The following is a 119,234-nucleotide window of genomic DNA, read 5'->3' as shown; positions in this document are numbered from 1 at the left end:
GCTTGCTGCCAGATTCTCTGCCTCCACTACACCAGACTGGGGCAGTTTCTGTTGCTCCTGCCTGTACTTTGCAATTTGAGCTGTTTCTGCCCAGTTTTTGGGCAGTGGAGAGCAGCGTTCTCCCTCTCCAAGATTCCTCTCCTTCCTGGGTCAGTTAACCACTTGGGGGTTTAACCGTCTCTGAGCTCTGCTGCACGATCTCCCTGCCAGCTCCTCTGCCCCTTGCAGGCATGGCAGAATAGCCAAGAAAGCACAGGGTATAATCCAAGCAGTACTCTGTAGGTGAGGCTGCCTGCTTCCAGCCTCCCCTTCCCTCCCTGACTCTGTTAGGTCCTGAGGCTAGGAGGCAGACAGGCAAATGGGGTCCCTTACCCACTGTGGTGGGGTTCCTGCCCCACTCTGGGCTCTAAGGGGTTAATAGAGCCCTATGGTAGTTGCCTCCTGTACAGCCTATCAGAGAAGGGCTGAAGGGAGCAGCCAATCATGGCCAAGTAGGCGCATATAAAAAGGGAGCTGCAGGGCAGATGAGGGCAGTTCTCTGCTGGGATCCAGGGAGGAAGGACTGTGTCTCTGGAGGTGCTGAGAGAACTGCCAGCACCCTGGATAGAGCAGTGCTGCGAGCAGGGACTGGGGGAGCAAGAAACAGCTCCTGCCTGGCTGCTGGGGTTTACAGGCTGAGGCCCTGAGGCAAGGACAAAGAGGATGCTGGGCCATGAGTAAGTGGCCAGACAATTTGCTGCAGTTGCCACTAAGGGAAGTGGCTGAACAGTGGATTTCAGGTCCCCCGGAAAGGGGGAGCACAGTGTGCGGCACGACCAGAGGGCTGTGTCGCTGAAGGGGATGCTGTGATCCTTGAAGAGATGTGGGTCCTACAGCGGGAGTGATGGCAGCAAGGCACCACCCAAAAAGGGTGCACGACCATGCAGCGCTAATTCCAAAGACCTCCAGCAGGAGGTGCCAGAGAGGTGAGCAAACCCCATTACATCTACCAAGGCAGCCACAACTCCAACAGGGATCAAATGGACTAGGAACCTGGGTGCAGAGCAGGGAGAGGCTCCGAAAGCGAGGAGGATCCTCTCTGACCACTCTACTCAGGGGGCAAGTCCCAGGGGCCCCAACAGAACAAAGGGGGGGAGACTTGGAGGGCCACAAATCCCTCCCCAAGTCTAAAAGTGGGACCTGAGAGCCCTGGGGAAAGAAGCAAGACTTCTAATCAGCCCCCCGCTCCCTCTCAAGCCGACCAGTAGGTCACAGACATCTCCCAGGAGGAATGGGACCCAGCAGGAAAGGAGTCTGAGACAGACCTCTCAAGAGTGCTGCAGAACCTGTGGAAGGCAAGCAGTAAAAGGCCTCACCAAAGCTGCAGCAGACCATGTATGCTCCCAGAGCACCCTAAAAAGGTTACGAAAAGGGAAAGAAAAGTCACACACAAAAATCCAGGAGACAGAGTCCTCTGACTCTCCTCCTCCTCCTCTTCCTCCACTGAGGAAGGTGAGCTGTCTTGTTCTGAATCCAAACAGAAAGGGCGTGAATGCAGCAAAGTTGTTTTTTTCCCCCCACCTGAGAAATTTCAAGCTGTTGTGCAACAATGTTGTTTCCACAATTCAAATCCAGCCTGAGTGGGCTCCTGAGAGTAAGCCTCAGAGTAAATTCGTCCCCTCAAATTCATCCCCTGAGGCTGCGAGACCTCCTCCTTCACTCCTCCTTTAATAAAGTGATTTGGGATAAATGGAACAAGCTGGGTCAGGGCACGCACATTGACAAGAGTGACTTCAGGTTCTCTAAACATTCAGAAACCAAAGGGGGTCTATTGCTGAGAAGCTTGGCACCACTGTAGCATCCCTCACCAGGGATATGGTTATTCCCTCAGAAGGGAGTTCTACCCTAAGGATCCCAAGGATAGAAAGGTGGAGGCCACCCTCTGAGTGTCCCTGGCAGCTACCTGCTTTGCAAGAGCAGCTCCTTTCCTGGCTGGAAGGGCTCCAAGCCTCAAGGACAGAGATCACCCTGACTTTGGCTCCACTTTAACAAAAGTCTCCTTAGCAATAGCATTTGTACCTAATGTTTAAACAGATGCAATAAGGTTCTCTACCCAAGGCCATGTAGCCAGCTGCCAGCTATGGCTCGAACCCTAGAAGATGGACAATCACGCTAAGCAGATCCTATGCTTGGCCAAGTTTACTGGTTTCCTTCTTTTTGGAGAAAAGCTGGAGGAGCTGCTGCTGACAATGTGGCACAAACCAAACCGTCTCTCCCTGCCCCACTAAGTGCCCACTGGAGAGAGTATAGACCAGCCTTCTGACAGAGATGCTACTTTCACACCTCATCCTCACAGAGAATGGTACGACAGATTCCCTAAAGGTATGACAGGTTCCCTAAAGGAAACAGTGGAATAGAGGTCCAGGGGATAATCTGGAGGGACCTCAGCCCTTTCCCCTCCCCCCAAATTTATTTTAACAAAGATCTTGTAGACATCTGCCCAGAGTTGAAGCTAGGGGGCAGGATTCCCTATTTCCTAGAGAAACAGTTTTCATCAACCACAGACAAATGGGTCAGAGAGATAGTGAACCAGGGATACTCCTCCAAAAGATAGTGGAGCAAATAATAAAGCAATCAAACATCTAGAAGACAATAAGGTAATAAATAATAGTCAGCATGGATTTGTTAAGAACAAATCATGTCAAATCAACCTGATAGCTTTCTTTGACAGGATAATAAGCCTTGTGGATGTGGGAAGTGGTAGACATGGTATATCTTGACTTTAGTAAAGCTTTTGATACTATCTCGCATGACCTTCTCATAAACAAACTAGGGAAATACAACTGAGATGGAGGCACTACAAGGGCGCGTATAACTGGTTGGAAAACCATTCCCAGAGAGTAGTTATCAGTGGTTCACAGTCATGCTAGAAGGACATAACAAGTAGGGTCCCGCAGGAATCAGTTCTGGGTCTGGTTCTGTTCAATATCTTCATCAATGATTTAGATAATGGCATACGGAGTACACTTATAAAGTTTGCAGATGATACCAAGCTGGGAGGGGTTGCAGTGCTTTGGAGGATAGGATTAAAATTCAAAATGATCTGGACAAACTGGAGAAATGGCCTGAAATAAATAGGATGAAATTCAATAAGGACAAATGCAAAGTACTCCATTTAGGAAGGAACAATCAGTTGCACACAAACAAAATGGGAAATGACTGCCTAGGAAGGAGTACTGTGGAAAGGGATCTGGGGGTCATAGTGGACCACAAGCTAAATACGAGTCAATAGTGTAATGCTGTTGCCAAAAAAGTGAATATCTTTCTGGGATGTATCAGCAGGAATGGTGTAAGCAAGGCACGAGAAGTAATACTTCTGCTCTACTCCATGCTAATTAGGCCTCAACTAGAGTATTGTGTCCAGTTCTGGGCATCACATTTCAGGAAAGATGTGGACAAATTGGAGAAAGTCCAGAGAAGAGCTGTTTGCCGGCTCAGGGAAGGGCTTAGGGGAGGGCAGAGAGTGTCTGGTGGGGATGGCAAGAGGCAGAGCGAGGCATTCTGAGGCTTTGACACAGCTTAAATATGAAATGGGCAACTTTTAGGTATCTTCTCCCAGCACTTCTTGCATTCCTGGGGTTGCCCATCCCAGCCAATTGTTGATCACCCTTCATACACTAGAATATTGTGTATCACCAAGCTAGCTGCACCTGCATCTCCTCCTCTCCCCAGTATGGAAATCAATGCTTGCACATTTGATTCAGGCCATCTGACAACTTGGTAGCAGGATGGTCTAATCTGGGGCAACATGCTGCCGGATAATCCAACATGGCACAGGCACGGACTTTTCCTTTTCCCTGGGGGTGCTCCACCCCCGCCATGCCCTGAGGCCCTGCCTCAACTCTGCTCCTTCTCCAAGGTCCCACCCTTGCTCTGCCTCTTCCCACCCCCACCAGCCGCTTTCTGCCCTCCCCTAAGCCCTTCCCTGAGCTGCCAAACAGCTCTGCGGCAGCAGCAGCTCCCATCAGCTGATGAGCAGGGGTGGCAAACAGCTGTGGCTGATGGGTGCTGAGCATCCACTATTTTTTTTCCCTGTGGGTGCTCCAGCCCCAGAGCACCCATGGAGTCGGCACCTATGCAACATGGAGCTGCCTATTAGCTTAATCATGAGGTACGTGCAAAAGGTGCCAGCAAACAGAGCTGTAAACAGGGGAGTTTGAGTGGGAGTTTGAAAGGGGAGTTTGTATTGCGGTGCTTGTTTGGGGTTTGTTTTTGCTGTGGGTGCTGGTGCTTTGGTGTGGTTTGTGTTTCCCAGATTAACAGGATTTAAGTGGGAAGGCGATGACAGATACAGAGGCAGCAGTGGGAGAGACCTATGTCGTGGAAGACACAATGGAGATGACTGGATGTGGAAGCTGCGGTATGTACATGATCCTGGAGGGGGTACCTGGAAAGAGTTTTGTCCGCATGAAGTGCGATCTGATATAGCTGATGGAAGAAAGATCCGAGGACTGGAGCTGCAGGTGGAAAGTCTGGTTGAGTTTAGAAAGGGGTTCAAGCAGATTATGGAGCAAAGACATGAGGCAGCTGAAGGGAAAAGCGCAGATTTGCAGATGGAAGCAGGACTGAAGAATTCTGAGGGGAGACTGCTGGGTAAAGAAAATGGGCAGTGGAAGCATGTGACTCAGAGAACTAGGCATAGGAAAAGAGGGCTAGTGAAGGAGAAATAGAGCTCAAGAACAGGTTTGCAGAGTTAGAAAATGAAGAAGGGGCTCAGCAGGCGATCACTGAAGGTGGAAGGGCAAGGAAGAAGAGAAGAGCGGCTAGTACTATAGGAAAAGGGGATGAATCAATGGAGACTACACCAAATATGAGCCCCTGGAGGATACAGGATGGGGTGAAGAGGATCACAAGGGAAAATAGGAATGGAAAGAACTTGCAGCCAGAGGGAACAGGGGATAGACCAGAGAATCACACCTTCACCAGGAAAAGGCAGGTCTACATGATCAGGGACTCCTTACTGAGAAGAATAGACAGGCCTGTAACCAGAGCTGATCCAGAGAATAGAAGGGTGTGCTGTCTTCCAGGTGCTAAGATATGGGATGTGGACTTGAGGTTGAAAAGGATCCTAAAGGGAGTGGGAAAGAATCCACTGATCGTCCTTTATGTGGGAACTAATGATACCGGTAGATTCTCGCTGGAACGTATCAAGGGAGACTATGCCAGGCTGGGAAAGACGCTTAAGGAAATCGAGGCTCAGGTGATCTTCAGTGGGATTCTGCCTGTTCCTAGAGAATGGCAACAAAGGTGTGACAAGATTATGACTATCAACAGATGGCTCAGGCAATGGTGCTATAAGGAAGGTTTGGGGATGTATGGCCACTGGGAGGCATTCATGGACAGAGGACAGTTCTCTCGGGATGGACTTCATCTGAGTAGGGAAGGAAATAGACTTCTAGGATGGAGGCTGGCACAACTGATTAAGAGAGCTTTAAACTAGGAATCTGGGGGAGATGGTTGGGAGATGTCCAGGTAATCTCCACGCCGGATTTTAGCATTGAGAGGGAAGAAAATAAAGTAAGAAAGGATACAGCCATGGGTAGGAGAATGTATATAAGGAGGAAGGGCAGTGTGGATACCAGTCTAATAGGTCATACTGGCTGTAGAATGTCCATGCCTAATCGGGTAAAGAATATGAGCGAGGCCAAACAGCAAAAATTAAGATGTTTGTGCACCAATGCGAGGAGCCTAGGTAACAAAATGGAGGAACTAGAGCTACTGGTGCAGGAAGTGAAACCAGATATTACAGGGATAACAGAAACATGGTGGAATAGTAGTCATGACTGGACTACAGGTATTGAAGGGAATGTGCTGTTTAGGAAAGACAGAAATAAAGACAAAGGTGGTGGAGTTGGATTGTATATCAATGATGAGGTAGAATGTAAAGAAATAAAAAGCGATGGAATGGATAAGACAGAGTCCATCTGGGCAAAAATCATATTGGGGAAGAAAACTACTAGAGCCTCCCCTGTGATCATGCTTGGGGTGTGCTATAGACCGCTGGGATCTAATTTGGATATGGATAGAGCCCTCTTTAATGTTTTTAATGAAGTAAATACTAATGGAAACTGCATGATCATGGGAGACTTTAACTTCCCAGATATAGATTGGAGGACGAGTGCTAGTAATAATAATAGGGCTCAGATTTTCCTAGATGCGATAGCTGATGGGTTCCTTCATCAAGTAGTTGCTGAACCGACTAGAGGGGATGCCATTTTAGATTTGGTTTTGGTGAGTAGTGAGGACCTCATAGAAGAAATGGTTGTAGGGGACAATCTTGGTTCAAGTGATCATGAGCTAATTCAGTTCAAACTGAACGGAAGGATTAACAAAAATAAATCTGGTTTCAGAGTAACAGCCGTGTTAGTCTGTATTCGCAAAAAGAAAAGGAGTACTTGTGGCACCTTAGAGACTAACCAATTTATTTGAGCATGAGCTTTTGTGAGCTACAGTTCACTCAATCTGCAACTAGGGTTTTTGATTTCAAAAGGGCTGACTTTCAAAAGTTAAGGAAATTAGTTAGAGAAGTGGATTGGACTGAAGAACTTATGGATCTAAAGGCAGAGGAGGCCTGGGATTATTTAAATCAAAGCTGCAGAAGCTAACTGAAGCCTGCATCCCAAGAAAGGGGAAAAAAATCATAGGCAGGAGTTGTAGACCAAGCTGGATGAGCAAGCATCTCAGAGGTGATTAAGAAAAAGCAGAAAGCATACAGGGAATGGAAGATGGGAGGGATCAGCAAGGAAAGCTACCTTATTGAGGTCAGAACATGTAGGGATAAAGTGAGACAGGCTAAAAGTCAAGTAGAGTTGGACCTTGCAAAGGGAATTAAAACCAATAGTAAAAGGATCTATAGCCATATAAATAAGAAGAAAACAAAGAAAGAAGAAGTGGGACCGCTAAACACTGAGGATGGAGTGGAGGTTAAGAATAATCTAGGCATGGCCCAATACCTAAACAAATACTTTGCCTCAGTCTTTAATAAGGCTAAAGAGGATCTTAGGGATAATGGTAGCATGACAAATGGGAATGAGGATATGGAGGTAGATATTACCATATCTGAGGTAGAAGCAAAACTCGAACATCTTAATGGGACTAAATCTGGGAGCCCAGATAATCTTCATCCAAGAATATTAAAGGAATTGGCACATGAAATTGCAAGCCCATTAGCAAGAATTTTTAATGACTCTGTAAACTCAGGGGTTGTACCGTATGATTGGAGAATTGCTAGAGTAGTTCCTATTTTTAAGAAAGGAGAAAAAAAAAGTGATCCGGGTAATTACAGGTCTGTTAGTTTGACATCTGTAGTATGCAAGGTCTTGGAAAAATTTTTGAAGGAGAAAATAGTTAAGGACACTGAGGTCAATGGTAAATGGGACAAAATACAGCATGGTTTTACAAAAGGCAGATCGTGCCAAACCAACCTGATCACCTTCTTTGAGAAAGTAACAGATTTTTTAGACAAAGGAAACACAGTGGATCTAATTTACCTAGATTTCAGTAAGGCGTTTGATACCGTGCCACATGGGGAATTATTAGTTAAATTGGAAAAGATGGGGATCAGTATGAAAACTGAAAGGTGGATAAGGAATTGATTAAAGTGGAGACTACAGCGGGTCCTACTGAAAGATGACTGTCAGGCTGGAGGGAGGTTACCAGTGGAGTTCCTCAGGGATCAATTTTGGGACCAATCTTATTTAATCTTTTTATTACTGACCTCAGCACAAAAAGTGGGAGTGTGCTAATAAAGTTTGCGGATGATACAAAGCTGGGAGGCATTGCCAATTTAGAGAAGGACCGGGATATCCTACAGGAGGATCTGGATGACCTTGTAAACTGGAATAATAGTAATAGGATGAAATGTAATAGTGAGAAGTGTAAGGTCATGCATTTAGGGATTAATAACAAGAATTTTAGTTATAAGCTGGGGACACATCAATTAGAAGTAAAGGAGGAGGAGAAGGACCTTGGAGTATTGGTTGACCACAGGATGACTATGAGCCGCCAATGTGATATAGCCGTGAAAAAAGCTAATGCAGTCTTGGGATGAATCAGGTGAGGTATTTTCAGTAGAGATAAGGAGGTGTTAGTACTGTTATACTAGGCACTGGTGAGACCTCATCTGGAATACTGTGTGCAGTTCTGGTCTCCCATGTTTAAGAAGGATGAATTCAAACTGGAACAGATACAGAGAAGGGCTACTAGGATGATCTGAGGAATGGAAAACCTGTCTTATGAAAGGAGACTCAAGGAGCTGGGCTTGTTTAGCCTAACCAAAAGAAGGTTGAGGGGAGATCTGATTGCTCTCTATAAATATATCAGAGGGATAAATACCGGAGAGGGAGAGGAATTATTTAAGCTCAGTACCAATGTGGACACAAGAACAAAGGAAATGTAAACTGGCCATCGGGAAGTTTAGACTTGAAATTAGACGAAGGTTTCTAACCATCAGAGGAGCGAAATTCTAGAATAGCCTTCTAAGGGAAGCTGTGGGGGCAAAAGACCTATCTGGCTTCAAGATTAAACCCAATAAGTTTATGGAGGAGATGGTATGATGGGATAACATGATTTGGGCAATTAACTGATCTTTAACTATTCATGGTAAATAGGCCCAATGGCCTGTGATGGGATGTTAGATGGGATGGGATCTGAGTTACCCAGGAAATAATTCTCTGTAGTATCTGGCTGGTGAATCTTGCCCAAATGCTCAGGGTTCAGCTGATTGCCATATTTGGGGTCAGGAAGGAATTTTCCTCCAGGGCAGATTGGAAGAGGCCCTTGGGGGTTTTCGCCTTCCTTTGCAGCATGGGGCACGGGTCACTTGCTGGTGGATTCTCAGCACCTTGAAGTCTTTAAACCATGAAGCTGCAATAAACCAGCTCAGACACAGGTGAGTGGTTTATTGCAGGAGTGGGTGGGTGAGATTCTGTGGCTTACATTGTGCAGGAGGTCAGACTAGATGATCATAATGGTCCCTTCTGACCTTAATGTCTATGAGGTGGCAAACAGTGAAAGTATGAGTATGAGCTAAGTATGTCAAAGGGAGAAGGAACTGGACCTGGAGACAGCCAATATATTGTGAGGATCTCTTTGACACTGATGCAGGACCCAGACACAGATGCAGAGATGGCAAAGCAGCCAAGCCAGTTCAGCAGGAAGAGATCTTATCAGGAAACTTGGAGCTGCCAGCAACTGGTATGTGGCTTCTTCTTGTGAAGTGTACTGGTGGGGCTCATTGTGCAAGCTCCAGGTTCTCATGAATGCTGCCATTCGTGTTTGGTAAAGGGTGGATACAGCATCACATGAGAATAGACACGTCCACCTCCCCCCTTGCTCCACCATTCCTTCACCACAAGCAGCAGCTGCTAAGATGCCCCAACTCCACCTCACCCCAGCAGGTCACTCCAGCTGAAATACTTCAAGGTTAGCTTCCCCTTGACCCTCCACTTCCAGCTGCATGGGCCACTCATCCTGGTTAGGGTGAAAGTGCCAGCCTCAGCATGCACAGTGATTGGCTGACCCATGATATGTGGCCAGACTAAAAATCATGGACAAGGGAGCGTGGGGAATGCCGAAAGTAACACCAAAACTGCAGTGTAAAACTTCTAAAATGAATAGAATTTTATTGCAAGAGATTGGCCATGGTACCTAGTAGGTAAAGCACTGATACTGCTTTGTATCTCTTAGCCTGTACATTGGACGACAGCATCTTTGACCCCTGATCCTTCTAGGATCCCCTGACAGGGGGGGAAGGGCTAATTTAGGGCAAACAGTGATTTAAAAAGCCAGCTCATAAGTGACCAGAGATGCTAGCAAACAGTGGAGTTTTGCGAAGGAATTTAGAGATGGAGTGTGAGAGCTAGATGCACTTAATAAACATTCTCTAAACTTAAGCCAATAATCATGGGCGGCAGGTAGGGGAGGCTGAGCCTTCCCTGGGCTGGGGAGCCTGCAGCAGCACCACCGCACGCTCTCCCTCCTGGCACTCCGGGGCTGGGGGTGGCTGCGGGAACTAGCCAGCCTGGGACAGGGGCCGGCAGCCAGGGTGGGAGGCCTCTGGGTTCCGGGGCGCACAGAAAGGGCCGGGTCTCAGGAGGAAGGGGCAGGGCTGGGGTTAGCCTCCCCAACCAGAGGTTCCCAAGCCGCCCATGCCAATAATTCCCCAAAACACATGCACACACATACACACACCCCAAACGGACCCCCAGCAAGAGTAAAACTAATGCCAGAAGACGTCCAGCAACAGAGTGGGGGCTATCCAATTTATTGCACTGAATTCCGCATGTATGTTTATCTGCCTTGTGGACAGGTGGCCTATATGTGCCTTCAGTGCAAGAAGCTCTTGGCCCTCAGAGACCGAGTACAGGCTCTTGAGACCAGAGTGGCTGAACTGGAGATGCTAAGGGAGACAGAGAGGTTCATAGATGAGATTTTTCTGGGACACAATGGAACCATCCCACCCCACCCCCCAGTCTGACAGCCTCTGTGAGGTTGAAGATGAAAGTCTCTGGGAAGAGGAACATCAAGTGGAGAAAAGGGAAATGATCCAATAGTTGGGATCTCTTCACGTGATGTCATGGGATGCTCTCGCCCTGAGGATATGTCTCCAAGGGAGGAGACTCCTGTTATTAGGAAGAGGTGGGTAATAGTAATGCAGGATTCGATTATTAGAAATATGGATAGTTGGGTTTGTGATGACTAGAAAAGCAGCATGGTGAATGGCCTGCCAGGTGTGAAGGTTGCGGACCTCTCAAAGCATCTAGATAGACTTATGTTCAGCACTGGGGAGGAGCCGACAGTCATGATACATGTAGGTACCAGTGACACAGGGAAAGGTAGGAGGGAGGTCCTGAAGGCCAAATTTAGGCTGCTAGGGAAGAGATTAATGTCCAGGGCTCCCATGGTAGCATGCTCTGAAATGCTGCCCACGCCACGCTCCGAGCCAGTGAGAGAGGCAGAACCACAGGCTCTTAATGCACGGATGAGATGAGGATGTTCAGAGGCGGGATCTAGGTTTATTAGGAACTGGGGAGCCTTTTGGGAAAGGAGGAGCCTATACAGCTGAGGTTTTCCAACTGTGGGGCATGCCTTCCTAGGGGGCATGGAGGAATGTTCGGGGAGGGGGGTCATGTTCAGGGAGTCAGTGACACATGAGAATAGACTCAGGGGGCCACCCAGCCTTGCATTTGTCTAGTTTTGCCTGGGCTGTGTGTGTGTGTGGGGGGGTGTCAATCAAAAATTGTAACTCAAAGTGGGGGATCAGCTCTAAAAGTTTGAAAACTGCTGCTATACAGGAAGATGGGCTCCAACTAAACCAAAACCGGAACCAGATTGATGGCATGTAAAAGGTTGTACAGCTTTTAAACTAAGGACCAGGGAAAAGCCAACAGATGCAGAGGAGCACTCAGTTCACACAGACGCATCCCTTAGGGAAGGATTTATTAAAGGAGATCCCTATATCCTAGTAAAAAAGGAGATACTAGAAGTTGATAAAATACAGGTAGGAGCTAAAGAGAAACAGTCAAAAAAGAATCCCATTCAATTACATCACATGAAGGGAGACAACTAAATATTGACTAATTTTGTACTTGCTTGTGTGCAAATGCCAGAAGTCTAAATACTAAGATGGGTGAACTTGAGTGCCTGGTATTAAATGAGGATATTGATATAAAAGGCATCACAGAAACTTGGTGGAATGATAACAAATGGGACATGGTAATATCCAGGGTACAAAATATATAGGAATGACAGCATAGGTCATGCTGGTGCGGGAGTGGCATTGTATGTGAAAGAAAGCATAGAGTTAAATATAGTAAAAATCTTAAACGAATCAAATTGTACCATAGAATCCCTGTGGATAGAAATTCCATGCTTGAATAACCAGAGTATAGCAGTAGGAATATACTATTGAGCACCTGACTGTGATGGTGATTGTGAAATGCCTAGGGAGATTAGAGAGGCTACAGAAACAGAAAACTCAATAACAATAATGGGGGATTTTAACTATCCCCATACTGACTGGGTACATGTCACCGCAGGATGGGATGCAGAGATAAAATGTCTAGACACCATAAATGACAGCTTCTTGGCATAGCTAGTCCTGGAACCCACAAGGGGAGAGGCAATCCTTGATTTAATCATAAGGAGAGCACAGGATCTGCTCCAAAAGTTGAATATAGCTGAACTGCTCAGTTAATAGCTACCATAATATAATTAAATTTAACATCCTTGTAGAGGGGGAAATCCCAAAGAAACCCACCACAGTAGCATTTAAGTTAAAAAATGGGGACTATACAAATATGAGGAGGCTAGTTAAATGGAAATTAAAAGGAACAATCACAAGAATGAAATGCCTGCAAGCTTCATGAAAACTTTAAAATACTATAATAGAGGCTGAAACTACATGTATACTCCCAAATCATAATTAAAAAAAAAAACAGTAAAAGCGCCAAAAACATGCCACCAAGGCTAACCAACAGAGTAAAAGAGGCCGTGAGAGACAAAAAGACATCTTTTAAAAAATGGAAGTTAACTCCTACTGAGGAAAATAGAATGGAGCATAAAATCTGGCAAGTCACATATTAAAGTGTAACTAGGAGGCCAAAAAAAGAATTTGAAGCACAATTAGCAAAAGACACAAAACCTAACAGCAATCTTTTAAAGTGCTCCAGAACGAGGAAGCCTGCCAGACAATCAGTGGGGCCACTGAATGATTGAGGTGCTAAAGGAGCACTCACGGAAGACAAAGCCATTGCAAAGAAGCTAAATGAATTCTTTGCATCGATCTTCTGTGCAGAGGCTGTGAGGGAGATTTCCCACACCTGAGCCATTCTTTTTAGGTGACAGATCTGAGGAACTGTCCCCGAGTGAGGTATCAGTAGAGGAGGTGTTGGAAGAAATTGATAAATTAATAAGTCACCAGGGCCAGATGGTATTCACCTAAGAATTCTGAAGGAATTCAAATATGAAGTTGCAGAACTACTAACTGTGGTATGTAACCTATCACTTAAATCTGTCTCTGTACTAGGTGACTGGCAGACAGCTAATGTAATGCTGATTTTTCAAAAAGGCTCCAGAGATGATCCTGGCAATTACAGGCCAGTAACCTTAACTTCAGTACCATGCAAATTAGTTGAAATTATAGTAAAGAACAGAATTATCAGACACATAGATGAACATGATTTGTTGGGCAAGAGTCAACACAGCATTTTAAAAGGAAATCATGTCTCACCGATCTATTAGAATTCTTTGAGGGGGTCAACAAACATGTGGATACAGTTGATTCAGTGGATATAGTGTACTTGGACTTTCAGAAAGCCTTGATGAAGTCCCTCAGCAAAGGGTCTTAAGCATCCGATGAAGTGAGCTGTTGCTCACGAAAGCTTATGCTCAAATAAATTGGTTAGTCTCTAAGGTGCCACAAGCACTCCTTTTCTTTTTGCGAATACAGACTAACACGGCTGCTACTCTGAAACCTGTCATTAAGCAAAATAGGCAGTCGTGGGATAAGAAAGAAAGTCCTCTCGTGGGTCAGTTAAAAGACAGGAAGCAAAGGTCAGGAAAAATGGTCAGTTTTCACAATGGAGAGAGGTAAATAGCAGGGTCCCCCAAAGATCTATACTGGTACCAGTGCAGTTCAACATATTCATAAATGATCTGGAAAAGAGGGTAGATAGTGCAGCGATAAAGTTTTGTACCTGTCTGTAATTATGGGAGGAAGCACTACATTAAAATAGGTGCAGGTGTTGAATGTCTGGTATGCCAGGAAGGGATTGCTGGGCCAGAGTACCAGCCCCTAGAAATAGTCTTTGGGATCCACCTTGGCACCAAAAAAAATGGGGCATAAACCCCAAGGGCAATAGGGCTTGAATGGTTTCACACATTTGACAGGCATGCTGTTGGTGAGTATTTCTAGGATAAGGAGCAATCAGTTTCCTGGGTTTTGGAGGGGTAGATGCAGGAGTAAAGCTCTGACAAGCAGGGTTATTGTTGTTGAGTATATAAAATGGGAAAGTTATCTGTAGAGTACAGCAGCAGTAGCAACCAGAACATTTTATAAGAATGACTGAGTGAATAACCAGGGAGCCTGGGATACAGATTTTTTTTCCCCTCTGGGGTGGGGTGGCGGGACATTGTTTTAAACAAAAGTTTTCCTTAAAATTGTTCAAAAATCAAAATAAACAGCTTCTGTGACCATTCTTACCCACACCTTGCTTGTCCTTATGAACCTTCACCTCAGGTGATAAGTAGAATTCTCATTTTCATCTCTGCTATTCAGATGAACACACCTGGCAATTTAGTTTATTTGTTGCTTCAGAGGAAACTGGATCAAACCGCTATCACTTTATGCAGCATTAATGGGCTTAGTGTTTTATTTACTCTAAATGAAAGTGCATATCACATCAGCAACAGTGAGCATGAAAACAAAAATGTAATGGGTCACTTTTACGATGCAAGAGTGAAGTGAAGACACACCTGTCATATGATTTACTTCTAATACTTGGTAAAGTAGTTTTAGGTGGAATAAACAGGGTATCCTAGTAAGACTCACATTCCTATTTTTTCCCCATTTCCTTATTTCACACACACGTTGAGACCGGAAGCAACTTTTCCCATGTTTTTATGCCAGTCCTTTTGGGGTTTTTCCACTGTTACGTTGTTCATACCACCACCACCACCTTTTAACTAACATTTGCAATTGTTTTTCATTCATGCATTCAGTTTCGTGACATGGGAGTGTGACTTGACACTAATAAAATCTTTCTGCATCCATAGTAATTAATTACAGTTTAGCAATCATTTTAAATGTTCCTACTATATAAATGTATTCATGAGCTTGCTTGTTACAAGCCAATGTCTGATACAGCCTTGTGAGGCAGACATAATTGCTTTTGGAGAGGTATACACATTGAAAAAAGTTTTGTAAATAAATGAAAGCTGGCTAGTGATGAGCAAGTGGGATGGGAGCTAACGGTTTGATGAACCATAGGAAATTCCTACACTTTTTCAGGGGATTCTTTTACTCATGCATAGGGTCTTAAGAAAGTCATTAACCTTTGTTATTACAAGTTGTCTATTCCGTCTGGTCAGTCGCGTAAACCATCACACTCAGATATCATGTGAACACGTGCCAACGTGATCTTAGTTACCCATACAGCTTCATTTATTTGAGAGCACATCTATACAGCAGCTGCGAGGTGTGATTCCCAGCCTGGGTAGATGTACGCATGCTCGCTGTGCTGGAGCTAGCTCCTAAAAATAACAGTATGGTCAGGACAGCTGCCTGAATATGTACCCAGGGAGTTGGATGGGATTGTACAATTAGTTAAACCAGTGCTACCTCTTGCATGTAAACCCTGATGACCAGCCCTCCTGGGAAAAGGTCATATTCCCCGCACTTAAATAGCCAAAAAGAAAAGGAGTAATTGTGGCACCTTAGAGATTAACCAATTTATTTGAGCATAAGCTTTCGTGAGCTACAGCTCACTTCATCGGTTGAAGTGAGCTGTAGCTCACGAAAGCTTATGCTCAAATAAATTGGTTAGTCTCTAAGGTGCCACAATTACTCCTTTTCTTTTTGCGAATACAGACTAACACGGCTGTTACTCTTAAATAGCCAAACTAGTTCATTTCATGATGGGGATGGAGGAAATGTAAGGAGTCCAGAATTTGTCTCTTGGCTTTAATGGGAAATTGCATAATAAAAGGCTGCAGAATTCAACCTTAAATCTTCAGAAAGCATTTCCGGCCACAAAATCAGAGCCTCTCGTGTGGTCTCATTTCTTTGCCCACAGACTTTCCTTCTTCCAAAAAAAATACAGCTTTGCTTAGAAAGTCGCATATTTTCATTCTCCACTCAGCCATCCCACAAACACATAGCACCTATAAAGTTCTCAACAAAAACATGAAGACCAATTCTGATCCCAGCTCCTATATGCCACTCTAGTGGCATATAGGGAACATAAAGGAACCACAACTGGCTATGGGAGAATTCTGCTTCTTCAGTAGCAGCTTAGGATCACCATATCCCATGAGTTCAAAATAAAGAAAAATCTAATGTCTTAATAATCAATTTAATCTAATATAGGACCACAGACACCAAACCACAATTTCTTAACCCTAATGATGTGGTTATTGCTTGCTGCAGGACAAAGATAAGATTGCTTGAGTGCCTTACCTGTGCATTTCCACACTTTTAACAGGTTTTGATTTTTTTTTAAATGGAATTTTAACTATGACTTTCTTGAGTTTCTGTTGCTTGTTTTGAGGATAATTACAACATCCCTGTGAAGTATTTTACCCTAAATTACTGATATGAACTCTCAACCTTAACCCCATCTTAATGTAGTTTTTATCTCGGAGTAATCTCTTACTGTCATAGTTTTAGATACTCAGTTTAATCAGATCAGATTTAAATAAAGTCCTTACTACTCAATATAGTATAAGTAAAGACAAATATGAACTGGTGGATGTTCTAAAATACTGTATGTAATATACATACAGTATTATTTACAAGGATTTGCACTGTAGTGTACACAACTGTACGTACTGTGTTATATTTATTTTTTTATTTTACATCTTTTTTAGATTATTATGTACATTCTAAATATGAAGAAACATTCTGGATCACACAGTGTATAAGCCCCTCATACCAGCCAGTAGTTTTCCAGTTATTAACCACATCATTCAATTTCTTGGATGTTTGCATAGCCCCTGTCTGGCATGAAGAAAACACGCTGCTTCTGATAGCATGTGGCTACTTCCAGCGAGAATAGTCTGAGTCTACACACTGTCACAGCAATGCTAAATACAAGACAATCCAAAAAACAGTTCTGAAAATAAAATATGTGTTGGCAACTTGTGCTTCTGGGTATTTCTGTACATTTTTGGGGGTGATCTAAAACTGTGCCTTCCAGCAAATATAGGTACACAAAAAATGTTTTGTTATGTTTCATTTAGGGTCAGATCATGCCTGTTAGCCATAGTCCACAGTTATGGGAAGTGCATAGCTGCATCAAACCAGAGCAATCACCATGAGGCATTCTGCCTTAAGGGTATGTCTACACTACGAAATTAGGTCAAATTTATAGAAGTCGTTTTTTTTAGAAATCGTTTTTATATATGCGACTGTGTGTGTCCCCACAGAAAATGCTCTAAGTGCATTAAGTGCATTAACTCGGCGGAGTGCTTCCACAGTACCGAGGCAAGCATCGACTTCCGGAGTGTTGCACTGTGGGTAGCTATCCCACAGTTCCCGCAGTATCCGGAAATGAGATTCAAAAGTTCGCGGTTCTTTTCCTGTCTACCTCGCCAGTGCATCTGAGTTGAGAGTGCTGTCCAGAGCGGTCACAATGGAGCACTCTGGGATAGCTCCCAGAGGCCAATACCATCGAATTGTGTCCACAGTACCCCAAATTCGACCTGGCAAGGCCGATTTAAGCACTAATCCACTTGTCAGGGGTGGAGTAAGGAAATCAATTTTAAGAGCCCTTTAAGTCGAAAAAAAGGGCTTCATCGTGTGGACGGGTGCAGATTTACATCGATTTAACGCTGCTAAATTTGACCTAAAGTCCTAGCCCTGGTCTACACTAAAATGGCATGCAGCTCATCATAGAAGCGGCATGTTTGGGGCTCTGACCCGGAGCGGCCGTTTGCCTCTCTGGTTTTCTGGTAGGCTTGCCTCAGCTCCTTAAGTTTCACGCGGCACTGCTTCGGGTCCCTGTTATGGCCTCTGTCCTTCATGCCCTGGGAGATTTTGACAAAGGTTTTGGCATTTCGAAAACTGGAACGGAGTTCTGATAGCACGGATTCCTCTCCCCATACAGCGATCAGATCCAGTACCTCCCATTCAGTCCATGCTGGAGCTCTTTTGCGATTCTGAGACTCCATAATGGTCACCTCTGCTGATGAGCTCTGCATGGTCACCTGCAGCTTGCCACGCTGGCCAAACAGGAAATGAGATTCAAAAGTTCGCGGTTCTTTTCCTGTCTACCTGGCCAGTGCATCTGAGTTGAGAGTGTTGTCCAGAGCGGTCACAATGGAGCACTCTGGGATAGCTCCCAGAGGCCAATACCATCGAATTGTGTCCACAGTACCCCAAAGGGGTTCAGCCACCACTACCCCAGCCATGTTGTTTGACTCCTTCAATGGAGATGGAGGCAACACGGAAGCAGGTTTTGGGGACGAAGAAGGTAATGATGATGATGAGGTTGTAGATAGCTCACAGCAAGCAAGCGGAGAAACCGGTTTTCCCGACAGCCAGGAACTGTTTCTCACCCTGGACCTGGAGCTAGTACCCCCCGAACCTACCCAAGGCTGCCTCCTGGACCCGGCAGGTGGAGAAGGGACCTCCGGTGAGTGTACCTTTTAAAATACTATACATGGGTTAAAAGCAAGCATGTGAAAGGATTAATTTGCCCTGGCATTCGCGGCTCTCCTGGATGTACTCCCAAAGCCTTTGCAAAAGGTTTCTGGGGAGGGCAGCCTTATTGCGTCCTCCATGGTAGGACACTTTACCACTCCAGACCAGTAACACGTATTCGAGAATCATTGTACAACAAAGCCTTGCAGTGTATGTTTGCTGGCGTTCAAACAACATCCGTTCTTTATCTCTCTGTGTTATCCTCAGGAGAGTGAGATATCATTCATGGTCACCTGGTTGAAATAGGGTGCTTTTCTTCAGGGGACACTCAGAGGTGCCCATTCCTGCTGGGCTGTTTGCCTGTGGCTGAACAGAAATGTTCCCCGCTGTTAGCCACGGGGGGGGGGGAGGGTTGAGGGGGTAGCCACGCGGTGGGGGGAGGCAAAATGTGACCTTGTAATGAAAGCACGTGTGCTATGTATGTAATGTTAACAGCAAGGTTTACCCTGAAAGAGTATAGCCACTGTTTTATAAAATGTGTCTTTTTAAATACCGCTGTCCCTTTTTTTTTTCTCCACCAGCTGCATGTGTTTCAATGATCACAGGATCTTCTCCTTCCCAGAGGCTAGTGAAGATTAGAAAGAAAAAAAAACGCACTCGTGATGAAATGTTCTCTGAGCTCATGCTGTCCTCCCACACTGACAGAGCACAGACGAATGCGTGGAGGCAAATAATGGCAGAGTGCAGGAAAGCACAAAATGACTGGGAGGAGAGGTGGCGGGCTGAAGAGAGTAAGTGGCGGGCTGAAGACAGGGCTGAAGCTCAAATATGGCGGCAGCGTGATGAGAGGAGGCAGGATTCAATGCTGAGGCTGCTGCAGGATCAAACCAGTATGCTCCAGTGTATGGTTGAGCTGCAGCAAAGGCAGCTGGAGCACAGACTGCCACTACAGCCCCTGTGTAACCAACCGTCCTCCTCCCCAAGTTCCATAGCCTCCACACCCAGACGCCCAAGAACGCGGTGAGGGGGCCTCCGGCCAACCAGCCACTCCACCACAGAGGATTGCCCAAGCAACAGAAGGCTGGCATTCAATAAATTTTAAAGTTGTAAACTTTTAAAGTGCTGTGTGGCATTTTCCTTCCCTCCTCCACCACCCCTCCTGGGCTACCTTGGTAGTCATCCCCCTATTTGTGTGATGAATGAATAAAGAATGCATGAATGTGAAGCAACAATGACTTTATTGCCTCTGCAAGCGGTGATCGAAGGGAGGAGGGGAGGGCGGTTAGCTTACAGGGAAGTAGAGTGAACCAAGGGGCGGGGGGTTTCATCAAGGAGAAACAAACAGAACTTTCACACTGTAGCCTGGCCAGTCATGAAACTGGTTTTCAAAGCTTCTCTGATGCGTACCACGCCCTGCTGTGCTCTTCTAACCGCCCTGGTGTCTGGCTGCGTGTAACCAGCAGCCAGGCGATTTGCCTCAACCTCCCACCCCACCATAAACGTCTCCCCCTTACTCTCACAGATATTGTGGAGTGCACAGCAAGCAGTAATAACAGTGGGAATATTGGTTTCGCTGAGGTCTAAGCGAGTCAGTAAACTGCGCCAGCGTGCCTTTAAACGTCCAAATGCACATTCTACAACCATTCTGCACTTGCTCAGCCTGTAGTTGAACAGCTCCTGACTACTGTCCAGGCTGCCTGTGTACGGCTTCATGAGCCATGGCATTAAGGGGTAGGCTGGGTCCCCAAGGATAACTATAGGCATTTCAACATCCCCAACAGTTATTTTCTGGTCTGGGAATAAAGTCCCTTCCTGCAGCTTTTGAAACAGACCAGAGTTCCTGAAGATGCGAGCGTCATGTACCTTTCCTGGCCATCCCACGTTGATGTTGGTGAAACGTCCCTTGTGATCCACCAGAGCTTGCAGCACTATTGAAAAGTACCCCTTGCGGTTTATGTACTCGCTGGCTTGGTGCTCCGGTGCCAAGATAGGGATATGGGTTCCTTCTATGGCTCCACCACAGTTAGGGAATCCCATTGCAGCAAAGCCATCCACTATGACCTGCACATTTCCCAGGGTCACTACCCTTGGTATCAGCAGATCTTTGATTGCGTGAGCTACTTGCATCACAGCAGCCCCCACAGTAGATTTGCCCACTCCAAATTGATTCCCAACTGACCGGTAGCTGTCTGGCGTTGCAAGCTTCCACAGGGCTATCGCCACTTGCTTCTCAACTGTGAGGGCTGCTCTCATCTTGGTATTCATGTGCTTCAGGGCAGAGGAAAGCAAGTCACAAAGTTCCATGAAAGTGCCTTTACGCATGCGAAAGTTTCGCAGCCACTGGGCATCATCCCAGACCTGCAACACTATGCGGTCCCACCAATCTGTGCTTGTTTTCCGAGCCCAGAATTGGCGTTCCACAGCATGAACCTGCCGCATTAGCACCATGATGCATGCATTGGCAGGGCCCATGCTTTCAGAGAAATCTGTGTCCATGTCCTGATCACTCACATGACCGCGCTGACGTTGCCTCCTCGCCCGGTATCGCTCTGCCAGGTTCTGGTGCTGCATATACTGCTGGATAATGCGTGTGGTGTTTAATGTGCTCCTAATTGCCAAAGTGAGCTGAGCGGCCTCCATGCTTGCCTTGGTATGGCATCCGCACAGAAAAAAGGCACGGAACGATTGTCTGCCGTTACTCTGACGGAGGGAGGAGCGACTGATGACACGGCTTACAGGGTTGGCTTACAGGGAATTAAAATCAACAAAGGGGGTGGCTTTACATCAATGAGTATTTCAGGCAGGACTTCATGGAGGGTTCCAATAAGAAATGGTGCACCTAAGTAATTGTTCTTATTGGAACAAGCAGGTTGGTCTGGCCTCTGATTGATACATGGCTAGATTTACCTCGCTGCACCTTCTCTGTGAGTGACTGCAGTGTGACCTAGAGGAATGAGTCCCCCAGACGGGGGAGGGGGAGAATCAAATGAGTACAAAACAAATCTGGTCTATTTCTTGTTTTGATCCACTCAATCTATCTTTTACATCTTTGGCTGGCAGCAGACCATGCAGAACGACTGCAAGCCATCCACATCTCCTGGCTGCTAGGCAGAAGACGGTGCAGTAGGACTGCTAGACATCCTCATCTCTCGCCTGCCTGGCAGAAGATGGTACAAGAGGACTGCTAGCAATCCGTATCGCCTGCCTGCTCACCATAAGATGGTTCAATAGGACTGACTGCAGGACTAAAGAGAATGACCTGGTCAAGTCACTCCAAATTTAGTCCCTGCGCCCATGTCTGCCCAGGCGCTCCTGGCCGACATGGCCAGGAGCACCTTGGACATGACGATGATGGCTACCAGTCGTACTGTACTGTCTGCTGCCACAAGGCAATGGGTTGCTGCTGCTGTGTAGCAATGCAGTACCACGTCTGCCAGCACCCAGGAGACATACGGTGACAGTTACCTGAGCGGGCTCCATGCTTGCCGTGGTATTGCGTCTGCACAGGTAACTCAGGAAAAAAGCCACAAAACAATTGTCTGCCCTTGCTTTCACAGAGGGAGGGAGGGAACGGGGGCCTGACGATATGTACCCAGAACCACCCGCGACAATGTTTTAGCCCCATCAGGCATTGGGATCTCAACCCAGAATTCCAATGGGCAGCGGAGACTGCGGGAACTGTGGGATAGCTACCCACAGTGCAACACTCCGGAAGTCGATGCTTGCCTCGGTACTGTGGAAGCACTCCACCAAGTTAATGCACTTAATGCACTTAGAGCATTTTCTGTGGGGACACACACACTCGAATATATAAAACCGATTTCTAAAAAAACGACTTCTATAAATTCGACCTAATTTCGTCATGTAGACTTACCCCTAGTGTAGACCAGGGGATGGGAGAATTCCCTCCTGAGCTCCTCTGAAAGCAAGGGAAGTACACCCAGTTCTACATCTCTTAACAGGGTGCAGTCTGCTCACAACCCTCTCCCCAGCACACACATACACTGTTCCTCCTCTGAATTTCTTAGTGGAAAACAGCTGGGTATGGTGGACTTCTTCTGGTCACAAAGGGAGTTCCACACATTGTTGAACTGTTATCTCAGCCTTTTGAAGCCAATGATAGTTCTGCATGAATGCAAAATTAGGCCTGTCACCTGTTTTCCCCATTTCTAGAGAAGTCATTTTGTACTGTTCCTCTTGACTAGGAAAATTAACTCCTCATGGGAAAAGATAAATATAAATACTAAGATGGCTAAATTGGATAGTTCTGAAAACTTCACCATCTGAAGAGACACAGTGTATAGGACGTTAGCCATGATGGCAGGTCAAACACACTGCTGGTTATTATTATTATTAATTATTATTAGGGCTGTCAAGCAATTAAAAAAAAATCACTATTAATCGCGTGATTAAAAAAATTAATCATGATTAATCGCGCTGGTAAACAATCGAATACCATTTATTTTAAATATTTTGGATGTTTACTACATTTTCAAATATATTAATTTCAATTACAACACAGAATACAAAGAGTACAGTGCTCACTTTATATTTATTTTTGATTACAAATATTTGCATTTTAAAAAACAAAAAAATATTTTTCAATTCACCTCACACAAGTACTATAGTGCAATCTCTTTATCATGAAAGTTGAACTTGCAAATGTAGAATTATGTAAAAAAAATCCTGCATTCAAAAATAAATCAATGTAAAACTTTAGAGACTACAAGTCCACTCAGTCCTACTTCTTGGTCAGCCAATCACTCAGACAAACAAGGTTGGTTAAAATTTGCGGGAGATAATGGTGCCTGCTTCTTGTTTACAATGGCACCTGAAAGTGAGAACAGGCATTTGCATGGCACTGTTGTATCTGGCATTGCAAGATATTTACATGCCAGATGCGCTAAAGCTTCATATGTCCCTTCATGCTTCAACCACCATTCCAGAGGACACACGTCCATGCTGATGACGGGTTCTGCTCAGTAACAATCCAAAGCAGTGTGGACTGACACATGTTCATTTTCATCATCTGAGTCAGATGCCACCAGCAGAAGGTTCATTTTCTTTTTTGGTGGTTTGGATTCTGTAGTTTCTGCATCAGTGTGTTGCTCTTTTAAGACTTCTAAAACCATGCTCCACACCTCATCCCTCTCAAATTTTGGATGGCACTTCAGATTCTTAAACCTTGGGTAGAGTGCTCTAGCTATTTTTAGAAATCTCACATCGGTACCTTCTTTGCGTTTTGTCAAATCTGCTGTGAAAGTGTTCTTAAAACAAACATGTCCTGGGTCATCATCCGAGACTGCTATAATATGAAATATATGCAGAATGCCGGTAAAACAGAGCAGGAGACATACAACTCTCTCCCCAAGGAGTACAGTCACAAATTTAATTGAAGCATTATTATTTTAACGAGCATCATCAGCATGGAAGCATATCCTTTGGAATGGTGGCTGAAGCATGAAAGGGGCATACGAATGTTTAGTATATCTGGCATGTAAATACCTTGCAATGCTGGCTACAAAAGTGCCATGCAAATGCCTGTTCTCACTTTCAGGTGACATTGTAAATAAGAAGCGGGCAGCATTATCTCCTGTAAATGTAAACAAACTTGATTGTTTTAGCGATTGGCAGAATAAGAAGTAGGACTGAGTGGACTTGTAGGCTCTAGAGTTTTACACTATTTTGTTTCTGAGTGCAGTTATGTAACCAAAAAAAATCTGCATTTGTAAGTTACACTTTCATGACAAAGAGATTGCACTTCAGTACTTGTATGAGGTGAATTGAAAAATACTATTTCTTTTGTTTATCATTTTTACAGTGCAGATATTTGTAATCAAAAATAATAATATAAAGTGAGTACTGTACACTTTGTATTCTGTGTTGTAATTAAAACCAATATTGAAAATATAGAAAAACGTTCAAAAATATTTAATAAATTTCAATTGGTATTCTACTATTATAAGTGCGATTAATCACAATTAATTTTTTTGTTAATCGCGTGAGTTAACTGTGATTGATTGACAGCCCTAAATATTATTATTATTATTTAGATTATGGTTGCATCCAAAATATGTTAGTGTCTTTCCAAAAACAGAGTTTTGGCCCAAAGAATAATCAATCTAAAAAGAGAGACACGTGAGAAACATAATAAAATGAACATACACAAGCAGAAGAGTATCCAAATATTTTCTCAAAATTCACTTCTGCTGTAAACCTTTAAAAAAAATTATCCAACCAATTATCCAACCTGAGTGAGAATCAGGTACAGGTGATTTTCACATGTTCAACGGGGGAACAAAGCTACTTGAGATGATTTGGAAGTTGTGTAGGGCACTAATGGTATAACCATGTATCCTCTATGCCCGCTTCCTTCCTCTTGTCTGTCACACCCACTTTCCACATCTTGGCTGTTTGGGATAGGAACAGTCTTCCTATGTGTTTGTACAGTACCTAGCACAATGCAGTTTCAATCCTGACTGGAGCCTTTAGACATTTGCACAACACAAACTAGTATTATTATTATTTTATTTATTTATGAACGATAAAGCGTCGAGGTTAACCAAGTCCTGCAGCTAAAAGAGATTGACAAAGTTCTACCCGGCATTTCCAAATGTAGTGAATAATGACCTTTGGGAAAAGCTTTGTGCAGGGAAAGATTGAAAAAAAGAGAGAAAATCACTGATGGGAATTGTTGGTCACCCAATGACTAGGGAGAGAGATGTCAGAAGGCTGCATATTAGTAAGAAGCCTTGTTCTCTTTGGATCACGCGGCTGGGAGTTTCTCCATTCAGTGACAGCAGAGGTGAGCAATGTATTAGTTCAGTTCCAGTTTTTAGAAGCATGAGAGTGTGTCAGCGTTTTCCATAAAGCTCCCCTTGACCTTCGTGTGGTCTCTACAGGAAATTGTACAAATGCCGTTAACAAGTGAGTCGTAGGGGAACAACAGGGAGGCTGACATAGTTGAAGAACTGGTTATTTTGTTACATCTTGCAGGATCAGTACTAGACTATGTGTCACAAGCTGCAGACCCACAGGTGACAGGCTGCACCGAGGGTGGGAGGGACCCCTCACAGGGAGGCAGTGAGAAAGAGTGTTCTGCTCCTGCTCCTCATTTCCCCCCTCTCTACTGCATGCAAAGGGACAGCGTGAGCAAGCTGAGCTGAACCTCTCGCTGTATCTTGAAGACTCAAAAGCCTTCTGGGTAGGCCAAGATTTTGCCACTCCCCAGCACTGGGGCACCAGCCACATGCACACAACTGGTCAAGGAGAAAGAGGCATTAAAATACTACCTAGAAAGAGGCTGTGCCCCTGTCTCCCAGGTGCCTGACCTGATGCTCCTATTGTAGCCCTTAGCAGAGGAGTTTTTCCACCCCTTCCTGGTGGATGTTCCTGCCTAATCAGAATCCTAATCCTGCAACCCCTGGTTGGGCTTTATCTAGGGCCCCTCCTCCCTTGAGGATGCTGGCCTGAGTCAGTCTCATCTTTTTCGTGGAGCTTCTTTTCTGTCCCCAAATGGGGCTTCCTCTGGCCCCTTTGCAAGGCTGATCCGCTATCACTGACCAGGGCTTCCTGTGCACTTCCCCCCCACCTGCTGCCCACCTCCTGCCTCCACTGGGGTTTATGTGACCCCCCTCCTCCTCAACCTTCCTGTCATCTGCTGACCTCAAGAACTTTGTGATTTGGGCCAACCTCTACCCAAGTGGCTTCTGCTGCTCAGGTGAGAAAATTCCTTCTGGGTCCCCTGTAACTTTTGCCCTTTCTACCTAATGGCACCTGTTGCCTGTGGCAGTTCCCTTCCCTCAGTTCTGGCACTGTCCTGCCACTTAAAGCTGCTGGCCACTTTGTGCTCCTGCTGGTTCCTCCCTTCTCTCCACAATGTTTCTCTGCACCTTCAACCCCACAGGTTGCTCAATGCTGCACTTTTGTATGTTTCCCTCGGCTGTCCTTCTCTCAGCCTCCCCACCAGCCCATTTCTGCACCCAAAATAGTAGCTTTTTATTTCAGTCAATATACAGTTTTAATTATAAGCCCAGAGGTAGGAGAAAAAAAATATTACACAGGAAGGAGGGGATAACCTGAGGTGATTCTCAGGGGGCCATGGATGTGCTGGAATCAGCCCTGCACTAACGTATATAAATCAGGAAGCAAAGCTGGTGTTCTAGCAAGAGCCAGAGTTAGTGATGCTGGATTGCATCCCCTCCTAGAGGTTGTCCAAATCCCATTTTCATCATTTTAAAAAAGGCAGCAAGAGATTAGCAGCTAGTATTAAATAAAACTCCAGTCTTACCCACCTCCTAAAGAAAACCCACAAACCTTTCACTGCCTTTTAATTCTTCAGCGGACAGTTGAAAACATTTTAAAGTTGCCATAAATCAAGGAGATGTTTTTAGTCAAAATAAATGAGAGCAGTGCTTTCCTGAGAACTCCCTAGGCATCCCCAATCCAGGAAATGTCCGAGATTCCTGAGGAAAGAGAAGAACTAAAGTGGATGATATTGTGCAGTTTAGTCACTCCACATTTTTTTGAATGTTGAAACCGATTATCAACTAAGAGTTCAGTCTAAAAGTATTAATTCATTTAGGACACTTTAATGCCAGCTCCTCCGGCCTGTGACCTTCTGACTTTTGAAATATATTTAACTATTCACTTGCTTAAAGCTAGCAGCTTTGCAATAGGTTACTAGAAATTTGTTCTGATTAGTAACTGGCAAATGGATTAAGAAACATCTTAACCCTGAATCAAATCATTAACTTTGTTACCAAAAAAACCACCACAAAACAAAACAACATCACAAATATTTTGACATTATTTTTACTCAATAATAAAATTGCAGGGGGAGTTACAGGAAAGAAATAATCACCAGTTGTTTTACTATGGCTAATTTAAATTGTGATTTCCTCATATCAGTGATCTATCTACACAGATTTTCTTTTCCAGTCTTCAGAGAGAGAGACTCTTTAGGGACACAGAGGCTACTGCACCCTCTAGGTTTAGCATTTCCAAAGTAATCTGACAATCTGGTGAGAAAGAGTCCACCTCCCTCAAACTCCCATGGCAATACCCAGCACACAAACCAGTATTTGGGTTGTGTAGAGAATGGGAGGATTTAAGATGAAATGATTTGGCAGTCATGATGAGGAGTTTTTTAATGAGTCAATGTGCTGGGAAGGAGTTATTAGTTATATCTATTACACCTGTGCCATAATTAATTAATAGCAAGACGAGGTGGGTGAGGTAATATCTTTTATTGTACCAACTTCTGTTGGTGAAAGAGACAAGTTTATGAGTTACACAGGGTTCTTCTTCAATACTGCAAACAATAATTAGTTAATTGCTTCTCAGCCAGAAGAAAAGAACTAAGAGGCTGTAAGTGATGCTTAATGGACACCTGGTCCTCATAAAAGGGGGAGAAAGTTCACTGTGAAGGGAAGAACCACAGGGAAAAGAGGGACTCCTGTAAAGGGTTGGGTGTGTAGGAAAGCCACAAATCTCAGGCAGTCTCCTCTGGTATTGGAGGAAGGACATTGAAGACGAATCCAAAAAAGGGTAGATTTGTTAAGAAACTTTGGATGCTGGTCTGAGTTTGTGTTGCCCTGAAAGGGGTTGGATTTAAATGCTTCTCAGCTGGAGGGCTGAATTGTGTACAGACAGAAGACCTGCAGGTGGCTCTAGAGGCTAAGATTCCTGAGACATCACACCCTGGCACCGGGGGGTAGCCTAATGGTGTGCCGTAAGTTTGCTTCTGACAGTCTTGGACCCGTTTGTTACAGTTGTGGAATGGACAATAATCTAATGAGATGCATGGAATTCAGGGACCCCCCCACCCAGTAATCTCTGGGATCTCATGAACAGCATCCTGTGATGCAAATATTGAGTGCACTGGTGGGATCAAAATCTGCCTTGTTATACCTAACTGCCTTACTGGGAGCATGTTTGGCATCATAAATAAAAAGAAAAAAGTTGGAACAAAAGTATTAAAGCGGTTTCATTCCAAGAATAAAAAGTGGATGACTCATTAGAAAAGAATGAGAGAACAAGGAGGCCAGGACTAGTAGCAAGAAGTTAATGGTGGTAGCATTTTATTTCTGCAAGCCCCCTGCCCTGTAACCAGGGACAGAGGAAAGTGTGTGTGTTTGAAATGAGGGGGTCAGAGCAATTCAGCCAGAGATTAAAGTAGCTGTCAATATTTTGTTAGAAATACCAGCTCCCTCTATTGAAGGATATGCTGTTTCTCCACACAGTAAACTGAGTTTCCCATCTGATTATACAGATAGCTGTGACAGAGGGTATTGCTGATAGCTTTGTTTGGTGACCTTGCCAAATGCTCCGTGCTAAATGTAGCTCTCAGTTCCATACGTGCAACCCTATTGGCCTCAGTGAGTGCAAGTAGAAATCTGCCCAGTGTGCCCCAGTGAAGGATACCTTGGCTCATTTATAATCGAGGTATTGGAGTGTGCCTGTCCTATGATAAGTGACTCTAACATTGACATTGTGGGGGCTATTGTTTTTCAGTAATATCAAATCACCAGTTTACAAGTAAGGTGTTTTTTCTAGCTACCAGCTTCACAATTTAAAACTGAGGTCAAGGGTCAAGCTGTATTATTTTTGGCACCATCTGAAGTATGGGATTCAGTTAACAATTGTGTAGGGTGTGCATAAGCCTGAAGACCGTCCAACTCACATTCCTAATGCATTGGGTAGCTCTGTTGTAGTAAGAGTAGCTAGATCTACAGGGGCCAGATCTGTAGGGTAAAAATGGGGCCCCTTATATAGTCACTTTTCTGAGCACAACCATGCGATAGTGTTTGCAAGAAATGTGTAAGCAAGTTGGCATTACGTACACAACAGTGACCTCTATTGGTTCAAGAAAGAATCCTGCGCTTGTTTTTTTCTGTTTAAAACATCTAGAGTAATTTTTAAATGTATTATCTATAACATGAATGTGTTTAGCAGCCTGTCTTTAACTAGCAGTCTGTCAAATAATAGTATTTAACAACTTAAAGTAGAATACAACCCTGGGAACTAATCCCTGCAGACCAGCAAGATCCAGACATAAGTGCAAGCTGTCTGAAAACTTCTATAGGAAGGAGCTGAACTTATGGTCTTAAATATGCAGGCTCTATTTTCACTATAGATTCACTGATTCCAAGGTCACAGGGGACCACTGTGATGATTTATTTTGACATCCTGTATAAAACAGTCCATAGACTTCCCAAAAATTATTTCTGTTGAGCCAGAGTCTATCTTTTTAGGTGAAACTAGTATACCACAAACAGTTTATATTCTTGCAATTCATCTGTTTTGGAGAAAGTCAGTTAGAAACTCCCCTTCTCCCCCCTGCCCCACAGTGTTTGTTGGTTGGTTTAAACACTTCATGAAATCAGCTAACCCAAGAAGAGGAGTAAGGACAAACCATGAAATCCTTTTTTCCTATCTCTTTGGGAATCTCTGGTATTCCAAGGCCATATAGAATGAGTATAGTCCTCTTAAGACTGATAGGACCTGGGGTCAGTCCACCTCTGTTCTAAGATTTTGGGAGGTCTTATGGATGCAAGGACCAAGGAAACAGGAGATATTGGTGAAGGGATGCAATTCCAAGAATAAGGTTTATTTTAGGGATAAACTCGTTACTACTACTTTCAGGGCCTGGGGCCAGAGGAGCCTTGCAAAGTAGGTGAGGAAAGGCTCACCTCACTTCCAGCCAATCAAGATGAGCTCTTGAGAGAGGACCAGCATATATTCTTCCCCCTTCATCCTAGCAAGGGAGACACCAGCAGGAAAATTTCTGACTGCTAAACCTTCCAAGTCTAAAGGTAAAGAAACTCACTGGGGCTGGAGAAGCTGGCTGAGTCCCTGCAGATGGCCTGAAATACAACCCAGCTCCACAAGAAGGGCTTTTGCTCTTGAAGGGAGAGAATAACTGACTGTTCAAAGTTCAGCCAGCTCCAGGAGGACAACTGGGTCTTCTGAACAGGGAAGGAGAGCTACCAGGAGTCTTGTATGGACTGAGAGCATGCATGAACTCGAGACTAAAATCAGGTTTGGATTCTGTAACTTTAAAAAAAAAAAAAAAAAAAAAAAGGGGGGGTTAATAAACCACACCCCATAAAGGAGAAATTTTGTTTGAAGTAATCAGTCTCTGGGTCACTGACTGGAAGAACCTGAGCAGGTGCTGAGTGTACCAACAGGACTACCAGAGGGGGCATGCCTGGGGCAGCCCCCTCCCCACTGTCACTGGTACCAGAAGTGGGATCTGAAACTCCCTACAGTCAAGAAGGGGTGACCGAGCAGCCAGGCACAAACCCGTTCCTTGACTGCGAGGTGTCCACCCTCCCAAATCAACATATGGAGGGATTACAATGACTCCAGGAGTTCCAGTTCCCATTTTTGGAAGTGCCCAGGCAGCCACAGGTGGAGCTACAGGAACTAGAAAGAATTAATAGAATCATAGAATATCAGGGTTGGAAGGGACCTCAGGAGGTCATCTAGTCCAACCCCCTGCTCAAAGCAGGACCAATCCCCAACTACATCATCCCAGCCAGGGCTTTGTCAAGCCTGACCTTAAAAACCTCAAAAGAAGGAGATTCCACCACCTCCCTAGGTAACCCATTCCAGTGCTTCGTCACCCTCCTAATGAAAAAGTTTTTCCTAATATCCAACCTAAACCTCCCCCACTGCAACTTGAGACCATTACTCCCTGTTCTGTCATCTGGTACCACTGAGAACAGTCTAGATCCATCCTCTTTGGAACCCCCTTTCAGGTAGTTGAAAGCAGCTATCAAATCCCCCCTCATTCTTCTCTTCTGCAGACTAAATACTCCCAGTTCCCTCAGCCTCTTCTCATAAGTCATGTGTTCCAGTCCCCAATCATTTTTGTTGCCCTCCACTGGACGCTTTCCAATTTTTTAACATCCTTCTTGTAGTGTGGGGCCCAAAACTGGACACAATACTCCAGATGAGTACTGGTTGCTGCAGATGTAGAAAGAGAAGCTGAGTGGCCTTACACCTAATTTTGTGCACTGAATGCAGGCAAGAGGGGCATGTAAAATGGGTCTGCCTCTATGAGAGCACCTTGCTGCAGGAACCAGGTCAGACCCAGGGGCCAGAAGGCGCTCCATGCAAGAAGGATCTGGCCATGTTCTGTGCTCTGAAGCTCCAGGATGAGGAGTAAGCTTCTGAGTCCAACCTCCTGCCCAAGCCATAATGTCTACACAGCTGTTTGTAGCACCATAGTGTGAGCCTGAGTCTGTAGACCAGGGCTCTGAGACTCTCTGTCACAGGATTTGAAGTACAGCATAGACATACCATGTGTACGCATGTTTACAGTTGCCACACCTCTGTATGGCCCCATAGGAGCTATGCACTATACTGGGGTATCAGAGGGGAATTTAGGGGAGGTTTCCTCTCTTGGTAACACCTGAGTGGCACAAAGGGAGTGAAGCAGGGGGATGCCCTCATTCCTTATGGATAGGATTAGATGTGAAATATTTTATTACATGGCACCTAAGTGGAAGACTGGTCTGCAAAGGGGGAGAGTTGACATAATAGTGCACTAGTGAGATGGACAGAGAACAGGGGAGGGAAAAAGGAGCATATCCAGCTTAGTTCCAGACCTGGCCACCCATATTTTTCCATGTCACACAGGATTCTCCAAACGACCCAAACAAAGCTCTGTTTTACTACAGGAATCCTGGAGTTTATCTCCTTCATAAAAACAGCTTCAATTTTTCAACAGCTGTTCAAAGCAGTTAAAGGGACATCTGTCAGTTGTAGAAATGTCACTTACTTTTCCCCCCTTTTTACCTTCTTAGCCATAAGATAATGTAAGTGAATAAAAAATTGCCACAAACAATCAAACATAGCCACTGCTGCATTGGTGGAGCCATGAAGTGTAGGTGCTAAGATATGTAATTTCCTTCTACCTGCAATCAGGATGAGCCCAAGTTTTGCTCCTTTTAGATAACTTCTCTGGAAAGATTTGTTTCTTTAAATCAGGCTTTCAAACTTCTGACAAACGTGTTGCCATCTAACTAAACATTATCTGGGTTAGGCAACTAAGTGATCACACTCGGGAGGGTAGAGAGTTTAAGCTTCTCGACTGTATCCAGTTAGATTTAGAGGAACCACGAGGGATTTTTGACTTCTTTGTAAGTGATTGTTGCACTCTAGAAGGGATAGGAATTGTATAGCACAAGAAGGAAAAAGACTGCAGAAAGCTAAAAACACTTAACTGGGGCAGAACTTTGGAACAGTAAAAGAAATTGCTTTAAAAGGGGGAAATTCCAAATGGTCTGGGCTAATACTGAACCCAACATAAAAAAAAAAAAAAAACCTCTGAGAAGCCTCAAAGAAACTTGTACACTGATGCCATCTACTGGCTATTGACAGAAGCAGCAGAAAAACTAAGGCTGCTGAAATCTGAGTGCTAATTGAACAGTGCCCAATAGAAAAATAAGAGGATGGCCTTTCCTCAGGCCCTGAAATAGGCTATATAAAGTTCTGGCTGCCATGTAGACCTCAGAATTTTTCTGGACCCCTTTGGATGGCCTTGCCCCTCATCCAGGATTACAGGACTAGATGAGTTGACAGAATCTACAAGTAGGCTGTTGAATCCAGAAATGCTTTTGGTAGAGCCCCATGTTGTTCAAAAAAGCAAAATAACACACGCAAAACAAAGGACATAAAACAAAAATCCCTGAAGCTGTGGGCTCTTGCAGCTCCTGTCCTGTGGGGTGGGGACCTGGCCCACCACTCTGGGTGTTGCTATAACCCTGTCTGCCTGGCCTCATCACTCAGGTTTGGCCTAGCCACCCCTACAACTCCATGCACCAAGTTGCAGTGTCCAGAGCCGGGCCCAGACGCACAGGACAGGAACGGCAGAAGCCACAGCTATGGGGTGAGTATGGGAAGGGCTTGCTCTGTAAACCCTGATACCTCATCCCTACCCTCCTGGCACCCAACAGGACCTCCAGCTGTGAGGTGAAATGCAAAAAAAAAGAAAAGAAATTCCCAAAAGATAAAATGAAATATTACAAAAAATAACTTCACAGGGCTCTAGCTATCAGACATGCAGACCAGACTGAGCAGCTCTCCTTCCTGTAAAGTTGCAGGACTAAGAAGAGGTAGTGAGATTTCATTTTGGAGATTGTATTGCTTTCTGTACTTGAATATCAATTACTGTAGGCTATTTTACAGAGCCTACACTCTTTAGTGAAGCCTCAAGTAGCCACATTCTGGATTTTAACTAATGCTAGAAGCATGCTTTCCTTTGTAAGCCCAGGCAAATTAACTCAAGAGACTTAAAACAATAACTTTAAGCAATTTGCTTTTGATATTTTCTAAACTTATCCCTTTCATACAAAAGCATTCCAATGGCAGGAACCACACTCTTACAATAGCCTTTAAGATAGGACCTCCGAAAGTCAGTTCTCCTTACTCTCTAGAAAAGTATTGCAAATGTATTAGATATACTAAAGAATGAGGATCCATCACACATGTAATGTAATACATTTGATGACTTGTAGTGTGTTATAATTGCTGCACATCAGTCCTAGTCTGACAATTGCTTGCAAAACTTTATTTTTGTTTTCAGTACGTGCCTAGAAGATTAGTTGTATCAATTGATTAATCAACTGTTAATTGGTTAAGAGCACTGAGTGTCATGATTTAAGACTTTTTTTTACTGTCCAAGGTAAAAGATGACATGACCTAGTGTTAAAATTATTAAGATAACACTCCCTGGACTCAGTAAAAGAGGAGTTAACCTAACTAGATTCCATTCCAATATTGGCTAGAACACTTATCGAATTGGCCAATCTAGTTTGTTTGGATTTCAGCTTTAAAAATCTAACTAGCATATTGGCAAATTCATGGGATCAACTTTAGGCACAAGTAGTGTCCAATCTGTAACTGAGTATTTCAGGGAAATCTCAGCTCAAGTTAAATTTTTGAGATTGTTGGGTTTTTTTAAAAAAGTCTAATTTTAGCAGAATGGCAGTAGCTTGTTCTCAGCAATAATAATCGCCTCCAGAGTTTGCCATCCAAATATTGCAGCATCCTGTAAATATATAAGAACAAGTAAAAAGTTAAAAAGATTAGAAATTGAAACCAACAGCTACTGGTTTGCTTTCATTGTCCCAATATAAGGGGGTGAAGGGGAAGTTAGCAGAAGATATAAATGGTAAAAAAGTAAATTAGACTTTTAAAAAACTTTCACTTTCATAACACCTGCATTAATATATAATTTCAGCATGACCGTATTTCTTTAAACCAGACTACAGAAAAGAATGTAAATTAGAAAATGAAATCAGATACCAGAAATATTTTGAAAACCTATAAACACAGGCTACTGGGAAATGGCTGTGTGAGGAGATCTCCGATGGGGGGATGGGGGTGCAGATCAGGAGCATAGGAGAAAGAGTGCCTGTGGGACTGGACCTTAGATGTGACCACATCCCCTCTTCTATTAGCTGCTGCCAAGGGAGGAGAGGCTAAATGCACTTGTCAGCTGTGGCTAAGAAGCAGAGCCCCATCTGGATGCAGTACTCTAGAAGAGGAGGGTGATCTCTTTCCACAGAAATAAAGAAAATCCCACCCCTGAGTCATCGGCTCTTGTCTGAGGGAGGAAGAGAAGAAGATAGAGCTTGCTCAGCATGACCAATGAAGGTAAATTATTCACACTCTCTGTCGCTTTCTCATGCAGAGGCAAAGTCTGCAGCAGTTTAGCAAATCTTTAAGCTGCATGTTAAAGAACCACGGTGTCAATTAGAGCGGGGTAAACGTTTTTTTTTTTTTTAGAACACTTTCACTAAATCTTAATAGCTTTGGGAATTAGCCCTGGCCTCATCCCTTTTTGCTCACTCTTCTGTGAACATTGGTGCAAATTAGTGGCTGTTTGGTCATTCCTCAGTGTTAGTGTGCAGCTGGTTGGAAGACATTTTCTCAAAGCTTCACTTCAGTTTTTTACTATTTTTAATTTTCAAATGTTTTTTTTTTTTACCATCTGTGGCAATGGTGACTATTATTGTGCACATGCAAACAAGGGTCTTCACTATTCAAACCACAACAGTGCCTGGCTGTAAAGTTTGTCATCCGGCCAGAGACCAGATATGATACTGTGTGGCTTAGGTGACCAATTGCGTATCTCAAATAATGAATAGCAAAGAGCTGAAGACAGAGTCGAAGTGGATCAATTTTGAACAACCTATATATTAACATAAAGTGTTAGTCAAACAACTATGAGGAAAAAATAACTTCTATTAAAAAAAAATCCACGTCTGTCTGCAGAGATGTCATTAACACCAGAAGATTGTCAATAAATACTCTGCTTTGTCCAGCTCTGGGCTGAGGGAAGTGCCAATTTATGAGTCAATACCTATGAGAACTGTCTGAGCCTTAGTGAATCCCAGTGGCTAAGCTCAGTGCCACTGACCTTCATGCCCGCATGAAATGCTGGGGGCTTCTAATACCAACGTACTCCAAATGGTAGCTGATTCCTAGCAAACTCTGTCAGAGCTGTCAGTGAAGCATTAGGAAGAAAAGAATATTGTCTAGCTAATGGCCTGAAGTATTGGGGGAGTGGACTGGAGGCTTTGAGTTGTAACCATCGCCACTTCCTAATCTTTGTTTTATTTTCTCCTTAGAAAAATATTCACAAATAAAATTGTGCATCTCTTCCCTTTTGCCAGCTTCATTACTCTGGAACTTCACTGACTGCATTGAATTGTCACCATAATAAAGCTGCATCCTTCGTTTTGGCATTTCAGTGATAACAGATTGCGAAGGGTCTGGGGAATTTGTGGGTAGCAGCAAGGCTGAAGCTGACTTCCCAGCGGCTTAATAGAAAATAACTTCCTCCTTCTTTCCACCGATTCCTATTGAAATCCTTGTTGAAATCTGTGGGTGTGATAGTGTCACTGCTGTTTGCTGTCTTCAAACCTCATGTGTTCTGGGACAACCTAAGGTTATTTGCAATCTGGGTTCTGGCAGAGAGAAGCCCTGAGATTGCCAAGACTGCAAACATCCCTGATGGAATATCACAAGGGCAGAAATCCTTCCCCAACCGTGTTTAGGGCCCACGACTCCATGGGAGCTGCTTCAGTTGCTGAGGGGAAGTGGGATCAAAAACAGAACTCCAAAACCTGCCCCTCTACCTGGTTTCTGATTGGCCTGCAAATGGGTGAGGGCAGGTGTCATGTGACCATGATAAAGAATTGCAGGAAGAGTCACTTTCTTCTTACAATGAGAGAGGAACTATATTAGAAATAAAAACAACACTGTCCTTGAAGTCGTTCAGTCTCCCACCGTGCTTGAACCTTCCCCAGCCCTTTCCTGCCTTGCTTCCTGCTACAGTTTCAAAGAAACAGTACATGTACCCTCACAGTAGGGGAGAGCTGAAGGCAAGTAAAGCTGCCAAAGTTGCCAACTGCAGTAAGGCCCAGCTCCTCAAAGTCATTTAAACACTCAGCTTCTACTGATTTCAATGGAAGTTAGGAGCCTAAATATTTTTGAGGATCTGGGCCTAAGTTTCTATGGCTACTCTCATGGCACAGTGAAGAAGTAGGTGACTCTTTCAAAACCTGTCACACGTGTGTCTCTTTTCCTGGTGAAGCTGGCTGCAAGAGCATCCTGTGGTGAGCCATAAAGCTGCACATGAGTCAGCAGGGGATAAAAGGCTGATGCCACAAGGTGACGAGTAGCTGAAGGGTGTTGGTGTTGAAGCACGAGCAGAGATGAAGAGCTGAGCTCCCAGGGAAATGTTGGCGCACAACCCTAGGGGGAGGAAGGGTAATCACATTTTTATGCTTTGGAATACAGCTTCACCTGGTGTAGGGAACCTGCTGTGGGATTGCGAGAGTCAATTTGGCCTTGGTGTTGTGAACAGGGTCAAATGCTAATGTAAGTAATTATCACTAGGGAAATGGGGATGGCCAGCCTCATGAGGCTCCTCTCTCTTTCAAAATGTTCTGCAGAGATTGTCCTGAGGAGAAATTGCTTTGATAAGAATGTGACACGTGGTCCCATTTACTAATCAAACTGCCATAATATTTTTTTGGAAGTACCCTTAATAAAAAGGCCATTCCATTATATGAATCTCTTCATCACTAGGCGATGGCAACATTTTAGGATCCTAATTTGAGGAGAGAAATATGCACATATTTTCAGACAAGCATCTTTCTCCTATGAAAACTGTACATAAATTCAGAGTACAGCTTTTTTCCAGAGTCAGTATTTAGACACATTGTAGCCATCCTCTTCAAGTCTCTGTTAAATGGCAAATTGATTTGGATGATGCATACCCCCAGGCTCTATATTGGTTTTTTAGCATCCGTGAAATGTGTTTCCCATAAAAGAAATTCACTGTCCTAGAGATTAGGAACACTCAGAGTGAGGAAGACAGAAAAAGCTTTCATACAAACCCAGAGCCCCTGCTATCAAATCTTGGTGTTTTGCCAGATTGTCAATTAGACATTGTGGGGCCAAATATCTCAGTAGCAAACAGAAAAGCTAATGCTAACAGAGAAACCCTCTACGCATATTGATGGGAGAGGCGCAGTGTCTTGTAAAGCTGTTTGATTCAAGTGTACTGGTCTTGTACGTGGTGTGAGAACTGCTTGAAAAGGCAAAACAATTACCTTAAGGAAAAGGGTAAAAAGGCAACAAATCTTTAATATACCTTAGTCTGTGTGTATCTATATGTGTGCCCATAATATGGAGGCACTAGTTACAGCGCCATAGTTAAGGTTGAGCTAAGTTTTATACTTACTTAATTCTTGCTCTACATGTGAAGAAAACACTATCTTCCCCAAAACTACAGCACTTACTCTGAGTATACTATGAATTTTATGAGAACTTACAAGTAAATCTATTAATCAATTTAAATTTAAAAAGTTAAACAGGTCCTTTCAGATATTTAACATTTGGTATTAGACCTGTTTTGTCCCAAATGATCTCAGGTAAGGTATTATCTAGCTACATAAAAATTGGCAGGGGGTGAACCTTGAACTGATCTGGTGCAAGGGGTAGGGTATTTTTTGAAGAGCCTTTAAGTGATTAATGATTACTTTTTCTCACTAATCTTCAGCACTGAAGTTTCTCCTTTAGCAGAGGATAAAGAATAATGTTCTCTTTCAGAGAAATTTGCCAAAAATTGCCCACTTTCAAAATGGCAGCCAGCTCTTATTGTTTTCAATGGGACTGAGACGACTGACTTTCTTTATTAAAGGTGGCCAATTCCTCCTTCCATCTGCTCCTTATGTTTCTTCTCTCTGCATCCTGAAAGCAAATGGATCACTGTATTCCAGGAGTGCTGATGTCTCCACTCCTACTGGGAGCAATAGTAAACAGTGACCATCTTAACTGAGGAGACCTGTGGAGAATAATGCAAGAAATAACCATTAAACCAGTAACCTAAAATTTCTTTGCAAAACCTACTTAATGCACCATATCTAATCAACAGGAAGAATAGGTGTGGGACAGGGGAGAGGGTGGAGAGTTTGCATGATACTGTAGTGGGGAATAGTGGAAGACTGGGGAAACTCTCCATGTGTGTAAAAACAAAAAAAAAAAGTAACACAGTTTTGTAAAGCAGTTTAATTGCTCTTCATATAGTGTCTGTGTGAAAAATCCCTCGTAACAGTGAATCTCTAGGTATTGCTGTTACAAATTAGTATTCCTGGAATGTATTATGAAATATCAAAAGTTCACAATGAGATTGACCGTTGACCCTGACGTCTACTTTATAGGCAATCACAATGACATGACTCATTAGGTTGAGATAAGATTCTCTCTATTTATAATGTACTGGTTGATCCTAAAATAGACAGGTCTCAAGCATTTGTGGATGAGGAATATGCTGGTGGAGGTAACCCTGCTAGCTACCAGCACATCAGGTCAGTATGCTTGTTTTGTGTCGTTTGTGGGCTAAATTCATCCCTGGTACAGGTAAATTGACTGCAGCAGAATTTACAGCAGGGAAGAATTTGGCTTAGTAAGCTTAAAGAACACTAAATTAGGGACTTACAGCTTCTCTTTATTTTTACCTCCCTGGTGCAGAACTCAAATCTTGCTGATGTTCAAAAGAGTTTAAGTACCAATTACTGTCTGTCAAATCATGCTGTGTATGATGTTAATTATAAATGTTACCCTTTCAGGTAGTGTTGATTCAGTGAAATAAGCTTAAAATGACCTGAAATGTGTGTGAGGCTGGAAGCTGCTTGAGTCAATTATTCTCTAAATCACTTCAGCAATTCCTTCTCCTCCAAAATAATGTTATGTCATCTTCGTTTTTATGAAATCATTTTTTAAAAACTATTAAAATGCAAGAGACAAGTTGAGTGAGGTAATATCTTATATTGGACCAATAATATCAAGGTCTCTAATATCCTGGAACCAATATGGCTACAACAATATTGCAAATAACATATTGACACTCATAAAGCAAGATTGTTCCTAAAACCTAGGGAGGTTGTGGAATCCCTGTCACTAGAGGTTTTTAAGAACAGGTTAGACAAACACATGTGAGGGATGGTCTAGATATACATGGTCCTGCCTCGGCATGGGGAGATTGATTAGATGACCTCTCGAGGTCCCTTTCAGCCTTACATTTCTATGATTCTGCAATTTATGCTGGCCATTTTGGAAGGGGCACAATTTTATTGAAAGTTTTTTAGAAACCTCAAGTCGGTGGGAGTTGTTTGTTCATCTCAATGAGAGCAGGATTGGGCCCCAAATGAAAAAAATTAAACAAATTCGGTATTTGCTTGTTAACCACAACACACAATTGTTTGTTATTAATACATTTAGAGGTATGGGAATTGCCGTACTAGATATGGACCAGCAAGTCCAATATCCTGGCTCTGACAGTGGCCAGTGTCAGATTTCCATGAAGGTGTAAGAAACCCCATATTGGAAGATTCTTCGTAAACCTTATCATTCAGAGGCTGGCTTGTGTCCTAACATAAGAAAATCTGAGGCTGATTGAATGTGTATTGAAGTAAATGGAATGAGTCTTACTGATATCAATGGGCATTAGACTGGGGTCTATGTGTGGTCTAACTTTAAAAAAAAAAAAAACCCATCTAATGTAATTGTTGGTAATCTCACTATCCATATAAAGGTCTAATCATTTTTTTCAAGTCTAAGGTCTCGGTCAAAGTGATGTTTAATGACAATGAATTCCACAGATTAATTATGTTCAATTGAAATGAAATATTTGTTTTTAAATTTGCTGCCTTACAACTTCATTGAATGTCCCCTGTTCTCATTTTATAAAAGAAGGTAAACAGGAGTATCAGATTTAACTGTTCTGTAACATTCATTATTTTGTATGTCTCTATCATGTCCCCTCTGACTGATCTCATTACCTGTCTCTGATGTCTCATCACCTGTCTCTATCACGTCCCCATTGACTGATCTCATTACCTGTCTCTGAACCCCATCTATTTCTATTTCTAGTATGTCCTTTTTTTCGATTTTTGGCTACATTTAAAGTCCCTTCAGATGGGAGAGAATAAGGAGCCCAATTGCTTAGCAGGGATTTCATGCATCATATCATACTAGCATTGTATAGATGGCACTGAATTCCTATTGGCTACTAGGGTTGATTTACACTGCGGAAAACAATCCTGTGGCAGTGAGTCTCAGTTGATTCAGGCTTGTGCAATGGGGCTACAAATAGCAGTGTAGACTTCCCTGTTCCAGTTGGAGCTGGGGCTTTGAAACCTAGTAAGAGGAGGAAGGTGTCTCTGGCTTTGGGAGACACGCCCTTCACCCCAGCATCTGGGCTCCAGCCCAAGCAGGAATGTCGACACTGTTATTTGTAGCGCCATTGTGAGAGCCTGAGTCAGGTGGTCAAACTCTGAGTGTAGTGTAGTTGCAGTGTAGCTGTACCCTTAGGTTCTGAGAGGTCCTATATTTGAATGCTCAGGAGCTGTCATCAGGAAGATGAGCTCAGCTCTGAAACTTACTTTCTCCCTTGGTCCAAAAGAGCCTGAGTTTGTTAAATCAGGGCATGGCGCCATGCCCATCTGCTTACTTATGGTTTTGCCTAAAGTGTATTATTCCTGCTTTGATGGTGATTCCATTTTTCCTTAATTAACATTTTTTTTACTAATTTTTTGTTGGATGCACTGAAAATAGTAAATAAATAAAATAAAATGAAAAATGTAAAAGATTAACTGAAAATAATATTCTTGGAAGTATTGTATCAGAGCAGAGAAATAATAACAAGGAAAAAATAGGATCATACATTAAAGCAGTCCAAGATAAAAGACAGGAAATTGGTTCTAATTTGGAACTAATATTTCTGTTGAAATGAGTTGCACCTGCTATTCACTGTTCATCGTCTGCACACCCTGGAGCTATTCCGGATGCTGCCCAGTAAAACCCTCTGAAGCTACATACTCCACTGCTGTATATGAGCTGATAGTGGGATTTCTTATTCTTTTAGCATATCGGTGCAAAATAATTGTTTCTGTTTATAAAGCATGCTGTGATTTTTTTTTTAAAAAAGGATGTGGTATTGGATAACTTGTTTAATATTTTCCCTTGCTGAGTGAAGAATAAAGCAAGAGGCATCTCTAAAACAGGGTACCTGGTACCATGCTTCTAATTTCCTCTGCGTGGGCCTGTATAAAAAGAAATGGATCTCAAATTGACACAAATGACATACTGTACAGGCAGTTATACCGGACATAGTCCTAAAATGACTTTGAAGCAATTTTTTATGCTACTAATAGGTGCCAGATTGATGGGCCTTTGTTTTTGTATTATGAGATTGAGAACTTATGTTTTCCCTATCCAGCTTCTCTATACCATTCATTATTCTACATACTTTTATCATTGCCTCTCTTATTTACCTCCTTTTTAAGTGAAAGAATACCAATCTTGTCAGTCCTCTTCATAAGTAAGCCTTTTTCCTAATAATTTGTCATCTTTTTCAGTGTGAACTTGGAAAAATGTCATAGAGCAAGTGTACTCCTCGCACTGTACTTGTGCCTGTGTCTGTAATATATGACATTTCTGAAGCTATTGTGTCTTCTATCAGACAAACTAATAGCTACTTCCTTTGACTCTCATAGCTACTTATTTAATTGAAGGGAGCAATACAACTCATTCAATAGGGAAACCAGAAAAAAGTGGTAATACTGGTGAAAACACATGTAACCATGCCTTTGTGGGTCACAACTGAGAATACCAAATTCAGGACAAACTGCTGAGAAATAGGGTGGACACACCCCAAAACTGAAGGTTATTCTCCCATGAGATATACCAAAACAGCATCAAAAGTAAACTTCTGTTTCACCACACTGGCGAACAAGAAGTCATAAAAGCAATTTCCTTAGGCATACGAGTCCTTCTATCACCACCAAAAACACTAGACTTAGAGATGAGTGGTTCTTTAAAACCAGTCTTCTCAAATAAAAGGTTCTTCTGATCTCAAAGGACCACCCACACACCCAGGTCAATATACAACTCAGATCTTACCCAAAAATCACGCTAATCCTTTAGTATCTAAAATCTAAAGGTTTATTTATAAAAAGAAAGAAAGGTGAGAGTTAAAATTGGTTAAAGGAGTCAAATACATACAATAAATGCAAAGTTCTTGGTTAGAGTGATCAGGTGTCCAGTTTTTGACCGGAACACCCGGTTGAAAAGGGACCATGGCAGCTCCAGTCAGCACCACCAACAGGGCCATGAAAAGTCCGGTCAGCGGTGCTGCAGCACTAATGCAGGCTGGTCCCTACCTTTCCTGGGCCACCGTGCTGCGCCCTGGAAACTGCCAGTAGGTCTGGCTCCTAGGCAGGGGGGACCACATGGCTCCACACGCTGCCCTTGCCCTGAGCACTGGCTCCGCACTCCCATTGGCCGGGAACCAGGAGAGCTGGGACGCGGTGTCTACGGAGGGAGAGCAGAATGCCATGTAGCTTCCTCCCCAACACCATCTATGAACTGGACCTGCTGGCCACTTCCAGGGTGCAGCATGGAGCCAGGACAGGCAAGCAGCCTGCCTTAGCCCCACGGCACCACTGACCGGAAGCCACCCAAGGTAAGCCCATGTCCCAACCCCTGCCCCAGCCATGAGTCCTCCCCCCAAACCTGGAGCCCCTCCTGCATCCCAAACCCCTCATCCCCAGCCCTACCCCAGAGCCTGCACCCTGAGCCCAGAGCCTTCATTCCTCCCATGCCCCAACTCCCTGCCTCAACACATAGCCCCTCTCACATTTCGAATCCCTTGGCCTCAGCCTGGAGCCCGCTCCTGCACCCCAAACACCTCATCCCCAGCCCAGAGCCAGCACCCCCTCGCATGCCCCAACTCCCTGCCCCAGCCCAGAGCCCCCCCCCCGCACCCTGAACCCCTCGTTTCTGGCCCCACCCTGGAGCCTGCACCCCCATTTAGAGCACTTACTCCTTCCCATACCCCAACCTCTTGCCCCAGCACAGTGAAAGTGAGTGAGAGTGGGGGACAGCGAGCCACTGAGGGAGGGGGAATGTAGTGAGCGGGGGGTGGGGCTTCGGGGAGGGGGCAGGGCTAGGGTGTTCAGTTTTGTGCCAATAGAAAGTTGGCAACCCTATTCTTGGTTCAGGCTTGTGGCAGTGATGGAATAAAATGCTGGCTTGGAAAGTCTCTGGTTGCTTCCAAATCATTGGAAGGACCTCAGTCCCTTGGTTAGAATGCTCCCATTAGTATAAGTTCATAGTCCAGAAGTCTGAGCAGGAAAGAGTAAAATGGAGGTGTTTCCAGGGCCTTTTATATCTTCTGCCGTGTGGAGAGAATCCCATTGTTCTTACTGTGGAAACTGGTAGCAACAAGATGGTGTTTGGAGTCACGTGGACAAGTCAAATGTCCATGCATGATTTCACCTAGTCACAGTAGGAAAGTCCATTAAGAGTAGATAGGCATCTTCCATTGTAAGTTAAGTGTACTTTAATGGGCCAATCTACTTGAATAGTTCCTTCAAGATGTGCTGGCTAAATACCTTCTGGGTGTTACCCCAGGACCAAACATTTGAGATACAGGTATAGAGCCAATACTCATAACTTCAAATCCAAAATGATACATGCATACAAATAGCATAATCCTATTCAGCAAATCATAACCTTTCCATAGACATCTTACATGCCACATTTTGTACAAGATTTGTTGCAAATATATAACAGTGGTTGCAACAATGATCTATATGGTCAGATTTTAATCAGATAATGTCACAACATATTAATCCTGTTTTTAATAATTTTTAAAAGGTTCAATGGACAAGCAAATAATATATCTAATATAAAGTTGTTATGTTTGAGATTTCTCATTGGTGTCACCTAAACAAAGTGTGTCCTATATTGGATTTCATGATGAGTAATGATTTTAACAGCACTGCATTTTATTTTAGAATAATTTATCCACATAATTATGGAAGACTTTGACATAGAAATCGCTGGACAGGCACCAAAGTATTCTACTAATGTGGTTGTAGATGACAGGTAAGTGTTTGGGTCTCACCTCTTGTCTGAGTTTGGCTTTGTATCTTGTTTGGGTTGATTTTTTTTTTTCAATAGCTCAGTGGGACAAACTGTCTCGAACAACCTTAGTGTAGCTTTCAGAATGAAGCAGGTGTCGTAGCTGGTTTAAAGCCCCTTAAACTGATGAGTGAAGCAGTCACCCTTCATTCAGGGTAAGAAACAGTGGTCTAAAAAGATGGGCTCATGCTCCCCCAATGCCACTCAGGAATTTGAGCTATGTAGGCAGAATGCTAGACTGGGCATCTTTTGGCTAAGGGTGTGTGTGTATGAGAGAGAAGCCAGAGATACTATGTCTCTTGGGGGTAAGGGGTTAAAACCTACACTCCTGAAAGACCAACCTAACCCCCAGTGCTAGGCTGACAGAAGAATTCTTTCATTGACCTAGCTACTGCGTCTGGTCTCGTGGAGGAGGTGGATTAACTTGAGTGCTTGGCAAACTCCTTTCATCACCATAGTGAATGTCTACACTGAAGTGCTACAATGGCACAGCTGCAGTGCTGAAGCTGTACTGCTATAGCATTTTAAGTGTAGACATACTCAGAGACGAGCAGACAGAGACAGCGAGAGAAAGAGAGAGCCTGGACAAGCACAGGATATCCAGAGTGTGACCCAAGGAGAAGGCAAGAGCAGGGCCTTCTGGGTCTGGAGAAGCTGGCTAAAGAGGCTTGGGGCTGTAAGCAAACAACTAACTCCCATTGTTTGATTCCTCCGGTATTCAGGGAAAACAGGACATTCCTTGTAAATAAACAAACTTGCTTCAAAGAAAACATCTGATTCTACCGCCAATTTTCCCTCCTAATTGGAACAACTTGTAACACCCTGAATTTGGCTAAGCTTTTGGGTCAAGAAGGGTAACGCACATATAGACACCAGCTAATGAGCCTTATTGTCTTCTCACAAAAGTTTTCTACTGGTGTAACTCCACTGACTTCAATGGAATTACTCCTGATTTACATCAGTTTAAGTGAGACTGGGTTCAGGCTCACTGGCTTCAGAGTGGATTTCATCTTTAATTCTCAATGTTTTGTGTCATGTGCCCAGAAATGGGTTGAATTTCTTGTTCTTTACAAAAGTGTTTGTTTCTATTTTAAGTAAACTTGTGCTAATCTGAGCTCCCGGGGACTGCTGCTGTTGGAATGATTTTCCAAGTGTTCCACCTACAGAGCCATTTTCTCTAATTTCTCGTCTCAGAGGAACTGTGCAGGCTTTCTATTGATTTCTTAATAATGTATAAAGAGATATCCAATACGCTGCTTTGCTTTTGGCATGCACTCCAGTCTGGCAGCACATCTCAAGGGCTAGAGTCACAAGATGGCTCAGAGAGATGTAAATTACAGCTCCCTGTAGCTCCCTACTCCTGAAGGGGGTGTTCACCCTGAAGGAAGGTGTTGCCACCACCTATGCTTCTGCAGGGTTTTTTGAGGGTAGTCAGCTTTAAATGGCATAAAATCCCCTTTGAGGCTGAATCAGCAGATCCTGGCAACCCATGGCTATGCGGCATCCCCAACTAGTACCACCAACTTGTGGGTTGTGATGGCCCCCGGTAGCCTCCCTGGGGTTGCAGTTTTTGGATGAATGCTGTCATTTCTGCCAAAGATTGGTAGGGTTACTGTCTATGCCAGCTGTTGGGCTGAAGCTGGGCCACAAACTGTGGTTCGTTTGACTGTATCTTACATCTTTCCTCTGGTTTAAAAAAATTTAAAAAAAAAGCTTTGAAATTAAAAGATCACTGATGATAACAATCAGAGTGAAATTCTGTGCTGTGTCTTTAAGAGAAGCAGCACAGAATTCAGTCACTTTTTGTACCCCTTTCAATTCTGGGCTGCTGTGTGAGGTGGAGAGGCCGCAGGAGAAACTCAGCCCTGAGGGCCTGTCTAATTTCCAAAAGTCTCCCCAGGCTGCCCTATGGCCCACAGCACGTAGACTGCAATCCCACCCCTGGCATGCCCTTCTCACTGCCAGCCAGGGGCCCAGCTAGCCTCTTCCTAAGGAGGGGGTCAAGTGGCAGAGGTCAAAAAGTGTATGGGGCTAAAAGTCTATAATACTCCTTATAATACATATACAGATAAAGTCTATACATGCCACGTTTGCTCCACACTGGCATATGGGACTAGCTAATCAAAAGCTGCACAGCTCTGCGCATATGCTGCATTCCCAATTTCCTCATCGCCGGGATCCTGCTTTACACACACGTTGCATTCCGAGAGGCATGTGTGTATATGGGGTTCCGCCCCCACACACACACATTTTGCATTGCCATGCAGCACATGTGTATCTTCCGCAAACCACCATCTCTCCTCCCGGAGTGGGCCTAGAAGTGGAAGAGGTGGAGGAAGCAGAGTGAGGAGATGACATCTTGGGGTTCTGGAAAGCTGGGAGCTGGGTCCAGGGGTCCCGGAGGCCAGTGTCCCAGGAGGGCACCCTATCCCTGCTCCAGCTCATGCTGGTCACTGACAGCTTCAATAGCTGTTTCTTCCCCATCTCCAAGGACCTACCCTGGGTGAGAGAGACTGGCTGGGACCTCTGTCCCCTCTCCTTCCCTCCCACCAGAGAGACCTGGAGGACTGTTGCTTTAAAAGAAACAACTACTAAAGTTTGGGCCTTAATTTCTTGTCTTTTAATATGATTCCCAGAAAATCAAGTTACATTTTTATTTTATATTACTAATCCAGCTTTGGCGAAGAAATGAACATCTTATGTTACCTGTGCAAAAAAAAAAAAAAAAAAGAAACAAAACAACAGTAATGTTTTTACTATCCCAGTTGTATAATTTCCTTCTTTACGTACAGATTTGCAACCCTTCTTCCCCAAAACACAAAATTGTGTGTCTCCCAAAGATAATATATAATTGCTGGGGGTTGGAATTAATTTAGGTGAGGAGATCTACACGTGGGTCTTTCAACCCCTCCCTCCTGCCCCCCCCCCACCCCAGTCACATAAATTTTCCCACTTGAATCAATAGAATTATTCCACATGAATATAGAGAGACAAAGTAGGTGAAGTAGTCTCTTTTAGTGGACCAACTTCTACTGGTGGAAAGAACAAGACTGAGCTATCCACCAACAGAAGTTGGTCCACTAAAAGATATTACCCTATCTACGGTGTGTCTCTCATATCCTGGGACCAACACAGCTATACCAGCACTGCAAACATCACACAAATAAAAACTACTGATGTGGATAAGAGCTTTTAGGATCATGAAGCCCCATGGTCCTGATACTGACACCACCTCCATATGGATATAGGGATCCAGCCACATGGAGCACTTTCAGGATCATGGCTTTAATTTGTGTTGCCTACTTACTACATACTCTTTTTCTTTTGCAATTTGTGTTTTTTATATTTTATTTTAAGATCCCATTAAGGTTCAGTGGTTACCATGTCTGCTAGAAGAGCCCAAGTTCAAATCGTATTAGAGCCAACACAAATGGGCTAGTGGTTACAGCACTACTTTGTGACTCAGGAGACTTGGGTTCAGTTTCCTGCATTGCTCTAGGCTTCCTGTATGACCTTGGGCAAGTCACGTGATGTGAACTCCTGAATGTATTGAAGTCAGCGGTGGAATCCTGATAGTTTTGTCATTAATCTCCCTGTCTTTCATCCCCCATCTACAAAACAGGGATTATAGTAGTTCCTTACCACACAAGGGTGTTGTGAGTGTAAGTACTCTTAAAATACTGTGATCCTATGTGTAAGGGGACTGTTGCCCCCTTACTAACATTCAGTGGGGGTGTTTTGGTTGGCTTGCTCCCAGTACTAAAAAGGGGGAAGGGTCGATGGGGAATCAGGACCCTGAGACTGACAGCCCCCAGGAACAATGGGGAGAGGCCAATGCTCCAGGTCAGCCTGAATGACAGGGTGGTCAGGCTAATCAGGGAGTCAGGAGGTCAGGGAGGTCCCATCCTCCGTGTGAGCTGGATTTGCCTGGGTCAGACAGAGTGGGGCCAAGCTAAGGAGAGAGCAGGGGCCCAAGCTGAGCTGGGGAGAAGAGCTGTGCCAGATCCAGAAAAGCAGCCCAGAGAGAGCAGACCCTGTCCTGGGAGCAGAGCTGCAGCCCCACAGCCAGAGGGGCCAGAAAAGCAGCCCAGGAAGCAGGTCAGTGCTGGGAGCAGAGTCACAGAAGCAGCCTGCAGAGCAGACCCTGTCCTGGGAGCAGAGCTGTAGCAACCAGAGCCAGAGGGGCCAGAGAAGCAGCCCAGGGAGCTGGAGGCAGAGCAGCATCAGTGCAGAGACCGAGTGGTGCAGCTGGGGCTGGAGCAGTCCGGAGCTGGGTGCGGTGAGCAGTTGGGGAGAGCGAGGGGGACCCTGGGCAGCGGGCCCAGCACAGGGAGACATCTCAGACAAGAGGCTCTGCAGGCCAGGCTTGGATCGTAACCCCGACAGGGTGGGGGTGACACTGGGAAGAAGGGACCTACCACTTAGAGCCTGCAGCATCCCTGCAGCAAAGCCAGGGCCTGAGAAGAAGGCCTGGGACTTACAAGGAACAGACTGTGAACTGCCCTGACATTCCAGAGACACCGTTTGTGATGTTCCCTGCCACAGAGCGAGTTGATGTGTTTCCTTTAGCCTTTCCCATTTTTCCTTATTCTTTTTAAAATTAATTGTTGATTAAATAACTTGCATTTGCTTTAACTTGTATGTAATGGTCAGTGGGTCAGAGAAGTGCCCAGTGCAGAGAGAGTACCCCGGAGAGGGGACACCCTAGCCCCTGTCCTAGGTGACCGCAGCAGGGTTGGGGGTCGAGCCCCCCTAGGAATCCTAGGTTGGGGTTACGAGGATTCTGCCAGACAGGAGAGTGGAAGGGGAGTCCTCAAGGGCAGGGAGGCCACTGGGTAAAGGAAGTGGGAGCGAGGACTCAGATCCTTTCGCTAGCCCACTTCACCGGGGTAGCGCAGAAACCAGGAGAGTTCCCCACAAGAGCGGGACTATTCCCCTGCTTACTTATGGCAATGGGGGCTATATAAGTACATAAGATAGCTAGGAAGTAAAATGTTGTACATATTTGTGCCAACCTTGTGTTCCGTGTTTAATTTCTATCTTTCAGCAGACACAAAGAAAAAGAAGAAAAAAGCAAACCACCTGAAATCGTTGGTCCAGTCACAATTGTAAGCAAGAATACAAACTTGTAATGATAGTAACTACATGTTGGTCTAGTACACATGCAGTGAAATGTGAGTTTTCATTTCTTCCAAAATCATATTATTCCAGGTTTGTTACATTCATTTTTGTCCGTCAGCTGCTTTAGAATTGTAGTTAACTCTGTAACAACTAATTACAAATGCTGCTCTCCATGCATATGAGCACTCCTAATGCCATCTGTAGGCATTTTACCACACAGGGTAACATAGGAGAGAAGCCACTTGAACTTTTCTATACCTCTTTTTTATTTCCATTGATGATGATATGACATATAATCCAAAATACTGTTCTAATGTTAAAAGAATCAGAGCATTAACTTCCTTACATTTTATTGTAAATGGTTTATTTTATTAACTTTCAAACAACCAGGAAGTCATACTGGTATCCACTGAGTAAAATAATCTGATATTTACTTCTTTTACTGATTCCCATCAGTTTCGATATGCAGACGGGCTGGATATAACTCTTATGATATTTGGAACAATAGCAGCAGTGCTGAATGGCGTTTGCCTTCCTCTGATGTCACTGGTTTTTGGTGAAATGAGCGACAGTTTTGTGAGTGGTTGTATATCCGAGGAGAGTTTACGTAAGGAAACTGTTCATATACTTTCTTTACTTTGCTTTTGTTCATGATATGTTCCTCACCCATTTATTTCCTTATGATCACCTTAGCTTTCCTGTGAAAGGAAGGGCTAAAAGTAAGTTTGTCTGTTTTCTTTTTATTCCCGTAGCAGAGCTTGGATATGTGGGTATTTTCATGGCTAAGTAATGATCATCCTTACCTGAGAGAAAAGTTTGGGAAGTAGTAAGTCTTCATGTAAACTTAGTAGATTTCTTCAGTTTCTTTTATATGTTTAAACTTCACTCATCATGGCCATTTGTTTTATAGGTGAAATTCATCCCTCGCTACAAATCTCACATGAGGCTTAATAGTCCTTGAGAGGACTTAAGCGGTGTTGCAGGCCTCTGCACAGGGATGATTCCACCTTACAACAATGGGCAGTGTCTTCCTGAAAAAATGCTTATGTAGAAGAGTTACTAGTTTTAATAAATTCCTATCCCACTATTCTCCTTGATGTGCTCTACAGATAGTGTTCAGAGTGACAGCCGTGTTAGTCTGTATTCACAAAAAGAAAAGGAGTACTTGTGGCACCTTAGAGACTAACTGTATCTGTACAAGTTTTTTCATGCAGTTGATAGATTTCCACTCCATGCGGCTAAATGCAGTTAGTCTCTAAGGTGCCACAAGTACTCCTTTTCTTTTTGTGAATACAGACTAACACGGCTGTCACTCTGAACACTAACTGCATTTAGCCGGATGGAGTGGAAATCTATCAACTGCATGAAAAAACTTGTACAGATACAGTTAGTCTCTAAGGTGCCACAAGTACTCCTTTTCTTTTTGCGAATAAAGACTAACACGGCTGTTACTCTGAAACCTGTCATTATGCAAGGCACTGCATTTAGCCGTATGGAGTGGAAATCTATCAACTGCATGAAAAAACTTGTACAGATATAGACAGACATCATCTTCCTTTGGTTAGTCTCTAAGGTGCCACAAGTACTCCTTTTTTTTTTTTTTTTTTACAGATAGTGGTGACCCATTAGTATTCTTCAAGATATCACTAGCTGTGTTGCCTATGGAAATAAAGGCTTCTGCTCTACTTTATTCAGGTTGATGGTGCTCGGTAACTTAATGTTATAACCATGGGTCTGGAACCTCTCTCCCCACTTCATTTGTACAGGTAGAGGACAGTGAAAAAAGGCAGAGCTGGGGTGGGGAGCACGGAAGCAGGGGGGAAGGGGGCATTTACTTCCCTCAGTGGCTTCTATCACCCTCAAAGAGAAGAGAAGGGCAGAGCACGTAGCCCATGGCAACAAGACTTCTAAGAGCTCTTTGCTACCGGGGAATCCAGACAATGCGGGGAAAAGCCATCCCCGGAGTAGATAGTGATCCATTGGTTTGTGCTTTGTAAACTTATTTAATTCTAATTATAAATAATAGCCTCTTATTTTTATGGTACTCAGAACCAGAAGGTCACCAGCAACATACAATAGCCTGAAAGGGAGTTTTCCCTTTCTTGTGCTCTCCTTTTTTAAAAAAAGATGCACATTTTTTCTGTTTGCTGTGTTATTTTAGAAATTCAGGTGGTGTTTACCCCCGTAGCCTGGAGAGACTCTATGATGCCTACAGAATTAGTGGGATTATTATATCGGGGGAAACCTGAGCAACTAAGGAGGGAGGAATTTTAATCCGATATAAACAAAAACACCTGTGTAACTCAAAGGTCTGAGAAACAGTTGGGAGAAGAAAAGGTCTCTCCCTAGGAGATTCAACATGGGTGCCTCTTCAATTGAGGGCAGCGAGACCTTCAGCCCTCTGGCTATCTAATGTATACTCCAGTAAGACAGAGAAGACAAGACTTGACATTTCTGATGTTTTAAAGGTGTTTTTGGAGCTTACGTTTTACCTTATAAACAACCACCATCTTAGCTTATGTAGGCAAAAGTGGATGTAAACTGGATAAATCTGGGCTAAAAAGTATTACCCTGCCTAAATGTTTTTAATGAATATGTTTGTGTGATTATTTTCAGCTATTCAGTGTTGCTTTTGAGCATGAGGGGGTGGGGGGATGCTGAAATCTACATGCAAGTGAAACACAGGCATATAATTTTAATGGTGATATGATAATGTGACAATTACTGAGTTTAACCTCTTTGCTGCTGATTAACACACCAGGCCTGTATGTCAGGCACAAAATAATTTAAATGGGCATAGCAGGTATGCTACAACTTTCAATTTCAGTGGAATGTTGTAATAAATGAAATGATACTGCATGTTGTCACAACACATACTAGTGTGGAGAAACAGAAAATAATTAACAACTTACATTGTTGTATGTGGTGGTGGTGTAGCCGTGTTGGCAGTGCTTAATTTTTGTGCCAGGTCTGAGCCCTGGCATCTCTAGACTTGGCACTTCATAATCTCAGCACCTCTGGATTTGCCACGTCAGTTATGAATGTAAAAAAAAAATTGCTTGAGCCCCAGCACCTCTTTCGTTACAAATTAAACACTATATCTTGATATCAAGATATTAGAGATGAGGTGGGTGAGGTAATATCTTGTCTCTCTCACCAAGCTTGTCCAATACAAGCTTTTGAATTTACCCAGAGCTCTTCTTCAGGCCTGCTCTGTGTAAGCTTGAAAGCTTGTCGGTCTTACCAATAGAAGCTGGTCCAATAAAAACATTACCTCACCCACCTTGTCTCTCGAAAAACTTACATAACTTTTAAACATCTTTTTTTTTTTTCAGCAAGTTCAGTGAACTGCAGTCAGTCACGAGTGCCTTTTGAAGAGCAAATGACAGAGTAAGTTCAAAGTAATTATTAACTTTGGGTTGACTAACAGCTGTTAAGGGTACAACAGATACAGACTCTAAGTAAACTGTCAGTGGAGATAGTTAGTTAATAGCATTAGATAGAAGTTGTTATTCATCACCTTTCCTATAGCTGGGAGAACCAGACTTATCTGCTGTATTGAATTATATCCCCATGACTACTTTCACTTCTGTCCCAACCATTTTAGCTCATGAATAAAATAAAATGGATGAACCTGATTCTCTGCTCACATATGTTTTTGTAAATCAGGGATAACTCCAGCTGCATTGATTGGAGTTACTCTGGTGTAAAGCTGATGGAAGTGACAGAATGGGAAGAAATAGCTGAGTGCCGTGGAGAGCAAATGATGGGATTTCAGGAGCTTCATGTAGAATTGTGAAGTAATGAATAGCCATTTAAACTCCTTAGCCTCTGAAGATGTAACATTTTTATTGGCCTTTTCCATAACGACGATGAAAAGGTTTTAATCTTCAGTGCAGAAGAAGAAAGGAATTCTGATCAAACAGTAATAGGCTCTTAGATTTACAATGTGTATTGTGCGGAATCAGCTGAGCAGTGAGAGGTCAGCAGAGGACAGAGTGGTGAGTCTGTTGAGGGTGAATCTACTGCTGCCCTTCCAGCTCCTGACTGGAGGGTGATATAGGGCAGCCAAGAGGGGAAAGCGCTGCTTAACTGGGGGGGGCGGGGAAGGAGGGGGAAGACCTGTAGGAACAGCAAAGGAAGCAGTTGTTCCTAGTGGTTTGGAGTGGATGTGGTGACTGAGCTGGGGTTTCCAGAGCTCGTTGTGACAGGTGGAGTCTGCCTCTGTATAAGAACCACAAATCTCACCTACGCGTGTAGATAACATCATTTTTATAGCATAAATAAACAAATTACATCAGACCTGACTCCCAGACATCAACTTCTCTCCAACAACAGAAACTGACCTGCTGCAAAGCCCTGAAATCAATCACCACGCAGCCAGGGGACAGCAATATTATCTGCATATCAGAGGCCTGATTCTGCTCACACTTGCACGGAGTTGAGTGGAGTTATACCACTGTGAAGGAATCAGGCCTCAGCTTTTGCTAGATAAATGTCTGTGGTTAACATGGCCACAGGAATTTGGGATTTTGCAGTGAAACCCTTAGACCATGTCTACACATATAGCGCTGCAGCTGTGCTGGTACAGTTTCGCCCCTGCAGTGTGTGTGGTGAAGATGCTCTATACCGACAAGAGAGCTCTCTCCCATCGGCATAATAAAAACACTCCTGAGACTGGCATAAGCTATGGATACAGCGCTGTGCACACTGGGACTTATGTCAGAGTAAGTATGTCGCTCGGGAGTGGAATATTCACACCTCTGAGTGACATAAGTTTTGGTGACATAGGTAATAGTGTAGACATAACCTTAGATGCAAAATTATATTACCTTTTTATTTATAACAATAACCAAGTTCCCTTTCTTCCAAGTTGCCACAACTTAAAATACTTTTTTTTTTTTTTTTAAGGTTCGCTTTATATTATGTCGGAATTGGAGTGACTGCCTTAGTGTTTGGCTACCTACAGATTTCGTTTTGGGTTTTGGCAGCAGCAAGGCAGACAAAGAAAATAAGAAAAACTTTCTTCCATGCAATTCTTGGACAGGAACTCAGCTGGTTCGATAGCAGTAATAGTGGAGAGCTTAACACACGTCTGACTGAGTAAGAGTCTTTGTATTTTGTTTGTTTGGGGCCCTGTACTGAAGCCCTCAAGTAGTCCCAGTGGGTAGAGATTGCAGAACCGTATCCGTAGTCAGTTTTTAAGCCTTCTGAGAGCATTTCTCTTTGTTCTTGTGCCTGAGCTGTATATATTTCCCCTGAATGTGAAATTCTGGATAGAGAAGAGCAAATGGTTTGGGTTTGTTTTTTGTTTTTTTGCTTCCGTGGTCAAAACAAAAAATCTGAGGAGAAAAATAATTTCACGTCAAAGAAAAAGTGATTTTTTTTTTGGTTGCCAAAATGAAGAAAAAAAAACATTTCTGGTCAAATGAAACATTTCGTTCAACCAGAAGCAAAACCTGAGTTTAACCAATCTAACTAAATTTCTAAACAAAACGGTATTTCAAAATGAAAAGTTGAAACATTTCGTTTGGAAAATGTCAGAATGAACCTTTTTGACTTTTTTTTTTTTTTTTTAATATTGTATTCACCTAAAAGTATTCACCAAATTCAACCTGAATTGCCAAATTGATTCATTCAACCAGAAAATATTCACCCAGCTCTAATCCTGGACAGTTAAGCCTTGTTTGCATTAAGAACATTTTGCGGGGCGCAACTATTTAGTAGTGACTAAACTGGGGCTGAGTGGGGACTAATAGGCTACACCTGTGTAAAATGGACCTTTATACAGGTATTTTGTGGGCTAATACTGCCATCAGTTTCACCACTGGGAATTAAGAGTAACTCTTGCCTTCACTTGAGTTACTCTGAATTTACACTAATGTAACTGAGGGAATGTCTGCAGTGCTGCTGTTACCCTTAGCGTGGTGCAGACCTTTGCTGCAGCGGCAGAAGGGGTTTTTCCATCACTATTTTTCATTCACCCCCTTGAGGCAGTTGCTAGGCTAATGAAAGATTTCTTCTGTCATCCTAGCAGTGCCTACACCAAGGCATAGACTGTCTTAACTATCTCTCCCAGGAGTGTGAAATTTTTCACAGCTCTGAGCAAGGTAGCTGGGTCAGCTGAAGTTTTTAGGTGTAGACCAGGCCTGAGATCTGAACTTGTCGACTACAGCTTTAACGACAAAGAGCCTAGGGTACTCTTTTCCCCCATATTACAGGAAATATGAGCAGACCCAACCTTAAGTCTTGTAAAGTGCACTCACAAACTGTGATAGGGTAATAAATAAATCAAATTATTAGATATCTGCCTGACCTCAGCCCTGATCCTGCAGACACTCATGTGCTTAACTCTATCTGAAGTTAATGGGATTACTCACATGCTTAAAATTAAGCATGTACGTAAGTGTTGTGGAGGATTACTTTGTACATTCCTTGCAAATAAACAAGATTGCATCAAAGGTAGTTGACTCCATTGTTCCAGTTAGGAGGATAAATTGAAAATCTGCAAGACCCCAAATTTTTGGCTAGCCACTTGGGCCAAAAGGGGTAACAGTAATAATAAATACTGTGCTACAAAATGTGTATATATAAAAATTAGGGCTGTCGATTTTAATCAGTTAACTCACGCAATTAACTCAAAAAATTAATTGCGGTTTTAATCGCACTGTTTAACAATAGAATACTGATTGAAATTTATTAAATATTTTGGACGTTCTACATTTTCAAATATGTTTATTTCAATTAAAATACAGAATACAAAATGTACAGTGCTCACTTTATATTTTTATTACAAATATTTGCACTGTAAAAATGATAAAAGAAATAGTATTTTTCAGTTCACCTCATACAAATACTGTCATGCAATCTCTTTATCATGAAAGTGTAACTTACAAATGTAGATTTTTTTTGTTACATTGTTTTGTTTTTGAGTGCAGTTATGTTAAACTTTGAAACCTTCAAGTCCTACTTCTTGTTCAGCCAATCACTCAGACAAACAAGTTTGTTTACATTTGCGGGAGATCATACTACCTGCTTCTTGTTTACAATGTCACCTGAAAGTGAGAACAGGCTTTCGCATGGCACTGTTGTAGCTGGCATGGCAAGATATGTACGTGCCAGATGTGCTAAAGATTCATATGTCCCTTCATGCTTCAGCCACCATTCCAGAGGACATGCGTCCATGCTGATAATGGAGTCTGCTCAATTATGATCCAAAGCAGTATGGACCGAAGCATGTTCATTTTCATCATCTGAGTCAGAAGGTTGATTTTCTTTTTTGGTGGTTTGGGTTCTGTAGTTTCCACATCAGAGTATTGCTCTTTTAAGATTTCTAAAGGCATGCTCCACACCTCATCCCTCAGATTTTGGAAGGCACTTCAGATTCTTAAACATTTGGGTCAAGTGCTGTAGTTATTTTTAGAAATCTCACATCAGTACCCTCTGTGTTTTGTCAAATCTGTAGTGAAAGTGTTCTTAAAATGAACAACATGTGCTGGGTCATCATCCGAGATTGCTATAACATGAAATATAGGCAGAAGGTGGATAAAACAGAGCAGGGGACGTACAATTCTTCCCCAAGGAGTTTGGTCATAAATTTAATTAACACATTTTTTTGACATGTCATCAGCATGGAAGCATGTACTCTGGATTGGTGACCAAGGCATGAAGGGACATATGAATGTTTAGCATATCTGGCACGGCAAATACCTTGTAATGCTGGCTACAAAAGTGCCATGCAAACGCCTGTTCTCACTTTCAGGTGATATTGTAAACAAGAATTGGGCAGAATTATCTCCTGCAAATGTAAACAGACTTGTTTGTCTGAGCAATTGGCTGAACAAGAAGTAGGACTGAGTGGACTTGTAGGCTCTAAAGTTTTACATTGTTTTGTTTTTGAATGAATTTATTTTTTGTACATAATTCTACATTCTAAGGTCAACTTTCATGACAAAGAGATTGCACTACAGTACTTGTATGAGGTGAATTGAAAAATACCATTTATTTTGTTTTCTTACAGTGCAAATATTTGTAATTGAGAATGTAAAGTGAGCACTGTACACTTTGTATTCTGTGTTGTAATTGAAATGAATAGATTTGAAAATGTAGAAAACATCCAAAAATATTTAAGTAAATGGTATTCTATTGTTTAACACAGGGATCGGCAACCTTTGGCATGTGGCCTGTCAGGGAAAGCTGCTGGTGGGCCAGGACGGTTTGTTTACCTGAAGCATCTCCAGGTTTGGCCAGTCGCAGTTCCCACTGGCAGCAGTTCATCGTTTCAGGCCAATGGGGGCTGCGGGAAGTGGCGTGGGCTGAGGGATGTGCTGGCTGCCGCTTCCCACAGCCCCCACTGGCCTAGAATGGCAAACTGCGGCCAGTGGGAGCTGCGATTGGCCGAACCTGCAGACACTGCAGGTAAACAAACCATCCCGGCCTGCCAGTGGCTTTCTCTGACGGGCCGCGTGCCAAAGGTTGCTGATCCCTGATTTAACAGCATGATTAATGTCAAATAATTTTTTAACCACTTGACGGCCCTAATAAAAATGAGAGAGAGAGATAGTTTAGAGTAATATCTATATTATCTTCAGCTGAAAAAATTGCTTTTTTTTCCCCCCTTAGAGACATTAATAAAATCAATGATGGCATTGGAGACAAAGTCGCTCAGCTATTTCAGAACATGTCAACATTCACAGTAGGCATAGTGATTGGCTTTGTGAAGGGATGGAAACTTACGCTTGTGATCCTGTCCACAAGCCCCCTCATAGTATTATCAGCAGCATTTTGTTCTAAGGTAGGCAAGATTTTAAAGATTTAATACGTAACAAATTTCTTGGGAAAAGGGAATTTCATGGAAACCGGTTTTGCTATATGCTTGCCAAAATTACAGTTACCATAAAGCTCAGATTTCCACTGGTGAAATCCTGTGACTTCATTCTTATGTGTGAATAAACGTACATTTTGATCTCTAAATTACCTAATTACACTTTAAGTGTTAACTTTCCTTTAGTAGGAGTAGGCTGCTCACAATTCCTAAAGGTGTGGTTCATGAAAAGAAAAGAAAAGAAAAATGCCTGATTAAAAAAAAAGTTTTTTCTTTTGCACAGATAGACAGGTACAATTTGAATTTAGGCCAATTCAAATCATTTTATCTTTAAAAATGGAGAAACTGTCTAATATTAATTAATATTGGAAAATCTCTTCATTTTAACAAGTAAATTATCGAGATAAACACTGTGTTGTCTTCATTAATAACAAAAAAGCTTCCATTAGGCTCATCAGAAGATGATAGGAAAGAGAACGATTCTCCTAGCAATGATTACTACTGATTACTACGTTTGGATTAGATACTTATTCTAACAACGATCTGACTTTCACTATATCTCAAAGGCAAATCTAGTAGGTTTTATTCATTTATTAGAGTGATAAAAGAAAACTCTGAGACAATAAGCAGCTAACACATGCTCAGGGCCATTTATTTACTCTAATACATGTCATACTTTGGATGGCTTTGAATCACATACAATATGGGTAACAATGTCAGATTTCAATGATTAACATAACTAGAGAAGTTTAACTTCTCAGACAAGAGATACAAACACAGGATAGCTATTGATCACATGTACAGAGCACATCATGTCTGACATGTAAATTTGTATAATGCTACAGCCGGTTTAATGTGCTTAAACCCAGTTAAATTTCAAAGTCAAAAAAATAAAAGTCTCAAATCCACCCAGTCGGGTCCTTATTGAAGGCAGTGCTGGAATCCAGATGCTTAAAGACACAACAAAATGGCTTGAGATGATGGAATTGTTAGCAGTAGGACAGAAATAAATAAAGATGGGTCTTAAGGCCACATGATTTAGTGCTGAGTCAACCACTCAGGCCTGATCCTGCATTAGGATATGAACCCATATCCTCTTTGAAGTGTGTAACCTATGGCAGGATGGATCCCTAAAACAAGCTCAGGTGCCCATTCCAATTTATTATTCTCACCTCTGTCTCATCTACAATATATACTTCGCTGCCTTGCCATGAGATAAAATACCCAGTTTGATACCCAATTTGCAAATATTATCCTGTCTCTGACCCCAAAATTCATCGAAAACTTTGAAAACTATAAGCAGCATAATTGTCTTGTGCCACTTTCCTTCCTGTTATTCCCAGACCTCTCGAGCTGTTAATTTTTGACATTTTTAGAATGTTCTAGATTATCAGTGTATGAACTGATACTCTGACTCCTAACAGCCAGGGGCGGCGACTTATATGGGCCCGTGGTGTCTGGACTTCAGCAATATTCAGGGCCCGGCTCCACCAATGTTTGGGGCTGGGTCTCTCTCCCGGCCCTACCTGCCACCCCGGCACACCTCTCCCGAGTGTCCCTCGGCCCCCACTTGCTTCCCCCAGTGAGGCTACAGTGAGGGGCAGCAGCAGGGGAGGAGGTAAACGTGTGATGGTAGCCCCCCTCCCCACCAGCACCCACCACAGGGAAGGCGAGGGGGCTTCCTGGACTGAGAGGGGCCCTAGGAGCACATGCAGTGACAGTGGTGCGGGGTGAGTGTGCTGCCGGGGGAGAATGGGGGGCCCCTCCCCCGGAGCTCGCTGCTGTCAGCTGGGAGAGGGCTGGGGGGAGTCCTCCTCTCTGGCCCCAGGCCCGGGGCAACCTGCTTGCACCCCAAACTCCTCATCCCCAGCCCTGCCCCACCCCAGAGCCCGCTCCCCCTGCACTCCAACCCTCTGCCATACCCCTGAGCCTCTCCCAAACCCCTCAGCCCCAGCCAGAACCCTCATCCCCCGACACCCTAACCCTCTGCCCCAGCCCTGAGCCCCCTTCTGCATCGTGAACTCCTCATCACCAGCCCCACCCCAGAGCCCTCACATTTTTAAATTATTTTTTAAAATATATATCGGCTTACAAAGCAGGTGTTGGGGGGCAGGACTTGGACCTGTTCTGGGGACCACCAAAAATTATACAAACCTGCCCGCCCTTGCTAACAGCTGAATGTAGTCACTTTTTGCTTAGCAGCTCTGAGACAATTTACATATAAACTTAATTCCCCAGAGATATTCTACCTTATTATCTCTCTTCCCCTTGACCAAACTGAGGGATTTAAGGATGTAGGCGACGGTGAGTAGGGCTGGCTGGAAAATAAGAATTCCATTCTGAAGTTTCAACATTTATTTTTGTTCTGCAACAGGACAAAACTGAGACCTTTCAGGGTTTTTTTTTAAAGTAGAGCATGAGAAACCTACCCCAGAACAGCCAATAGCCACGTGGTTAGGGTACTCATCTGTGATGTAGAAACTATAGGTTCAAGTCCCTGCCCTGATTCGGAGCAAGGATTTGAACATAAGTTTCCCACATCCCTGCTGAGTGCCTAACCACTGGCTATTCTGGGTGCTCTCTCATTTTCACCAGAAATCCCATTCTGGACCTGAGAAACATTCTGGGCAAAAGCTTGGTTGAAGCCAATACGTTTCCATAAAGGTTCCGCTTCAATGAATCTTTTCTGTTGAAAAATTTCTGAGCAGCTCCAGTAGTAAGATTGAATCTGGAGTAAAAAAAAAAAAATTTTTTTTTTAATATTTAGCCTGAAAAAGATATATTTAAGGGAATTAAATATATTTCTTAGTCTCAGTTTTCTTGTATTGTCAGTGATGGTAGTAGGTTTGCAGTAGCACCTAGAGGCCACAACAGTATCACGACACCACACTACTCGGTGTTGCGCGCGCACACATAACAAAAAGATAGTCCCTGTCCCAAAGACTTCACAATCTCGGTAACAGATTATTTGTAACAGGTTGTGGTCCTCCTAAACACATGACTTTATGATTTTAACATTGTCTTTTGATATCTTAAAATGTATAAATGAAGTTGAGAAGATTCAATAGCCCTCCCCCAAAAAAACCCCTCTGGGCCTAGCATTTTTCTCCTGGCCTCACTTGGCCCAGAGCAAGGTCTCCAGGTGTGGTGTTGGGAATCCCAATTAATGAACATCCCTGCACTCATCCTGTTTAGGAAGGTCTAGTAGACTGCTGGGACAGAGTTTATAAGATCTCAGATCTTTATGCTTCTAAGATCTATTCCACAACAAGTTCTGTACATATGGAATAGCATTTAAAATGCTTCCTACAGGTCCAATTCTGTAAACATTATTGAGATCGTGCATACTTACATCTGCATGGTAGTATTTTCAAGATTGGATACTTGCTCAGACACAGAATAATGCCCCAGGAAGCATTTCTAAAGATCATTGTGAATCTGGCAGTTCTGAGCTCAGAGAGATCTGCCACTTTGACCTGCTGAAGTAACATAATAAACATGAGGTATAGAGCTACTCTCGATTTGTCTGTGAAGTTCACTTCATTCTGCTCCCATTGACTGTAGATGATCATCACATTAACCAGTAAGGAGTTAACAGCCTATGCCAAAGCAGGTGCAGTAGCAGAAGAAGTCCTGTCATCAGTGCGAACTGTTGTAGCCTTTGGAGGACAAGAGAAGGAAATCAACAGGTCTGACTCTCTCAATAGTTAATGACTTTTTTAATTTATGACTTTGTCTGCAGCCACAATGACTAACATATGTGTCTGTCTTTTTAACAGATATACAAGTAAACTAGGAGAAGCGAAAAACCTTGGTATAAAAAAGGCTATTGCTTCTAAACTGTCTGTTGGTTTTTTGTATCTAATTATAAATGGATGCTACGGGCTTGGGTTTTGGTATGGAACTACCTTAATTCTTGATGAGAATACTGGCTATTCCATTGGGACTGTCCTAGCTGTAAGTGTCATATTTTAACATCAGTGTCTTTCTACTAACTAACTTCATTGTGAAGGTGATGCTGAGTCTATGATATGTTGGCTATAGGCAGGGACAAGAAATATCATATGTATGGAGAATCCACAACTGTTCAGGAGCTGGGTTCTTTCTTTAACTTCCTGCAGAGTTAGTTGTGTTCTGTAAAATATAAGTTAAAATTAAGTTCCTTGCCCTTTTGGTTGTGAAGTTGTGTTTGGATACCGGGATAATGGGCACTAATATAAGAATTTAGATAAGTAGAAGAGAATCTTCACAACATAACTGGTTTGCTGTTGTCTTTTTAATGTAACAACAAAGCAGATGTAAAATTTCCCCCCATTCTTCTCAGTGAAGTGTTCACTCTGAGGTCAAATAAAGATGACTTAAATCTACCTGGTTTTGCACTTCACAGTCATAGCTGTTTCAGCTAACATGCTTATCTAATAGAATGAGGCAAATAGTGATTTCTTTCATGGTATTAGTTTGAATTTATATAAAAATTTGTCTCTGCCATATTTGCATCTCTTCTGTGTTTGTTTTCAATGAACAGTCATGCAGTTTGCTTTACCAGCACAAATGTGCATAGAAGATGAATGTTAAATTAACTTTCCAGAAGCATTCACACTAGACACAAGGATTATAATAATTGCAGTCAGAGATCAGAAACAATACCATGCGACAATATGACCAGTCACAACCACATAGCAGTAAATGAAGTTAATTGAAAATGTAATCAGACAATTTAAAATAACTAACAAATCAGAGAAAATCATAATCTGTTTATGGATATTCCACAAACAGAAGAGGAGGTGAAATTTGCCTAATAGATTCTTCCTCACAAATTATGTGATCAACTATTAGGTAGGGTGGCTGTATATACTCCTCACATCTTGTGTTTCTATTCATTTGAAAGATATTCTATAGAATAAAGTTGAAAGTTTGACTATGTGGAGTTTTTAATTGTTTGGGAAATTGAAACTTTATTTTCTGATTGCCTTAAAACTCAGAGTAATAGTGAGGTTTATGGTGTAGTCAGCTAAAGATATGTTGGACTTTCGCAGTGTGGTTTGCGGGTTTTCTGAGTTTTCTGTAAAACATGATCTAGCAGAGGTAAAGGCCATTCACTTTCATAAACCAGTAAATATTTTTGAATGACCTTTTTGTATTTTTAACAATATTTGGTGTTAAAATATACTACAAAAGAGACAAGTAGAATAGAAAACAAAAATAGTCCTTTTCTTTCTGTCATGTAGAAATTCCATAGAATTTTGCCAAAAATCCTTCTCAGTTTCTATTGTTCAGACTATAAGGTATTGTGCTGGCATTCCAAGGTTTAATCTTAATGCTTTTGATACTTAGGAATATCTTGTGAATGACATACCAATGCTGGGGCTGATCCTGCGGTCTTTTCTGAGGCATAGCTCCAATGGTCATAAGTGGGAGTGTTGCCTAAATCAAGACTGTAGGACCAGCCTTTAATTATTGATTTGTTTTCAGCGTGGTTTTCATCTTCTTCTTTCTCTAGGTTTTCTTCTGCGTAACTTTTAGTAGTTATTGCCTGGGCACAGCAGCACCACATTTTGAAACTTTCTCTATTGCTAGAGGAGCTGCCTTTAAAGTTTTCAAGATAATTGATCAGGTATGGATCCTTCTACCCTGTCTTCATAAATGAGCTATTATCTTGTATGAGAGCGCTAACAATGCCAATAGAAATATAAGGTAGTAATACAAAAAAGCCATGGTAAATTCCATTGAAAAATAAAGGAGGAAAAAATTAGTGTTTGCCAAATGGAAAAAGACCAAACTGGCTTAGAAAGAAACACGATGTTCAAGCTCTTCAAAGGAAATTACAAATAATAGAATGCAGTTACCAAAGCAAAGTAACTATGGCAGCCAGCCTTAGGACTTTAGGTCGAATTTAGCAGCATTAAATCGATGTAAACCTGTACCCGTCCACACGATGAAGCCCTTTATTTCGACTTAAAGGGCTCTTAAAGTCGATTTCCTTACTCCACCCCGACAAGTGGCTTAGCACTTAAATCAGCCTTGCTGGGTCGAATTTGGGGTACTGTGGACACAATTCGAAGGTATTGGCCTCCGGGAGCTATCCCAGAGTGCTCCATTGTGACTGCTCTGGACAGCACTCTCAACTCAGATGCACGATTGTCTGTCGTTGCTCTGACGCAGGGAGGGGCGACTGACGACATGGCTTACAGCGTTGGCTTACAGGGAGTTAAAATCAACAAAGGGGGTGGCTTTACATCAAGGAGTATTTCAGGCAGGACTTCACGGAGGGTTCCAATAAGAAATGGTGCACCTAAGTTATTGTTCTTATTGGAACAAGCGGGTTGGTCTGGCCTCTGATTGATACATGGCTAGATTTACCTTGCTGCACCTTCTCTGTGAGTGACTGCAGTGTGACCTAGAGGAATGAGTCCCCTAGATGGGGGGCGGGGGCGGGGGTTGCAAATGAGTACAAAACAAATCTGGTTTATTTCTTGTTTTGATCCACTCCATCTATCTTTTACATCTTTGGCTGGCAGCAGACGGTGCCGAAGGACTGCATGCCATCCACATCTCATGGCTGCTCGGCAGAAGATGGTCCAATAGGACTGCTAGCCATCCTCATCTCTTGCCTGCCCGGCAGAAGATGGTACAAGAGGACTGCTAGCAATCCGTATCGCCTGCCTGCTCACCATAAGATGGTTCAATAGGACTGACTGCAGGACTAAAGAGAATGACCTGATCAAGTCACTCCAAATGTAGTCCCTGCGCCCATGTCTGCCCAGGCGCTCCTGATCGACCTCACAGAGGCGACCAGGAGCACCTCGGACATGACGATGACGGCTACCAGTCCTACTGTACCGTCTGCTGCCATAAGGCAATGGACTAGATGACCTTCTGGGGTCCCTTCCAGATGCCATAAGGTCTGGGGTCCCTTCTAGATGCCATAAGGTTGGGGGTTGGACTAGATGACCTTCTGGGGTCCCTTCCAACCCTGATATTCTATGATTCTATGATTGCTGCTGCTGTGTAGCAATGCAGTACCACGTCTGCCAGCACCCAGGAGACATATGGTGGCAGTGAGCTGAGCGGGCTCTATGCTTGCCGTGGTATGGCGTCTGCACGGGTAACCCAGGAAAAAAGGCGCAAAACGATTGTCTGCCCTTTCTTTCACAGAGGGAGGGAGGGAAGGGGGGCCTGACAACATGTACCCAGAACCACCCGCGACAATGTTTTGGCCCCATCAGGCATTGGGATCTCAACCCAGAATTCCAATGGGCAGCGGAGACTGCGGGAACTGTGGGATAGCTACCCACAGTGCAACACTCCGGAAGTCGACGCTTGCCTCGGTACTGTGGAAGCACTCCGCCGAGTTAATGCACTTAATGCACTTAGAGCATTTTCTGTGGGGACACACACACTCGAATATATAAAAACGATTTCTAAAAAACCGACTTCTATATATTCGACCTAATTTCGTAGTGTAGACATACCTTTGGATTGCAACTACCCAATGCTAAAACAGGTGTGGTGTGGAAGATGTTTTAAACGGTAGAATAAAAATATGAAATATTCAGGCTATAATGATATCTCCCTCCCTCAATTCTGCATTTGTAAATTTTTTGCTTGAATTTTAATTTTTTTCCACTCCCCAGAAACCCACTATAGATAGTTTTTCTTCAGATGGACACAAACTCGATCACATAAAGGGAACACTTGAATTTAATAATGTACAGTTCAGTTATCCTTCAAGACCAGATGTCCAGGTAGGAGAAACACCTATTCTGTGCTGTGTTGTAGTCACAGTGACTACAGCTTGAAATATGGCATATTACTTGTGTATTCCACTAAAAGAGTTGTCTGCTTTAGAGGATAGGATGGAAGCACAGCAGATTGGAGTCAGGAGGTTGACTTGAGTTCCATGTGTAGAGGAAACATAAAAGAAGGCATGGAGAAGAATGTAAAAAGGGGTAGTTAGCCAATATAACATTTGAGCTGAGTGAGGCAAGAAAGGTGTGGCCTCTAAAAAGGACAAGAGAGGAGAGATTGGACGGAGCAAAGTTATGCAGGGTCCTGAAGGTGAGCCTAGGGGCTTGAATGTGAAGCAGGAGGCCAATGGAAGGACTTCAAGAACGACTGAATGTGGTCAGAACCGTGACAGCAGATGACTGTTTGCTGCAGAACGCTGGGCAAATTAGAGTACGTGAGGTGTCAGGAAGAGCAGGTTCCAGGGGTTGAGGTATGAGACAAGATCAGAGCCAGAAGTTGCAATGGGAATGAGTGGGTTTTGAAAATGTAGCAGGGATAAATCTGGCAGGATTTAGTGACAGAATCTCATTAATTTGAAATTGTTCTACATTTTGTTTTTTTAACTACCGCAAGGTTTTGAAAGGTCTCACTCTGAAAATTGACTGTGGACAAACGGTGTCACTGGTTGGAAGCAGTGGATGTGGTAAGAGCACGATGGTCCAGCTGCTTCAGAGGTTTTATGATCCACAGGAAGGAGTGGTGAGTACAGCCATTTTAGAGCATAGTACTGTTTACATAGGTATTAAAATAGTAATATACAAAGAATTCTAGCTATACAAGTCCTCTAGTCAAAAGGAGACAGGTGGAGCACAAAGTTGGGGTTATTGCAACCAAGTGAAATACAAAAGATTTTGCAGCAATCAGCCGCTGTTCCTCCCGTCTGATGCTGGGAGATTTAACAAATGTCTAACTCTTACAAAGTGAACCTTACAACCCTCAGAGAGTGGATCACTTGGAAGTTATATAAATCATTGGCAAGCTTTTTAAATACTGTAGTGTGTTTTCTGTTCTGTTCTGAGCAGCCTCACCCTTTACATTAGGAATTTGTTGCAGATGCTGGGCTTGGATTTAGAACACCCAAACACACACTTAGCTGGTGTCCTGCATATTTGGTAGCCTACTTGCTTAACAGTGTTGTTTATAGGATTTCCTGTGGAGGGTAGATATTGTCTTGAATTGAAATAAATACAATGTTTAATTATTAAATATTATTTAGGAGGGACCATCTAAATACCGATCTGTCCTTTGCTGGCAGATCTTTGCCAATGAGTCTGGCCCCAGATCTCAGTTTGAATCACCTGCTACTACTATTCATATCTAACTCCAGTAGATCTAGCTATGCAAATCTACACTCCTCAGAGGGACCTGGGGGCTCATGGTATTCAATACAGTAAGTGATGAAAGGAGAGAAAGGCTATTGTTTTTTAAGCTTAACTACTTTAGAGGTGTTCACATGCTATGGTGATAGGGGCCATATATGTATCTAAATCGATTGAAGTAACATGACCACATAAGAAGGTGAGGCCACTGATTAGCCATACTTAAGTTACTCCACCCTTGCTGCTCACTCCACAACCTGACCTTCTTGTCCTGGCTCTGTGAATTGGGATACCACTTACACAAGCGAGTTTTGGAGAAGTGGGTCAGGGTCCTGATAGGACATTCTCTGGGCTTCGCCTTCGCGCAGCTCTATCCTCCAGGCCACTACGTAATGGTGATCCCCTTCATGTGTAAAATGGGAAAAAACAGCACTGTAACAAAATACAGCCAAGCACACTCCACCCAGGCTCCAGTGTCACACAGTCCTGTGAAAGTGCACGTACAAGACCGGTGTTCAGCTCAACGATTGCCTGATGCTTATATCTATGCTCTCCGATTTGCTATCCAGACAAAGAATTTTCATGGGCATTTCTGAGCACAGCTAAAGTTTAAAGTGCCAAACTTTGTGTTACCTCCTCCACCATATGGATTACCTGCATAGGACTGATCATCCCATTTAAGATACATGATGGTTGTTCTTTTTCCCTTCTATCCTCCTTGCACCATGCGTCATGCAGGCTTTAGGGTATATGTCAATAAACCGTGATACCATATGCTTGATAAGCAGAGATGGCCTCTGCTGGTTTCAAGTTTTCCTCTCCTGCAAAAATGAAAAATATCTCCAGCCAACTCTATGTAAGGGATGGTAGGATTCAGATTGAGGGCCCTTTCCTTTTTCCATTACTTTGGCCCTACTGCAGATGTGGTGCCCAGCAGAGGCAAATCTCCACTTAGTGTATGGAAACGTGAACATATATTTAACTAGGAGGGGGGTGAAGCACTGGAATAGGTTACCTAGGGAGGTGATGGAATCTCCATCCTTAGAGGTTTTTAAGGCCCGGCTTGACAAAGCCCTGGCTGGAATGATTTAGTTGGGGTTAGTCCTGCTTTGAGCCGGTTGTTGGACTAGATGACCTCCTGAGGTCTCTTCCAACCCTAATCTTCTATGATTCTATGATCTGGCCAAGGACTATTTCTTCACTGAAACAAAAATAAATCCTCATTTTTCTCATGAATCCTAAATCTACCCTGCCAAACTGAATGGGAACATTTTGTCCTAAACGTTTGTAGGTTTAGAAATATTCAAGAACGGGAGTGTCTTTTTGATCTGTGTTTGTACAGCACCTAGCACAATGAGGTTATGGTCCATGACTAGGGGCTTCTAGGTGCTACAGTAATACAATATAATAAGAAAAATAACAATATACAACCTCAGGCTCTCATAGTCTTTTTTTCTTTAGATCACAGTGGATGGACATGACATAAAGTCCCTTAATCTGAGACATTACCGAGAATTCATTGGCGTGGTCAGTCAGGAACCTGTTCTGTTTGGGACAACAATTAGAAACAATATAAGATATGGTCGAGAGGATGTAACTGATGAAGAAATTGAGAATGCAGCAAAAGAAGCAAATGCTTATGATTTTATCATGGAGTTTCCTGATGTAAGTATGGTACTGAAAATAGCCGGCATTCTTACGAATGAACTGAAATAAAGTGAGATGTTGAGATATCAGCATAAAATAAATCATTTTTCATGTGTGTGTGACAGAAGAAATTTGCAGCAATTGCAATGTTTCTCTAAATTCTCTGAAACAGACACCGAAGGAAATGGAAATATATTGGGGCTGGGTCAGGGGAGGGATAACTGTGAATCCAAAAGCTGGAAGCATGGATGACTCTGATATAAATGTATCTTAAAAGTAAGAACTATAGTTGTCTTTTCTTCAATCTCAGCCCCAAGTTGAGGGATGACTGCCCCTCTGCAAAATCACAGAATATGGGTAACCAAAACTCAGCAACAGCTGATAAATGTAAGCAGAGAAACATTGATTTTTACAGCCACCTTGTGGCTAAGAGTGGAAATTGCAGTATCATTCAGAATTTGTATTTTCAGGCATATAATGTGGTGATCAGGGTAGTGCTTATGACACAAAGGCCCCAGTTCAAAGGCACTTGAGCATGTGCATGACTTTCAGGCATGTGAGTATCCTCACTGTCAACAGAACTACTACGTGCTTCAAGTTATGCAAGTGCTTCGGTACCTGACTGAATCAGGGCAGCAGATCTGACATGTATTTTGTTGAGAGGTGCTGTAGCTGAGTGGATAAGATTTGGGTCTTTCACATCAGAAACCTGTGTTCCAGTACCAGATCTAGCAGAAACTCCCTTGGGCTGTCCCTCTGGTCCTTAGTACCCGCCTCTGAAAAAATTCCATGACCACCTGCTTGTGGGAACATTTTTGCTACTGAAACTGACTTTGGGTAGATTTCATTTCAGATGGGATTGGTGTCCTGCACTCTGTGGATCAGACAATATAACCTTAGCTTTCATTTCACTAGGGTGCTCCCCCTCCCCCAATAATACATAATTATCTTGCTTTCACTGTGGGCCTGATCCAAAGTTCATTGAAATAAATGGGGTGGAGGGGGCTCTTTCCATTGACTTCAGTGGAGTGTGGATCAAGCTCTATTTAGCGGTTGTTTATACTGCAAAACTGATGGTGTCTCTGCTGTTTTCTCAGAAATTTAATACCCTTGTAGGAGAAAGAGGAGCACAGATGAGTGGTGGCCAGAAGCAGAGAATAGCCATAGCTCGAGCTTTGGTGCGCAACCCTAAAATTCTCTTGTTAGATGAGGCCACATCTGCCCTGGATACAGAAAGTGAGTCAGTAGTGCAAGCTGCACTGGAAAAGGTAAATGCTGGGTTATTGACACAATGTCTAGTTCCATCTTCTTGAATCAAGTATATTTTTGTTTAAAGCAAGGAATAGATTAACAAGATTATTATTGTACTGCAATGACAGGGATGATTTACTCAATTACTGCCAAATGCTGCCCAAATGCTACCCAACAATGCTGTAACCCCACTGAGAACAACAGTAACCACGTGGTAATTCTCACCATGGCCCAATCCTGCAGTGAGGCTCTGTATGGATGAGCCCTCATTGCAAGACTGGGATCTAAATCACTAAGATATAATGGATGTGTGGTTATGAGGCTCAAAAGTTGCCTTGATGCACATGCAAACCCATTGGCTACCATCAGATTGTAAATAGGGTGCAAATCATTGAGGGCAACATCTGTCCTTTGGCAAATAATTTGTCACCATTAGAGCTTTTAGAATAAACTTCTTGTCCGTTTCTTGAAAATCAATTTCAAATACGCAAACATCTGAATTGGTAGAATAGATATTTCTGTACTTTCAGATCATCAGCACAATGCTAACAAAAATGCCAAATGGGGTATTAAGAAGTGCTACAGTAATGTTAACCTTTTGAGTGTGTAAATATTGATACCTTCTAGTTAATGCTTTTCATAGAGATGTGCACTGCCGAAGAAGTGTGCATTGATTATTATTCCACTGCATGTCACTCATGGCTACTACCCCCAAAAAACAGATCCTCAGTCCTGACAAATGATTTGTCTACATGGCACTGGCAAAGTCCACCAAAGAGGTGTGATTTGTGAAGCATGGTAAAGTGTTGTGCTCTAACTGCCCTTTAAAAAGTACCTAGTTCATGTTAACATAGTCCTGTTTCAAATGGGACTACATCAATCTGAACCAGGTACCTTTTAGGGTATGTCTACATGGCAGTTAAACACATGGGAGTGGGCCCGTGTCCACAGACTTGGGCTCTTGGGGCTTACGATGTAAAACTGAGGGTAGACGTTGGACTGGATCCTGAACTCTGGGACCTCCCCCCTCATGGATGGGTGGGTTCCAACCTGAACATTTACACTACAATTTTGTAGACCCCAGACTGAGCGCCATGAGTCTGAGTCAGCTGACCCAGGCCAGCCTCAGGTGAGATATTGCAGAGTAGACGTATCCTGGGTGTCTTTATGCCAATCTGGCAGCAAAGAAGGCACTTACAGAAGCCTCAAGAAGACAGTTGAGAACTCCCCCAGTTCAGGAAAACTCCTGGGAGGTGTCAGACTAGCATAACCAACTTCATGCTACCTGGACCTCTACATAGAGGCATGCTGGGGCACAACCAGAGCACATGTTGCTCCATCTGCTCCTCTGCAAGGAATCAGTCCCTATGAGAGGGTTGCACATGGCAAACCTAGAGCAGCTCAGAATTTAGCTTTTTAATTTTGAATAGAATCATTAAAGAGGGCGAGAGTCTAGAAAAGCAGGAGAAGCAAAACAATCTTTCTGATTTTGTTTATTGTGGATGCCAGCAAGCAGGTCTCCTGTAGCCCAGCAGAGAAGGAACCAGGGCGCGCAAGGTTATAGTTGTCAGTTATGGAAAAACTCATGGATTGTCAGGATGTTTAGCAAATGAAATCGATGGGAGTAACTACAGTCTCAATATGAGCAATTAGAGTAAATTACACTAAATCTCCAAGCCACAGGGGGCACAAATTACAATTTGGTTGTTTGTTTACAGGCCAGCAAAGGTCGAACCACTCTTGTAATAGCTCATCGGCTTTCCACCATTCGGACTGCAAATGTAATAGTGGCCATAGCGGGTGGTGCTGTGGCTGAAGTAGGAACACATACAGAGCTGATGGAGAGAAGAGGGTTATATTATTCACTTGCAACAGCACAGGTACGTTGAATTCACAATTTTAGATATAAAAGCTAGAAATGAGAATATAGATGTGTCTTTTGTTCGCTTAAGTCTCTTGGGTACCTTACAAAGATACTGAGGTTTTTCTGTGAAAGTCCTTGTTTGTGATATATCCACTTCATTCATTTAAAAGATAGTGTAATAAGCAGGTCACGCATATACTAGTACATGCGTTAAGTTCTTTACTTTGCCAAGAAGTTAGAGCACAATGGTAACTAAAAGCCAAATCACCGCCTTCTGCAAAAAACCAAGATTGTTCTGTTTGTACATGTCACTGGGGTTTGCTCCTCCCCCCATGCCTCCCCAAACCCACAGATACTCCAGGATGTGCTGAAATCAGGCCCCCTTCCCCACCCTCCAGCTTCCTTGTAGCACAGCTCCTTTGGCAACTGCTCTGTGTGGAATCCCAACTAAAGGGGTGGATGGAAGCTTTCACAGCACAAAGGTGGTTCCAAAGAAAAGGTAAGAGTCTAGTCTGTAATTCTATTTCCTAATTTTGATGTTGGATCCACACTATACACAGAATCTGTCAGAATCCAGATGCCCCCTAACTTCGCTAGACAACCAGGTGCTTGTACAATTACAGTTGTAGTGCAGGTGTGTATATACACCATTTTCAGCATTTCTCCCCCTAGCAACAGTGCAACCCCTTCAATGGTAGAAATGGTGCTAGCATCCTGTAGGCAGAGTACAGGCATTTTTACTGCCATGTTATCTAACCAGGGTTAGAATAGTGGCTGATCTACGGGGTTCTGTCACCATTGCTAGCCCAACTGTGAGAGAGGTGCTAGTAGCTTTGTTTAATGGAGACAAGGCCTGGACTGGCACTAAGGCTGTGACAGTGGAACAATTTTAAAGCAGTGTTTTTCATACCATTCGTGTTACCATGGTTTTAAAACCACTCCTGTTAACAACACAGTTTAAGAATGGCCAGTAGATATAACTAGGCTGTTTTTAAGCCATATTTTAGAAAACTCTCTTGAATATACTTTGAAAATTGTTTGTTTTTAAAACACAGTTTCAAGACGAGTATGGCCTGCTCTGACCCTGGAAATAGTGTTTGAAACCATGTTAGTAGGAAACTTTCTTATATGCTATACTTTAGAACTGTTGTGCTGTCATGGATTCTTTCGTCTGTGCGATTCAGAATCAGCCCACGTAGATACTCTGGGGTAGTAGGAGGATAAACTAGAAGGAAACTCAGAAGAAATTTGTTTCAAAATACTAGGGATGAAATCCTCCCTCTCTGAGTCGATAAGAGTTTTGCCACTGACTTCAACGATCCCAGGATTACGGCCTAAAATGGGAAAACAAACATGTATTCTCATGAGTTTTGCAAATCATTTAAAAAACAGAATTAAAACAATATGTCAAAGTATTTTTGAATGTATTGTTTGCTTACAACCTTTTGGGCCCACTTCTGAAAGGTGCTGAGCAACCTCATTTCTCATGGAAGTCAGTGGAAGCTCACAGGAATAACTGCACAGCATTAGGCTCTTTGGAAGAAAGTGAGCATGGCTTCCTTAATGCTTGGCACGAAATGTTAGCTTTTTATGTAAACGTGTAGAGAACACAGAAGATGCCTGTAGCTGGATTTCAGGACATGAGGCATGAGAATCCAATAACTAGGGGAAATGCTCTTATGTTTCTGCCAAATAAAGGTATGAGTAGCAAATTTAGTCAGAGGACTAAATCCAAAATAGCAGTCAAAATAGCGGTCTCACAGAACCGACATGACACTGCAAATGGAAGTGGAGTCTATCTAATACAACTACACTGACCTTTTGGATATATTTGTGACTGAATTTATGTTGTGTTAAAGTCTATTAAAACAGAAGACCATGAGGAATCAACAGAAACTATTACCTTAAAAGATCAGGAAGAAGTATTCCCCATCAATGGGTTGATTTCCAAAAGAGCAAGCATAAAACATGTTCCACAAAAAGAGGCTGAAGAAGAAGCCGCACCTGAAGAGGTAATGGTTTAGTGTCACTTAGTCGAGGTTTTTTGGTTTTGGATGGTTGATTTGTGGGTCTTTGTTTTAATCCTAGAAAGATTCAGCAGCTCAGTGGTAAACCTTCACAGTTCTTCCAGAGAGATCAGAATATTTCTGAAAGGGGGTGTATATCAAAGATTATTTCAGTGGGAGTCAAGAGGACTGTGTCCTGTTCTTAAAATTGTATCACTGATTCAATGTGTGACTTTCAGCAAATCACTTCACTTCTGAGTGTGTCGTTTCCTCATCTATAAAATATGGGTAATACATAACTTCCTTTGTAGAGCTTCTTCGAGATCTTTAAGTGAAAGGTGCTACTGAATGTAAGTACAAAGGATAATTATCCATGTAAAGTTTGCTGTTAAGAATATTCCAGAGTGTTTTTAGAATGGATTTGGGCCAGTCCTGTCATCTGTAGTCGTTCCATTTACCTGCCTTGTTCTCTACTAGTCCAGGGTTCTTAAACTCAACTGTTCCTGTAGGCATCATAATGCAGCTCAGCTCTCTTAAAAATGTAAAATTGAATTGTATTTGACAAAAATAAAAGTTCTGATTTTAATCTGTTTTTCTTTTCCAGGCACACCTTCCCAAAGTTTCTTTCCTCAAGATTTTTAGATTAAACAAGCCCGAGTGGCCTTTCATTGCACTGGGGACACTAGCTGCTGTTATTAGTGGAGCATGTCACCCTATCTTTTCCATCATATTTGCTAAAATTGTAACAGTAAGTGGAGTACTGACTTTTCCACAACGTAATTGTAGAAGGATGCTAGTTAAGTTGACCTGATTGGTATCGTTGGCCCTATGTACACTTCAGTGAAACCAGGGTAGTTAGAATAATTTTTATACATAGTTCTTCATAAAAATATGCTAGCATATTTTCACCACTGTTTCTTGGGTCACTGAGCACCCAACATAAGCAGATTATAAACATGGTTTGTAAAACAATTCAGAACATAGGAAAACCATGTTTGTATCTTTCTATTTAAAAATTATTCTGGCTAACATAGTTTCTCTGTAGTATAATAATCCTCAGTATTCATAGTTCACTTTTTCCCATTCACAAAGCACTTTATGAACATTAATGAATGAGTCCTCACAACGTGTCTGGGAAGGAAGGATTATCCCCGTTTTACACAAACTGAGGCAGAGAGATGTGAGTTGTCTGTCCACAGCCACGGAGGATGTGATGGTTGGAGCATGTTGTAGAACCAAGACATTCCCATTCCTATAGTTTAATTATAGAATCATAAAATATTAGGGTTGGAAGAGACCTCAGGAGGTCATCTAGTCCAACCCCCTGCTCAAAGCAGAACCGATCCCCAACTAAATCATCCCAGCCAGGGCTAATCGCTGGCTCACGCCTTCTTTTCCTCTCTCTAATGTGGATGGGGGTGGTCTTTGTGCACTGAATAGAGTAAAGTAGGGCCTCTTGTAGCGCTCCCATTCCTGAAAGATTATGCCTATTGGAATATTATCAAGAAAAAAGGTTTCCAGATGGCGTCAGAGGGCTAACTTCTATTAGGAAGTTACTGACCAGCCAGTTGCTAACAAGACTGCTTTTTTTATTCCTTCAAATTTTGACTTCAGTGCTGTGTCAGCATTCCAAAGCCAGGGAATGGGCACAATAATTACTGCAGTCTCTGACATCAGTGCCTAGAGGTCTGAACAAAGGTAATTCTCTGTAGCCAGACAGCGGAGTTACAGCACCATGACTATCAGGAGGGGAGCCAGTGTGAGGAAGAAAAGTCAGTGTGAAATTTGAAAATTTAACGCTTAGTCCTCGTTAACTTTAACGTTCAAATATTCATTCATATAAATGCTCTCCTCTCTTCTTCCCCAAGTATGTAAGAAACTCCATTCTAGACTATATAGTGTTATACAGCATCTATTAATAGGCTGGCTGACAAAACATCTGGATGTTTTTCCTTCTATTTTTGCAGATTTTTTCAATAAAAGATGATCCAGAGAGGATCCAGCATGAAGCTAACATTTTCTCCATCACATTTGCTGTTATAGGTGGTGTTTGCTTTATCGCTTGGTTTTTGCAGGTAAACTCTCATAATCAATAAAACAATTGGTCGGAACAGCAGTTTGCATTCTAATAACTGCTTTAATCAGCTATTGATTTAAAGTTGGCAGCTGAGGGATCATGGCATGATGGGATGGGGGAATGTCTGTCTGGTTCTGCAGCTGTATTGTTCAGCTCTTGTTGTTTTTTTTTAATTTTATATTCACATCTCACCATTGTGCGCTATGCTTGTAATAAATGACTGTACTTGACTATAAATAGCATCAGACTGCCATTTAAATTACAAGTAGTAAAAATCAAAGATCTGAGGCCCTACTGTTCTTTTTTTTCTTGCAGGGATTCCTTTATGGGAGGTCAGGAGAAATCCTAACAATGAGATTAAGGCATATGGCATTTAAAGCCATGCTGCGGCAGGTTAGTGTTAAAGTTTTTCTTATAAATACACCATTTTTTCACTTGCCTCTCCTATAATAAATTGCGAATGGATTAATCCACCCTCTTTCCTCATACACAGCACAATTTTACTGCACCATCTTTCACATGAAGATTTAGGTATTAATTATGTGTATGCTTACTCTATCCAAAGTAAGAGAAGAACTATGTTAATTCTAACCATGATTAACCACTATTATTGCAAATTTCCTTTACCACTCTGAACAGAGATTTGTTTGACTGGAAATCGTGTTAGAACCTCATTATGAAAGTATGCTACATGCTACCAAGCTAAGACCCCATTTACAGGCTAAAAACAACTACACCAAAAACAGTCATTAAATTTGGTTGAAGTTCAAGCTTGTTCTAACAACGGGGATAGGGTTTTGAATCCCATTATAACATGATTCAGTCCCATCCATGCAGTCTGGGCTATACCATGTAAGAACAGAGTTGCGTGGCAACCAAGTTTAACTGCAGTTGTTAGAGTGTGTGTGTGTGAGAGAGAGAGAGAGACCTGAGGTTACCACCTACTTCGTTTTAAACCAGATGGTTTTTGTGAATGACCAAATTATATTCCTGCTGAACCTGGTTTTCTTTGGTCTGCTGACAGATGTGCACCATCATCCTAAACATCATGTTTATTTATGTCAAGCACATGCTTGTCTTCTTTGACCAGTGGCACTGAGCAATCAGGAGGCCCCTGGTGTGAATTTTAATCTTCCTGACAGTAGCACCTGAAGTAAGATGCTCAGTGCCTGATCCTGGCCTAAGTTAGTGCATTCAAGGAGAGATGTGTTGAGAACCACAAAGAAAAGGAATCAGGTTTCAGAGTGGCAGCCATGTTAGTCTGTATCAGCAAAAAGAACGAGGAGTCCTTGTGGCACCTTAGAGACAAACAAATTTATTTGAGCATAAGCTTTCGTGGGCTAAAACCCACTTCATCGGATGCATGCAGTGGAAAATACAGTAGGAAGATATAAAAAGAACTTCACCTCAGCTGAGAAGAATATCTACTGGCTGCCAGTTAACTGCTTGTCTGCCTGCACTGTGGAAAGAATTAATGCTCCTTATTGCTCTGCCTACCTGACACTCACTCAGAAGTCCTAACTAGGCAATTTAGAGGCAAAAAGAGCAGCAACGCTTTCTTGAGCAGTGTCCTGGAGTCCCTGCATCTTGAAGAGATACCAGGAAGGACAGAATAAAGAGTCCTCCCAGCATCCTAGATTTGCTGCTTCTGAAGTCCAGGGCACAGAAATAAAACATCATCCCCACAGGGAGGAGCAGAAAATCCCTGCTCATACTAACGCGGGCAGTGTTCATGGCTTACTCCAGGAGGAATGGTTTTATGGGTGGAGCTAGGAACTTTTTTTTCTCCCCCTGGAGTCGGGGGAAGGTTTGACTGACTGAAAGATGGCAAACTCTCTGGGTTGTCCATAATATGTGGGTTTTTTGGGCTATCTTCAGAAAAAGAGATCCTTCTCTGCATTGACTAGGGAATCCATACTAGAACTCGACTAGAAACAACAGTGTTTAAACATAGTTTAACATGATTCTGTCTCCAATAAGGACAAAATAAGGCTCTCACACAGCAATACTAAGAAGCTTAAAATATGTATTTTTAGGTCACATCTACACTGTAAATCCTATTTGTACCAAGTGACTCAGTGACAATATAGTAGTCTCCTGATGTGGTTTAAAGACTGTTTTGTCATGTAGATGGAACTGAAATTAATTTCAACTATGCTCTTGAACTGTTCTGCATTCTTTGACTTTTGTAAGTCTGTGATTCACAACCACAGTAGAAACATGGTTCTACAATGCATGCTGTGATTCTGCATACACCAGCCTATAACACTGTCACTGGATGTGCATTTTGTAACCGTGTCTCCCAGTGCAGTTGGAATTTCAGTGTAGATGGGACCTAAGAGAAGCTGGAATGGGAAACTACTGTCTTATTCAGGAAGAGACTATGTGAAAAGTCTGGGGGTAGGTTACTTCCTCCCACTACATGTACCTTGTTGAGAAATTTTTGAAACTGAATGAATCACGATCTATATGAAACAGATTTATCCAATATTTACATGGTTACACTTTATAAAATATCATGTTTTGTTTTGGCAAATGTTTGTTTTATCCACAGTTTTGGTTTTGTTTATGTAATACTATTCTTTTTCCTGCCATACACAGTGTACATTTTTCCATTGCTGGAATCTCTTACACTTTGTCCAATCTCTCAATTCTAGTGAGAGCAGTACACAATTTTATCCCCAAAACCTAGCAATCATAATTAAGCCTGCCAAGAGAAAACGATTAATCAAATCTTGACGGTAACCTAAAGGCAGTGGATCAAGTAATTCCAAGAAGAAAAGCTCAGGAACAAAATAGCTGTTGAATTTTTTGGGTGGCAGAGAAAAATATTTGGCTTCCTTTGCTGCCTGCATATTGGTTGTTTGAAGGTCAGACAGATCTTTCTACAATGTTTGTCCCTTCTGCAAATCTCACCATACCTGTTTCACTGGTTTGGCTGGTCCTCCTCCCTCCCAGCTTTCTGTGCAGTAGGACATCATAGAATATCAGGATTGGAAGGGACCTCAGGAGGTCATCTATTCCAACTCCCTGCTCAAAGCAGGACCAAGCCCCAACTAAATCATCCCAGCCAGGGATTTGTCAAGCTTGACCTTAAAAACCTCAAAGGAAGGAGATTCCACCACCTCCCTAGGTAACACATTCCAGTGCTTCACCACCCTCCAGTGAAAAAGTTTTTCCTAATATCCAACCTAAACCTCCCCCACTGCAACTTGAGACCATTACTCCCTGTTCTGTCATCTGGTACCACTGAGAACAGTCTAGATCCATCTTCTTTAGAACCCCATTTCAGTTGAAAGCAGCTATCAAATCCCCCTTCATTCTCCTCTTCTGCAGACTAAATAATCCCAGTTCCCTCAGCCTTTCCTCATAAATCATGTGCTCCAGCTCTCTGATCATTTTTGTTGCCCTCCGCTGGACTCTTTCCAATTTTTCCACATCCTTCTTGTAGTGTGGGGCCCAAAACTGGACACAGTACTCCAGATGAGGCCTTACTAGTGCCGAATAGAGGGGAATGATCACATCCCTTGATCTGCTGGCAATGCTCCTACTTATACAGCCCATAATGCCGTTAGCCTTCTTGGCAACAAGAGCACACTGTTGACTCATATCCAGCTTCTCGTTCACCGTAACCCCTAGGTCCTTTTCTGCAGAACTGCTGCCTAGCCACTCGGTCCCTAGTCTGTAGCAGTGCATGGGATTCTTCCGTCCTAAGTGCAGGACTCTGCACTTGTCCTTGTTGAACCTCATCAGATTTCTTTTGGCCCAATCCTCTAATTTGTCTAGGGCCCTCTGTATCCTATCCCTACCCTCCAGCGTATCTACCTCTCCTCCCAGTCATCTGCAAACTTGCTGAGGGTGCAGTCCACACCATCCTCCAGATCATTTATGAAGATATTGAACAAAACAGGCCCGAGGACCGACCCTTGTGGCACTCCACTTGATACCAGCTGCCAACTAGACATGGAGCCATTGATCGCTACCCGTTGAGCCCGACAATCTAGTCAACTTTCTATCCACCTTATAGTCCATTCATCCAGCCCATACTTCTTTAACTTGCTGGCAAGAATACTATGGGAGACAGTATCAAAAGCTTTGCTAAAGTCAAGGAATAACACGTCCACTGCTTTCCCCTCATCCACAGAGCCAGTTGTCTTGTCATAGAAGGCAATTAGGTTAGTCAGGAATGACTTGTCCTTGGTGAATCCATGCTGACTCTTCCGGATCACTTTCCTCTCCTCTAAGTGCTTCAGAATTGATTCCTGGAGGACCTGCTCCATGATTTTTCCAGGGACTGAGGTGAGGCTGACTAGCCTATAGTTCCTCAGATCCTCCTCCTTCCCTTTTTTAAAGATGGGCACTACATTAGCCTTTTTCCAGTCATCCGGGACCTCCCCCGATCGCCATGAGTTTTCAAAGATAATGGCCAATGGCTCTGCTCGTCCAGCTTTTCTAAATAGTCCTGAACCACTTCTTTCTCCACAGAGGGCTGGTCACCTCCTCCCCATGCTTTGCTGCCCAGTGCAGTAGTCTGGGAGCTGACCTTGTACGTTAAGACAGAGGCAAAAAGAGCATTTAGTACATTAGCTTTTTCCACATCCTCTGTCACTAGTTTGCCTGCCCCATTCAATAAGGGGCCCACACTTTCTCTGACCACCTTCTTGTAGCTAACATACCTGAAGAAACCCTTCTTGTTACCCTTCACATCCCTTGCTAGCTACAACTCCAAGTGTGATTTGGCCTTCCTGATTTCACCCCTGCATGCTCGAGCAATATTCAGGGCGGTCATCCCAAGAGTCACATAGTTCCGATGCCTTCCTGTGGGCATGTCCCTCAGGCACTCGACCATGGCTGAGGCGTCAAAGAGCCTCGTGAGCACTCCCGGCCAGCCACCCACTAGGGCTGCTGCTGTGAGGGGAATCTAAGTCTCTGATGCTCAGGATCTCTGGAGCGTTTCAAGCTTCTAGAGGCTCAGCAGGCTGTAGCACTTTTTCTTCCCTCAGCCCCAGTGGCACGTTTCCTGGGCACTCACTGTGTCTCTTACCCTTCCTCAGAAAGGGGGTTCTCAGCCCACGTTCCATAGACCCCCAGGACCAGTGCTGGCCCACAAGACCCCACACTTACTTAAATACATCCCTCTCCCTGAACTCCACTCCTACTTACAGGTTCACGATCTCAGGGGCACGCAGTAGTTCTGAAACAGTTAAAATACACATACACACACCCTTAGAATGGCTAACACTTCTCTTCTCTTTTGTACTTAATTGTGTAAAGCACAGGAGAGTGCAGATCAAACTAAACACGAAACACATGTCCTTACCTTCGTTTCCTTATCACTCCAGGGTCTTCTCTGGGCTGGGATTTGAGTCCCTTGGATTGCTGGAGGTCCTCAAAGCCATCTGGGCTCAGGAAAGTGGGCAGGGTCCCTCTGCCCCAGAAGGCTGCTACATGCTGGGTGATCTCTCTGAGCCCAGCTTCTGTGACCTGCTATAGCTTGCCCCACACTTCCTCTTCCTGTCTCTCTCCCTCTGTTCCTGTTGATCTGCTATTTGCCTCCCCTCCCCGGCTTTTCCTGTTCTGTCTTTTGGTAACATTGCGCTGCTCCTACCCTTCCCTAGAGAGCAATCAGCTAAACTGATTTTTTTCTAAGGATGCAGGGGCTTTTTGCATAGTCTCTGTGAGGCTTAAGTACCATCATTAACCTAAGTATTTCCTTTTGGATCTGTCTGGGGTGTGTCTACAGGACCTGGAGCCACATATAGGCACTCATAATACAGCTTCACGGTACCACAGAGGCAACATAATAGGTGTAGATTCAGACATATGATTGACATATTTATTTCTGCTGTGCAAAAAAATGTTCCTGTGTGGACACAACCCAGCTTTGTGTGTTGTAACCAGGGCACGACAAGAATGTGACAGACTGGTTACAAAAATGTGTTTGTAGTTGTATTATGGACAGGGCCTAAGACTAAGGGTATGTCTACACTGGCAGAGTTACAGCACTGGGAGTTACTGCACTGCTCAGAAAGCACTGAAGGGAAACCTCTTTTGTGTGTTCACACTGTCAGCTGCCTGCACAATAGCATGTTCACACTTGCGGCACTTGCAGCGGTATTTGGAGCGGTGCACTCTGGGCAGCTATCCCACAGAGCACCTCTTCCTCTTCCGCCAGTAAGAGTTCTGAGAAGGCAGAGAGGGTCGCAGGGCATCCTGGGTCCTGTACCAATGCCCCGTGATGCATTGCTTCATATCCCAGCAATCCCTGTGCTTCCGTCCGCATTTGGCGCCATCTTTCAACAGTTCGTGTACTGCGCTCCCTGACTCTTCAGGCTGCAGGAATGGATCCCGAACTGCTGACCCACTATGCTGCTCGCTGTGACCAACACATCATGAGTGGCAATGGAGTTATTCCTTACAAAGGCAAGAGGAGTTCCACATTGACCTCTCCACGTGTAGTAGCTACAACATGAGATTGCTTGTGGCATTCTCGGAGGTGCTGACCAGAGTGGAACGCTGCTTTTGGGCTCGGGAAACAAGCACTGAGTGGTGGGATCACATCATGATGCATGTCTGGGATGTCGAGCAGTGGCTGCATAATTTTTGGATGAGGAAAACCACATTCATGGGACTGTGTGATGAGCTCGCCCCAGCTCTGCAGCACAAGGATACGAGAATGAAAGCTGCCCTGCCGGTGGAGAAGCATGTGGCGATTGCACTGTGGAAGCTGGCTACTCCAGACTGCTACCAATTGGTAGCTAACCAGTTGGGAGTGGGAAAGTCTACCACTGGACTCGTGCTGACAGAAGTCTGCAGGGCCATTAATTGCATCCTGCTCCGAAAGACAATGACTCTGGGCAACGTGCATGACATCGTAGATGGCTTTGCACAAATGGGCTTCCCTAACTCCGGAGGGGCAATAGGTGGCACGCATATTCCAATTCTGGCACCAGGCCACCTAGCCACCAAGTACATTAATTACAAGGGGTATTTCTGAATGGTTCTCCAGGTGCTTGTGGATCACCGTGGGTGTTTCACAGACATTAACGCAGGCTGGTCCGGAAAGGTGCATGACGCACGCATCTTTTGGAACACTGGCCTCTTCAGGAAGCTGCAAGTAGGGACCTTCTTCCCGGACCAGTAGATCACCATAGGGGAAGCTGAAATGCCCATTGTGATCCTGGGAGACCCCGCCCACCCCTTAATACCGTGGCTTATGAAGCCATACACGGGGCAACTTGACAGCAGCAAGGAGCGGTTCAACAATAGGCTGAGCAAGTGCAGAATGACTGTTGAGTGTGCTTTTGACTGTTTAAAGGCCCGCTGGCACTGCCTCTATGGGAAGCTGGACCTGGCTGATGACAGTATTCCTGTGCTTATAGCCATGTGCTGTAAGCTCCATAATATTTGTGAAGGGAAGGGTGAAAGTTTCACTCAGGGCTCGACCACAGAAGCTCAGTGCCTGAGGGCTGAGTTTGAACAGCCAGAGACCAAGGCTATTAGAGGGGAGCAGCGCGGGGCCATGAGCATCAGGGATGCCTTGAGGCAGCAATTTGAAGCTGAAAGCCACTATTTGTTGCTATGCTTGGGAGTGCAGTGCTTGTAAAGCTAGGTGATTGGTGCAGATGATGCAATATGTGGGTTTAACATAATTGTATGTTGCTTTGCAGGGCTCTTTTTGCTTTCAGTTAATAGAATAAAGATTGCTTTCAAGCCAACACAATTATTTTATTAAAAACAACAACCGGAGGAGAGAGTCAAACAAAAAAAAAAATCAGCAGTGAGGGGGATGGGAGAAGGGAAGGTCCCAGGAGGACCTTCTCCTTTGGAGTACAGTGCAGTGGTTGCTGTACTTCAGCAGGGCCAAACTGCAAAGGGACGGGTATTGAGTGCAGTGGGTATTGGGAGTCCGCAGTACTGGACTGTGAGGGGGGCGGAGTGGAATGCCGCAGGTATAGACTGGAGCCAGGAAGTTGGGAAGAGGATGTTGGCAGTGTCTGGGGGGAGCATGGGAAAGAGTTTTGCAACCGTGGCTGCAGGGGAGGGCGAGTGCGGAGCTGCTCGATTTGCAGAGCTACTATCGCCTGGAGCGTGTCTGCTTGGCGCTCCATAACCTTTCAGAGCTGCTCCGTGGCTTCATTCTGGCATGCTGCATTCTCCTTTCAGTCTCTCTTCTTGTTGTCCTGCCACTCCTTCAATTCTTGTTTCTCGGCGGTGGAGTGCATCATAACAGAAAGGCCTCCTTAGTCCTTGGCCGCTTTCTAATTCTGTGCCACCGTTCAGCCACTGATAACAAAGAGGGAGGCTGTGCTCCCAAGGTCATCTCTTTTAAATTTAAACGTAACATTTTACAGAAGCAGTATTGTTTGCAACACTCAGAACACTGATTCAGTGATTTAAAACACAGCCAGTACTCACATGCCTGTCACTAACTGGCTGACCCCAGGCAAGCACACATGAGCCACAAGACCCCCAAAATGGTGAGTAGCCACAGGGCAGGGTAAATCACTGTTCCCAGACCCTGCTGTACACTGGGCATGTGGCTCTTGGGAAGAGACAGCACTGGGGGGGGGGGGCTGATAATCATTCCTGTCCCCACACTTTCCACAGGATGTGATAATTATGGAAGATATCTCGCTGGTGAGGGTGAGCAGAGAAACAAGGGAGGGTCTTCTCCAAGACTGCGGCTTCTGCCGTGGTCCCTGCGTGGCTCACCTGTGTGCAGCAATGCCCCCCTTCCACCCCCATGATGGCACAATGGCACAGGAAAGTTACTGTTAATGGGGCAAGAAACAAAGCAGCTCTGCCAAAGAACCTGTGGCAGCAGATTGCCCAGTATCTCCAAGAGAGTTTCCTGGAGAGCTCTGAGGGAGATTCCTGTGAAGTGAAGGAATCAATCAACAGCCTATTCTGCCATTCAGACTAGGCATGCGGTGGGAGACAAGCCTGCTTTCTGCAATCCTCCTGCCCCCAACAGCTCACTTCAGCAAGTCCCCAGATCAAGTCCACTTACCAGGGGCCTCCTCTCCTGTTTGCGCTTCACCAAGCTTCGACAGCTGTGACTGGCTAGCCTCCTCTGGGATAGAAAAGAGCTCCTGGCTGCATGCATCTCTGACCTCCAAGTCATCCTCTGCCTCTGGGTCCCCCTTCCACTCCACATCCTCGTCCAAGATTTCCTCCTCCTGGCTCGGTCCACTCTCGACTGGCACACAAGCCGCCAAAGTATCCACAGTGGTCTTCGCAGTGGAGGTTGGGTCACCACCAAGTATCGTATCCAGCTCTTTGTAGAACCGGCAGATCATGGGCACATGGTTTGCCTCCCCAGCCTTGTGGTAGGCATTTCGAAGCTCCTTCAGTTTTACCCTACATTGCAATGTGTCCCGGTCATGGCTCCTTTCTGTCATGCATCGTGAAATCTGTCCATAGATATCATAATTCCTACAGCTGGAGCGCAGCTGGGACTGCACAGCCTCCTGTACCCAAATGCTGATGAGGTCCAGCAACTCGGCATTGCTCCAAGCGAGGGATCACCTTGTGCGTGGAGCAGGCATGGCCACCTGAAAAGATGCCCTGAGACCACTGCACGTGTTACTGAGCAAACAGGAAGGGGACTTGCAAAATTCCAAAGTAATCTACAGGATGGGGATGACGGTTGGTCGCCTGAGGGCAGGGCAGTAGAGTTCAAACCAATGACCAGAGAGGCGAGAACAGGTATTGTGGGACACCTTCCGGAGGCCAATCGCAGCGCTGTAATCAACCACAGTGTCTACACTGGCACTGCAGTGCTGTAGCCCAGGCGCAGAAAGCTCTACGCCTCTTGCGGTGGTTTTTTTACAGTGCTGTAACTGCGCAGTTTCTGTGCACGAAGTGGCTTGGCAGTGTGTACACCTCGGGAGTTACAGTGCAGAAAGCTGCTTTACTCCACAAAACTTGCCAGTGTAGACAGGGCCTAAACCTTCCATGCAAAGGCCTGATTCTCAGCCCACTGAAGTCAGTGGGAAAACACAATGGTCTTCAGGATGAGGCCCGTATTTTCTAATGGCCGGCAAGTGGAAATTCTTGGCTTATGAGTGCTGAACCATGTTTTCTGCAATGCTTTTAATTTTTGGTTTTAAAAACACTTAATCTAATCTCATATTAAAACCATTTTAGCCTGACCTGAAGCCTTTTAAATCCATTTTAGCAAACTGTGTCCCTGTACAAGTGTGGAAGGGGCCATGGTGACAGAATGAAAGTACCCCAGCTAAATCTACCATCTGCATCAAAGTAGTGTTCATAAGCAATAGTGAAGTTTAGTTTAAAGAAATATTTGAATAACTAATGCTCTTTTATGCCTTCTTCACATCACTCTCTATATATACAAATCAAGTCCAGCAATTAACTTATCTCAATCCCAGCCTTGAAATCGGAGACTATATTGATGCTGACAGGTCAGCTGGTTTCCTTTTGTAGCCCATAACTGATCTTCAGTTGATCAGTAACTAAAAGTCAATCTGATATATAGGGCCACCCAAGGCTCCTAAACTAGCATGACATCCATTCTGTAAAGGCTAATTGCTGGCCTCCTTTACTTTCAGACTGCAGGATGCTGGGCATAAGAAGATTTATAGGGAAGGCCCCAGAGTGTGCAAGAAGAGAGGAGGCTTAGAGCATAGGACTTCAAGAAAATACAAAATCTAGGCTATCTTCAGAGTTCTGCTATTGCCTTGCTAAGAACACACAGGACCAACATTTTAAAGGGTCTTTACAACTATGTCTGATATTTGCAAGAATATAAATTTTAAATGCACAAAAAATCATAGACCATATCCTCAACAGGTGTAAATCGGCATTGCTTGGCTTGAAGTAAAGGGAGCTACACCAGTCTACAGTGGGTTCTTATCTGGCTGCAAATGGATATTTGTATTCATAAATCAAGTAATTGCATGCACAGATTGGTTAACGTGATTTGCATGAGTAACTATCCACATTAAATAGAGAGGTCGCTTTTGAATAAATACATGTTTGGTGTTTTTTTGTTTTTCATGTGCAAACAGACATACTCAGATATTGAAGATTTTGTTCATAATAAAGCAAGAAGGGGAGAAATGACCTTGCTCTCACTGAGTAACCACATTTTTCTGTTTTGTTCCATAGGAAATCTCTTGGTTTGATGATAAGAAAAACAACACCGGAGCTCTGACAACAAGATTAGCCACAGAGGCAGCACAAATTCAAACAGTACGTACCGTACGGGAGAGTATGTGAGAGGGAGAGAGAGTTTTGTGTTTGTGTAATGCTAATATTAAATATGGACCATTCTGCCAGGTTACTTACAACATGACACTATCTGTAAAGCTAGGGACAAGCACAGCTATTCAGCTGTTAGGAGGTTGGTGGCCATGAGCACTGGATCATACTAGTGGAAGGAGGAAGGCAGATTTAGGGAGAGATGGACAAGACTGGGAAGAGAGCAAGCAAGAAGGCGCAGGGTTACTGATAAAAGGTGGAGAAGAGGGGACAGCTATTTGAATGGAGAGAATTAGATTTAGAATGAAGGGACAAAGGGAACGCTAGGGAGTCGTGAGCTAGAGAGGAGGAGTGAGTGAAGCAAGCATTATGCAGTACATAGGGGTCTGAACTACAAGTTTGGATTTGGATATGAACTTTCCTAAAGTTCATGAGTGTTTGGATATAGGGTTGTGGTTCAGCCCATTGTAATGATACAGGGCAAACTTGGAGTTCCACAGAGTTCAGATCTGGAGTTTCAGATTAGCCTGTCTCTAGAAGGAACAAGGGATGGGTGAAAGGGAGAGTGACTGAATGAAAAGCACTTCAGCTGAAAGCACTATATAAATGTTAGTAGAGATTCTGGGTTTCAGTTTTAAATTTCAAGCAGTCAATAAAAGGCCAAGCCTGCTCTTTTTCAAGAACTCGTTTTAAAAAATAAACACGAGGGGAAAAAATTCAGGCGATGTCAAGATTCCTGTAAGCAGAATTAACATCCTGTGTCCACTGTAAGTTCTGTCTGAATCACTCCCCATGGCTTCTTTGTTGGTCACTAATAGCTGTGAGAAGCGCAGCTTTTTTGGTGGGGCTCTCAGTGTGGGAATGGAGGTTTCAAACAACAGATGAGACTGTTTTTTAAAAACAGTCACCGGTACTGGATGACACAGCCCGTTTCTGCTGGGGGAGATGAGGCCAGAGTGAAAGATCTCTCTCTGAAAGGTGTGGGGGGGGGTGGGTTGTTTTTGTGTTTTTAATCTGCTTGTTATCAGGTAGGGCGAAGGATTGTATTTAAAACCCATTAGCAAATTACAGTTTTCACATATTTCCCGATTACAGGCAACAGGTACAAGGCTTGGTGTAATAGCACAAAACATCTCCAGCATGGGATTGTCTGTCATCATTTCTTTTATATATGGGTGGGAGATGACTCTGCTGATCCTAGTGATGGCGCCGGTGCTTGCTGTGACTGGGATGCTGGAGACCAGTGCATTGACTGGATTTGCCAACCGAGATAAAAAGGAACTGCAACAAGCAGGAAAGGTAAAATACAGCTTCTTCATAACACAGCTAATCTAGTGGAACAAACGAAGTATAGAAACTCCTATTTCTAATCTGGTCTGTAATGTGACCCCTTCAGGGTTCGTTTTCAATACACCATCTGTTTTTTCATTTTGTACGGTGCCTAGCACAACAGGGTCTCAGTCCATGACGAGGACTCCCAGGTGCTATTGCAATACAAATACATAATAATAATAATTAATAACAGTTACCATTCCAGTTTATATAGTTGGTGGGGGGTGTATGTGTGTATGCTAATACCCCACCAGCACTCTATTTTAATTTTTTCCAAAAAAAAATAAATCAGTAATCACATATACAAATCAGCAAGAATTCACTCTAACTTACCGTTCAAGGACTCAGCTGAAGCACCCCCTCGACCAGACCAGCGAATCCAGTCTAACTTTGCACATTTAGGTGTATATCTGGAGTTAGGAACATTGAAATAAAAACACCTGCATTTATTTCTGTGGTTAAGCCTTTGCACAAACAAACCAGGTGTTTATTTTGCTGCATTCAGTATATTACCACCATAAGTATAAGTAATTACATTCCTCTGTAAAAAAATGTTTTTACCAATCCCAGACTATGTTGAGAAGGACCAGTGGTGATTTTTTTTCCATCTCATTTTGTCTTTTGATTTTCCTGTTTACATAAAGGTAGCAACTGAAGCTGTGGAGAACATTAAAACCGTTGCTTCATTAACTAGAGAGAGCACTTTTGAACAAATGTATGAAGAAAACCTGCAGAAGCCATACAGGTCAGAAATGATTCATGTCATGTTAAACCAGCCAATCCCAGTGGTTATCAGTCATGTTGAGACCATGTGCATTGCCCTTTCCTCCATTGCAATTGTCCCTTTTCGTTCTTTTTCTATTTTATTTATCCATTTAAAATATTACATTAAGTTAATAGTCTGCAGAGAAAAAAACAAAGGCAAACAAACAAAATTAATACATCATATGGCTGTTTTGTTAAGGAGGATATCATCTTGAAGAAAGAATGAAAGAGCTTGCACATCAAGTGTAATTCAGATAGTCCATAAAGCATGTTGTTAGTGATGTATTCTAAACAAATTACAATATTTTGTGTGTCAGCATAATTTCTCTTAAACTCACTGAAAAGATGCTTGAGTGGGAAGACTGGGGTAGTTTAAATATACAGTATAAATCTGCAGTTCTAGGATCCAATCCTGCAAACACTTATAAATATGATTTCAGGCTCAGACTGGTACATGGTTCTACAGGGAATTCTCTCAAGACCCAAGCGGTAGTGGATTAAGCACAGGTCCTGCTGATCTCTTGGTCTGAATCCTGGCTAGCACTGGCAAGGGTCCTGCTTAACTGAACTGCTGTTAGAACTGGTGGGAATGTATTGGTAAATTTCCATTCTGTAGACATGGCACAGAAGTAGTGGTGGGGCTAGATATCCTATCAGTCAACACAGGCCCAGACCACCCTTGGAGGCCCCTCTCCTCTCCTGTCCCAGGAAATCCTGGCCTCCCTAGTTTGATGCTGCATGATTTTATCCATGGAAGCAAAGTTATGTGTAAGTGTGTCCAGGATCAGACCTTTAGCTAAAGCTGTATGCTACATAGTTTTTTTTACAGTTTCATTTACCCGTAACTGGACCCATAATTCTCCCTCATTCTTGCATCCCCACCACTGGAAGCAGTGTGGTGGTTTTCGTGTAGACCAGGCTTGGGCATTTTTGACATCTATGCATGCTTTCCACTCTAGAGAAATTTGGGGTGTCTATTATGTGTGGCCTCTCTAGCATATCTGGGAGTGAAGCTGTACTAGCTACAGCATACATAAGCCCAGTTTCTCTCTGAACAAGTAGAATATCCCTCATATTTTTACACTTGTTTCATGTTTTTTGTAAATACTGTATGTTGCAGAAATGCTCAGAAGAAAGCTCAGATCTATGGTTCCTGTTATGCATTCAGCCAGGCTTTTATGTATTTCACCTATGCAGCAAGCTTTCGGTTTGGAGCATACTTAATTACAGTTGGAAGAATGACCCCGGAGGGTGTTTTCACGTGAGTCTCATAAATCAACAAAATATTCAAAGTGTGCCATTTTACATCTCCCCTTAGATCCCTGAGGAAATCCCCCAACACCCATCCTCCTCATCTCACAACACTGTCACGGAGATAAATTATTATAGACTAAAAGGAGGCAAGTTTATTTTCTGTATTTGTTATTGAAATACAATGACAGCCCCTAGTGGAGCACGTTAGTACCAACGTCTGCTTCAAGGATTAGAGAGTTTTTGTGACAAGTTTTGTTAATTTCAGTAAATTCAGCATGTAAAATTGGTTTCAATTTTTCCACTAATGTTTGTTTGCATAAACAAACTTGGGCACTGGCTTTGCATGCAGAGAGATCTGCACAGAGATCCGTCCACGTGGACCTCTGCAGGATGGAGGCCCTAGAAAATTATCATTTACTGAAGTATTATTTGCTGCCTGTTTCTGATTATTCGGATACATAGAGTTTTGCTTGGGGAAGGAAAAGTGTGCTATTAAATTAAAGTTCTGTCATTGACCCAAAGGATATCCAAATTCTGATATTACGGAATATAAACAAGCCCACTGGGGCAAATTCTGCTACAAGTACAGAGGACCAGGAGAGTTCAGCTGCATAACAACGGGTGAGAAGGGTAGTGTTTGAGGGCTGCGTTCTCACAGCACAGAGCTCACTTCACAGCACCTCTCTGTACACCAGGGTACCTGGGGGCAGAGCAGCCATGGGCTAGGGAATGATTGGAGCTTGCCCCGTGCCATCGACAGAGGGAGCCTTTAAAGGCCACAGAGACCATCAAACTTCAGCATCTAGACTGAAGGGAATTCCTGCATTAATGTGTACCCAATGCACAGGAGCACTGGAACAATTTGTATGTGGGGATGCTGAGAGCCATTGAACCAAATGGTAAACCTGTATATAATGGAAACTGCTTCAAGCCAGGGGGTGCGGCCAGTCGCGTAGCCAGGTGGAGGGAACAGGGAGAATGATCCAAAAAGAAGGTGCTACCCGCTGCGGCGCTTCTACTCACCCGGCGGTGCTCCCTCACTCGCTCCGGGTGTCTTCAGCGGCACTGAAGGTCCTGCCGCCGAGGTGCCACCGAAGACCCGGAGCGCCGCTGAGTGAGTAAAAGCACCGCAGTGGGAAAATTTCCTCAACAGGGGAAAATTTAAAAGGCGCCAAGACATTGACAAGGTGCCACTTGTGTTCAGTGGGAGAGTGGCCGCTGCCCCGCTCCCCCCTAACTACGCTACTACGGCTGCACCCCCAGCACCTTAGTTCCAGCACCTATGCCAATGCACAGTATTCAGGCTGCACATTGGAGCCCTGATACAGCAACCAAACCATGTGCTTAAGGACTTCATTATATTGCACCTGGATGTGAGGTTTTGGATCTTAAGATTAAAGTAGGGGGGATGGTTACAAAGAAATGATTTTACGATTAAAACCACTTGAAAATGGATTCTCAGTTTATGGCAGTATTTATCCCTGCATTAGGCATTCACTGCTGCAGAACAGATCTTCCTTCTGTCTGGTTACCCCGTCACATTTTGTGGTACAAGTCAAGAAAATGTAGGGATAGCTTTTACTGGGAAAGAAGGCTAAGGCACATTCCATTCATTTGATGACACATCTTTGGAGCCTGCCTAGATCTGGTGTCACAGTCTGGCAGCACGTCTTATTTATTCTTTCTGTGCCTAATCATATATGCTAATAATGTTTGGGGAGCTACTGGCAACAGAGGTCAGACACAGCTGCATGGCAGATGATCAAGAATTTAAAACAGCCACCCAGAAGGGGGAGAGGCAGACAGAGAAATTACAGTAATGAAGATGGTTAAGTATTGAGCATGACTGTTCATGACAGAGATGTGGTGGTAGAGGAATATGGCTACTCGAGACAGAGGAGCGAGTTCTGTTGATGGACAGAGTACAGCACACAGGTATCTGGAAAGTGAGGGTTCCTCTCACTAGTGAGCCAAAGATCTATTACTGAACCATTAAAATTCATGAAAATAGGGGCTGGGTGTCTTCTTGCTGACACTGGAGTAAATCAGGAGTACCACTGTTGCAGTTGGTAATGTGTTGAAATCAGAATCTGGCCCAACATCTCTTGTGCTGCTTTTCTTTACTTCTGAAAATGATGCCGTCTGGTTAAGGCACATGCCGGTGCAAGCTAGCCTGGTTATTCGCATAATTTGCAAGAAGAATTGAGAGAGAGGAAAGCTTGCTTCTTTTGTCACCTTCCTCACCCCCACCAACTCAAAATGGTGATGAGGCATAGAGCAAGCACTCATAACCCTAGACCAAAGACGTCCAGATGTTCCCTAGCTGAAGGCCTCATTATAAATTTGCCAAAAGCATAGGGGCTTTCAGACATAAAATGGAGTATCTGTATCTATCATCTTATTCCTCACACACGCACCCCCGTGTGAACTTTTAAAATCTAAATTTAAAATTCCTTGACAGACAAAAGGCCTGACATGTATGCTGGGAAACTACAGTGTCTCCAATACTTATAAGTATAAACCACCATATCAACCACAGCATCTGTGTGGCAATTGCTGACATTTTCTTTAGTAATGGAATTATCTGAATTGGTATCACTCACTTCAAAGCAGAATTCTAGACATTTTATGATATCTCATTTGAATCTGCTTGGGTTTTGCCCCAGCAATTTATTATATATCCAAATATATCTCCCCCTTGAATCTAGTTTAAAAACTTTCCTTTACAAATATTATGATTTTATTTTGATTAAATGAAGCCAGTTCACATTTTTAGGCTGCAAAAGTGTTACATCAACAAATCTTAATAAACACTCCAATAACACATTAGCAAGTGGAGTGCTCAGATAATTAAAAGTAGTCATATCTTTCCAGTAACTGCAGGAGTTATTAGTGACACTGACCCAGTATTTCCAGAAGATAGCTGTCTACCATGATAGTATTGAGAGTTACATTTCAAATCAGTCCCATTACCAGGAGGCTCAGCAAGTGGTAGAGAAATCTGTGAAAAGCTTGTGCACAAATTTGTCAGAGAAAAGAGAAGCTGTTTGCTGTGTTGTGCTGACAGAGAAACACCAGATTATGATGAAAAGGAGACTTGTGATAAGGAAGAAGCATCATGAAGTTTTAAAATCCCATTAACGGTAGAGATGTCTTTTATCCCTGTGAGACCTTTACACAGTTGAGAAATCCTGAAGGGTCCAAGAGGGGGAATAGTCCATAAAGGCTTTCAATAGCCTTTTGACAATGCACCTCACAAGAGGCCGTTAAAGAAATGAAGTAGCCTGGAGCTGAGAGGTAAAGTTCTGTCATGGATTAGAAACTGGTTAAGAGTAGGGTGACCAGATGTCCCGTTTTTAAAGGGACAGTCCCATTTTTGGGGACTTTTTCTTATATAGGCGCCTATTACCCCCCACCCCCTGTCCCGTTTTTTCACAGTTGCTATCTGGGCACCCTAGTTTAAGAGACAGAATACTAAGAGTAAGAATAAATGATCAATTTTTAACCTGCAAAGAATTTTATTAGTGGGATGCCCTGAGGTATAATACTAGGACTGGTGTTAATAAGTAATATGGCGAAGGAGTGAGCAGATGACACACACTGGAAAAGAATGTGAGGAACTCCAGAGGGATTTAACTCAGAGAGCAGGTTCACATAATCCTTTATGAGTTAGTTTTTCACCTTCCTCTAAAGCCTTTGCTTCTGGCCACTGTTGGAGACAGGACAGTGGAGTAGATGGGCATGGACATGTCAGCTGGCATGTCATGGAGATCATATTTCAAAAATATGTGGTATTAATTGAAGTTAAAGCAAAATACAGCTCCTTTTATTAACCGCCTGCTCCAAGCACTAGCCATGTGTTGTCCTATTGGGTTTCAGTAGGCATAATAGTATATAGAAAACTGAGGGCTCTCTGGATGGTACATCCTCCCACAGTTGCAGGAGAGAGGCAGGTTGGTTTTATGCTGAAAATGATCGTCGTTCTGACACAGCACTGTGCTTTAGAAAAGTGGCTATTTTCTTGGCAATGCCTGCTGTGTTTTGCAGTAGACAATGAGAAACCAGAGTCTTAACAGCAGGAACAAGCCGACAATAAAGCATGCTAATGGGTGATATTCCGTCAGCAAGGGCTTTCACAATATTGGATCCGATTAACTCCCAGGAAACTGGGAGGTGTAGGTTTTCTGGCAGCTAAAATTTGCCCAGTGAAGTGTGCCAACACGACAAAGCACCTATTCCTCCTGGTCAAGAAGGGTTGACAGCTAGCATATCCCCAAAATAGGGCAGTGTTTGCTGGGGAGGTGGTGAAATCAAAGCAATATGCTGATTCGGAACATCGCTTTGATTGACTTGTTATGACAGGGCACCTACAAAGCCAGGCTGCACTTTTAAAACTGTCCTTACCTGACTCCCATGGGAGCACAGCGGGCATGATGCACTCCTGATTTCATCATTCTGTGTAGACACATTCACTGCCAGCTTCCAACAGGATGGTTGATGAAGAAGCAAATCTAGCAATTCCTCTGGGAGAGGAGCTTATAGTTTTTGTTATTTTTGTAGAAAAATGATTTCACTGATTTTTACTTTGATTTTACAAAACATTCAGGGAAGACTAATTTTTTGTAACATTGCTTTCTACTTGAAGTCACTGGAATATTTCCACTGCAATATGTGTTTTGTCAAAAGGCATTTATCACTACAAAACTTTCATCTGGAAGGCTTTGGGGGCTCAAAGAGAAGGGTGGAGAGAGAATAGTAGGTTGTTTGGGCCATTCACCTGAGCTGTGAGAAATCAAGCTGTAACTCTCCACTCTGTCTGAGTTTGAAGTGATCTGGGATGAAGAGCTCTGCTCTGAATCAGGCAGAGTAGGAACTTAAATGTGGGTCTCACACAGCAGTGATCTAGACACCCAGCTATAGAGTGACATACTCCTCCTTTCAGGAAAAGGGTTGGGTTTTTTTAATTCTAATGCAGAATAAAAGAATTGGAAACTGCAAAAGTTGCTGTGAAAGGGAATTGTCGTCCTCCAGTCAGCCGTAGAAGCTAGTCCCTCAGGGACTGTACCTTGCTCATCCAGCAGGTCCTCTTCCATACTGTTATTTACCAATTTGACACTTGAAGTAGCACGTACAGGAAAGATTGTGTGGAGCACATGTATGCTGACAGGAGCCAGACTGTGCAGATAAGCTCTTTTGAAAGAGAGAAAGTATAGGTACCCAGTCAGAAACCATGCAAGTATTGGTAGACTGCCCTGTTTCCCTCTGTCTTTCTTTGTATTGGATGCACACCCTCTTGCCTAACTGTAACCTGAACTAAACGGAGCATGATAATCCTCATGAAGGAATACTGTGTTTGCCTGCTTTATATAAGATGTATTGTGCAGTTCTCTTCTTTAACTTATAAGAAAATCAGAGCCTCATGTCACGGAAATGATGGCTGAACAAGGTCTTTGAAATTATAGGTCAGGAACAATAAAGGTCTTGTTAGGATTACACGTAATCTTTGCTATTAAAGTAAGATTCTGTTTGTGGAAAATAATGGCTCAGGTTTGAGTGAACTCAGGAGAAATACAAGATGGATGGTCCCCATGTTTTCATGTTTTAAAATGCCCCTTTTTTGTTGTTGTTGTTGTTGAAACTAACAATTAATGGGCCTTATGTTTCCAGAGGGCTTTAGGCCCGACATTTTCAAAAATGTTTTTGGTGCCCAACATGAGATACATTAATGGGGCCTGACTTTCAGAAGCCATATGCTCATCTTATATACTTAGCTTCTAGCTGATCATTAATATTATAAAATGAAGATTGTGATCTAGAACCCAATTAACAAGATCAAAAGATCAAGGTCTTCATGTATCTGCTAAAACATGATTTTTAGTCTCTTTAGTCTTTCATTCAGAGTAGATTTATTATTAAATGATTATAACCTCTGCTCTCTATAGTGTAAAACATTAGGTATGGATAACTGACCTTAAAATCAGTGCTTAAACCTGATCGCATATGATATATGCAAAAATTCTTGAAGCACATGTATCTATTATACGTAGCTCAATCTGCTCATATCTACTATATGCTATATATGTATCACTATGCTTTGGTACAACTTCAATCAGAGTGTCTTCTTGCAAATGCCTGTGGCAAAATCAGTTTAAGCATCAGTGCTGTTCATGTGGATACGTTAAACATTATTTTTGCTGATACTGGGCTTTAATTTATATTTATTATGTATTTATTTTGGAAGGGAATGTAAAAGGTTAATATAGTTCTGAAAAGTTATGCAGTAATTTATTTGATAGCACCCAAAATTGTACTAGATGCTTCACAGGTGAATGACAGGACAGGTACATTCCTGTCCTGTCATTTGCAACAATAAAATCACAGAATTATTCAGTTTAGGTGTACTCACAACCTGATAATTTAATAATATGGACCAGATTCTTGGGTCTGGCCCATACAAGTACACTATTTTTAAAGGGGATTTCTCTATCCCATCTCTAGCTGAGGAAAAGGGGAAAGATTCTCATCCAGCCATTGGACATAGTCTAAATTTTAATATTGACCCAATCCTGCTCTATAATCCCAAACATGTTGTTATTTAATTCCACTAAATCCCTAACCAAACTATCCCTTTATACATAATTTTCCCCGCACCCTCCGGGATCCATTCCTCACTTCTCCCTCATAGAGCAAATCCTAGCTGTGTTAGTCTCACAATGGGTGTTCTTGTTTTGCTGTATTGTTTTACAAATTTAAGCAGTTATGATACGTCAACTAAGAAAGTGCAGCCATTTCCTGTATGGTTTTATTAATTAATTGATTTTTAAATTAAGAATCTATCAACTCCCATTTTTTTACCAGAATTCCCAGCTCCTAAAGAGCCTGATCTCCTGTAGCTATCCAGGCTTACAGAACTTCCTATTCCAGAGACCTTGGCCTTAGTATCTCCACTCCAGTCATGCATTTGGACAAAAGGACAATCAGTCAGAGAACTCATAAGCCTCTAGAGTTCTGGTTTTGCCACTGCTGCTCTCCAGCAGGGTGAGAAGAATGTGAGGTGAAGAGTTCCTAAGCCCAAGCAAGGTCCTTCCCTCTTGGTCTTCCTGCCTTGAGTCCCAGTCTTGCCACTGACACTGTTGCTCCCTAGTGAGAGATTTGGGGGGGACTAAAGAATTCCTAGGACCCCCATGGATTATCCCTGTCCATCCTAAATCCCTATAGAGCTACTGCAGCTGCTCTTCTATGCAGGGGGGCCGGGGATATGAAGGGCTCCTGGCTCACAAGGCAAAGCCCAATGTCATCCTTGTACTTGAAAATACAATCTGCAGTGGTTGTTTGCTTATGTTGGTTGTTAGAGGGGAAAGAGGTGTCTTGCACTGATTTCCTTTACTACTTAAATGTCTGCTGCATGTCATGACCTTTGAGAAGCTAGCGCTTCTGTTGCTTTTGCCTCGCAGAATGAAGCTGGCATCTAACCAGAAGTTACTGTGTTTTCCTTCCTATAGAGTTTTTTCTGCAATAACATATGGTGCTATGGCACTTGGCGAGACGTTAACATTTGCACCTGAATATGCCAAAGCCAAATCAGGGGCCGCACACTTGTTTGCTCTATTTGAAAGGACACCAGCCATTGACAGCTACAGCCAAGAAGGAGAAAAACCAGTGAGTGCAACTTCAGTTCTAAATGTACTTCACATGTCCTTGTTGCTAGCAGTTATCTCACCTCACTGAAACTTCTGCTTAGAATAAAGAAAAAGACAGGCTGGAAGGGTGGGTGTTTTGGGCTATGGTGAGGTGACAAGCCTTTTATCCATTCATCTCAGTACTTTTGTTGTTTATATTACAGCTGTGCTCAAAATGTACTGACACCTAATAATAAGTAACCTGTTAGTAATTGATTATATCCCTGCTAAGTTGTACAATGTAGCAAATTTATGAAACCTTGTGCTCCTAATACTGTCACCCTTGTTTTCTTCTTCTTCATCCTCTGTTGTGGTCTACACCCACCTGTCCTGTCATGTCCCGTATTTAGGCTCTGATCCTGCAATGTATTCTACATAGGCAGACCCTTACACTGCACCCACCCCCAATGGGGAGTGGGCCTCCTGTGCCGAGCAAGTTGCAGTAGCAGGGCAAGTTCTTTGGGGTAGGGACTGGCATTTATCTTGTGTTTGTACAATGCCCAGTATAACAAGGCCCTGATCCTAATGGTGGCATCTGGTTGCTACTGTGATACTAAAGATGCAATCCTTGAGACACACACAAGGGTCACAATCTAAAAAGACAAGAATCAGAACAAGGATGACCTTGTTCATCAGAGACTGAGACCCTTCCTCATTATTTGGTTCTGGTGTCACCCATAGAGCAGGTGACATTAGATTAAATAATTTTTGTGTTTGAAGATGGATGGGTATCACTATGCTTTGGTACAACTTCAGTCAGAGCACCCTCTGCAGACAGTGACAGAATCGGACCATAAATGAGCCATATGTTTTAAATCACAAGTCTTACAGAACCCTTTGGGGGTGGGCATATGTCTGTGTTGTGTTAAGCAATTTAAAACCAGCTAAGTCCTGCAAGGACATAGCACATTACCATATACGGAGACAGAATCAGCTGCTACCATTGTCTTCCCTGCTAAGACTGAGCAACTTCTTTCCCTGGAAATGTAAGCATGGAGTCCAAGACCTAAAATTAAAGATTGATTATAGCAGAATAAAATTTGAAGAACAGTTAATAAGTGTTATATGGAACAGTTAGTCACCATCACACCCACACCAGCATTTTCAGGACCATTTAGAAATCTTTTGGTGAAAATAATAAAACAGGGGATCTGAGTACAACCAGGACATTTTTGGAATATGTCTGTAATAAATATTTCACTTGACTTAGGTGTTTTTAGGGCAAAGGGTTTAAAGAAGTCTTCTGTTTAAGTTTTAGAACACATGTGACATGAAAGTATTGCCCATCTCTTCTCACAGGCTACATTCAAAGGAGGTTTAGAGTTCCGTGAAGTGTCTTTCACTTACTCATCTCGCCCAGATGTTCCCATCTTGCAAGGCTTGTCTCTTCAGATTGAAAGAGGACAAACCATGGCATTTGTCGGCAGCAGTGGATGTGGGAAAAGCACTTCTGTTCAGCTTTTACAGAGATTCTATGACCCTCTCACAGGGCAAGTGGTAAGATTAAATTTTGATAATATCTGCACTAGTGATTTTATTGTTGTTTTTCTAAGCACGTGTTCCTACTTAAGCGTCACTGCTATTTTAAAAGCCCCAGTGACCAAGCTGCAGTGAACTGAGGCCAACTGGGATGCCTGATCTTATATTGATTCAGCGACTACTGAGCAGAGCGTGTCATGCAGGTTTTGTGGTCATTAGGTCAAATTCTGCCATGTTGTACCAATTATAGCTGAAGTGAGTGAGCAGATTAGAAATTTTGGTTTATTGCTTCTTCCACTGAGCTTCTTCGCTGTCAGTATCCCACATAACATCTCTTTTCCAGAACTAGGCCCACAAACATCAACTGTAAATTTAAAAAAAAATAACATCTCACAGTTTTTAGTCGTAGTGAAAACTGTGTCCTCTGATCACTGACCTAAAGGAAATGTTACTTTTGGAAACTATGTAAATTTAATCTCTATGGAGAATGATTGATTAATGACCAAGAGGAGTCCTCTTTGAGTTGCTAATGAACTGGCATCAGAAAACAATGTTTCTTGTAGTGCTACTCCACTTCAGAGATGGGCAGTACAAATCAGCTGATTCAGGCCTGATACACCAGCAGGATCCTTTTGGAAATATACAGGTGGAAAACACATGGCTCTCAAATTCATTACACAACCCCAGTTCACTTGCATTTAGTTAGAGTAATCAGCCTTTGCAGTTAATCTGTGCTATGTTTATCCTTAAAACTTGCCTACACCAGAAATCTGCAGCAGTTTAACATAAATTAGTTTTTTAATCAATATAGTTAAGTTGATGCAACCCCCTGCATGGACTCTTATTTCATTTTAAGATTGCCTTCTTGTGGTTTAGCTTTAACCTGTTCCCAGTGGACTTAAGCTAACTCCCACGGTCTACCCTGTAACCAAGCCATGTGGTGCGTTATAAGAGATACAATATAGCCAGGGAGCTGGCCCAAAGGAGACATGAGGCACAAAACTACAACTCCCATGAGGCACTGCTGCACATTAAAACAATGCAAGTTAATGTCAAGCTAAGTCAAAACAAAATATTGTAACACTTTCAAATGAAAATTTTTCAGAACTTTTCATTTCATGAAAAAAAATTATATTTTGACTTTTCATTCTGATTTTGGGATGAAAACAAATGTCAAAATATTGGAATTTCCCACGAGATCGAAATTTCAATTTTTGCTCAGCTCTCATCAGCACCAACACTAAAAACCAATGACACAATCAACACACTTAATAAAGTCAAGATATAAGGAGCTCAGTACTGAATGAGTCAGCTGACATCGGAGGTTGTTGCTGGTGCTGTGAAGTCTTCTCACCTGTTGCTGTGTCTGGAGGGTTTTTCAGAGGGGTTCAATATTCATTGCTGTTAATTCTTGATAATTTTTTATTACTCAAAGAACTATCAGAATTGTAATGTTTGTGACTAAAGTCTGATTGAAATATCAGACACCCAATCTTGACTTGACATTTGTTGTTGCTGGCAGCTGTTTGATGGCATCAATGCAAAACATTTGAATATCCAGTGGCTACGCTCTCAAATAGGAATAGTCTCCCAAGAGCCAGTGCTTTTTGATTGCAGCATAGCTGAGAATATTGCCTATGGGGATAACAGTCGGAATGTGCCATTGGATGAGATACAAGAAGTAGCAAAAGCAGCAAATATTCATTCTTTTATAGAAGAACTTCCTGAGGTAATCAAGTGACTCAAGTGTTAGGATATATCAAATATCAAGGTACTGAAAGGTCTGATGATTTTGATATTACAGCACTATTATCCTTATGTAGTTTTCTACATTATTGAAATAGGAATGTTTGATTTAATGTTCAACTACTACTTTGGTTTTTTAAGTGAGATGTACTATTCCATGGGATTGTCCCCGTCACCAGTAGGTCAATAGCTGAGGCATAGTGAGCGCACAAGACCAGTAGCAAGGGAGGGTATGTCTCTGCATTGCTCCCAACCTCAAACCATGCTCTGAGCCACAATGGGAAATCCAGTAATACCCCAGAATAGATTTTCTACTCTTTCTGCATCACAAAATTTAGAGGAGGGGCGGTGGGTAAAAGGAAACTTGTAGATTTATTTTTAATTCCACCTACAGTTGCAATGTAATGTAAACAAACTTTCGCTTCATCAACTGTATGTTCTTATAACAGAAATACAACACCCGGGTTGGAGATAAAGGAACACAGCTCTCGGGTGGCCAGAAACAACGAATAGCTATTGCAAGGGCTCTTCTCCGGCAACCAAAAATTTTGTTGTTAGATGAGGCCACTTCTGCTCTTGATAATGAGAGTGAAAAGGTAACTTGCCTATGTTTAATTATAATGTACAACAATGTGTATCCATGGACTGGAGGCAGTAGTATGGAAACCAACAATAGTACTAAGGAAAGGACAAACATCCCATTTATTTTCATGTAGCGTTTAGTTTGAAGCTTGGAGTGGAGTGGGTCATGCAGTATCAGACTCGGCCAGCTTTCTGACGGCTAAGTAGGGATCACAGCATCCATCGTTCCCTCTTGGGTATTTTCCTTTTCTTTTCATGACACAGTGTTAGTTGTTGTGGTGCTGACCTGCATATGAAGGGGGTGCAAGCACTGGAAGCAAGTTCTGTGTGCGTTTTAGTTTGGAGATAATCTCTTAGGGGGTTAATTTGTCTTCTGGTTTTTGAACACTTGAGTTTACCTACTCTACATTTTTTTTTCCACTATCAGACTCTGCTTTATTGCTATTTTGTGCTCCCACCTTTGGCTAACTTCTAACCTGGCTGCTGCAGTCAGGAAGTGCTCTCCAGCTTGCTAACTCAGATCATTTCACATTCATCTCCACTCTTCCTCTTCTCCCTCCCTCCCCCCCCCCCCCACCTCTCTCTAGTATCTTCCTTGAAGGAAGAGAATTGCAGCTGTGTTTGTACAGGCTGTGCAGCGCCTAAGATTATTTTATGGACTAATGAGATTACTTGCTCAGGAATGTTTTAAGACTACTGTAGACCTTGCTAAAGCCTGCTCACTACCACTTAATACAGCATTGCACTGCTTAAGGTCACAGTAGCACATCCTGCTCTTCTGTAATTTAGCTGGACATACCTGCTGATACCATTGTATATTTGAATAAGTGTCCTAGAAGAATAACTGTACAAATAGGACTGTACATTCTGAATTGGTACCCAATTGAACTTGCATTATTTTGCTTATCTGAACTGAGATGGGTATAGTAGTTCTCAAAATGAGCTTAAAAGTAGTGATTACAGTGGTGTGAGAAAAACACTGGAAATCCAACAGAATCCTGTGAGATCCTCCAGAACTTCATGGGATTTCATGGATTTTCCCGCGACCTTGGTACAGCCACAGCAGGTCACTACGAAAAGGCCAGATGTTCATACCCTGACTCTCACTGAGTAGCACCTTACTCCACAAGTAGCTTCATTGAAATCAGTGGTGACAGAGTATGGCCCTCAGTGCCTTAACGGCCAAATAGGAAAGAAAATTGTTAAAATCGTCTTCCAATTTTGGACAGACATCACTCTCCCTATACTGATTTTGGAGGAAGAGCCACATGCGTTTTGCCAAGGCCCTGTCTATACCACAGATTTAATCATGTTGAAACACCATTGAGAATCTGTGGTTACTTGTTTGGATGGTGGCAGGGTGGAAGAGAAATATGTGTTTCCTAGGTTAGGGAGCTATGTTTTATCTTGCACAGTTAATAAGGTTAAAGGATGGTCCCTAATATGTTTTGTGTTTTCTGCCTTCAAAAGCAAGACAAAAATACATTATACTACGGCCACACTACAAAACTGCTCGACGACTATGATTATATACTATAAAGCCTCTGCCAGCATAGCCCCCTCATGTAGGCACAGCGTGCACTGACAGAAGGAGTTTTTCTGCTGGTGAAGGAACACCCTCTCCCAAAGTTAGCTATGCCGACAGAAGCCCTCTTCTGTCCGCCTAGCTGTGTCTACACTTGAAGTTTTGTCAGCAGAGCTATAGCTCTAGCGGGTGGTTTTTTTTCACACCCTTAACTGACATAGCTATGCTGATACAGGTTTTACACCAAGCCTGTTTTAAATGTGGCTTTGTATGTGTAAGTACGGCCTAAACTTTTGTGCCATGGATGGAAGACTGTTTATATACTTAACCTCCCCCCAAGAGAAATATTTATTTTGGCTTACTGAAATGTCCAAACTTGTCTTTCCCCATGTAGACCAGCCTTTAGGGCAGTGGGTACAGTAGGCAAATTCAAAGCTGAAATTCCCTACTGTGGCTGTAATTGTTGAAGTGTAACACAGAGAACCTGCAGCCTTCTTACCACTCTTTCATCCTATTCAGATCAGACTCGGCTAAATTTGATTTAAAAATGCCTGTGACCTGTGTACACTACATCTTCCACTGGTGGAAGTGTGCTGTTGGTCAATTACAGATCCAGATTTTGCCAGTGTAGGGGCAACAGTTCTGAGAAGGTATTAAAACCAAGTCCATAATGTCTTCTGTTTTTTTTCCTAGGTGGTGCAACAGGCTCTTGACCAGGCACGGAAAGGAAGGACCTGTATTGTGATTGCACATAGGCTGTCCACAGTACAGAATGCAGATGTCATTGTTGTTATTAACAATGGAAAAATAATAGAACAAGGAACTCATCAGCAACTAATGGCAAAGCGTGAAGCCTATTTTAATTTAGTAAATGCACAAACACAGCTCTAAAACAAGGATAGCCCCTGAGGCCTTCTTTAGAAATGAGCTGTCAGGAAAAAGAGTAGTTAGCATGCAGAGGATGTGATCTGACCTTATGGGCTTACCAGCAACTCTTCTTTGGACACACACATGCTCCGCAGGACCTGGAGTAGTTTAACTTGCTCAGCGTTCTTGCCTTTGGAGTACAAAGATGCCCTTTTTGGGAAATCCATGTTGGAGAGGTTTAAACCATAGGCTGGGGTTTAATACTGAGTCAGTGGGAACATGGATAAACCTCTCTTTCTCATGTTATCTGCAGACCATGTTTCAGTATTTCCCTCAGGTGGGCTACTCTGTTCCCTCTACCTGCTCCATAAAATATGCAACTGGACGGGAACTCTTTGCTTTAGCAGATATATAGAGATGTAGCTATAATTATAATTATATATCATTTGAAATCAATGTTAGAGTTCTTCTTGTTTTTTTTTATAAAAGGTGGTTTAAATCATTACATGTTTGCTACTGTTGAAACTAGCGATGGGCCTGACCTGATCAAACAATTTGTAAAAAGTTTAGATCCGTATTCAGGCTTCATTACATAATGCATCTTGAGTTTCAATTAGTTACTAATCCACTAACCCATATATCCCAATTTAAACTGTTACAGAATCCCTGCTAGGAATTTTAATAGGCTGTATTATTTTTAGATCTGCCATTGAGTTTATGGGTATTTAAGTTTTCCTTCTGCTTCTTTTCTGCATTAGAAATATTGTATTTTATTATTATTTGTATTGCCATAGCACTTGGGAGCTCTGATCATGGATCAGGACCCCGCTGTGTGAGGTGCTGTACATACACAGAACAAAAAGACCATATCTGCCCTCAAGAGCTTACAATATAAGTGTGTATATATAAGACAAGAGACAACAAATGGGTATAAAAAGACAAGGAAACAATGAGACTATCTTAATTTCACTGTTTTTGTGGAGTCTTTAAGGATTAGAGAACTGGCTTAGGAGTGTTCTCAGCTCACAACTGATGGTGGAAGGTACTGAATCTTCCCAAAGCTTTTCTCCCAAGTGTTTGTCAAGAATTTGAGTTAAATGAGTGTGAACAAAAATCCTGTCCCTCTCAGTTTGCTCAAGTTTCCATCTCTTGCAATGTCATAATCCTACTAGTTCGCCATTCCCCAAAGGAATTCTGCAGCAATATGAAAAAATCAAGCGGTTATAATTCTCCTTTAAAAACAAGGCCTTCTCTCTTTAGCAGTCACTTTTAAGAGTGGCCCAATTTCCAAGAGACATTTTATATTTAATCAAGTTCCTATGATTCTGTTAAGGGGGTTAGGAAATTATAAACTAACTGTGAAAGCTGTCAAAGGGTTAAAAGTTTTTTTTTCTTTAAAACGCTAAAGGCTAAATCCTCACATTATCTGTGCATCTTTTTTTAGAGAAGCCACTTAAATATAGTCTAATCTTGGCTGCAATATAAGGTTATGATATATGGGATCCTTTCAAACTGTGTGTACTAAGTGTGTTCCGAGTTTGGGGTAAATTTATCTTCCAAAGGTCTTAGCGCAAAGCGTAACTAATTCAGATTCTGCTATGTAGAGCCTAGCATAAGTTTCCACAGCATGCATCCGATGAAGTGAGCTGTAGCTCACGAAAGCTCATGCTCAAATAAATTGGTTAGTCTCTAAGGTGCCACAAGTACTCCTTTTCTTTTTGTGAATACAGACTAACACGGCTGTTACTCTGAAACCTGTCATATCATGCAGTTACTCTTAATTACCACGGTTTATCTTCACAGATTATAAAACCAGAAGGGGCCATTATGATAATCTAATCTGAACTCCTACACAACACAGGCTAGAGGACTTAATTTCTTTTTGAACTAGAGCATGTCTTCTAGACAAAAATCAATCTTGATTTTTTTTTTTAAATTTTCCTCAGAAGAATCCAGCACAACCCTTGCTAAATTGTCCCGGTATGCTGGTTCATAACCCCACTGAAATTTAGCCCATACATCATGACAGAAGAGTGGCAGGGCCAAATCTGCCACCCTAAGAGCTGGTCTACACTAAGGCTATAAATTGACCTAAATTAGGCTACTTCACTTATGTAAGTTACGTAACTGAATATGAGGGAACTTAGATTGACTTACAGCGGTGTCTATACCGCGCTATGTCAATGGGAGATGCTCTCCCGCCACCTTACCTTCCGCCTCTTGGGGAGGTGAAGTACAAACATCAATGGGAGAGCGCTCTGTCATCGACTTAGCTTGTCTTCACCAGACCCATTAAATCGACACCGCTGCATCAATCATAGCAGTGCTGATTTAGCCAAAAGTATAGGCAAGCCCTAAGTCTGTGAGGATGGAGGTGGCACACTGAAGTTTTACTTAGGACAGCAGATTGTCTTGAGTGGCCTCTGATCCTAGATCTTTGCAAACTGTGGCTGGAGAAAGCTTTGTTGATGAATCATCACTGTTACCTTTATTTTCATCATCTTTAATCATAACCCAGTAACAGCCCTCACATTGATGCATCATTCCACCTTTCTTGTTCCCATAAAAACAATTTCTTAAATTAATGCTTCATGGATAAATCCTTGTCCAGTTTAAAATTATACATTTACTAATTGATTTAAAAATATTGCAGTATACAAATTTTCAAAGAGACTCTGCAACACAAATTAAAATGTTGTTACAATTATAATGAGAGGGGGACACACAGCTTTTTATTTATGTGTACAGTAGCTCTGAACTATGGAAACTCATCAATAATATTCTGCATCAATTCCAAGTGCTTACCTTATGTTATGACCCCCTCCCTCCTCACCAGCCTTTCCCTGCACCCTTTATTTCATCATTGAATGCCCATTTTTCTACTGTTGCCACAAGAGTTGTCATAGTTCTTTCCACGCTGCTTCACATGCATGGAGCATTCTCTGACTTAAGCCATAAAGCTGTTATCTTCTCCTCAGACAGATCCACTCCTACTCTGACACCCACAATAAATCAACCAATGAGTAAAGGATGAGTGGGTCAGTAGTTGGAAATACCTGATTTTATTTATTTTTAAGATCCCAACACATTCACATACTTTCAGTGATTTGGAAGCCTTAAATTGTGCAATAGCTAACCTACATGGGGTTATATTTTCATTACCTCTAACCCTTCTTCGTCTTGTCATATCCCTTACTTTGTCTCATTTCACTCTTTTTAGGGTGAGGGCTGTAAGTATGTAGAAAAGTGTGTTTGTGGGGTTTTTGGGGGGGAGAGGGTTGTACAATGAGATATCTAAGGTATTACAAAATTGTAGTGTAAACAGGGAAAGGTGTATTTTACCTTGATTTAGCTAGTCAAGATGAGACTAGGGTTCCTCTCAACCAGATAAACTAGGAAAAATTACAACTTTCCCTGTCTACACTAGAGTTTTACAACATGTTCGCTATCATGTTGTAAAAATATACCTTTTTTCCTAATGTAGACATGGCTTGTGTCTACCTGAGCACCTACCACAAGGGGACCTCAGTGCTGATCGGGGGCTTTGAGCACTACCATGGTGTTAACAGGCAAAACAATAATCTGTGCATTGAGGAGAAGATAGGATGCTTCTTTGGTCAGAGCACAGGAAGGAGTCAGAATGTTGGTCCAACCCTACCACAAACATCCTGTGTGACCTAGGGCAAGTTACTCAGCCTCTTTGCCTTAGGCCAGATCTACATTGCAAAGTTTTGTTGGCATAGCTATGTCAGTCAGGAAAAAAATCCACAACCCAGACCAACATAACTATGCCAGCAAACACACACATACCAATGTAGACACAGCTATGATGGCAAAAGAGTCCTTTTGATGATATAGCTTATGTCATTCAAGGGGACAGTTTACCTATTCCAACAAAAGATCTCCTTATGCCTGTAATGGGCTTTGCTGTTGTAATGATTAGTGTAGTAGACAGCACCTCCACCAGGAGATGCAGCTATATATTTATCTTAGTGTTAAGTTGTTGTCTTGTATCTTATGTTGTTGATAGAACCTAGGGTGTAGCAGGCTGTTCAGTGCTGCCTGTGTGTGCTGGAGTTGTTACTCACATAGGGTGACCAGATGTCACAATATTAGGGGCTTTGTCTTTAGGGCTCGTCTTCACTACTGCGGTACATCTGATGAAGATGCGCTAAGTTGACGGGAGAGTATCTCCTGCTGACATTGTGTGGTGTAGACAGCGCTTTAAGTCGATGTAACTTACGTCGCTTAGGAGGGTGGGTTTTTTCACATCCCTGAGTGACATAAGTTACATAGACTTAAGCAATAATGTAGACAAGCCCTCTTACATGCAACTATTCGCCTTCCCCCCCTCCTGCGAAAAAGTGTCCCAATTTTTCACACTCGCTATCTGATCACCATACACTTGCAGTGTCCTAATAAATATCCATGAATCTATAAACACGTATTACACTGTACAGATGTGCTGTATCAGCAAAGCCTTTCTAGTGTAGACTTTACCTTAGTTTCCCCATTTGGAAAATAGGACTCAATGAGCTTTGAGAATCTTGTCAGGAAGATACTGTAGAAGTGCAAAGCATTTTCAGATTAATTTCAGAAAAACAGCAACATTTTAAGATCTATATTGTCATAAAAATACCCTGTTTTATCTAATAAGTTCAGGCATTATTACCATAATTGATTAAATGTCTTTGTAACAGTCCTCAATAGCTGGACCTTGCGACACAACCAAAGATGTCACTTTCCTTTAAGCATCTATTTAGTTTCATTGTTGCTTTCCTAACTTAGTTCTACCTGGCCAACTTAAATTTCCATCAGAACTCTGTAGATTTCCATAACCCCTCCTCTTTTTCTTTTTTTGAGGAGAATATTTTTTATAAACTTGACTCTCACAAGGTGCTGCATCTTGACTGTGATCTTTACAAGTAATGACTGCAAAGCTATGACTCTTGAAGAGTCAGCCCTGCTCTTTATTTAGCCTGAAGGAGACTGAGTCTCCTCCTCAGTAACTGAGCATTCTGTCTTTGCAGTATTCCCAGGGTCTCCAGTGCAGAGCATCACCGCTAGACCAGTTTAATATCTTGGTTTCCTGCATGGAAAAGTGCCACCACTAGATTAGTTTGCAGTGGCACTTGCACTGTGCTAGATAATTCCCCAGAAACAGGATAAAATATTTTAAAGTGTGTAAGGCCTTGGCTACACAGGGAAATTGACCAGCATATTTATTGCAGCATGGGGAGTTATTCCAGAATACAGGTTTCTTGTACGATATTTCTACTCACATTGGTAGTACTAGGGTTGTATTTCTTTCCTTTATGGATTATTGCTACAATGACCTTTCGCACCTCACTTACTAAACTGGGAAGGAGCGTAGCCCTAGCACTATTTATGCCCATTTTAGAGAATGGGGCCTAACCATATTTTATCCCATTGTGTAACTTGTTTTAATACTTGTACCTTAAATAACATATACGATATAGGAATGATAGATCATAGGTTTTTATTAAAGTGAGTTTGTACCCTCATAAGTCTAAGTTTAAACAGTTTAAGGAACTTGTGTACAAATCCTCTAGTTGTAGAGTTAGATTAGCTGCAGGGCATTTAACAGAGCAAGAAAGATGTGGTATATAGCCTCCATTGATTTTTGTATTTGGCTTCTCTGACATCCAGGGCATTTTACCCCAAGATATTACTTACAATAGAGGAATACTTCTCCTTTTACCAGAAATAGAATTCTAAAGTGTGTACAAACAGGATCTGTGTAAAAACGAGTGTCCTTCGAGCAGTCTGTACATAGGACTAAACATCAATGAAAAATGTAGTTTTCCATGCATCAGATCAAAGCAGTAAAAGACACTATGAAAGTATATGCTGTTCCCATATATTCTTCATCATATTTGTTACACCTTTTCTGTTTTGTAAGTAAAATGTTTAAACTTAAGTGAATTGAAATGATGGAAGACTAAGGGATCCAAGAAGAATCATGGCAGGACATGTTCAGTTATCCATACCAGCTCTAACTTGGCAAGACAGAAAGTGGTTGGTCAGAATCCAGATATGATCACAAGAAACACCTGATTACTTTTATATGCGCAGCTTCTAGTTACATACTTAATTATACATATAATCTAGAAACAGTGGGAAAGTGACAGCCAAGTGAGGTATTCTCACACCATTCATAAAACTTAAAGATCCCTAGAGATTGAATTCCTTAGATTCTGACTACTGGTGAGAGTCATGTGTGGAATCAAATTGATGTCTTTATTTTTAGAAGCATGCTTTTCTTTGATTTCTGTAATTAAAATAAGCCAATAAAATGTTTGTTATACATGTTTTTTTTTTAAATAGTTAATTGATTACTTGGCAACTTTTTTGGTTCCAAATATCATTAACTTTTTTGAATGTATATATGCAAGTGTTAGCATTTGGTAGCTATTTTGTTTTAACCAAAAACATGCAATTGAAAAAATAAATTTACCTTAATGCATTTTGAGTTGGCACAGTATTTTCAAACCAATAAACAGTGCCTTAACAACCACTTATCACATTTAGTTTTGGTTGCATGACTATAACTCTATGGCCCAGGTTTTCAGAAGAGACTGATGATTTTATTTGCCTCAATTTTTGCATACTTCACTTGTGACTCATTTAAAAGGCCTGATTTTTCATCTAGTGGGTGCTCAGCACTTTCTGAAAGTCAGAGTGTAGTCAGCTATCTCAAGTTGGGTACCCAAAAATATTCCATTTAAAGAAAAAATCTTGGCCTCAAGCCTAGTTCAAACTATAACCTTACATATGTCTAGACAAAAGCTGCCCAGGGGATGCTGCTTTGGTTTTTGTAGACCATGGTTCAAGAGCTTAACTTCCATTAGCAGTGCTAGATGTGTTTCTTTTAGAGGAAGGAGACAAGCATCTTGCTCATTTTGGCTGCTTGTATCTCTTATTGCAGGACTTAGACAAATCCTGAGGTTGTACTCAGTTTCCAACCTGGTCTTTTCTCAGGCAAAGTCCCAGTGAACTCAGAAAGTTTACCTGTATAAAGACCCTAAAACTTGGCCTATAAAAGGGCAGAAACCAGTTTTGTCATTTAAATTATTAGAGTTGTGTTATGCAGAAGTTAGAACGTCCCTATACAGTTAGTTATAATTACCAAGAGTCTAAGGGCAAGATATCAGAACAGGGATTTACCCACATTATGATTCCTATCAACATGTGGCTAAATCTTTGTGCTGAAAATGTACCCGTTAGTTACCAGTATTACACTCCGGTCCTTCCTGTACGTGTACAAACATGACAAACTAATGAGAAGGTATTTGTAATATTGCTTTTGGTATAGGCATTCTTTCACACACACAGTTTTCTCTACAGAAACTATATTGCATAAAGTATACACAGTGTGACATAAAGCCTTTAAAAGCAGTAGAAGAAAGTCACCAAACATTACGCCACTGACAATCACTCTGTTTCATAAGCAGTACTCTCGCTGGCCACCAAGTGACGTGCCGACTTCTGCATATTTTCCAGATTTCCCTTTTTAAAACCTCCTCTTAACTCTCCCATTATCATTTGGTGGAAAGCCAACAGTTACCTTACAAACTAGTCTTTTTACCTGTCAAATAATGAAATCAAAATGAAATACCACTAGGAAACAGAAAGATGTCCATTCTGACGTAAACCTACATTTTACTCTTTTGCTTTCAACTTTTGTTAAAAATCTCATTGAAAGAGGCAGTAGAAAAATCTGTACCTTCACTGTTTGCCTTTTTTGGCCGGGTGTTATGCCTGACAGATAACATAGCCTCTCCAAGTTACCCCAGACAACATTTCATAACTGACTGTTGCCCTATGGATTGAGTTTAGGGTAGCCTCAGGATACTTGGGGTAACACTGTGGGGGGGAGAGTGGGCAAGCGGCTTGTACTGGCATCCGTTTATAGTGGCCACATCTGAAAAAAGTTTTGCAAGGTCCATTTTTAGGAATACTCTCAGGGCTTTTGTACTTCTGTTTGGCAAAGGTCTACTGCACATTCTGGCAGATTCTTGACTTATTAGAGAGCACTTTGCAAACACTTACTAGTCACTTCTATGTAACTGAAGTTGGTAGCTAAATATTAACCTCATTTTGCAGATGGCTGAGCGGTTGTTCACTTAAACGGGTAGTGTATTAGAGACACAATGTCAGAGGCGGGGATTAGAATATAGGAGTTCCTTGCTCTCAATCCTGTACTTGGTGCACTGGACCTGTCATATCACTGAGTTGCTCCTATTGGTGGCCAAAGGTCATATTGGCTGCTTTCCAAAGAATGCAGTTCAAAAGGCACTTGCAGATGTGTAGAGTGGTGGTTCTCAACCAGGAGTACATGTACCCCAGGGGCTACACAGAGGTCTTCCAGGGGGTACATCAACTCCTCTATATATTTGCCTGATTTTACAACAGGATACATAAAAAGCACTAGTGAAGTCAGTGCAAACTAAAGTGTCATACAATGACTTGTTTATACTGCTCTATATACTATACAGTGAAATGTAAGTACAATATTTATATTCCAGTCATTTATTTTATATTGATATGGTAAAAATTAGAAAGTCAGCAATTTTTCAGTAATAGTGTGCTGTGACACTTCTGTATTTTTTATGTCTGGTTTTGTAAGCAAGTAGTTTTTGAGAGGTGTAGTTTGGGGATACACAAGACAACTCAGACTCCTGAAAGGGGTGCAGTAGTCTGGAAAGATTGAGAACCACGGGTGCAGAGCAAGCAGTGAAAAGCTTGGGTGATACTGACCTCTCCAGCCATGCATTGCTCTGGAGTCCTAAAGAAAAAAAATCTGTGTTTGCACAGAGCCTAGAAGATAGTTGTACAGGTGATCATAAATAATCAATTGCCTTCAACATTATAGAAGTCTAGTTAATTTTTTTAAAATGTATTTGAAAGTGTTTTCATTACGAAGCTTCCGTCCTCTCAATGGAAGGGAGTTAGCCAAAAAAACTCAGACCCTGCCAATATATGTAAACACTTTAAGAGGTGCAAGACCAGACTCCAAGGGATGGAAAAAAAATAAATCTATTATTAAAACAAAGTAAGCATATCTACCAAACAGTGGTGTCTCATGTACTACTACTCTTACTATCCTAAAAGAGAAATCCCTCTTTAACTGTCCAACTAAATAGAAAAAATCAATAAAATCCACCTGTATATATTCCAACAATGTCATGGTATATGTATTAAAAATGAGGGAGGGGAGGAGAGAGATTATCCTGCTAATAAGTTATACAGGCAAAAGGTGGGGTGTGTTTAACTGTCTCAGAGGAGATGCTACTGCAATGATATGGCAATTATAATTAATTTCTGACAAGGGAGGACTGGTTAAAAATAGGTGGTTAGATAATCTGGTTTCCGCATTATTAAAAATATTCACTTACTACGACTACTAGTACTGGTTGCAATGGGAGTTACGGCTCAGAGGCTGTTAGAGGTGTAGGGAGAACATAAAGGGGAGGGAATAGGTCATGTAATGGAGTATGGGTGGGCACTTGCAGGCACCAAAGCTTCTTCCTTAATGTAGTTCAAAATCTGATAGTGGGTTATGTGTAACAGAAGGCACTAAATTAGGCAGCCTAACTCCTTTTGGTTCAGTATAAGTAGGTCCAATTGCAGTCTGAAGACAGTTTCTTTGCTGGTCATTACTTCTTCACTGTGGGCCTAACCCTGCAGGCCTTGTTCCATCAACAGTGACAATTGTAATCTGTGGAAATTCTGGGCTGCACCGTTGGTCTATGAGAGACTCAATTTCCCATTCAATGTAAACATGACTAGCCGGTAGCATTGTTAGAGTCTTGGGTGAAATCAATGTAATGTTGATTGTGTCATTGTTTAGTCCCTTTCAAAGCAGTTGCTAAAAGACTTGTAAGAATTTAATAACGCCTTCTGCTCCTGGATTCAAGTAAGAAAGCTTTTTTACAAAACCACGGGGATAGTGAGCTGAATTACGTGTGGAAAAATTCAAGGCAGCAAAAATAGCACACCCATCGCTAGCTGGAGAAAAGAATCTTCCTGACTAGTGTCAAAAGAATTTGTTTAAAAACAAACTGCACAGTAGCGGGAAGCATTCCTCTGGGATTTAAATCTCCCAAGTGCAGTTTTGAAAATGGTATGGTGTAGTGCTAAAAGTAAGTTCTCAGATTGCTCCTAGCAGATCCCAAAGCGCATACTACACTGTCAATTCTCCCCTGCCCAGTTTTGAAAGAGATCTGGAAAAAATAAAAATAAGAGCAATTTTTCAAAATACGGCTTTGGTGCCGCCACGGTTTGCAAGAGTCTCGTATTTTGATGGGGCTTTGATGTGTGACAAAATAATGTGTTCCTTTTCTTGGCGTTAAGCGAAAGCACCTGCAGACCCGCTCCTCTTCCTTCACCCCTCTCCGTCTTGCACAGAAAGAATAATCAACCGAGAGGCTAACATCGCCAAAGAAATACAGTTAGCGGATAGCTTCCTACCCTCCCAGCAATCCCGGCGCTTCACCGACCAGATTGCAAGGAGTGACTGTTTATACTTAAGGGAACATCAATTCTGGGATCCGATTTTTAACCTACGGGTGGGTTGTTTCCCAGAGGCTGAATCTCTCTGGCAAACAGGTCAGTGCAGCTAGGCTGCGAGCATGGGCTCCTCTGTGAGAATTGATGTTTAAACCGCGGCTCCGGCTAGCGCTTAACAATTAAAACCTCTAATGAGGATAACGGGCAAAGGTGTTTTTAACAACAACAACAAAAAAAGTCGCAAATAAACCGTAGTCGAGCGGAGGGGTAAAGACGACTTCCTAAAGGGAAGGGAGGGACTTGGCTATGATCTCCGGTAAAAGAGAGAGTTGAAAGCCACTTGTGGCTGCTCCTTGTGAAGCCTCATTTAGCACCGAGTGTACCGGGGGGATTCTGGTCGGTGGTGGCAGCGCCGTGGGAATTCCCACTCCAACACCCCGTGAAGTGTTACACCGCATAATTATTCACCTTCCGAGGCCCATTAGAAGGTGTCAGCAGAGAAAGAAATTCAATTTCAACTCACCCCCGTGTGCTTAATGCTGCAAGGCGCTGACTCTGCGTGGCAATGCCTAGGCACAATGGCGCGACTTCGGAAAGGGCAGCCTAACTGCTGCGTGGCTTTGATTTCCTGTAGTTCAGCCCAGTTCTGCGTGTGGCTTTAACTGGGGTGAGTTAGTGATTCGCCTGCTTAAAGAGACGCTGCAGCACGAGAGAATCATAGGAAACGCTGAAGGGCAGCGTGTCGATACATATAGTTGTATGTATATAAATACACGTATATCAAGGCACGTCTCTAATCAGATTATTTCCACGACAAAACACTGTGTGGTCTTGTGCTTGAAATGTGGGGTCCGCGAATTACAACCTAAAAAAATGCCACCAGAAAGCGGAGCATAACAGATGAAGCAGAGTGTGGCTGTAAAGCTTGTCCATTTCACCCCCAGAAGTTGCTCCAATACAAGGTGTTACCTCATCCACCTTGCCTCTCTAATAGCCTGGGACCAACACGGCTACAGCAACCCTGCGAGCGGGAATCCGCTTTGTAAAGGTACAGGCCGCCTAAGGAAGCCCTGTTGCTTCTTGAGCGCTAGCTGGCTCCGGATGACTAAGAACCTGCGAGAGACCCGTCATTTCCCTAGCAAAGCGAGCCCGTCCAGCGCTGGAGAGCGCTCTGGGACTAGACGGGATCACTCTGACCAGCGCCACGGGTACAGGCAAGGCCCTGCACCTGGCCACGGCTCCTGGCTCCGTGCACCAATCACAGAGGGCCCCGTTCTGATTTTAGGGGAGTCTCTGCTCCAAAAACCGAGTCGATGGGTTTTTCACGGTATTTCGGTGGGCAGCGAAGGGGAGCCACCTTCAGGCCTGGGTCGTGCACCGCCGCCGAGCAGTTGTTGACGGGAAGGCGTTAAAGCCCCGCGAGGCCAAGCCCCTCTGAAGCCAGGCCTGCAAGAAGAGGCGACGCTTTGCAGAGCCCCCGCCCCAGCCAGGGGAGAACTGGGGGGCGAAGCGAGGGCAGGACGCAACGCGGCTGTCGGAGAAACCCCAGCAGAGCCAGCAAGCGGCTCGCTAGGGGGGGAAAGGGCCGGGCCCTGCAGCTAGGAGCAGAAGCCAAAGTGGGGCGGGCTGGGAGCCTGGGCGCAGGGCGCGGGCCAGTGACGCTGAGAGGGGGGCAGCCCCACTAGCTGATACTGCTCCGGACCCTTGTAAAGGGCGAAGGCGGACAGCGCTTGGGCACAATCCGCCTCTGCCTTGCGGAATGGGGCAGCTACTGGCCAAGCCAGCCTCTCCGCTGGCTCTGAAACTGACTCCGGTGGGGCCCGGCGTTCACCCACGGCCCCTCAGTCAGGGCCGCCCCCGAGCAAGGCCGCGCCCACATGTACCCGGACCTACGGTCCCTACTCATCCGAGTGTGAGCCAGGCCTGACAGTCACACACACACACACACACCCCCGCCGGGTTTCCCCCCGCCACAGCCTAGCTGGAGCTGATGAAAAAATAATCAACAGAAAAGTTCAGGGCATAAAGTCCACAAATGCCTGGCAGCTTTCTCCGGCCCTCCTGTGCAGCGCCTGGCTCCCCCGCAGCGCGGAGCCGGGCCGGACGAGGAGAAATCCCGCCTGGAAAGCCCCCACCCTTGAGTGCCCTGTCGTCCCGGCCGGGGGAAAGCGCAGGGTGGCGCTCTGAGCCCGCTCAGGGGACGGCAGGCGGCCTGTCCAGCCTGGGGTGGAGGGGGCTCGTGTGGCGCGCAAAGCAAGGCTCGGAGCTGAAGGGAGGAGGAGGGGACCCAAAAACACCAAGTCCTGCCATGATGCTGCTGCTCCGTGGGACGCCGCAGGCAGGGACGCAGAAGAGGTGAGCCCCCTCAGGTCGCTACGTGACCGCTTTCGCCTCCTCCCGCATCCACCCCATGCTGGATTCAAACGCGCAGGACAAACCCTGGCGTGAAATGTTTGAAACGTGCGGAAAGCCCGGGGCATGTTACTCCGATCGGAGAAGCTGCGCTTTGTCAGCGCTCATTGCCACGTGCATTCATTATACCTGTCAAGGTGGGGCTGGCCAAAAGGAGCAACGGAAAGAAGCGACAAGGGATAGCTCCAAACATATTGAAATGTAAGCTCTGATCCGCTGCTAGAAATAAGTAGGAGTTGGTTTCTAGCACTTGTCTTGAGAAGGGGAGAAGGCTCCATGGCCAGGTCAGGGAGAAGTCGTTGAAATGTTGAGTCAGCTACTGGACAGTGTCATGATTTTGGACATTCCTCTGCTCCCTACCTGTCCTCACCCCAAAACGGGCGTTTGGTCCCAGCTTGGGCTGAATCAGCGACCTGGGAGCAGGGACTTGTGACCTTTGCCCTCCAGAGGAGATGCGGAGCACACACGCGAATAGACACACACGCCTGGCATGGAGCGGTTTCCTGTACTCTATTTTAAGAGAGTCTCCTGGAAGATAAGTACTGCGCGTGCCAAAAACTAAATTCCATAAAGGCGAAAAACAAAGTTGCTCCTCTATGGCTGGGGCCATTAAAGACCCTTTCAAAGCACATAGTATATAACATAATTATGCCTCTTGCTGAGCTATGAATGGTCAGATTCCGCTTCCAGTAACCTAGGTGTAAATACGGAGTAACTCCGTTTAAACCAAAATTTAGCTCCCTGTTGTTTTTTTAAACGGCACTTACCGGAATCCGTAATAAGGAATTAAAAGAAACTTTTAAAAGTAGCAAAGGGTACAGTTCCAAACAGCATTTAAAAGCCACAGGTCTAGAAACTCAGAAATGCTAACTGAAGTGGTTTCTCCCAGTACACACTTTCCTGATGCATAACAAACAGCTTCTCTGAAAGGTTCCAAGCAAATTAACCAGAAAGCCTGAGAAAACGAAAGAAAAGAAAAGAAAGAAACAGACGATAGTAGTAAAGTTAAAAGTAATCAGT

General features: G+C 43.0%; 1 protein-coding gene across 10 annotated transcripts; it reads left to right on the top strand.

The window, feature by feature from the left end:
* Positions 1–27,797: 27,797 nt before the first annotated feature.
* ABCB5 (ATP binding cassette subfamily B member 5) lies at positions 27,798–105,725 on the top strand. 10 transcript variants are annotated; one of them, XM_043541088.1, is made up of 31 exons: positions 27,815–27,949; positions 30,047–30,216; positions 34,873–35,068; positions 44,788–44,878; positions 49,962–50,022; positions 50,492–50,642; positions 51,647–51,730; positions 53,371–53,425; positions 54,947–55,138; positions 58,658–58,829; positions 62,424–62,548; positions 62,639–62,816; positions 64,360–64,473; positions 66,494–66,604; positions 67,221–67,346; positions 69,428–69,631; positions 70,711–70,881; positions 72,583–72,744; positions 74,588–74,740; positions 75,339–75,482; positions 76,702–76,809; positions 77,127–77,204; positions 87,948–88,031; positions 89,136–89,339; positions 90,017–90,117; positions 91,258–91,398; positions 98,894–99,050; positions 100,370–100,567; positions 102,072–102,278; positions 102,745–102,891; positions 105,096–105,725. In XM_043541088.1, exons 4-31 carry the CDS (start codon positions 44,808–44,810, stop codon positions 105,291–105,293), a joined length of 3,897 nt encoding a protein of 1,298 aa, XP_043397023.1. In that variant the 5' UTR covers positions 27,815–27,949; positions 30,047–30,216; positions 34,873–35,068; positions 44,788–44,807; the 3' UTR covers positions 105,294–105,725. The 10 variants fall into 10 exon arrangements, with proteins under 10 accessions (XP_043397025.1, XP_007069584.2, XP_043397023.1 ...); XM_043541089.1 differs by having other exon boundaries at positions 27,819–27,949; positions 30,047–30,442; XM_043541091.1 differs by lacking the exon at positions 30,047–30,216 and adding an exon at positions 33,200–33,299 and having other exon boundaries at positions 27,834–27,949.
* The last annotated feature ends 13,509 nt before the right edge of the window (positions 105,726–119,234 follow it).

This window comes from Chelonia mydas, chromosome 2 (assembly GCF_015237465.2).
Source record: "Chelonia mydas isolate rCheMyd1 chromosome 2, rCheMyd1.pri.v2, whole genome shotgun sequence".
Classification (NCBI taxonomy): Eukaryota; Metazoa; Chordata; order Testudines; family Cheloniidae; genus Chelonia; species Chelonia mydas.
This window is presented reverse-complemented; position numbering and strand designations above follow the sequence as displayed.

Excerpts from the sequence above, each read along its gene's own strand:
- ABCB5 (XM_043541090.1), top strand. The coding sequence starts at position 44,808 with ATGGAAGACTTTGACATAGAAATCGCTGGACAGGCACCAAAGTATTCT. Across the intron at positions 74,741-75,338 it reads AAGAAGCCGCACCTGAAGAG|GCACACCTTCCCAAAGTTTC; the intron begins GTAATGGTTTAG and ends TTTCTTTTCCAG. Across the intron at positions 88,032-89,135 it reads AGGCAGCACAAATTCAAACA|GCAACAGGTACAAGGCTTGG; the intron begins GTACGTACCGTA and ends TCCCGATTACAG.